Source organism: Trematomus bernacchii, unplaced genomic scaffold (genome assembly GCF_902827165.1).
Source record: "Trematomus bernacchii unplaced genomic scaffold, fTreBer1.1, whole genome shotgun sequence".
In the NCBI taxonomy this organism is placed as follows: domain Eukaryota; kingdom Metazoa; phylum Chordata; class Actinopteri; order Perciformes; family Nototheniidae; genus Trematomus; species Trematomus bernacchii.
In genome coordinates this window covers 17,325,139-17,469,317 of record NW_022988043.1, presented here as the reverse complement: position 1 = coordinate 17,469,317, position 144,179 = coordinate 17,325,139, and the positions used below count along the sequence as shown (strand labels likewise).

Genomic DNA, 144,179 nt, shown 5'->3' with positions numbered 1-144,179 from the left:
GAAAAATAACACCAATTTCTTGAAGGAAAGTCTGTTGTAAAATACAATTTTAATTTGGTGGGACACATCCAAATTAGAGTGCATTCTTTTTTGTAAGTATAGCTACAAAAAATTGCCTCATTTTCCAACGTATCTGGTAAGTATCTTCTCTCAGATGTCTCAGAAAAGGGCTTGTGGGAAAAAACCCTAAAGAGGTTTTCAGCAAAGCACTAAAAAAATGTGGAAGATTGGCCATAGGTTCACGGATGTAGTTAGTCATACCTCTATTCAGCTCTTCAAAGTGCCAGAAATAAAGAAAGATGGGTCTGACAAAAAAAAGGGCAAAGAGCGTATTAGCTACACAGAGCGGTTCCATCTCACAGAGGAGTACGGAGTCAACAGACTCTCACTTGATTGTGGCTTTCAACCTCAGACTTACATTGCTGCTGGCAGGGATGTCACATACTGCAGGGACACACTGCTGACACTTCAGAAGGAAACATACAGACAGCACACCGTATGAGCTGCTCATTTATACCAAATTGAACAGTAGACCTCTGTTCTAATTTAAATATAATTTTAGGTTAATCAGAGCTTAAATTCCTCAAAAATATATAGAAAGCAGTTAAAAGAAAGAAGGAAAAATGGTCCTTAAAAATCTCAAAGGTTCTCTGAGATATTCATCACCATTTAGTAAAAACAGCATGGTGTGCTTTTGTGCTCTTTCAAAAAGCACCACTTCACCCTTTTGCACAGTTTGCTGCAGATATTATTTACCTTTTAATAACATTCAACACAACCAATATAAAGTAGTCATGGATCACAATGGCGATAATAAGAGAGGCTTGGATAATTATGCCCAAATTGTTTTGAAATGAGTCTAAAGTAAATATTGCGCTTTGCAGCGATGAAAAGGGGAATCAAGCAGAAACAGTCACGTCAATGTTCTCTATTGAAACCTGACCCCAGAGTTATCGCAAATACAAATGAATTTTGTCTATGTATGTGCTTTCACCTTGTTGATCTTTTTATTTATTTAAATATTGTATGTCTCAGCTAATTATTCTAAATATACACGTGGTAAGCAACAGTCATAATTTTAGGAGGTGAAAGACAACTCAAAACAAAAATATGATATATATATATATATCCCATATCTGTGTACTCTATGTGTTTCTATGAACAAAGTGTATTTTTTAAGATTAGAAGGGCACAGTTGACGAAACATGCTGCTGTATTCCCAGGAAAATGAAAACACCGTATTTGTACAAATACAATTCCATTTAGTATCAAGGATTTTTGCAAAAAATATAAATATTACATCAAATTACACAAATCAGGAAACCGATCTCTGATGCAATATTGACAGGACTCATGAGGTTTGGCTCAAACGTTGACAGTTTAACAGTGTTTCTGCATTTTTATTGTTATATGCATTGAACTATGGAGATATAGTTAGTCAAGTGTTGTCTGTTTACTCAATAATATGGAAAGGGTTGCTTCATAAAAAAAGGTGAATAACCACTGCTTTATACATATGACCTAGAGGTTTTGGATAACATCCCTTTGAATACTTATCATTTTTGAAGTAAATGTTCTTTGCTGTCACTCAACATTTGTGGAAAACATATTTTTATAAACAGGTTAAATGTCTACTTGAATCTTCCTGATCCCGTCCTTTTTTCCCTTATTTTCTTTTTGCAGATTCAGATGCATTGTCTACCCATTCAAGCAAAAGCTGACTATATCCACAGCCTCCTTGATAATAGTCATTATCTGGGTTCTGGCCATATCCATCATGTGTCCATCTGGGGTGATGCTACAAGTTACCAAGGAGCACACCATTCGGATTTTACTGGGTTATGACAACAAAACAAGCCCGTTTTATTGGTGCAGAGAGAACTGGCCAAACCAGGAGATGAGGAAGGTTTACACCACGGTTCTGTTTGCAAACATCTATCTAGCTCCACTTTCCCTCATAGTGATCATGTACTCCCGGATTGGCATCACACTTTTCAAAACTTCAGTTCCGACAGCAGGAAAGCCGGGCCATGAAAACCGGCGCACTGTTTCAAAGAAAAAGCAAAGGGTGATTAAAATGCTTCTAATAGTTGCTTTGCTTTTCACCCTTTCCTGGTTACCTCTGTGGACCCTCATGATGTTGAGCGACTACGCCAGCCTGACTGAGCAGCAGTACAGAATCATCAACATTTACATTTACCCCTTTGCCCACTGGCTAGCCTTCTTCAACAGCAGCGTCAATCCCATCATTTATGGTTTCTTCAACGAGAATTTCCGCAGAGGATTTCAAGCTGTGTTCAAATTCAGCCTGTGCACGGCGGACGGACAGCGGAGGAACACCTACTCACACAGGCTGCAGGGAAACTCTGTGCTCCCAGCTAACAACGCACAGACGTCCCTGGAGCCTATTTCTCTCAACAGTCTAGATAAGAACACTTCCAGGCGACTCAATCATGTCACTGAACAGGACTTGGTAATGGAGGACCTGGAGAAGGCTTCTTGCAGCAGCGGGGGGGTGACTGCAGTTTCCATTTGATAAAACGTTATCAAAGGTGTTCACATTTCTGAAAATGACCTGTATCATTGAAACATTATTCATCCAGAACCGCTTAGTAGTAGTTTGTCCAAGGCAATGAAGATACTTATCCTTGAAATGACATATAAAGCATTCATTTATTATTTGGTTTGTCTTGAAGCGGGCTACCTCACAGTGTTTGCTTCTGGGATAAATATGTCTCCAAAACAGACACCTAAATAACCAATCAAAAAAAATAGAACACTAATTTTGTTGAACACAGTTCCTTATCACCTGGAAGCCACACGACGTATGTTGCACATATTGTGCCATGTAAAAAATGGACGCAGGTTGTGCTGTATGTTGGAATTGTTATTTTCAAAAAGGGGGACAAATCTTGTTGGATAGTGCATCCTTTTTCAATTTGGATTGGTAATAAGTGCATTGATAACAGGCTACAGTCCTGCTCCATGACATGCAAAACAAAAAACCTGTATACATGTATAAAAATGCATTAAACGTGTATGTACTATGATGTATGCAGAGCAGATTTCAAAAGTCAAGTCACTTCAACAAAAATAATTCAACGTTTTTATAAGATGCACACTGGATGAATTTGTTTACTATTCACTGTTATTGATCATGAAAACCTGAGTGGTACTGTGGTCTGTAAACCTGCTTTTCAAGCTTTTGAACAAGGCTTAGAAATCAAGGGCTAAAACATGAACTCAAGCACTTGAACACGGTGACAGAAGTTGAAGTAACAATCTTCAGACTATTCAGACTAAAACAGGGCATACACTAATACTTAATTAGTGTAAAGCTTTTCTCCTGGAATTGCTAAACTGCAAATATATTATCGACTTTTGCATTTTACATGGCTATTTTGTATACATTTGTAACAGTCTGCTTTGCCAGCTACTGCTCTCTTCTACAGCCTGTGGTTTTAATCATTTGTCTTTTCAGTCTTTCTGAAACATGTCCCTGTGTTTCCTATCCGTAATATGGGATAAAAATGGCATCTGGCTAGTAAATGTGAACATCTTGCCATTTTAACCAGGATTGCTCATTAGCATTTACCAACTACAGGCTGCAACTTTGACAGCATGCCGTTGGCTAACACTCATTATACTGAGAACAAGTAATCATACGTTCATATAATTACTGTAATGTTGGACACCTCTGTCAGCCTCTCATGTCAGTGGCAATGTTGTTTCTCAAAATTCCACCTACATATCTCAGAAACCAATGAGAAAGAAAATGTCTTTCAATTACGTTTTTCTTTCAATTAACTTCATTTCACTGAAGGGTTTTTTCCTTTGATAACAACATTTGTAATTCAAGTGATTTATTTGAGTTTACTCATCTCATCCACCATGTTTCTGTTGATTGTGTTTTTAGACAGGTAAAACAGCCATCAATATTTGGTACGATAGTCTTTTTTGAATCACTGAGAAAGGAAGGTTTACAGGGTTTGGAGATAATCCAGCAGATATCATTTCAAACCAATAGCACACAATGGAAATGTATATTCTGACAGAAACTGCGAATTGTCACACCATTTAACAATGGAGATTGTTGTTAATATACAAAACATATAATATAAATTCATAATTCTGACTATATGTGAGCCATCTGTTTCAATTTCAATTTGTATTCTGAAATCTGCTCTGTAAACATGTACATTGGGTTTTATAATGCTGAATATAGTATTGATTATTCATGAATATCTCATGAGCCTCTTATGAATGTGCCATGTAAATCTCAGATAAAGTGTTTGCTGTTATTTTATTTTGTATCTCTCTGTCTTGTACAGTAAATGGGAAAAACGGTGGGCCTGCATTGGCCCCCAAATATGTATCGTCTGCTGTAAGTATATGTTACTAAGTCTAAAGCTGAAATTACAAGTGATATCTGTCTGTGTGAACTGGCTATAGTATTCTTGCAGGGTAGTGTACAGAACAACCTTTGTCTCCAGGCTGTTTTACATTATTTACATTTCTACAGTTGTTGGCGTCAGTAAAATGTTCTCAAAAAGGGGTGCATTTTGAAAAAATTGTGTAGGAAAGACATAACAATTGTAAAGTAAAACCAACCTTAAGGGACATGGTAAACTCCGGTGGTCATTGGATGTCCTTAGCTCTTCAATCTGTACGATGGTAGTGTAGTAGTGATCCTACCCTGTTCATAAGAACCTTAACAGCTCGGTTCGATCAACCTCTCTCAGCTTGTTGTAGCAACACCTTGTATGAGAAAACGAAAAAAAGATCTGCACTAAAGGTTAATTCAAGGAAACATAATATTGATTGTTCCGAGTGAGGCCGTGTTTAGCCAAACAGCTAAGAAAAAGCTAAGGACAAAGGGGAGTTTTAGTGGAAACCTGCTTTCTGAGGAGGAAGTAGTCTGAGAGTAAAAACTCAGATAACAAAGACACACTGATTGTGGTGGAGACTGGGCACTTTAAAATACATTTTGTCTGATTCTCCTAATTTAGTCGCCTTCCTCTAATCAGTTTTCATCACTGCAAATTGTGCAACTCCCAACCGAGTCGCAAATCAGTGCTTAATCAGAGAGAAGTTCCCAAAAGCATTGACATTAGCAGTGTGTGACAATGATGCCACATTTGACTGGCAGCAAGTTGTTAAATTATTTTCTACTGTAAAATCTAATAGCTCTTTTGTGACAGTGTGCTATACAATATATATTTTTTACAAGTCGATAAAATAATTCAATTTGAAGGTTGTAATGCAGAGTTGAAACTAAGACCCTTCAAATCTATTTTCTCAGGCCAAATGTCTTCAGTATCTGGCTGCGCTCCATTTAAAATTTCGACTGGAAATGTGTCACATGTGGAGCATCTGTTGTTAAGCCACGTTTTCTAGACATCTTCATTTTGCACCACAGTTATATAGCGGCTCATTTAGGTGCGTAAATGCTGTACTTAGTCATGACAAGCTTTAGTAGTTTCCATATTTTTCCGTCATTACTTATTTTATATTTCAAAACAGCCAATTGCACAGCAAAGCTGCTGACATTAACTTGTAGTTGTTTAAATGTGGTGATTATAAAGTTATCATTTGTTTTCTAAGTGCAGCTCAGCAGCTTTGTATTGATTGCAGAACAATACGGTATTTATGAGACGCCATCAATGTTTAATCTCGCTGTACTATCTGACGACAGCGACAATAAAAGATGTACACTCTTACTAAATAAAAACCAGAGAACTAAATTGTATAGTACATGTGTGAAGATGTCATCTACTAGTGAAATGCATCATTAATAATTAATTTCTAGTAACCTGCCAGTAATACAGTCATCTCTATACGTTCACGAGGGAATTTCACGCTTCACAGATGGCAGCTGTGATGAAGCCGGATGTTGTGTACATTGGCTGGTACAGTAGTCTGCTTGTGTGAGGCGTGAAAGGCGGGTACAAGTGATGCCTTAGCCAGCATTTTAAAATATATTTGACACTTGTCATAAGCAGAAACCTTCAATCTTGAAGATAATCATCCCGTTCATTGAACAGCAATAGGAAACCTGGGGAAAGCTTTTTACCACCTTATGGCTGCAAGTTATGAATTGTTAGACTAAATTAGTCTCAATCAATGTTAATTTGTGAAGAATAAAAAAATAGGACTTGCCATGTTCATCTATGACGTCAATAAATTGTTTTAATTGGCAGAAAAAAGGAGACCGTATATTTTAGAATGTAATTCCCATATCAGGTATAATGCGGCAGATTACAACTAGGAGGATTAGATTAATTTACTCTAATTAAAGTTAACAATTAAAAAAACAGGGCTCGGGAGACAAAATGATTGAAATGTCCAATATAACCTGACGAAAAAATGTTTTATTGGCTAAACTAGTTCAAATGTAAGATAAAACAAAATGCCCAGACTTTAAGTCAACCAAAACAAGATGGACAGGGTAAAGTTGACGATACATTATAAAATAAAAAATGACATTTTACAAAGGCTGATTAAAATAATAGCTGACGAAATGAACACAAATCTCAATGCGTTCAAAAAAAATCCTACAGGGATCAGGAAACAAACTGCCATTTCTTCAAGGGACCTCTTATGGCACCAGACATGGCTGCTAAGAGTTTCCTAACACCAGTCAGCCTCCGTACTGAACTCGCACCCATGTTCTTCATGCTCATAACTCATTCTGCCGCGGTTTGTTACTGTCTTCAGCAGTCAGACCTCCAGTGAGAGCCCAGTTGAAAGGTTTCATGCCTCCCTTTTGGGTATGGCTTTGTGATGCGTTAACACATGCAATGGTGACCCTCATCTGACCCTCCTTTTGAACAGCCAGTTCACATACACCGCTGCTCACCTGGGGCAGAGTGCTATTATTTATTATACATTCTGACTTCCTCTGATATTCTGCCGTACCGACCATCTGGAAACCTGGTTCATAAATCCAGATTTGAATTAGATGCCATTTTTGGCTACTAAAGAGTGCATTTGTGTGTGTTAACTGTACGCTACAATGGATTGTGGGCGAAATGCCATGGTAAAGTGTAATTGCATTTCATTTAATTTTTCAGAATCTATTCAATGTAGTGTGATTTAGCTTCTTGAAATGTAATTAAGATTTAGAAATACCAGCTCAGAAGTTGTACCACTAACCTGAAATCCATCCTCATTCACAAGCCTCACAGTCACAGCTTAAAAACATCAGGAAGCCATGTTAGTTTGTTCCCATTTTAGCTCACAGTTCCCAAAATATACCTTTTATAATAATGTTGGTTATGATTGGGAATCATTGCCAACACTACTGTATCCCCGAGTTTTGGTACAGATGTTTTAACTAAATAAGCAGGAACTGCTCCATGCAGTTAACTTTGCCTATATATAAAGTCTTACGTTTCATATTTACAGTAAATCCGGAAAATATACAGAAAATAACTACTCATTGTATTGAAATGAGCTTTCCACTTTCTACACAAACGCCAACTTCTAACACCTGATTCAAAAAAAGAAAAAATGTCATAAAAATGAAAGGAAAAAAAAAAAATGTTGTATTTGTTTTCTAACAGCTGTGTTTCTGGCTTTTAAGCAGCAACCTTCAGAGGTAGGCTATTTACAATACTTTTGAATACCTCCAGACTCTTGATGGAGTTCAAAGCATTGCTTGTTGGGAATCATTCTGGCACAAACAAGATGTTGAGTATTGAATGTAATGAATTTGTACTTTTTGGTGCCTGTGGTGAAAAAAAAAAACTTCTCTCTGCTTCAAAGTATGGACTTATTATTGTGATCTTCTTTTTGGGGGATCTAGAGCCTCATGTAAATATCTTGTGCACTAGCACGTGTGTTTCTTTGTGTGTCTGCACCGACATGTTCTCAAAATAATGCTAGAAAAACAATGTTAAAGATGTATTTGTTAGGACACTATTGCTGATTGCTGTTTTTATAGGAAGTGATAAAGAAGATTTGTATAGAAAGTAAGAAAGTAAGTGGTGTCCTATGAATATAATTGTGAAGGGCTATTCATCACATTATAAATAACTTCTGTGATTGTCAGGAACAAATATAACTGCAATTGTCGAGGTTCTGAATATCAAATTACAATTTTTGTATATAAAGAGATTGAGGATTTAATGAATAGAAGATTTAACTGATGTGCCTCTGGTAAAAATAAACTCCTACAATGAAATCCAATTGCAAACAGAATTTGCTCCAAATCTCTTCCACACTGGGAAAAAATTGGCAATGTGACAACATTTACATACATGGATAATAAATATTATATTTGCCTGACAGTAATGAAGGCGGGTACGCCTGAGGCATTACAGTGAATGTGGAATGAGTAAAAAATGTTATTCCCTGATTACATTTCTGTAGGTTAATGTTATGCACATAGCAAGCAAACTGCTTGACAACATGCCTTAACGTTGTTAGATACTGGAGAGACTATTTATCATGAAGCAGGTGTTTAAAGGCTCATCATAGACCTGAACACTACACAACGATTTCTTATTGCATTACTGCGACGTTAACAATAAAGTGTTTGAGAAACAGGCTCCATTCAAAGGAATGAGGGCTGTTTTTTCCATACAGGTCTCACATAGGTGTGAACTTTGCCTTACAGTGGTTGCTAACTTAAACCTCATACGTCAAGGAAAACTAACTTCAGCGACAAAGAAAGAGCATTTGAGTTCAAGTACGAGAGGTTAATACATTTGGAATGATTTGTAGAGGGTGCATTAAGTAAGCAACGCATATTAAGTTGTTCTGATTCATATGAAAACAACATACAGGGTGGAGATGAAGAACATTCACTCCACCAGGCCTGGTATGTCCATGTGTCAGAATAGCTCAGTGTATTATCACTCTTACAACATAGCCAGAGACCAAAGAAAAAGGTAGGTAACCTGCTTTATTTCAAGTGCGTTAATAGTTGGTTTGATGTTCATTTCACCAGTGAGATTTACGATATATATTTGCAGTTTAATTTGTTTTGCACACTGATAACACCAGTGGCTTATCTGTGATCCAGTATCATGAAACGACTTAAAATGACACAACTATCGATAATGAGAATTTACTGTTATGGTAACAACTTTTGTGAATCAGGCAAAACCTAATTAACATTTCATTAATCTAGTATGTATAATTCAACAGGCAGCCGACAAAAACTGAAGCATCAAAAGAAAAATATATTCAGAATAAGGTCAATACTCATTTATTATCATGTAAATGTCAGTGTATAATTCACCCGAGTCATTTGCCTACCAGAATAGAATAAAACAAGAGTCATTCAAGCTAAATCCTCTTCAACACCCAGCAGGGACAAAACTATGGAAATCTGGGATTTATTAATACATAGCCACAACAAATATATAAAGCCATTTGTATGGTAACCAGCTTTACATTCAAATTCCTCTTCTTAAAATGATCTTTTGACCATTTACAAAACTCAATTTGAGGATTCATTTTAAAACTCTTTTATTTACTTTTAAAGCCCTCAATGGCCTGGCCTCGCCCTACCTCTCTGAGCTGTTACACAGCTACACGCCCACTCGCACTCTCAGGTCAGCTGATCAATTGCTCCTGAGGGTGCCAAAAACAAAGTCAAATCCCGTCTTAAAACCCACCTCTTCTCCTTAGCGTTCGTAAACAAGTAGATTGTTGCTTTTGTTTGCTTTCAGTGGTCTATTGTTTTTACTATATGGCTGTTTTTATTTTTATTTTGTAATTGTTACGTTTATTCTGGTTTGTTTTGTGTTCATACCTTTTATGTGATTTTATACTTATTTTTGTGTTTTGTGAGCTGAGCTGTGTGATTTGATATGTTATGTATCTCTCTGTACAGCACTTTGGTCTGGTGGTTTTAAAGTGCTTTATACATAAAGTTGGATTGGATTGGATTGGAAAAGCTAAAACCCACATATTTTTGACAGTGTTAGTAATAAATGTATAAATGACAATGATAGGGACAATTGACATAATCATTGTCAATGTGCTGAATTCCCCCTCAAACGGTAACTGATCCATCTTATAATTCATACTTGATGTTTTATTTATTTCCAACAAATACAGGGTTCCCCTTAACATTGAATTATTTTGTCTATGAGAAACGATTATCTCCAGTGGAACAAAGAGTAATTGTGTTGTAAAAGTTGTTCCTTATAATGTTTGCAATTTGTACTTTAGTTGTATCCTGTTGTGCAGTGAGAGTTCGTATATCTTTTGTGTGCTCGAACAATCACAGCAAGATATTTGGATGACGTTCTCCAGAGCCATGAACAAAATAATGTCTGATATTGTCCTATAAAGTTGCGTACCAAGAGTCTGTATTTTGAGCGATTTCTGACACAATCTTTTTACTCTTTTTAAGTTCTTTGCTGCCTTGTTGTCAATAGCTGAAATGCTTGCTTGTTTGCTTTTTGTTTTCTACATACGCTCAGTAACCAGAAAAACAAACCCCTGTTAAGTGCGACCTTGGTTTGAACCACTTTTCCACACGATATTATGTGGTAAGACATGATGGGATGAAAGAGGTATTGTCTCTTTCCTCACATGATGATGGCTGAATGTCAAACATGCTTTAACCCTCAGTGTCCCATTAATGCCACTCTGATCTCGTCTACTATGTTTTTTAATGTGTGTGTTCTAAAGGCCAATCATGCAATATTCCCATAAAGGCAATACAAGTTTGAGTCACTCCTTCCTTTGGGGAAACATAATATCCATGATCAGATGAAGCTGGGCTGTTTCTGAACAGAAAATTAATGAATGGTCCTCTTCAGGGACAGAGTGTCTATTTCTCTGGTCACTGAGTGTATGCCAACTTTTGTTGTTGTTTTGATAACATGTAGAGAATATTGAATCAATGGAAATAATAATTGTGGTTGTGTTTACGCTTGAAACTAAATTGTCAATCTAATTTCTGTCTTGCCTTTGTACCAAGAGATATTTCAATGTGCCCACACTGTGCGAGGGTGTATCGGTCTTTAATGTCCAAATGGTCATTAATAAAGATATTTGTCTTAACTCACAACAATAAAGTACTAAAATCTCTCTTCTGCACATTATTTGATTCAGTGAAAACAGAAGAATAATCCTAAAAAGCTGTGCAACACATTGCGGTTTATAGTATTAAGTCTGATTCATTGGGAAAGAAAAGCCTTCAGTGCATGCAGTGAGTGCATGCATATGCAATATGCACATTTGGAGCGTGCAGTCTTCCACAACTGCTGTGCCCTAATACGAAGGGACGATCGTTCCAGTTAGCTAGCGAACAGGGTACTCATAGTGCAGTATCTGGTTCTTATGGGACGTTTTGCCATACTTTGCATTGGGACATACTCAAAACAACATATATAAGTCAGAAGTATGAGAGTTGAGACACGATATTGGCCCAAATCTTCAGGTAGGACTGTCTGTTAAACCTGATGTAATTGTATTGAATTCTAATGAAATACGTTTATTTTCACATAATCTGATGAATCATTACTTAGCTTTAAGGTTAAAAAGGAAGACTGTTAATGTAAAAAACAAAAGGTGTATCCTAAACAGAATAAAAGTTTAAATTGGTCAGTAAATAATCATACCATGTTTATCACCATTGCTAAGGTTTTCAAATGAAATGTAACCTTATGTTTGTCATGAGATGAAGCTGGTACAGTACTGCTGTTAAACTGCTTCCTCTGTTAGTGGGACTTTACAAATAGAGAATAATATTATGTTGCAATTGACATGCTCACCTGCAGTTTATACAGGCAACATGTCAAGCGTTGACACGGAGATTATAGCTAATCACCACCTAACAAATAACAGAATAGGTTTGAAATATTGTGCGTAAAGTGTGCAAAAAGCAAGTCAAGATGAATCATATAAAAAGGAAGAGAGGAGGAAGGAGAGGTTGAGAACACTTCTCTAGAAAAGAGAACTGTAGAGGAATTCAAAAAGAGTACGGCAGCTGCTGCATAATGGTGAGCAAATGCAAAATACAGCCGGTGCACACAGAAATGTAAAGACTGTGAAAAAACACGTCACGTGAGCTAAATGATCATGTGAGTCATGTTCTGATTAATTTCCTACTCCTATAGTATAATTATTTTGTACATTTCCAAATCCTTATCCGAAATGGTTTCCAATCACAATGGAATGTTAGCACATGGATATAATCTGTGAATAAATGGAAGAAGCCATTTCTATTTCATAATTTCAAATGAAAACCAATGCCGTTTTCAAAGCATTTCTTCCATTTCTCTGCTGCCTAAAGGAGGATTTTGCAAAAGCATTAAGCTCAATTGGAACCAACGGTTTAGTTTTAGTATAATGCCATTAAAGTCATATTGTCATATGGATTCAATAAACCTAATAATGTGACAATGTTCAAGACTAGATTAAAAAAAGGAAAGGAGGAATAGTCCTAAATTGTGAAATAATCTAAATGTATATCCTGGCAGCCAAAGATAACACCAACATATCAATTTCTCTAACAGGATTACAGTAGGTACCTTACAAATTACTTCCTTTGATAAAAAATAAATAAATGTTCATATCACTTTATTATTTACACTTACTTTAACATCACCTCACCCAGATTGTTCAAAACATTAATTATAATGTGAATAAAGCTTTTCTCTATGGGAAGTCAAGATAATACGGTCACTTGTTTTGTCGACTGAGTCAACTACTGTAGGACCTTAAATTGTATAACTGATATCAGAATGAGAGAAGATGTTTGTAATTTTTTTCAGGTTCTCTTAAATAAATGTCATGACAGAGCAAAGACGTAAAATCATTCATACCAGCCACGCGAGCTGATGATCAGCTGGTCTCCCAAGTGACGTTATGTCACATCCACAGCCGTGAGGCTCCACTTTGAGACCAAAGCTACACTTACATCAGCATGCTAACATGTTCACAATGCATGCAATTGCTAATTAGAGCTAAACAAAAAATCTTATGCGCAAATGCGGCGCAATTATGCGCACCACAGTTTCCCCGCTGTAAGGCTCCGGCGCTAACAGTACACGACGACCCCCCCCCCCCCTGCTTGGGGCAACAAGTTGGCCAGGGGCAGCCCTGGGGACTAGTTCTGCAGGTATTTACCATGGATGTATTAGCAAAGCTTGTTATGGCGATGACAATCAGTCATTTGTGCTGACATGTGTGCACCAAATGATAAAAGTCATTCTTCCAACAGTTTCACCCAAAAAACTAAAAGCAGCCGACTTAATGGGGAGTCATTCGGGTAAATTATCTCAAAAATATGAATGCATACAAGGCAATTCATACTATTGCTGTTCAGATATTATGTTGACAATGAAGTGAAGGGCCAAGAACCAAGATTCAGAGAGACACGGCACTAGCATGGTAAGAAACAGCAAACATATTCGGGTATGAGCCGTTAAAATGCGAGAATGTGTAGCTTTTTTTCTGTTTGATAACAACAGTTATACTCAAAAGGCAGACAATACTGGGTCACACACAGTCCACACATCTCTTTACACGGACCATGTCATGTATATCCTGTCTAATACCCCAAGAGGAATTATAAAAAACATTGTGTGTATAAATAAGTGGGTAGCAAAGGATTATATAACATCCCTATGAATCAAGTATCTACATTGTTTTTTGTGTATACTGTATATACTTGTACAGTACAAGTGGGACTGTACAATAATAATGTAATGTTCTGTGATTTCTTTTTTTTTTACCCACCTCCGTCTGAACTCTTATTCACATAATCAGCTGATGAAATAAAAAGAAATTAGATCAAATGTGGCTTAAAATGCATATTTGTGAGCAATATAAAGATGTAACCTTGCGCTCTGATCATTTGTAAATAAGATATTTTTTAAGGTTAACAAATAAATTCCTAAAAAATTAATTGAAAAATGTATTGAAAATTAAGAACATATTTTACTGTTGCCCTTTTAGTCACATGCAAACACAACACAGATCAACAGCATTGAGCCATGATGGCCAACAGGGACTTTAGTCTGCCCTTCCCTCATGTGAAATCTCTTTCTGTCTCTGGGTTGAAGCTTTGTTGAATCATCACACTCAAATTACCATAAAAGTCTGACTGAAATAACATCATTCTGCATAGGTGGTTTTAAAATCCCATGATGCAGAGGATCCAGCGGTGTGGCCTTTGACCACATGGTGCCTCAGTGATAAAAACAGCTGTCATTTGTCAGGAGAACAAGGACAGAATCGGATGTTTTTTTATGTGAAGCATGTTTTCTGCCTGCATAGGTTTATTCTGGATGCTCAATTTCCTTCCATATTCCAAAGAGATAAAAGGTAAGGACTGAAATCTTTGAATCATCCAAACCTGCAAGGGTAAGTATGGCCAAGAGGTCAACTGTGACAGAATGGTTCATTTTCCAGAGCCTGCTTCTTGCTAAACGCCGGCTGGAATAGGTTTCAGCCTCCAGTGACCCTGAACATGAAAAGATGATAAATAGAGACTCAGGAGGTAGAGCTGGCGGCCCTTCATCACAGGGTTAGAAAGGTACAAAAAAAGACGCTATATAAAAAAGGCAATCCATTAACTATTTACTCAAGTGGCCTCAGGAATCTGTGTTTGCTCATAATGAAAATGAAAACATGCCAATGATTTGGTGGTATCAGGTGGTAAACTATCTTATTTTGCCATCCAACAGCTGAGGATTATGGGCATTTAATTTAAACTTGGGTAAATCAAAGGGGCTATGTGGAAAATTAATTGAACAGTTGTTAAAACATTTCACAGAAAACTATGGATGTTTATATTATGGCGGCACAAGAAGAACAAGTCAGGATTCATCCTCTGGAAACAATGAATGTGTAAAAAATGTGTGGCAATCCACTATCTGTGAAAAATATTTTTGTTCTAGTGGTGGACTATCACTGTTGTCTCTAGAGTACAGAGTACAGATGTATTTTTTTTGGATAAGATGAAACAGAAATGGTTGCTTTCCTATTTATTTATTTAGATGTTTATGAAAGACTACAGGGCTATTTTGTGTAACGACACTGGTGATTAATACAGCTGATGAGTGCTGCCCTATGCGGTTAATTAAGACTTGGATAAACAAAGCAATGCAGCAGAGAAGCATTCATCCAATTGGCAGTTTGTTAGGCTGACCTTGAGGAGGCTGTGCAACCAAATGGAAATGAAAAACTGTGGGGGAAATTCTCTTTGTTGGCTCATCATCAACATATCCCACTTTTTAAGGGATATGTTTGCATGAGACCACTCTGTCTAAGACACCGCTGTCAACAGCATTTAACCACATTCCATTAGAGTCAGCTATACCCTCGGTGCTACATAAACCAAACCACAGTGCAGTAGTGGAAAGAAAGCTGCTGCCATGAGTAAACCAGCCTCCCGGGGGAAAAGTGCCAGGACAGATGGAGGAGCAGCAAACCGAACTGGATGTAGAGATTAGCCCAGCCATCCTTGCATATAATTTACTGAGATGCCATAACAAATGGATAAAGCACAGCTTTAACATGCACTGAAAGAAAGAAATCATTGTTTGACTCAAAAAGAGCATTTTGGAAACATTAAAAAAACAACTTTTCATAAATCTAAATAAAGCCCCACTTTTTAACCCTAATTCTTAAAATTGGCTGCAAGAAAAGGTCCAATCTGTGTTCCAACATATGTAGTGTCTGTAATTTGGTGCATTTGCATAAATACAAGAGCTCAGTTAAAACTCATCTTTACCTTGCTGTCGGACAACCCTTTCCAAGGGGAAATTGAAACTAATCAAAACTAACTAACGTAACACAATTACACAAACAAACTAACCCATTTAGGCAGCAGTGTCACGAGTTTTGCAAGCCATAATTACTGTTTTTGTCAATGAAGTCTGGTGGATAAGTCGAAAGCAAAGTAAAGCATTTTGCTGCTGCCCCTCTCCACAGCAGTTCATTTATTGGCTTTCGTGCTAGTCCTCTCATCTGATTCTCCAAACAGGGGGCATGCTGCCGTCTACTCTAGGTAATACACCAATTATAGATAAGTACCTCATACAACCCCACTTAAAAACATACAAACTATCCATTTTAGCAGAATCATCTGGATGTCTAAATACAAGTTACAAATTACCCTTCATCATCATATCAAAGTATTTAAATAAGTCAAAAATGATTATGAAAATAATGGTTGGTTTTGATGATTTTTCTGTTATCAGTGTTCACATAAAATAAATAATGACTTAAGCCAGTGATAAAGAGAGTTAGTCTGAGTTACAGTACAACCGCCATGCTACTGTAAGTCTTTGTTCCTAAGGGGATGAATTCAGCAACACATTTAGCTTCAGTTGCTGTGTAATTATCTCCTCCAACATGTTCCTCAACAATTAACTGTTACAACATTTTCTTCAGGCTAAGATTAGAGGCTCACTTTCAGTCATGGGAGGACACACATTAGTTGGCTTAGATTACATACTGTAGATATCAAGTCACAGTGAACTGGCAGTAAGAGGTGACATCACCGTCCCAGCAGGCATACAGTACACATAAACATCATACAGTAATTATGACCAATATCCTCACTTACAAACCCCAGTGTGAATGAATAATGAACTTTCCATTCATATACTGTATAATGAATGTAGTTGTTCAAGAGGCTGGTTGCTTAAATATCACAGGAAGTTTGTTCCCTATTCCCCTATTTGGGCAAAAAACATTGGGGCCAAGGGAGAACTATGTGAGAAATAACATTTTAGCACTTGAGAAAGAACAAAGAAAGTCCAGTTCTCAAAAATGTCTTCTGCAAATATGCCAAATATTCCTGACCCTCACTGTTGTCCTTTTCAAAAGATGAGCCACCTACTTTTTGCCTGAAGTTGCCATAAGCACAATGGAGTTCTCTCCACTGTGAATTGTTAATAATCTACATTATGATCTATTAACCTTTACGAGGATTTAGAGCCACCTTGACCTGTTCTCAGATTGTGTTTTTTAGAGTCCATGACTGCCTCAAGTTCAACGGACTGTGAAGATGTTCAAATGTTCTGCAAAACTGTGTGCTATGACAGCTCTATTCTGTCCTGATGTTTAACAATTTTAGTTAAAACCAACGCAATATTGAAATTTCACACAGCTCTATACATTTTCCATTATCTTAAGACATCTCATCAGCTGTATAGAAGAAGATTTTTGTCATGCTCTGCAGGGCTCTATATGTGCAACTTTTCCCATACTGCATCTCATAAAAAAATAAAATACATTTTCTTGTTTGACAACCTGGGTAATATATGTCATGTTAGAGGAAACACTGCCTTAGATAACGTAATAAACAGTAAATGCTCATTAATTTTACAACAGCTAAGCAACGAGACAATGATTAAGTTGGATAATCGTGCAAAAAATGGCAGCGAAACATAATGGGCTGTAATGTGCCCAGATGTTTGCATCACCATAAACACAGCGAATGAGATTTGATTTTGATTTGAGATTAGATATTAGGAAACTGAGTCAGAAAAAAGGTCTATGTATGCAGTGATGGATGACATCCAGATGCCCCAATATATCATTTAACCTTTTTCCTTCAAGCTATTGCAATATTAAAAAGTATTTGTCATATTTCCGAGATCTGCAGGAGCAGGGCCCTTTGTTGCACAGTACATTAATAATGTGAACGTTAACACCTTTTCCACCAGAGCAAATATTAATAAAAACTCAGACACACAGGGAATTACATTGCTGGCTAATCTACATAGATATTGTGAAATCTTTGCTGGGGCTATTCTTGTTGGCTAATGTGACCTTTACTTTACATCTCCTGGTAGACTTTTAGAATAAATGAGAGGTTTTGTGGGAAGAGGGTGGGGAAATACCAACAGACAAACAATCAGCTTCATTGGACGACAGCTTAAAACTAGTCACTCGTCGCAAAGCGCGCTAATTCACGGCCCCATTATGTTTTTTCTTCCATTTATCTCACAACTTAGAACAGACAATACCACGCACAGCGTTTACTGTTTTGTATATTACTATTTTTGTATCCAGCAAGAAGGAGTTCTCCATGTGAAGACTTAACGCATCAAATAAAACACAAAATAATCAGAGTAAACCCAACACAACTCAATATACCCAAACTAAGTTAGGACAATAATAAACAACAGATCAGAGGTAATTCCAAAAGCATTCCTAAGGCACTCCAGAACCACTGCTAGGCAATTGTAATGAACATTATGCATTTTATAGCATGAACTGATGCTATCCTGTACTAATGATGCAAAGTAAAACAAAGAGAAGCCATATCTCACAGGTCAACACACTCCCTAAAACGTCCAGGAGCGACGCTTGGTCAGGGTTCTATGGCGTGCAGTTGTGACGCGCCGAGGCTCCTTCAGCTTCATAAACGGACGCAAAGAGCTTTCAACTGATTGCAATGTATTCCCATCGGCGGCGGTATTTGACGTTCAGGGAAGCACCGCATCCGTTTATGTCGGCGGCTGTTTAAAGGCAATGTGAGCATCCATTCCCATTGGATAACGGAGGATTTTACACCCGGAAGAAACTATTCTCCTTACTGTCGATTGATTTTACAGTGATATCTGCACTACTCATCAACTCAAAAACACCAGATTATCCTTGTTAATTACACAACATTGATTGGTTTAAATTGTGTGCAATGCTTTTGTATTTTCCCCCTTCGATTCGGAGAAACAAACATTTTTTCGGAGTTTAGGATGGCAGAAGACACTACACTACCCAGAATCCTCAGCTATCGTTTAGGACTACACCATGTGCTTTGTTTGACAAACCCAGTGATTAGTTCTCGAGCTCTGTGATTGGACGTTGGAGTGGCAGTGCGCGAAGTTTACACCGCATCAAACAGCACTTTGAAATGGAATGAAACCCATTGACGGCACACTATCCAAATCAAGACTCGAACGTGTCCTTTTTTTTCTAAACCTCTCGAAAAAGGTCAAAAACTTGTTTTGCATCAATCTTGATACAGGGTACTTATTATATGTTATAGTTTGGATTCCTAAAGCTTTTAGTCTACCATCCCATCATTCAAGGGTGGTTTTCACTACAGTATAAGTAATGTTTTTTTTTACACAAAAACTATAATTGAAATGTTTTTACTATGTTCAATCTGAATTTACTTTAAACTAAAAACATCTATATTAATTCTGATTTTTCTACATCCAACTCACAGGTTTATCATTGCTTTGAGAAAAAAGATTATTCATTTACCCCTTTTAGAAGGGAAGATATGGTCATTTGTTCTGGGAATGTCATTTTCGAGCCTGAGACCTGAAAAACAGGCTCAGGGCTTAACAGGTTAAGGGGCCCTATTATGCTCTTTTTCAGGCTCATATACTGACCATTTACATACACCATTTATAACACACTACAGAAACCTGTTTGCAACAGCAGATAAACAAAAAAAATAAGCTAGAAATTAAAAACACTTGGAATAAATAAAAATAGATATATAGACTTATGGATATATTTGTATCACACACGCTCACACACACACACACACACACACACCAACCCTGTCTCCTAGAAATTACGTTCCCACAAAACTAAACTGCATTCTCAAATACGTTTCGCAAGAAACGTATTTCCTTCCACGTTACGTTTGTTATGAACATATCTTAAATACGTTTATTTTCTACATATCTTCTAGAAACCTATTTTCTCTCACATGACGTTTGTTATGAACGTATCTTAAATACGTTTGCTTTCTACCTATATTTGCCATTTCTTTTCTAGCTTATAATATTGATAATAGTCATTTATTAATATCATTTTAGAGCAAACTTATTTTCGCGCTGGCTGGCGGCTGACTTTTCAGTTGACCAAATCCGTTATTATGCTGGTTAATGGTTAATAATCACAATATTGTTTGTAGTCGTTTCATACAGCATTCTCAATTACGTTTAACAAGAAACGTCTTTTGTCCCACGTTACGTTTGTTCTGAACATATCTTAAATACGTTTGCTTTCTACCTATCTTTGACATTTCTTTTCTAGCTTATAATAATGATAATAGTCATTTATTAATATCATTTTAGAGCACACATTTGAAATCGACGATCGGGCTTGATATCCTATGGTTAAATTAAAATCAGTATTTGAGAATGCAGTTTAGTTTTGTGGGAACGTAATTTCTAGGAGACAGGGTTGCACACACACACACACACACACACACACACACACACACACACACACACACACACACACACACACACACACACACACACACACACACACACACACACACACACACACACACACACACACTCTGCTGTCCTATCCTTTGTACTTTCTGCATTCTCTTGCAATGTTATTATTTTACTTTCCTCAGATGTCAAGAACTTTATAGATCAAACATTAGTAGTCCTTAAATCTTTCATTTGGACTCTGTAAAGGAAAAATTAAGAAGAAGGTGAAGACGCTTTATACTACTCTGAATATTCTGCTCTTAATGCTTTTAGTGACAAATGTACGTTCATACAATCAATTTAAATACAAAAAGCAAGCACTACTTAATTGAAGTGCTTACATTATTCCTTGAGGGATTTAATAGAAGGAAAGTGGTGCATCGTATGAAGTGCAAGTGTAATGTAACATCAGTACCCTGTATCACTGTAAGAATCTGGGTGTGACCTAAATAACAACCTGTCCTTCACTGCAAACATCGCTGCTACAACCCTCTGCTGCAGATACACTCTTTAAAACATCAGGAGGATACGTCCCCTCCTGACCCAGAAAGCGACGCAACTTCTGGTCCAGGCTCTCGTCATCTCACGCCTAGAATACTGCAACTCCCTCCTGGCTGGTCTACCTGCATTTGCCATCCGACCTCTGCAGCTCATCCAGAATGCAGCGGCTCGTCTGGTCTTCAACCTTCCAAAATGTTCCCACACCACACCGCTCCTCCGCTCCCTTCACTGGCTTCCAGTAACTGCTAGAATCCACTTCAAGACACTGGTACTTGCATACCATGCTGTGAATGGATCTGGCCCTTCCTACATCCAGGACATGGTTAAACCATACACCCCAGCACGTGCACTCCGCTTTGCATCGGCCAAACGGCTCGCTGCACCCGCACTGCGAGGGGGACCCAAGTTCCCATCAGCAAAAACACGTCGGTTTGCTATCCTGGCTCCAAAATGGTGGAATGAGCTCCCCATTGACATCAGGACAGCAGAAAGCTTGCACATCTTCCGGCGCAGACTGAAAACTCATCTCTTTCGACTTCACTTCGAGCGATACAATTACTAACAAAGGGGGTACAGTGGGCTGTCATTGAAAATGTGTTCTGATATGTGCTTCACAGAAAATGAGCCAAGGCCATTGAGTGTGGGTTTGAAAAAACAATTTATCATATAATTTTTCTTTAGCTAAATAATGAAAACGGGTCCCACAGACCCGAATACCATACAAGGGTTAATGAGTACAATTTCTGTGGATTTTGATATTGATCATTTTGTTATCACATCTTCGGTTTCATCATGTATGTTCACATTAGATCAATGGACCTCTAACTACAGACAAGATGCAGTTAAGGGTTTGGCAGGGTTGTGTATGATAACTGTGAGAGTGGTTCGTAACAAATTTCAGTTATATGTTTTTCTGCATGCCTCTGATTATTGTGTAGCATGTAATAGGCGAGGCTTTGGTTTTTTATCGCCATATCCTGGTTGACCACATCAAAGCCCAAAATACATTACAAATGCAACCTTAATCCGACTAATTTGACTCATTACATGTGAAACCTCGGGAATTCCTGCTATTTGATCAATTTGTCGGCAGTGCTAATGCATAATGGATTCATGGCCATTCAATTAAGAGCAATATTTGGAAATGTTATTGGATTATATTGTGTATTTTGATCATGCCAGAACTCATTTTTGAAGTCGGCAACTCTTGTCTTTATTTGTAACGTAAAAACATGCATGAAACATTTTCTCATAAAAGTGCTAGAAGGCCTTGCATCTGAAAAGATTCACTAGCCAACTCCATCAGGAAAATCTGCACGCCCCCCCCCCCCCCTTTCAAAAACAAACTCTGGCGCCTCTGATAGCACTGCTTCCCCGGAATAACTCCTACTAGAAGAGCATAATAACACACTTAGATACAGTGGCACGGCGCATCACAGCTCAGCTAATAAGGCAGATTAAAGAGAAGCGTTGCTGCGGGGAACAGTGAGGGGAGCAGTGAGGCTGAATTAATAAACTGCATGGAAAAGCACCAGCTCTAGTGGTGTGGAGTCATGCACACAGAGTTCACAACAATACTGATACTCCATTATAGATTGAGTCATTCATGTGAAGTTTACATCCACACGTCACTATTCAGCTGCGATGAAGCACGGATGGCAGTGAGAAAAGTGCAGAGTGAAAGATCACAGCACTGGTTGTTAACACATCAAGGGGAATATAAGGTTAAGTTAATAGTATAGTATAAAAATATAATAATTGAAATATATCCTAATTTGTTGTTGTTGTACCTTATCATGCCCCATTTTTAACCTGGATAGCAATACATTATTTGCCTATTTTTTCCATTTATTTGACATTTGACAATGCAGAGGCAGACTGGAAAAGAAGGGAAGAAAGAGATGTGTTGGCCTGCCCCAAAGATCCTCTTCTGAAACCAGAACAGTACTGTGGCATAAGCTGTAAACAAAACCTGAGGCCTGTACTACGAAGCTGGTTCAACCTAACCTGGATATGTTTGAGTTAGCCGGTTGGCCCAATCCAAAACATACGCGCTCTGGCTAAACTGTACTACGACGCTGGTTATCAAGTGGATCGCTCAAGCCAGCCGTGTCCTATCTAGTTAGGTGCACGTTCACATGAAAGGGGTGGTATTTGGAGCATTCGACTAATCTCAAACACGGACAAGCGTACTGACAGCGCAGCGTCATACTTCCTGAATGAAAAGTGAACTTTAATATTAGTCAAATATGAAGAAGTTAAACTTTAAACATCCATGACTTAAACACTTTATCCAGGATCAAAGCCACATAGCTGCACCTGCAAGGTGAATACAGCTGGTAAAAGAAAAAGTGTTTGAATGCGTACATTAACAGGTTTATGAAATCACTGCCCCGTCTAAGACACGAGTGGATCTGACTTTAATTAGGAGAATTTGACTCGAGTGTTTGATCAACTTAATGTGTTGCTTAAAATAATACTTCTGCATACAGTATGTGACACTGTGAGTGTTGCACGGCCAGATACGGCTCAAGAAGCTGACTCAAATAAGGAAATATATGATACATTATGATGTGATATGATATGAATGATAATGGGACACATCGACGTCTGCACTCACAGTGCCGCGGACTGTACTTAATGTTACTCTGATCCGGTTACTTATGTCGTGGCAGATATTTAAGTAAGCTTTCTTAACGCTAATATTATAATAGTCAGATTGCTCTGAAGATGGGAGGGGATATTCTATTAATTTTCACGTTCACACAGTCAGTTGATTTTGGCCGGCCGTCTTTCCTGCAACGGCAGTTTTTCTGTATTTCCTCTATCCTGTAATATGAATTGATAGCTTTAAACTCCGCACACGGAGCTCTGATTGGTCAGCAGGCGGTGCTTTCACTGAGTTGATCTCTTAGCCTGCCACTTAACCTGCTCCGGAGCAGGTTTGCCGCTCAGCATAAGTTACCATGGAAATCTAGCCTGCTAAAAAGAGAACCAGCGCCGTAGGACCGGAAAGCCCGAGATTTCCCTGAAGTTAGCCGGCCAAGCGAAAATCCAGCTTCGTAGTACAGGCCTCTGGTGAAGACAGGCTTAAATGACAATGAGTTGCAAGCAAAACAAGAAAGATAAAAAAATATGTGCTACATACTGTAACCAGAAAAACCCACACATATGATTATAAAATCCTGTTCCTGTGTAACATTTCCAAAGGCGGATTTCATTCTGAAAAAAAACCATTGGGAAGTGCAACATAAATCCTCCCAGTACCCAATGATACAACTGTGCTCCATCGTGAGTGAACACAGCTCTACAGTAAACCTTTAACATGAGGATGTATCAGTCTGAGTTACACAAGGCAAGAGCAAGTCATCCAAGGTTTATCGGTTTTCATACAGAATGCCCTTTTGTGTCACTTTTCCTCCACTTCCGCTCAGCATGGAAACACTGTCTGGGGGAAACTAAAAGAGGGAATTTCATACAAAAAAGTTATTTTACATTTGGAAGTTACCCTCTGACACAAGAAGATAATGCTTGGAAGGTTTTCTTCGCACAGAGAGAAGATTCTGTCCCCAATATCCTTGAATAAGCAACCCTTAAAGTTCACATGGACACATCTTTTTAAGACATCCTTTTTCATTTGAGTCACATTAAGTGAAACACCGCAACAACACGCCTGAGTGGAAACCAAAGTGCAGCCTACAAGCCGACGTGTAAAACTTTTAACCCTTCCTGCCCCCACCAGCAGACCCCAAGGAAGTCAACAATAGGAGACCACAGTTTACTCCTATTGATTTTGTTAAGTGAAACACTTTGTTTTGATGATGAAAATCCATATCCATGTGCTTGGAAGGTTAAGCTTGTAATGAGAAACTGTAATTCATCTTCATGGGCCCATAACCGCTTCTATATCAGTAACTGATTCCCCACATTGATCTCCCTAAATACACATTTGTTACCTGCCACAGAAGAAAATGAATGGTCGGTTATTTTACAATGTTGATGCACGAGGATATAAAAAAAATAAAAGGAACACATTTGCGTTTGCAGCTGCACCTTACAGTATTTACATTGCATAATGGTCCACCGAGGCTACTCTCTCTGTGGAGAAATGGATATCTGCCACTTGCATGAAGAATCTCTCCCTAATTCCCTTTGCTCATGTCAGAAATGGTTGCAAAATGGTGAACGGATGACATGTTAACCACTGGATCCACTCCAATGTGTTTTTTGTTATCATGTTATGTCGGGAGCCCAAGTGAAATAAAGTGTATGAGCTGAATTGGTCTGTGTGCTTTTTATATTTTTGTTCAAAGTTCATCTGAGTTTAGAGGGCATGTCATCCAGTGGAAAAGGCCATCCCATAAAGGAGAGCTTATGAGGGAAGATTTAAGTGCAAGACATTGGGATTGGGAACAAGAATTCATGCCCAGATTCTGAATCTCTAAATTGGTTTAAGAAGATTTGTAAAGGGGACGAGTTATGTTTATTCTTAACATTCATATTTCATACATATTTTTTATTCTGTTTTTTACTAGAACATGTTTACATGATTTAATAACCCTCTTCCCAAAAAGCCCAGTCTGCTCTGATTTAAGAAAAAAACTCTTCTCAAGCTATACGTGGAGAAGTTCAGATCTGGGGTGATGTATTGTATATAATATGATGTAACATTGAAAGGTCAATCAATCAATTAATCAACCAATCAAAATACTTTATTTATCCTAAAGTAAAATTAGGTTTGGTGAAAGTTGCATCATGTTCGAATATAAAATAAATACATGTTCATATACTGTAAACACAAGTTGAAGTAAAATATGCAACAAAAGTCATGGCCACAGGTACGCAGTGTCTGAGGCACAGGAACGAGGCTGGACGTCCCACACAGCCCAGGGACCATCATGATGAAGACTCAGGCTCATGATGAAGACATTGTGCAGCTCTCGATGCAATCCTTGTGGGCCCAAACTGTCCAGAAGCCATCGTAGGAAACGCTGGATATCCTGGTGCAGCTATGTTTCTGTAAAACATATTTAACTACACTCCAGATATTCGGTCTGACAGCTAGCTAACGGCGTTAGCCAGGAGTTAACATCAAATAAGAAAAGTTCAAAATTGAGCTTAAAGTTCAAAATAGTACATATGTAGCAACTCCAGAAATAACCAAGCACTGAAAAGGCGAGTTTTTCATGAAATGTCCTCTTTAAATGAAATGAAAAGAGTTTTATTACGCCGTCATTGGTCATACATAAAGAGACATTATTGTTTTAGGAGATTGGGTCTCTCTCCCTCTACTGATTGAGTACCACTTGCAAAGCAAACAGGAGCTGCCAGTTTGTTCAGCTAACAAAAGGACAAACAGTAATCAGTCAAATCACAGTTTCTAACCAAACCCTCATGTTCAGCCAGGAGTTCATCAAAAGATCTTGCATGAGTTATCTCTTGGAAACCTTTGGGCGAGCTCCCCCCACATTTGCAGGCACTGACAAAATCATAGACACAGACTGTCATGCAAATGTTCACAGAGGCTGAGCCCACTTGGCCTCCTGCCAATGGGGTGGATTACTGCTATGGCTGTTCACGCTGCAAAATCAGTCAATACGAAAACATTCATCCGTTCCCGGACTGGATGAATGCAGTTACCACAGCAACAATGAAGTCACTGTACATTTTTTTTTCTGTGAGGTGACGCAGCTCTTGCTGGTTTTTCAGGTGTATGATGTAAATCCCCAAACTCCTTTGACGAAATCCTTTCATTTTCAGAGCAGTGTGGAAATGCTGTTCATGCTTTTTAAATTGTTCAACACATTAGCAGACGAACATGTTCCCAACCCAACTTAATTTGTATTTGTTAGATGTGAGGCTGAAATGAAAACAATTATATAAATGTCATGCATTACTTATTGGTAGATCATCTTAATGTACCTTGCAGTGTAGAATTATACAGAAAATGTGTACTTCAGGGTACTTTGCATTAAAAATAACGGCATTTGAAGGCCCAGACAACTTTTGTTTTCTCAAGCAGCCTTATAATACTTCTATATATTCTGTAGCCTAGTGAGACTGTATATTGATATATGTCTTTTCTATTGTATACATAAGTGCTTATTTTGTATTCTTACTCCACTTACTTGCCACTATTTTCTCGTGTAATGCTTTGACACTACTGCTGGAACAAAAATGATTTCCCAATTTCTTGTTGGTTCTGGCTTTTTGGTTGAGATCAGTAAGAAGAAGGCGGGTCATTTTGTCGCTGTCAATCAAATCAGATCTAGTTTCTGAGGTTCTAAAGGGGACCTACGATGCTCATTTTCAGGCTTCATATCTGTATTTTGTGCCTCTACTATGACATGCTTAAATGTTCAAAAGATCTTTATTTTTCTCATACTGCCTGTGCTGCAGCACTTCTTTTCACCCTCTGTTTGAAAACAGAGCCCAGTCTGCTCTGATTGGCTGGCCGGCTCTGTTGTGTTTGGTCAACGGCTTAGAGATATCACCTTAGGCTATCAGTTACAATTATTCAGCGCGCTAGCCAATAGAAGCGCGAGTGTTACATAGTTATATTTCTCTGTTAGGCATTTCCAGCAGGGGGGTTGTTGGGGTGGGGGTGAGGATGAGGAAGTAGCTCCCTTTGGTGGGAACTTTGGTATTTTAGCCTTTGCAGGCCGTTTATATTACACCATTTGATGTAAAGATTTTTTTTATTCTTTATTTTTTTTATTCATGAGGACATATACTTTAGATTTTACACTTTTAATAAGAGTTTAAACGTCAAAGTAAAATATTAAATATGGAAAGATGGATTACATGGCTAAAGATTATGTGGATGAAATATTAATGTTGGTTTAATATGTGAAAAACACCTCTCTCATGATCTTGACTGTGGTAGTTTAAACCGATGGTGAATGCAGCTGACATGCGAATGTGACAGCCAATGAGAAGAGGCGATCTAAAAGCTCCTATGATGTCAAACATTGGGCACAGGCTTCTGACTTTCTTTTTTACAGTAGGCTTACGTGACTTTTTTGCCACATTGCCAAAAGCAGCCACCCAAGTGCAAAGTAGTTTATAGTGTGTCAGCTCGGAGGATAAGCCCTCATCAGTCATGCAGGATCCTGGCTCAGTGTCAGACGCCTGGGCTCTGAATGCCACGGGAAAAAAACCCCACAATGAAGCAAGTCGTACCTTGGTTTGCTGGTTACACATGCAATAACACAAGGACACAATAAGAAAAGGTTGAACAAGGCACTTCTTGAATTGGTTTCTTTAGCCCCCCTTGGACTAATTAGCTTCTTTGTGGCTATAATAAAAGTCGACATCGTGTTCTCACTTATAATCTGCCTCCCCCCGCCCCCTTGTATGCTGACCTGTCTTTCCTGAATTTGTCACACAGCATGGTGGCAAACAGTTGCATTCGCCACTGTGTCATCCTCCTTTCTTTTGCTCTATGTTTGTCTCATCCCATTTCTCAAGAGAGCGCAGAGGCTTACATGCTCTGATGCCTCCAGATGTGGCATTCTTCTGGGATTTCATTATTATTGAGGGGAGAAGTACCATTGATGTTTTCAGCCGTAGTACTTTAGTGATTTTGTTATTTTGTTTTTTACAGAAGGCCATTTTAATCTGAAAGGGTTTGTTAATACGTCCTATTTAACCCTAATCCTTTTTAACATGTAAACATTGAATTGCCGAGATCTAATGGTTATTACTCAATGTGAAAAAAGTTAATAATTTTATGCTATTTTGGGGGTTTCCCTTTCCTGTAGTGTGTTATATAGGTTTTTGAGAATGTAAATCAATCAATCAATGTTTATTTATATAGCCCAATATCACAAATGTTACATTTGTCTCAGTGGACTTCACAGTTTGTACAGAATATCAGTATGACAATGCGACACCCTCTGTCCTTAGACCCTCACATCGTACAAGGAAAAACTTCCAAAAAAAAAAAGAAAAAAGATGCCTGAATCACCTCGTTTGGAGTCCTTTGTTTACTTATGTAAGATAACGACGTCACTATGTAACACTTGCGATGCTATTGGATAGCGCTCAAACACATTGTATGTGATAGGCTAAGGGGCGGGACATCTCCAAGCGGTTGACAAATCACATCAGAGCAGACTGGGCTCTGGTTTCAGACAGAGGGTGAAAAGAGGTGCTGCAGCACAGGCAGTATGAGAAAAATAAAGAGCTTTTTGAACATTAAAGCATGGAGACATGTCCCAGTAGAGCCATAAAACACAGTTATGAAACCTGAACCCCCTGAAAACAATTTCACAATTGTCCTCCATTAACATTTTAACTATAGTAAAAGTGTAATTTCCACATGAATTGAAATGTCATATGAAAAACTAACAAACTAAATCTCGACTTTTCATCCACACTTAAAGGTAGGGTAGGTCATTTTGGAGAAACCAGCTCGAGATCACTAGAATTTGAAAATACACAACCGGAAAAAATCTGCCACTTCCTTACAGAGCCCCTCCTCCAACACACACGAATGCGCACAGACCAATGAGGGCACGAGATAGGTTTGTGCACAGATGGAAGGCTGACAGGCAGGTAGGCCATCCAGTTATTTTAGCCGGGCCGGCTAAAATGATTGGTCGTGCTTTTTACAGTACTACGGCTTCCACAGATGACATTTTTGTATGGATTTTTTGTCAAAGCACTTAAGATATTCATTGCTATCGGGATGTTAAGAGCATTCCATGGAATATAACAAAAAGTGCATCTCGAGCCGGTTTCTCAAACTTACCTACCCCACCTTTAATAAATGCTAATAATGGCTGGCCGTGGTTACACTGATGCCTCAAGCAGGGTACTTCTTTTAGTATATTATTATTGGCTATTGAATGAGCAGGGCATGGAGTGATACTTTTAGAATGGTTACCGTTACAATTACTAATTATCAGTAACTAATCTAAGTATCATAGTATAACAGTAATGTAACCTTATTATTTTCAGTTTCTTTTGGATAACCTCAATATCAAATGCAATGCAAATATATACAAAAGAAAACAAATATGAATAAGATCCAGTTGTATATTGTAGGACAACCAAACAATGAAGAAACCAATTTTGTTGGTGTCCTCCTTTTACAAGAAACAGAATGCGCTCCAATTTAGTTTCAAACTGTATTTGGATTAAGAACACCCACATCATTTTTAACAAATCAGGTGACCACCTACTGAAATGTCAAAAAAATAATAATAACCTGGAGCAACAAAGCTAACCGTTGATGTGTTGGGATTTATTGTTGTTGTGATTTGCCAAAATATGGAGAAGTTTGATCAACAGACAAATGACTATTTTATAAGAAAACAATATAATCAATGTCATAAATAACGAAAGGATATTACAGTCATTTTCAATTGCTAAAACACACGTTTTTTTAAAACACTAAACATAATTCACAAAACCACACACCCAAAGTCCAAACACCTCATATACTGCAGAATGAAGCACTGCACTCAAAACTACATAAACACTTACCAAAACTGTTGGTAAACTGTTGAAAGAAAGGCAGGTAATTATTGCAATTATGTGTAATAATCCATTGTTCAATATCATGCGTGTGATGAAAGGCACAGAATCTGTGATTTTATTCATTTGTTTGCACTCAAACTATCATTAAATAATATCCTGCACAGAAACAGAGAGCAGTGTAGTGTTATTTATACTTAATGACTAGATCTTTTAATTCATTTCCCCAGAAATCCGGGCCCAACTGTTTATAGTCCAACAGGAAATTAGGTTTAAGCTTGCAACCAAGTGCTATAATGCTGTCAGTGAGGATGTCATTCATTTAGCATTTTCAGACAAAACAGAGTGTTATAGAGTCTGTCACAATAAATTAATCGGATATCTCTAAGGACTACTGATAAACATATATATATATTTTTTTATGTTTGGTCCGCACAACATTTATTTAACGTTAAACTCATGTTTTAAGTCACATTTTTTTGACAATTGTACATCGTCAGGGAGTTTTTCCTATTTATTTGAACCTGATGAAGGATTGTAGTGATTGGACGTCTGTATCTTAAATTATGAAAGAAGCTTTAAAATGTAGCCCTTATCTCCTAGCCCCTCCATCCTGTCCTACTTAAACAAGACAGATTTTTGACGTGAAACTGCTTTATTCAGTGTTTTTAACAGTTTAACTCACAGTAACCCTAACCAGGAGAATCTGACAGAAATGGTGTTGAAGACATCCTCCCCCATGATCCCACACTACTTCACAACGCCACCAAATTATAAATTGTGATTGTTTGGATAAAAAGATCCCTAGTGGCAGAAGATTACATACATTCATTGATATACTTGTAATTTTAAATGATAATAAATTATTGTGATTTACAAGATTAATTTCTTAAAAACTTCAGTACTGGTCCTCACTGATGCAGAAATGGTGGTGATTTCACAGCAAGCAATCAGAGAAGTTAATCATGTCTTTTATTGCTATGTGCTCCCCAATACAACAAACAGCATCAGTAGTGTACACTTCAATCTACACAAATACAGAGAAAAGCAAATAGAGCAGAGAGTGACTGACAGTCATGACAATCGTAGGCTAATACTTCAATGCACAGGTAGCACAGGGGCTATCGTTACAGTACATGGAGAATCCTATGCAGTAACTGTCTGAGGCTCAGGGATTGTCAATGTAACATCTACAACTATTTATCATTACAAGCTCTGCATAACATTAGCAGCAATGTTGTATAGGCAGCAATCGAAAGAACAAGGGGGCAAAATGTCAAATGGTTAGACAATACTGACAACTACAAACAGCATACAAAAGACTTTACTGGTTACTGGTACTACACTATTAATGTTTTATTGGTTCAAATAAAGCATTTGTCTGGTCAGTACATGTTGCTGTGATGTAACAGCTCTGTTAACAACTTCAACAAAACAGCTGTGAAAAGACAGCTTTCTGACAACAAGTAAAACATCTCAAAATTGAGCATGTATATTTACATCTAATTGTTTGCAAAAAACAATGTAATTTCTATTCTATCATGTTTAAACAAAAAGTTGAAATCCATTGAAATCCATGAAAATGCGGATGAAAAATTGTCATTAGAAGTGATTCAATGGTTTATCTGCTGCAGCTTATTGACCAGCCGGCACTGCACATATTGTAAAAACAAAGCAGAGCCCTTTTACTTTCAATAAATACTTACGTACTGAATGCTATATACATGTACTATACATTGGCACACAGGAGTGAGTGTGAATAGTTGTTCATTTGCTGAAAACACAACTGTGTCTTTGCTATTGCAGTCAGATGCATTGTGGTTGTAAAGAAATCCTTTTTTTTTTTTTTTTAAATAAATAGCTTCTTCTCTCCTGAACCATTTTTCACCATAAAAAAGCCATTCTGTAAATAAGTTGGGGGAGGGGGGGGCATGTTCCACATACAGCAAACATTTTTTTAGCATATTGTGCTTACAATGAGGCTTTGTTCATGCAAACACAACATGTGAAATAAACCTTGTTTTGACTAATTGGTTGTGACGATCTTAAAGCTCCATTAAGCACGTTTTTTTATATTCAATTATATAAAAATTGATCAAATGATTGTGTCATGTGTGTAAAGAGATGAAACAGCTGAGAATGAAGACCTGCAGCCCCCACGGTTTATAGAATGATAGTTCTTTAACAACTCCCCCAGATAAAAAAAATATGTGTTTGTTAGCACCAAACGTGAACAATCGGTCAAGAAGCAGATGTCACTTGGGAGTTGGTCGAGACCAAAACAGAGCAAGTACTGAAGAGTGAGTTTTGGATTTGAATTCATCAGAGGCCTGTACTACGAAGCTGGTTCAACCTAACCTGGATATGTTTGAGTTAGCCGGTTGGCCCAATCCAAAACATACGCGCTCTGGCTAAACTGTACTACGACGCTGGTTATCAAGTGGATCGCTCAAGCCAGCCGTGTCCTATCTAGTTAGGTGCGCGTTCACATGAAAGGGGTGGTATTTGGAGCATTCGACCAATCTCAAACATGGACAAGCGTACTGACAGCGCAGCGTCATACTTCCTGAATGAAAAGTGAACTTTAATATTAGTCAAATATGAAGAAGTTAAACTTTAAACATCCATGACTTAAACACTTTATCCAGGATAAAAGCCACATAGCTGCACCTGCAAGGTGAATACAGCTGGTAAAAGAAAAAGTGTTTGAATGCGTACATTAACAGGTTTATGAAATCACTGCCCCGTCCAAGACACGAGTGGATCTGACTTTAATTAGAAGAATTTGACTCGAGTGTTTCATCAACTTAATGTGTTGCTTAAAATAATACTTCTGCATACAGTATGTGACACTGTGAGTGTTGCACGGCCAGATACGGCTCAAGAAGCTGACTCAAATAAGGAAATATATGATACATTATGATGTGATATGATATGAATGATAATGGGACACATCGACGTCTGCACTCACAGTGCCGCGGACTGTACTTAATGTTACTCTGATCCGGTTACTTATGTTGTGGCAGATATTTAAGTAAGCTTTCTTAACGCTAATATTATAATAGTCAGATTGCTCTGAAGATGGGAGGGGATATTCTATTAATTTTCACGTTCACACAGTCAGTTGATTTTGGCCGGCCGTCTTTCCTGCAACGGCAGTTTTTCTGTATTTCCTCTATCCTGTAATATGAATTGATCGCTTTAAACTCCGCACACGGAGCTCTGATTGGTCAGCAGGCGGTGCTTTCACTGAGTTGATCTCTTAGCCTGCCACCTAACCTGCTCCGGAGCAGGTTTGCCGCTCAGCATAAGTTACCATGGAAATCTAGCCTGCTAAAAAGAGAACCAGCGTCGTAGGACCGGAAAGCCCGAGATTTCCCTGAAGTTAGCCGGCTAAGCGAAAATCCAGCTTCGTAGTACAGGCCTCAGGTGAACAAAGATGTTTCAATGTGTTGCTAATCAAGCTAACTCTGCTGGATGTGTAAATATGCTAACTGGTAGTTTGTTTGGGGGGCTTTATGCCCCCTAGTGGTCAAAACACGCTTAATGTAGCTTTAAGGGAATACAAAATCAACAGTTTATGTCACTGGATAAAATAATCCAAAAAAAGCCAAAACCAATTATCAAGTCAAGTTGTGTGTTTGCTTTTCCATTGTCCCATCTTCTCAGTTGCATGGTGTTGTTTTTTTGCCTCCATTTTCAATCTGTTCTGGCTGAACAAGACACTGCTGTATTGAACATACATTATTGAGAACACGTGTTAAATATGTTCCCTTCTTTGATATGTCTGAGCACAAACTTTCACAAGGAGGGCAAAACAGAGAGTCGATAAGGGTCTATGGCTAGCAGTAAACAAACTTCTAATTTAGAGAAAAGGTAAAATCCGGGATGGATTGAAACATTTGATATTCTGAGAAATGTAGTTATTTGCTTTCTCACCAAAAAGAAGAGGAGAAGTTCATACCACACTTGTGTCTGCACAGTTAAGATGAACTGGCAGCCAGAAGATGATTAGCTTAGTCTAGCCTAGCAAAGACGAGAAACAAATAGAAAACAGCCTGGCTCAATGTTAACCAAAATCCTTTTCTTTTGTTTTCTACACTTTTTCTGATTAATTAAAGGGGACCTATCATGCAAAATGCACTTTTGTACATCTTTTATACATGAATATGTGTCCCCGGTGTTCCAGGAAACTCACCAAGTGTCAGAAAACACAACCCTCTCTATTTTCCTCCATACCCAAATCTCTAAAAAAGGGGCTGCAACGGATCTGATAAAAACTGATCCAGATTTGAACACTGTCCTGACGTCAGGACAGTGGCGCTACGGCTATTGGGCCAACTCCACCAATCAGGAGGAGACAGCCACGGCCATTGCCGTTCGAAAGCGCTGGAGACGTTGTAGTACATATGCCAGGCCTGTAGATGGTGCTGTTCTCACTGAATCTGCCCTTGCTAAAACAGGGATAAAAAATGTCAAATTGAGCGAAATGAGGCATGGCTAAAATGCATGATCTGTTTGGTATTTTGAAAAAAAAATATGCCTTATATAGGTATGGTCCTACACTATATTATTCAAATATAGCATGATAGGTCCACTTTAAGCAAAGATAGGACATGTCAGAATTGAGCTTTAGAAGTTTTGAAGCAGAACTAGCTGTTTCCCCATGCTTCCATTGGTTACGCTAAGCTAAGATAAGCTAAAATAAGCTAAGCTAAGCTAAGAGTTTTGTTGAACTATTGTCATAGAAACATTCCCCCCAGAGAACTTGGCATTCACATACAGGGTAAAATAGTTGTTTATGTCCTTGTAACACTGTTGCTGTAACATAAATGCTTTTATAATTGATTAAAATGTTTTTTGAAAGTGTTCTCAGCTTCTTAAAATAATACTGATATTTTCATACACAGTATTTACAGCATCCTTTATAAATACCCATTTCAATAGAAACTGTAGAGCCCCATTTAACTGACATTGCTGGATCTATATAAAAAAAAATCTATACAACTTCAACCATTTCCACTGGTTGTGCCACTTTGCATTTGTGGCCATATAAAGACTAGTGTTTAATTTTATAAAATGCAGTGACTTCTCACATACTAGGACATGTGGGTTCTCCGTAAGTCAAGCTTCACACTTACATTTTTTGGCAAGAAATTGGTAGTTTGTAACGTTCAAGTACATTTTCAGCTGCATCAGAATTACCGTTTTACATCTCTGTTTCCATCAACTACAACTTTCAATTACATTACATTACATGTCATTTGTTAGATTAATTAATAGCAAATAAAACCTCCCATCCAAGGTGAGAGATCAGAGATTTGAAATGGTGGCGTTTCATTAGTCGAAACTTGCTGTAATGCAATGTTAATCAAACGAAAAGCATCTGGGGTAAACTTTACGAATAACAAAATGGTGAATGTAACAATTTGCACTCGAGCCGTGTTGTTTTTTTTTGTAACAAGTGCAACATGTATTTCTGTTTTATTCCTGTACTGAGTTGTCTTTCTGCAGTGTGCATACATCTTCACAAATTGAATCAGCTGTAATTATTGCACCTGTTGACATTTTCTCTCTCGCTATCTGCTGAAGATTTTCTGGAGGCTGCGAGGCTCTGCAGACACAGCCTCCATTTCTCTTAAATGACCAGAGAAAAGAGCAACCAGAGGGGGAATATGGACACCTTTGTCCATACCTTTCACCTGACTTTAAATAAAAGCTTCAATACTCAGATGGGTAAAAGGGTTCAATTGGAATTAAACCACAATTTCTTTGTTATATATACTGTTAGTCTGGAGTAAATTAAATGAATAATAATATATCCTTTGGCTATTTTGTATCCCTGAAATTATTCACTATTAACTACCAACACTTTGTTTCCTTAATCTTTTCACATGGGATGAAATTTCCCTTGCGGCCCCTTTAATTTTAATTAATTGTATTATTTACTCCTCTCAATTAAATGAATGAAATCAAAGAAACTCAATTTAAGTAATAATATACTCTGGGAGCTACCTGGAAGATTATACATTAAAAGTCAATATGAGGGGCATAGAGGAATGGAAATTCTTAACAACAAAGTGAACCAGCACTTTTTCTTTCTTTCTCTGCGTTTCTCTCTGTGGTGTTTTTGGCGTGAGAAGACTCAGGTTGAAGCTGGATAATCTGCAGTACATTATTGAAAGTCCTGACGGGAAAGGGGCGTTTCTTTCATCTCTCCACTTCAGAATACGCTGTAGGCCACCCACTATCTGTCACGCTGCCCGACCTTTGACCCTGTGTGGAATCAGCCAGGGGAGATGGTGCCATAGCGGGCAGCTTCCTGCCAGTTAGAGCCATGTGTGGTGGTACCCGCCGTGCTGTGGTAGCGATCTTCGACAGGGTTTTCTTAAGTGGGGCAGGGGTGATGGCGTGTTTCACAGCATTGACTGAGGCGCTGGATCCCTTGCCTGGTCCTTGTTTTCCTCGCCGAGTGCCGTTGGCCGCTGCAGAGGCCGTTAATGTCTCCAGCAGCTGGGAGGCTGAGCCGAAGCGGACATGATCCTCCATCTCAGCCGCTTCCGGGAACAGAGCTCCACCGCGTCTGGTGCACGAGTCGCAGCACAGTTTGTTGTAGCCTGGAATAGAGCAGTAGCGTGCTAGGACCTCCATTTGGCAGAAGATGGATTTGTCTCCATTACATGGCTCATCTGAAGGAAGCAAAAAGCAAACAGTGTGGGCACAGAGCACTTCACACAGCCCCGAGAAGCTGTGAGAGATGGCCATGGAAAGAGATCAAACAGGCTGAGAGTAAGTGGGTGCATTACAGATCACTTATTCATTGTTTTCAACTATCAGAGTCTGACAGATAAGTGTTAATGCCATGACACAACCGTAGAACATTTCATCAACAGTATGATGCTCATTCTAATGAAGTCTGATTCACAGCAGCTGCCTCTCAGATACACACCACCAAGGGCGGACTGGGACTAAAAATCAGCCCGGGAAACTTGACCGACCGGTATTCCCAATGGCCAGTCCGCCCCTGCACACCACCATACATTAGTCATCAGAATGAGGGTGTGCTCCATTTCAGGTTCAATGTTGGGTGACAAACAGGTGTATTTTTAAGCTTGACATTTTTTTAGGGTTTCGATATGTTCACAGTATTCATACAGCACCAATACCTACTTTATTATATAAAAGGCATACAAATCTTGCTTTCACATATTATGTTACATTGTTTGTTCTTCTAACTGTTGTATCATCTTTTTTTATTTAATTTTGTATTTTAGTAAAGCTTTTTTGACCTTTGCACTGATTAAGGGGTTACACTTAATTAAGCATACAACAAATAAATACCTGATGCTGTTACTTATATGCTTATTGGTTTTGTAAGATATTTCCAGAATCCTCAAAGACTTTTCTAACGGTCTGAATAAAATGAAGACATTTTATCACCTGTAATGATGGCTTATTATCCGCAATCAACTGGTAGGGGATTACTAAAATCATTTATTCTTGTTTGATTTTAAGGGTAATTCAAATGTAAAGCTGACTGAGTTAGAGGCACAAATCGGACACTGCTGTATGAATGCAAAACACAAAAGAAGTAGAGGAGATATTTACCGCATCAAATATTCAATGAAATTAAAAACATTGCCGAAAGAGCTCAGAGAATATCTTGGAGAGCACTTTGAAAAATCAAAAGACTTCATTATTCCCTCAAGGGAGCGTCTGAGGTAAACTTTTTTGCAGACATAAAAACAAAGATACTCTTACTTTCATTTTGCTGCAAAGGTTTAATACGCAGTGGATGATATTTTGCTTTTTTGTTAGAAAACTGTAAACTATGAAAATGTTTTTAGTGAGCATATTGAAACATCTTCCTGACCTTTTCTCACTCAATCTTCTTTTTAGCTGTCCCCCATTTCATTATATACCTTTATATTTGTATGGGCATACAAATACTATAGGATACTAAGTAAGGGAGAGGGGGTTTTATCAAAAAATAATCTGAACACAGCACGTTTGAAGGAGCCTGTGTTATTTGTATCTTCATCCCGGTTTACCTTTATCTCTGCTGAAAATCCACTAGGCAATGGATGTTTACAGGAAAGAGTTTTAAAAAGTGATTTTCATAGGTTTGAAAATACGGACATACTCGACTATCGACGAAAGATGCTCTTTTTCAAAAATAAATGCCAGTAAAGGTTGTAGAATAATGATAAAGCAAGACTATGTTATTTTTACTAAACAGTAACCCAAGTTGCACTTAAAGCAAAATGCCATATTTAATTCCATTTTGGGATTCCTGTGTGTGTTTACTCCCTCTATTGTGCTGGACTCCAACATCAACAATTTACCAAGCCGACATAAATGTCCTCACCAGAAGTTGGAAGGAACTAAGTACATTTACTCAAGTACTGTACTTTTACTCCACTACATTTATTTAATACCTTTAGTTACTTAACAGATTTGGATTAATGATGTGAAATATAATGAACCCTTAATTAAGACTTTAGTCAAACCTGGAGTTAATTCACAAGCTACAGTATACAAAGTCATTAAAACTAGATGCACCTTTACCAGCTTTGAGAACACTTTAATGACCAATAATTATAATAAAAACATATCATTTATATTATTCTGAAATGGGCCAATCTGCATAATGAGTAGTTTACATTTTTTATTTTTTGTGTCTAAGTGTGTTGTGTTTGTGTGGCTAGATGGACATTTGTGTTTGACTGTGTAGGCCCCTAGGACGAATAGCCAATGTTCATGCTAGTGCTATCGGGGATCCTAATATAGAAAAAGACCATTTCAGTCCACTCACTACAAGTATGTACTGTAATAATGACTATTCTGCAAACCAGGCTGTTTTTAAGTTGAAGTGTTATGTTCCTTTCTTCCAGGCAGCAGTTTTTCTATTCATATCTAATAGAAATATTTGACTCTTTAAACCTGCTAGAGTTGAGAAATTCAGCAGTTTTGTTATGGCGCATTTCCACCATGGCGCGGAGCGCGGTTTAAGCGTGCCGTGTCGTGCCGTGCCCGTTTTTGGTTGCGCTTCCACTAGGCCTAGTTACGGCCCGGCCCGGCCCGGGGCCACTTTTTCACCTCTTTTCTGGCCCGACAAAATTGTGGTTCTATCGGGGCCAACAAACAGGGCTGAGTCGGGCTGAGTATGCTAAACTAGAGAGAGAATCGCTGGCAAGGAGGCTACAACTACAACAAGATGGACATATTTGACCGTGATTTAATTGTAATACACGTTTCAAAATGATGCCGAAGTAACAACATACTGATACCGGTTAGTAAAAACCATGAATTAATGCTTTGGCAAGTTTGCAGACAGACGGTAGGTGAAAAACCTTTTAAAATGCGTGTTTTCTAAATGGAGATTGGCTAAGCTAACTCAATATATGCTCCGACCGTCCACACTCACAACAACGGCCTATACAGACATAAATAAAGCAGCGACTGTACTCGCGATGACACAGGCAGTCTGTGGTGTGTACTTGTTTAACTTTTGTCGAGTTTCTGAACATATATAAGGAGCTGTGAGCTCTGAGTGCTAACAGCTAACGGCTGTGTTGTTTTTCTGGGGTTCTCATTGAAGATGACGTCACGGCTCCGCCTACACTGCGTTACTATAGTAACTACCCCAGTTCCTAAACTGTAATGGAAGCGCAGCATGAAGTGAGCCGGCCCTGTTAAGGCCCAACGCGGCCAAGCAGTACCGAGCGTGGCCGAGGCCGACCGTGTGGTGGAAATGCGCCATTAGTGTTGTGGGGTGAAGGGCAGACATTTTCAAAACTGTATTTACCACCCGACAATAATGGCACATTAAAATAAATAAATACACACTTAACGTTCATTGACATGAATTGCATTACTTGTTATCGGGTACCAACGGCTGCCTGGAAGGTTGTGACAAAAAATTGCTTTAGGAAGGAAATGACATGTAGATTATTTTTGAGGACTTTTGAGGACTTGCTGGAAGGATTTGTTATTTAAGAACGCAAAAGGTGCAGACATGTTGAACCATAACATTGAAATTGTGTTGTGGGGGTTTGTCTTGAGTAGGTATTTGTTTTCCTTTAGTTTTTTATGAAAAACATGCTTACCGTGGCAGGGTCCTGGTCTGCACGTTCTCACATTTTCAGGTCTTTCTCCGTTACATTGATCTCCGATCCGGCAAGAGACCAGACGCCTCTCCAACCCCTCCCCACAGGTCACAGAGCACTGTGGAAGATGGCAAACACACTCAGAGACATTGCAGCAAAAGGACTCCGCTTTTGTAGTTGAGGCAGACGTAAATGTTAGGATAACTGGCTGGGTAACAAGCCCACTCGAAGTTCAATATCCACCTAGAGTACAAACTATATGTGCCGCTGCCCAGCTGAGCCGGCAGAAAATATCAGCATGGACACATTTCCTCTATCCCCCTTTTCAATCTGGTTTTCACAGGTGAATCTGCAGGAAATACAATCTATCACGGTTTCTGTGTCTGGATGGTTTTTCCGAACATGGCTGAAGAGTTTGTGTAAGAAGCAAGGGGAAGCTCAACTTTACTTTGATTATTTTCCTCTACATTTGACGAAAGATCAAATTGGATTAGAGCCTCTAATTTGTATTGCATTTTTGAGGGATGCACTAATGTCATATTTCTCAGTTTATTCTAATATTTAGAGTTACAATTGCTGTTTTGTCGTTGTTTTTTCTCCTTTGTTGCCAGGAAAAAAAATAGTTTAAAAAATATATTAAACTTAGCCATCAATTACACTATCTTTGAATGTGCACCAGCTCTTCAAAAATACTTTTTACAACATTTCTTACAACTCTGCTGTACTATTATCCACTCTGAGGAGATTAGAAGTTCCAACAGACAGTGTTGCGTTGATTTCCTTTGTCCATCATAATCCATTATTACTCATTTTTGGATGATGATAAATACAAAAATGATTAGCATAAAGTTGGTGACTGCTAATGTTTAAATCAGCTGAAAGATGATCAGGATTCAGGATCATGAGGGATTTGTATCCAACATAAATTATTTTAACATACTTAGTCATGATTTTTGGAGAATAGCAAAAATCCTGTCTTGTAAAACTTGAGCTGCCATACATTTTAGGAGACAGCGTAATGACCAATGAGACATGCCCATTAGTTATCATTATGCCTTAGTGCCACTTCAAGTTGATCTCAAGCAGGCTACACTTACAAGGATTTGTCTTCCAACAATAGAAAAACACTCAAAAAATGTCTTAAAGGAGAGGTGTCATGCTTTTCTGGTTATTACCCGTCCCCTTGTGTGTTATGAAGGTTTTTATGCATGTAAACAGTGTGCAGAGTCAAAACCCTCAAAGTACACCCTGTAGCGAGTAAAACTCTAACACAGAAAATACCTCCCCAAAACGCCTCGTTGGAGATACGTCATTGTCCATACGTCATTGTCCATTTGATTCTTCCGGGTACGGCATGATGTCAACCTGTACCTGGAACGAAATGGACCAATCCGTAGAGCTGTTACGTTACGTCCGCGGAGCCGTTACGTTAAGCCCCCGCTGATTGGTCCAAATTGACCAATCCACGGACTTCCTCACACACACATCTGTGTGCAGGGAGCAGGCAGCTCAGCTGATTTCTCCTCCCTGGCTGCAGGCTGATAACAGACAGTTGGGATCGCGGCAAAATTCTCTCTGCAGACCCATTCTCACAGCGTTTATCAACCTTTTTCTTACTCAATATCAAGCCACACTTATTGTTTTTACTTCGGCTGTGAGTTTGTGTGTGCTCAGGATGAGTTTGGCTGTGTTTCGCTATGTATCCTAAACAAGGAAACAACACCTCCACAGAGCTCAGCGCGATTCACAACGTCCCGACCAATCAGAGCACACTGTGCTCACAGGGAGGGTGGGGGCTGGAGCTATTGGAGCTACAACGAGCCGTTAAAGGCAGAGAGTGAAATTCAGTGAATACACGTAGTTTACAGAGATGCTGTATGAGAAACCAATGTGAGTTTGGAAAAATGCACAGTATAAATCTATTCTAGTAGACCTCAACAATGGAATTATGATCAGTGGAAATGGCCATGACACGTCTCCTTTAACAAATATAAATTGTATTTGTAGGAAGTGATGTGTCAACACGCTGTACAAACTAGTTTATTACAAGCACTTTGTGAACTTAATAAGATAACAATATGTTTTTTACTTAATCAAAAAAAGTCACTATCAATCTCCAAAATGAGGAGACAGAATTGTTATATATGCTATTACAAGTATTGTAATATTCACTCATATATCATATATTCATAAGCAGTTTTATAATTTGGGTGACTTGGCAACATTGCCAGAAAATATGCAAACATTTCTTACTGCTGCAGCTTCGCATTAAATGCATTTAACCGGTTAAAGTTGATGTTTTAGGATCTAATCATAGAAATGTAAGGTTTGTCAGTAAGCTTGAAAATGTTTCCCCGCATATTTTAAAACAATAATAGTTTGTCTTGCTACTCGCAGTTTTTGCTGTTGCTATCAGTAATTAGTTGCCAATCAAACATTGAAACGTTAAGAATTACCACTTTAAATAAAGCAGGCATTTAGTACTGTGTAAACCATCAACTGAATCTTAGATCGTTGGAAAGATGAAAGCTTTAGTTTTTTATTAGTAATGTGGCTGTTTTTAGACTGATTTCCTGCTGTGGTCACCAACTGTGGGTGAATCTCAGGCCCAATCCCAAACCACCCCCTCGACCCTACCCCTCCGTGGCGGAGTGAACTCCGTCTGTAGCCACACTCGCAGCTCAACGAGGCTCCCTCCTGTCAGATGGAGGGAGTAAATACAGCGGCAAGCTTTGGGACAAACTCCCCTCTCTCCGGCAGAAACAGGAAATGCCGTAACTGTATGTAACAACGGTTTCAAATCAGCATCTCTTAGACAAAAAATGTAAATTAAGAACTCAAATAAAACTCCAAACATCTTTCATTGTGTTACTTTTTTGTAAAGCTCTTTTAGTTTTAAACCTGATGTTTATAAGCTTCTTAGTTTTTGCAACAGTCTGTAAATATACACAACTTTATAATAAAATGCACACATTTACCTTTTTCTAGACTAAACACAGGTATGATCCTAAGTTAAAAAAATATGAGGTTATCATGAGGTTGTTAACATCGCAATTTATCAGTGGATGTTTGCTGGAACTACTTGTAAACAGCGTGTTTCCTGACGGACACACACAGCGTGACTCCGGTCAGGTAGAGACCAGTCTCAAGTCAGCACCGATGCAGACTCGCTGTTTGAGGGCTTGATAGCCCACTCCCCCTCCACACCTCTCCACACTCGTTGGTTTGGAACAGCACTTAATGTGGCGGACCCTCCGCGCGAACGCGCAAACGGAGGGGTAGTGTGTAGGGGTAGGGTGTAGGGCGTGGTTTGGGATTGGGCCTAAATGTCAGGGACACAATTAGTCTGTTTATTCCTCACAGCTGTAGCCCAAATGAGTCTTTGTGATTATTGACTGATTTCACAAGCATCTAATTGTAACTCATAGATAAATAAAAATACAATTAAACATAATTATAATAATTATATTTACAATACTGCTAGCTCAGTGCATACAGTAATTACATGCATGCATATAAAGAGCTCTCTCCCAATATGGGGACAAACCATGATTTTAAAAAAGAAAAAAAGATCTGAACCCACACAAATCCGCTGCTAGCATGGCATGTTTCCAGATGAGATGTGACATTGCTTTAAATTAAATATCATACGCATCATGCTTCATTTTTTAACTTTAGAATGACCTGCCATTATCAGTCAAGCTGCTACTGCATCAACACAAATACACACACAAATGTATTAGTCATTAAAAACAAAATCAATCCGACAGATTGATGATAAATTAGGTAGTAGCTAAATTATACAAGCCCAGACGACAGAATAACAGCGCTCAGCTTCCAGAGATGTGAACGGCTGCACAAATCAAGCCCTATGCTATAAAGTCATAAGACATTTTCTCCTTTAAAGCTCACCACAATATATTATAGGGCCATATCGATCCAAAACATGTCTCTGAAGTGTTTTGCTCAAAATACCAAACAGATCACCCATTGTAGCCATGCCTCACACGCCTCTATTTCAGCCGTGTTACAAAAGTGCTGATTCTGGGTCAGTAGCTACGGGGCCACGCCCCCCTTTGGAGCGCACATGCAGCAGAGCTGCAGACAGAATCAGATTCCCAGCTAAATGCTGCTGTGATTAAACACCATATCATGTTCCAAACCACATCAAGGATTATTTCTGTAAAAGTATGGAGCTCAAACTCTTTTTCTCTCGCGGGTGAGTACCTTTTTATATCCTGCTTCTTTACACATACTCTCTCCAGTACAGGTTGGGTCTGAGTGTTAGCGATGCTTGCTAATGTAAACACAGACCATATTACTTCCAAAACGTTGCGCATTGTTTCTGCCAGCCCACATTTCCGATATTACGTCATATCGGCAGCAAATCTGGATCAACTCTGTTGTACCCCCGTTTTTAGAGATTTGGGTACGGAGGAAAAGAGAGAGGGTTTTCTTTTCTGACACTTTGTGAGTGTCCTTACACACCGGGGACACATTTATGTATTAAAGACATTAAAAAGTGCCTTTTGCATAATCGGGGACCTTTAAAATAATCATATGTGTGTGAGAAAATACAACCACATCACACCCGTTCTTCATTCCCTCCACTGGCTTCCTGTCTCATTCAGGATCGAATACAAGATCGCACTACTGACCCATCAATGCATCCACTGGAACGCTCCTCCATACCTGAAGGAACTTCTCACATCTCAAACCTCCACACGCAACCTCCGCTCCACAACTAACCATCGGCTTCGCCCCCCCGAGGACCAAACTCCGCACAATGGGGGATCGGGCTTTCTGTGCAGCTGCTCCTCGCCTGTGGAATTCCCTCCCAGACCACCTGAGGACTCCACAGACCACCTGAGGACTCCACAGACCACTGACGCCTTCAAGAAAGGCTTAAAAACCTTTCTTTTAAAAAAAGCTTTTGATTAAACTTTTGTTTATTTTGTTTGTTTTTATTATGCCTCCTGTAGCACCTTGGGATTGCTGTGAGCAATGAAAGGTGCTTTACAAATCGAATTTATTATTATTATTATTATTATTATTATTATTATTATTATTATATGGATACTGCACCTCTGACCAGGCTCCGGTCCTCCACTGGGCCGGACAGGAGACCCTGTTGCAGGGCCTCCGGCTCTCCGGCTTCACCCCGCTGCAGTACTTGCTGTGGACGGAGCGGTTGGTGCCCTCGTGGAGGAACTGCACACATCGGACCGTCCGGATCTGGAAGCCCAGGCTGCCGCAGGTTTTGGTGCAATGCTCCCATTCCTCTGAGATCCATCTGGATGAATCAAAAAGAGGAGTATACTGAAGTTATACAACAGGTTTCCCTGGTTATAACGTTACCAAAAGGTACGCATTTAGTTAGAAAACAGCAGCAAAATAAATACTCAAATGTAACCGATTAAAGACTGCAAAAAAAAGTCCGTCATTTATAATCCCACTTCAATACTCTGTTAAATGAAAATATCACAAGTTCTCAGTTCTGCGAATGGTGTATCTTTAAACATGACATTATATAACTGCTTTTTATAGAACGGACAAGTCAAATCAAGCAATCTGATTGGTTCTTAGCCGTGAAATAATGAGCGTATACCACGGGTAGAATTGTAGTTACTTTTCACAACAAGTCAGTATCCCTCCGCGTCTGAGAAAAGCTACAACCGTTACAACTGTTACATTACTTCCGTTACGAAACTAACTAACTAACAAAGCTTAAGATGGAAACATGTAAGGGATAATGTGCAGCAAGGACTTATTGACCGCTGTTAAAGGACGCTCACATCTGCAGAAAGAAGTCGATTTAACTGTAGCGGAGAAGTAACGGGGCAGAAACCCTCCTTTTTACGCAATGGTCCAGACATAGACATCAAACGGCAAAACATATTCAGTTGCCAGTTACTTTGGCATTAAGACAGGGATATCTAGATACTTTCCAAGGTTTGACAAAATGAATTGTGCTACTTTTAAAGCAAGCAACGATGTTTTCAAATCTGTAATCAAAAAGGTCCGCAAAAACGCTATCGACCAATCAGATTGCTTGATTTGACTTGTCCGTTTTATAAATATATTTACATTTCGTCCGTTACGAAACAAACTTACAAAGCTTAAGATGGAAACATTTAAGGTTAACTTCGACCTCCGGGGGGGTCTTACTATGGAGGAGTGGATTGAGGAGTGCCTATCTCCAGAAAGAAAAGCACCTAAACGACGACATGTAGAGCTACGTGCAGAGCAGGTAGACCAACTGGAAAAGTACCACCATTCAAAAGCTTTCTGATGCGGGTCTTGAAACAAAGCAGAGAAATGATGACCGTTAGTGGCCACAGGTGCGAAAGCTCTCTCCAGAGCTACTGGAAGCCGAATCTCGGGGACCGGAGAAAGTGGAGCAATATTCTCGCCACGCCAAGCAACAGCCTAGAACAACCTCAGCCTATAACCACGTAAGCCATTCTACTGATGCTGGACAGTTTTTCAGTGGGTGCACAATAAACGGCAACATACACATTAATGTAAATAAATAGCCAAATAATGGATCAACGCTCTCTGTCTAATATGTTCGATAGTTGTTAGTGTTGTTGCATAGCAACCACCTCACACTATGTTTCGTGCAGAAGGCAACGGAGGGACTGTTTATTTTGAACATCATTATTTACTAATAAAAACTATTTAAATTAGAGTGTGTATTTTTCTTTCATATTGCCACACTTGGTAACCGTTTTATAAAAGCAATAGCTCACTTCAGGCTGTGGTATATGCTCATTATATCACAGCTAAGGGGCGTGGTTCGGCCCGACGCGAAGCTATTGCTTGAATATACAGTGAGTCAATGGCTCTCGATCGAGGGGTCGGATATGTTAATTTAAGTGTGTTGGAAGGGGATGTACGGGTGAGGAAATAATAAGATTCTGCATCACAACTCTGCACACATATTTACATATGTTTATGTATGTCTATATTTGGAACTTTAATCTTTGCATTTCTGTCACTAATTGTAATTCATAGACATCTGAGAGGTGATAAGGACAGACTTTAGTGTCTTTCATTTCAAATGTTATAAGCCAAAAAAGAGTGATCATTGGTTATTGAAAACATCACGCTGTTGGTTTTACGGGTGACCTTTATACTGCTGATAAACTAGTAAACACAAGTTAAATTAAAAGTGTAAAACTACAAGACTTTTACAGTTTTTCTCGATTGCTAACACACATTTTTTTTTTAATTGCTCAGTTTCTCAGAACACTAAACACAATTCACAAAACCACACACCCAAAGTGCAAAACACCTAATTTCTCCTGCTAAATTAAGAACTGCACTCAAAACTACATAAACACTTTACTACATAAACCAAATGCGAACTTTTGCACACTTCATTCATAATACCACCCAATTTGACCACCCAACTACACACTGCTGAGCATAATCTAAAGCAGTGGTTCTCAACTGGTGGGTCGCGACCCAAAAGTGGGTCGCGGACCCGTTTCGAGTGGGTAGCAGACAGAGATGGGGTCGTTACTCAAAAAAAGTAATATATTACATATTACTTATTACTTTAAAAAAAAGTAATATATTACTTTACTTCGTTACTCTCTACATAAAGTAGAGACGCGTTACTTTACTCGTTACTTTACTCGTTACTTTACTCGCAGGGCCGCCCCTCCCTACAGGCAGATCACGCAGACTGCGGAGGGTGCTTCATTTTGCGGAGGGAGCCTCATCTGAAGCGCAAATGCGGCCACCTACAGTGTCGTTACTTTACTCGACATCCTCACTCTGGATTCGGAGGTCCTCCTTAGCTATTAGCTTCACGTTAACATGTTGTCTTTGCAGGTGCTTGTTGAGGTTTGACGTTGTGTTTGCAGCAGTGGATAAAAGCTTCTGGCCTGGACACATGCAGTTTGCACCTCACCGTCACATTCCTGTCTATTCTTCGGACGAACTCAAAATAATGGGCAGACCTCCACCCCTCGAAAGTTATCGCTGTTGACTCAGCCATGTTTATGCACTGCATGTGGACGCGCAAGTCGCGCAAATGTTACGTAAATATAAACCTGCGGCGGAAATCCCTCTTGTCTGTCAAAGGGAGAATCTAGTAATTCTGTATGTTAGTAGGCTAACTGTAGTGTGTGATTACTGATTTTATGAAAGTAACAAAGTAACGCGTGTCGGGCAATGTTAGTAACTGTAGTGTGATTACTGAATTATAAAAGTAACGCATTACATTACTCCGTTACCGACAAAAGTAATATTATTACAGTAACGTGTTACACCCAACTCTGGTCGCAGATGTGTGAGTGAAGAATTCTTTTTTGAAAAAAAAGAATTTCTTTTTTTTTTTTTTTGGGAAAAAAGTCAAACTTTTATTTTGAAAGCCCGATTTTCTAACGCTGTGCATGCAGGCGTTGGACTGGAAGTACCGGAGACCATAAACGGTTTTGAAAACTTCACGTAGTGATCATCTTCTCAATAAAACATCTTTGCTGATGTTTTTTCGAGTCATGATTTCTGGCCAATCAGAATCAAGATTGTTGCCGGAAGTCCCCACGGAGAATAACTTTGCGGTAGAACTATTCTTTATACAACCATGGGTACAACTTCAGATACAAATGAACACATAATGAAATATGACCCCCGGTTTGATGATTGACAGGTCACAGAACAATGGGAGCTCTCTACCCTTACCCACAATTTAAAGTAATTCACACAGACTATCTCCTCTTTACTCTTCTCTCTGTGAGGAGCAGCAAGTTCATCTGTCAGAACTAAGTGACAAACAAACAATGGCATAAAATATTATTAATATGTCGGGTAGTAATAGATTTATTTATTTTCTTCTCAGAGTGTACCAGAATGCGTAGTTTATATGTTGTTCTAAAAATCTCCTGGGAGAGAATCCCCCCAGACCCCCTTCTGGGGTTGGGTTTTCAGCATGTGGGCCTTTTTATGTTATACAGTTCAGCTTTGATTCCATCATCTCATTAAACCTTTTTTAAAAGCATACTTCAGTTCTGTGAAGGGATATAAGGGATATATGCACTGTACTTCACTTTAATCATGTATTTCGAAAAGCGTATATATTACAGCACGATTTTTTGTTGAATAGATTTGAGTGGTTCAAAATTTCGGGTTGCGATTTATTGACAAAGGACAAAGTGGGTCCTGAGGCCTGACCAGTTGAGAACCACTGATCTAAAGCACTTGGTTGATAATATTTCATTTCATTAGAGAGTATTCTTCTTTGTCCACGTCCTCTCCCTCCAACTCTACCTCTACCTCTCATTCTTCCTCCTCTCACTCTCACCACACCTCTTCCTCCTCCTCTCACTCTCACCCCACCTCTTCCTCCTCCTCTTGCTTCCATGTTGGCTTCCATTGTTGCTGTAAGAAAGTACTCACCTGTGGTCTTTTTATAGTGCTAACATCCTGATTGATGAGCCAACAATTATGCTATCAGGTGTTTGGTCAGCTGGAACGTGTTTCTTGATCATTGGTCCATGTGTGAGGCATTTTGAATATCAGTGTTTTAAACCAGCTAACACGTGACTTTATGTCAGATTCCTGTGTCTTACGTGGAGAAACGTGTGCAGTGGTTTGCAAAAAGTGCCATGTTGATTTGCAAATTGTGTGAAAAGCTGAAAACGTGTTTAGAGTTTTGGAGATTTGAGCCGATGTTTTGCTCTTTGAGTGGCAGTTAAAATAATTGTGCTTTATGTATAATTTTAGTGTGTTAGCAATCGAGAAAAACTGTAAGGTTGGAAACAGCAGTTTGTAGCTGTCAAATAAAGGCAGAGGAAAAACAATGACAAATTCCCTCTGAACTGTATTGGAATGGAAGTAAAAATAAAGTCATAAAATGTCTTCCCCATATCCAAACATTTTACTTTTTTACACAACTTTAACTTAGCAAATGTTACATATTTCTCTAGCTAACAAACAAATAATAGTTGATCGTTCGCAAATGTGGGAGCACTTGCTGCAAATGAGTTATAAATGTTACCCTGTAAACTGAATTTGTTGAAGACGGTTGCCATTTCCCACTCTTTAGAATCTTTCATAATGTACCGAAAATGTTAAAGACAAGACCAGAAACAAGAATCGTGGCTTCTAACTCTGTATTTTCTAAATACAATTTTGCGGCTTTTAATCTTTTACATTCAAAATCTACATATAAGCATCTTACATGAAAGAAGAATACTAACAGAGACATCCGGAAGCATCTCTGTGTGCTTATTTGCTGAGTGTACGTGTTATGAACTGCAGGCATCAATCAGGCATCTGAACGTTGAAATGCTTCATTAAGGCTAAATGAGCCCTGAACACAGTTACAATCAGCAATGGTAACAAGAGCTTAGTTAATCAATTTGAGTGAAATACATCTTCCATACAAAGGACTAAAAAGAGCCTCTGCTTTGGTCTCTGCAGTCCTCAAAATCAAGCGATTTCCACTCAGTGCTGCATAGCGTTTAAACATCTTAGATAAATACACTCTGTCCACCAGCCTGCAATACTTCATCATCAAATGACTTGTGATGCTGCCCATGACAGTTATATAATTATTGTTGTTAACTTGTACACTTTACTTCTGTCACAGTGTGATGTGGTCATATTGATCTACTTTCCAATATGTTTCACTGCGCTTTTCTCAGATTTCCCAGCAGCATGTTATTATATATATATAAGTTATATAAGAGTTCTGTGACAATAACAACTGTACCATCCAATCAATAATGAAAAACCCCAATGTCAGATGGAGACCTATTGTTGCATGGAGTGCAGCAGGACCCATGACTTTAGTGCAGACATTTATGGTTCCCAGTCGATGGATCCTACTCACTTTAGTGATCCCTTGGCTTTTCCCCCACCATGAGGTTGAAATTTGTGGTTATGAGTGACATTTTTCAGCATCCATTGATGGATTGCTATGATATTTGTTCCAGAAAATCATGTCCCCCTCAGGTTCAAGTTATTGTGAGCTGTAATGAATTTATGACAATTTTCTAAAATGTCAGACTTTATGGCAGTCAAAAGTCAGTTGTTGGTTCCTACTCCTTGAAGGCCAGCACACATGTTTATTTGTGCCAGTTGGGTCAAACTGGAACCATCTTGGTCAGTAGAGTTAGTTGTTTGGACAAAATAATGTTCTGTATTGGGCTCAGTCAATTTTGAAGAGGATCATGTTTATATTGTGTTCCTCTACTGTGACATGTTTACATGCTTTAGGGTCTTTATTTTACTATATTCTAAATAAAATTGCACGGCAAACAACATGCTTGTTTTCAATGGTTAAGCCAAACAATCTCTTAGCATTAAAGAGGACAGATGATGCTCCTTTAAGGTTCATATTTGTATTTTGTGCCTCTTCTGTTTACATGCTTTAATGTTCAAAAAGGTATTTATTTTTCTTATAATGTCTGTGTTGCAGAACCTCTTTTCACCCTGGACACAATGGAGACGTTATTGTTGTGATCATTTTCTTGACTATGAATCGTGTGGTCTCTTACAGTAAATGGCCATCACCACTTCCCAGAGTCCAAGTTGATGTCACAAATGTCTATTTTTATTCCAAACCACAAAGCTATTCAACATAATTTTTGAATAAAAACAGCACATTCTTACACTATTGAACTACCGTAGTTATTGCAGATGTAGCGATCATTAGAATTTGTTGTTGTGTTGTAACATAAACCTGCCTTTAAATCAATACACACTGATCTACCTTTTTGACAAGATTGAGTAGAAGCACCTTACAACTCCCCCTTTAGTGTGAGCAATCTCAGTGAAACAACCAGAGCCTTTAAGGTTGACCCCAGACTTATCTCACTTTCCCAGTATACTCGCGGTGTTGCTGTGTAATGACAGGCAGATTGATTAAAGTGTAAATCTGTAAAGCCCTCTCACTAACCGCAAGTTAATCTTTTCCACCACACTTCTGACCTCCTTCCTTCTATTTGAGCGCCTAATACTGATTTGGGTCCTGTAAACACCGGGGCATACCCCATGCAATCAGCTACCTGGATCAGCCTCATGCAGCTTTTATATATTATCTATAGGGCCCTTCTTCTTTCTTTTTTTTAAAGGAACAAAGAGCAGAATAGACAAATAAAACGTGTTTAGACTTATAAGTTAAAGCTCAAGGGCTTTTTGCTTTCAATTTCAAAGGTTCATTGAAGATATACAAGATACACCTATACACATACACTCAGAAGTACTCTTGGGCTTAATCCTTTCTTTCGGGTGAACCTTCAATTTAATGGTTTCAAAAAGCTTTTCAAAAGACTTGTGAGAAATAACTTGGGGTAAATAAGCGATACAATCCCTTATTTATAGGCATGCAATCACATACAGGCTGTTGAGATGGCGAATTACGCGGGTCTTCTGAAAGGAGGAAAAAACTGGCAAAATACTAAGTGATGCGATTCAGGCTCCTTTGCAAGGTAGCGCTGTATCCAGTAAATTCTGGAGCAGTTGCAAATAGCTTTGAAAACACCATGCATTGTGATTGGGAAATTAATTTCAGGGGTGAAATGTTGACTAAACATCAAGCTTGAATGCTCTGAATGCAGAGACTCTTTCCAAACTTCTCAGATAAGTTGGAAATCTGCTGACGCCTCTTCCATAAAATCCAGATGTAGTGCATCTAGCCGTACAAATATTGGTTTATTTGTGAAGGAATTTCAGAAGCAGCCACTTTATTTTTGTTTCTTCTAGAGAATTCTTCATAAGTTTTTTATTTGTAGTTTTTGTTTGCTTTGAGTGCCATGAATGGCAATGCATTGTCTCACGTTGGAGGCACAAATCCCTGCAATAGATACAACAAACTCGATAGATCGGGGGAACATATAGTTCATTTTGTGATATGGGGGAAATTACCCCTTTAAAGAAAATAACGTTTTCCGAGAGTGGAACAAACACAGTCAGATATACAGTTTTTTTTTTTAACAAGACAGCAATTTATTCAGATTGTCTGAATTTACATATTTAGAGGCCAAACTGAAAGTAAGTGCTTCTGAAATATCGATAACAATCCCCATTTTACAGAAACCTGTGTGCATGCACAACTAGGGTGATTGTTGTGGGTCAAAGTGGAACCAACTGAGTCTGCAAACTGTGTTGGAGGTTTACATTGGACCACTTGGATAATCATTTAACAGTTTATCAATGCGTTCTGTGAAGTTTGGCTTAGCTGAGGGGTTTGTTCATCTGATCTGATTGAGTTTCTTATTCTTCAGACTTATTTTTGGAAATATTGCCTTTGATTTGTTGAAAGGTTCTGTGAAATTGGATTTGCTGTTTTAAAAAAAAATGGTGATATGATTTGACATCTGCTGTGTGTGCACACTCATTTAACTATTAGAGGCTGCAGTAATTTATAAGTAGAAGAATAATATAAAGAGTTATTCTCCTATGGGATGCTGACATACATGTCAGCATTTTGCATTCAGCTCTGCTCACAAAGGATGTGAGCTAGGAGTGTGTTGTCAGGAAATCCTTTGAACTTTGAAGTACACAGAGGATTATACATGTTTGTACTCCAGTTAGTGATTCATCGAATTACACTGACAAGCAATTAATGTATTGCACAGTAATTAAATAATTTCTTCCCACAGGGATTGAACAGTTACGCTGTGTCCAAGTATATCAAGTTTACATTCTACCTCGCTGCCTTTGTGCAGAGTCTCAGAACAGGAGAGAGCAGTTTGTCAGATGAAATAAATGAAATAAATGCATTTATTTCCACAACTCTTCTTTACATTCAGCCGCAGCCCCAATTTTTTCTCCATTGTTACGACCGAGGGAAAGGTGAGTGAGGCGCAGCGGCTGCTAACCAGAAAGCCGGTCAGAGACAGTGAAATGGAACAGTGTTGTTGTGGGTAGATAAAATCATGAATGGACAACCACAGTTCTTACAATAAATCCTAAATGAACACGTCTTTCTGTAAAATATGCTATATAATCCACGGCTCATTCTCTGGAAACCAATGTGACACATTTGCCAATCCATCCACTCCATGTTGATATATTTCACAGAAGAACCAAAAAGGATTTATATGCCACTGAGGTCAGTAGAATTTAACCTCTAAGGGTCATGAAAATCAGCACAGCATTGGCAATCCAACATAATAGTTGTTGGGATATTTCAGTCTGGATCAAACAGACCAGTGTTGTCCTCAGAGCCCTGCAGCTAACACTGCTAACAGGCTAAAAGTCTCATGAACACTTTGAAGTGGACAAAGTTCAGATAAGATCCACAAGACATGGTTGTTTTGATATAAAGTGTGTCCTACAGCCTCAAAAGAGAGGTTCAAACACAAAGTGTTCAGTCTCTGAGATTGCTTTCTTTTGTGGTTCAAATGGAGTCCATCCAGAAGAGAAGTCAATCCATACTAAGAGCAATACATGACACAGAATGAGTGAATAATTTTCTTCAGTGTCAGAAAACAGCAGGATTTGAGCTCTCGGCTCTCTATTTCGTTTGGTTTAATATTTGACAGAACAGCGAGGTCTTCAGCCTCACGTTGCGTAATCTCACAGTTTGAGATTTGGATGGAGACTTCCGGCTTCAGCTTTTTAAAGTGTCTTGGGGTTTTACAGCCTTGACCACTAACCAGCTTATGCATCCGTTTCTTTTACCTGCTGGCCTTTTCTGTCAGGGCCCTGCATTTCGACTCCTCGGATTTTGTTATTTTACTTTCACACCCCTGCTAGAGTTCCGAGCGTATAGCTGCTACACACAGTGTGTTTTCACCCAGAGAAGCAGCTTTTCCCTCCCGTTATCTCATCTCTAAACCAACTGTCACTGCTTTTAAAACGAGACTGCTATGATGGATCTCTCTGGACACACCTCATTGCTCTCCTGACAAGTCCAACTGGAGGGATGTATTGATAAAAGAGTAGACCTGTCCTGGTTCTTGGTGCAGCAGATTTAGGGCAACAAATTGTAAAATCATCCCTGCGTTTAGGATTAATCGGCTTTGGCTCAGTCTCTGTGGGTTTGAACCTGGGGAATGTGAACTACTGAATAATTGACTTCATTAAGTGAAGACCTTTTCACACCGCATTACATTCCTGGAGTGTGAAGTTCAGCTATATATTTTCCTATCATATGTGTTGAAAATCCTCAAAGCACTTCACATGGATTTCTATTTTCATCTTTTTTTAAAACACTTAATTCAGTTTTAAATTATATTTTCGAAATGTAATCATAATTAAAGGTCCATTGTTCATTTCAAGATTAAAAGCTTCTCCACTTCTTGATACCAATGTCTACTTAATCATTCTAATTAAGAAGGTTAGACCTTTATAATATACATTAAACAAATTGAAATGTGGACACATCCTCTAATTTTGTTGAACTACAAGGAACTAACAATGAACCATGTTATTAAAACACAAAGAATCCCAAGATGTGTTTTCTTTCTATGGTTTCTCATGTAATTTGGGCTGGTTTTCTCTCAAAAACCCACGTTGCCATTGAACTTTGGGATTGTAGCCTTTGCAGACCAATTACATGCACATAGCCTACATAACACACTACAGGAAGGGGAAAACTCAAGAAAGGGTCCCCAGAGACCAAATTACAAAAGATGAGTCATGTTATGCCACCTTTAAATCTATCAATGCGCCAACCATCGTCGAGACCTAACAGATATATACAGACCAATCTGGATATCATCCATATTATATAATGAGAAAACAGCTTGAGAGATCGCATGATGTAGTGTTGTTAGATGTGCCAAGAGCAAGGACTGTCTTAGGTAAGACAGCTTTTATGTGCGCAGCTCCACTTGCTTGGAACAATCTTCAGCAAGAATTGAAACTGAGCAATCTCATTCCTCTGCATGTTTTTAAAGCTAGGCTAAATGAAATGCTCGTTGATACTTGTAAATGTCTATAACTATGTAAATGTATCCTGTAAATATAATGTATGATGTCCTTTATTGTTTTATGTTTCATGTGGAACCTATATGCTGCAGGTCTCCCTTGAAAAAGAGATCTATGATCTCAATGGGACCATCTGGTTAAATAAAGGTTTGAAATGAAATGAAATGAGAGGCTTGTGATTGGTTTATCAGTCAAAGATGAAAAATGCAATTTAATTGCATTATGGGTTCTCAACCCAGTCTACTTGGATAACGCCCCTCAAACATTAGTAAAGTGACACGCTGCCATTTATTGTCAACGTTACCTCCAGATAACACCATGGTGCCTGCCTCCTCATGAGTCCTGACTCTGGAGAGAGAGGTTCAACTTTATGCAAATGTCCTTTCATGTAACAGGAGCGACAAGTCTGAGACAGCAATCCCGCTCTCTCTTACCTCATTCACACCAACGCAACTCCGGTTCAAGCTCCGTGCTAGAGCTTTTCAGGTTCAGAACCGGTTCTTCGGTTTAGCTCCGGCTCTTTTCCCAGAGTCCGACTGGTGCTGCGTCATTGCGTCATTGTTTGCGTCATGACGTAACCGTTTGCGTGCCTGCTTCATAAAGCCAAACCGCGCGGAAACCCCTCACAGCTCACACCGACAACAACAACAATGGCCGATTGTGTTGAAGCGCTACTCGTTTTGGTTTTGCTCTGTCGAAACGAAATGGAAGAAATGGGACGACTTTACTACCAACTTTACAGTCGTTACATACTACATTCAAAACTGCTTTACAATCGTAATCATCAACTTCAACGACGATTCCGATCCCCCCTGCCCCCGTCTCGACGTAAGCGTGACGTATGCGGTGCTTTTGCTCTAGCGGGACAATTTTTTGGTGCTTGAAACAAACCGGATTCCGGAGCTAAGAGGCTGCTCCACTGCGGTGTGAACAGGAAAACCTGGTGCTTTTCAAGCTCCAGCTCCGAACCGGCCCTGAAACACCGTTGGTGTGAATGAGGTATTTGATTCCTCTGGAGAAGCCCAGCTCTTAGCAGCTAAGCTCTAACTTCACTATGTAGTAACACTTCAAATAAAAAGAGGGAAAACATCATCATGGCTGTAAGTTGGTTTCCTATTTGATATAATTGAATTACCTGCTTAGCAGAGTTCTACTTTGAGGATGTATGTGTGAACAGAGTGTACAAGTGTTATTCTACTCATTCTATCTAATCCTTCTAACTAGCCTCACACCTTTATGGAAGTGTAATACTGAAACGCTTTATAGGGGCCCTGTTATGCTTTTATGTTTTCCCTTTCCTGTAGTGTATTATATAGGGTTTTGTTAATGTTAATGGTCTGCAAAGGCTAAAACCCAAAGTCCCTCCAACACTGCCCCTGCCTCAAACACCCCCATTGGACTCCTTCGTTTTCTTCGGTAACTTATGGCGCGTTTCCACTACAGCGCGGAGCACGGTTTAAGAGGGCTGTGACGTTTTTGGTTGCGTTTCCACTAGGGGTGTTGAAAATAATCGTTTCTACGATGCATTGCGATGCGGACGTGGACGATTCGGTATCGATGCAGTGACGGAAGATAACCGATTATAGCGTATTAACGTTGCTTCCTGATTTTCCGGCCGCGGCTTTACTATGTTTTTTTTTCGGTCACTTTAATATCAAATCGGTCGGTGACGCAGAGATCAGGGAACAGACGTGACAGCGGCACAGCAACACCAAACACGGAGCAGTCTGCTTTATCCACCAACACAAGAACACCAGTCCAGAACCAACAGCAGAAGGACCCGCTCTGAATCACTCCGTGTCGCTGCGGCTCAGAGACACAAGGATTTATGTTTTTCAAAAATAATCGCGTTACAATCATATCAGGTTTTTGGTGGATTTAATTAAGTCTTGGATTGCAGAGTATGAATGTCCTCTAGCAATTTTCAGACGATATTATTATATACGTGTGTAAAGTTTGTGAAGGCAGCAGGAAAAAAGCTTCCGCGATCACAGTCTCCTCTCCGTTCCTCCAAACCCCGCCCCCTCCCTGAAAATAATGAGTGACAGGCTGATAGTGACCCGATAGAAACTTTATTATTCACTTAATCACTGATTGAGATATAATGAAGCTAACTTAATCTCATACATTCATGGGATTTATGTAACAGTAAGACAGAGAATGTAAGTGTGCACCCACATGCAGTATTTTTGTTTTTATATGCTATTGTAAATACTCCTGTTGTCTGCTGTGTTCAGACTCAAGTCCTGTGTGTGATGCCACATTCAGCACATTCAGTGTCCTTTTTTTAACAGAAGACCATTGCTAGAAGCTGCAGCTAGACTGCAGAAGCATTAGTTTTTTGTTTTTGAGGATGGAACAACTTCACACACAGATATAGGGAGGCTAGACCTATACAATTAATTTATTTTGGTTTATAAATTAATGTCAAGACATTTATGTTATTGATTTCTGAAGCACTTTCTAAATAATAAAAACAGAGTTCATATGTATTTACTGCATGTATGCATTGATGAAAAATAAGCCATGTGCAGTAATATAGAAAATTGAGGATGCAGCGCATTGGTATGAATCGTGATGCATCGGGATATCGAATTGAATCGAATCGTTGACAGGATAATCGTAATCGAATCGAATCGTGAGACCAGTGAAGATGCACAGCCCTAGTTTCCACTTGGCCTAGTACCGGCCGGCGGGTCCTAATTCACAGTTTTTCTGGCCTCATAAAATCGTGGGTCTAGGGCCAGAGACAACGAGGCTGAGTCGGGCTGAGTATGCTAAACTAGAGAGAGCATCGCTGGCAAGGAGGCTACAACTACAACAAGATGGACATATTTGACCGTGATTTAATTGTAATACACGTTTCAAAATGATGCCGAAGTAACAACATACTGATACCGGTTAGTAAAAACCATGAATTAATGCTTTGACAAGTCTGCAGACAGACGGCAGGCGAAAAACCTTTTAAAATGCTTGTTTTCTAAATGGAGATTGGCTAACGCAGTATATGCTCCGACCGTCCACACTCACAACAACGGCCTATACAGACATAAATAAAGCAGCGACTGTATTCGCCATGACACAGGCAGTCTGTGGTTTGTACTTGTTTAACTTTTGTCTAGTTTCTGAACAGATATGAGGAGCTGTGAGCTCTGAGTGCTAACAGCTAACGGCTGTGTTGTTTTTCTGGGGTTCTCATTGAAGATGACGTCACGGCTCCGCCTACACTGCGTTACTATAGATACTACCCCAGTTCCTAAACTGTAATGGAAATGCGGCCTAGCCATACCGAGCGAGGCCGAGCGAGGCCGTGTAGTGGAAACGCGCCAATAGTGACATCACTAAGTAAAACTCACCCTTCTCGCCTTGCGCTCCAAAACATTGTACGCGATATGCTTTGTATGCATTGTATGCGACATCTCTAAGCAGTTGACCATTCACAACCGAGCTGACCCGCTAACCAATCAGAGCAGACTGGGCTCTGGTTTCAGACAGAGGGTGAAAAGAGGTGCTGCAGCAGAGGCAGTATGAGAACAATAAAGAACTTTTTGAACATTAAAGCATGGAAACATGTAGCAATAGAAGCACAACATACAATATCATCTTTAAAAATATGAAAACTAATTGGAATCAAAATACTAATCTTTACGAGTGGTGAAGAGCTTTCATTTCAAGACTGTACGCAAGAGTGTATTGCAAAAAGACTAAGAGTCTAAAGCAGGTGTGTTTCAGGGGAAAATGTCTATGAATTGGGTAGTCAATGGTTTGATCCCCAGGCCCTGCATTCAACTTGTCAAAGTGTTTCTCCTTTGCTCCTCCTTTACAGTCATTTTCATATAAGTTCTCATCTATATAATGTAGTAATTTGTTTGAGCCAAAACACACATTCTTACCTTATTGAGGATAGATGATTTAACTGTATACTACTTAACTATTTAGGTGTCACCTACATTAATAGGTCTATAAAGAGCAAAGAAATCCAGGACAAAAAATTGAGCAAAGTGCTTTGACAAGCTGAAAATAAAACCCAAAACATGGAAGTTAAATCACAAATGAAACATCGTTCATCTTGAAAAAACCAAAGAGATATGTTCTCTCCATTCCCACACTACACATTATAGTTTTAGAGGCTTGTTCAAATTCAACTCATGCTGACAGAAGCTACTTGAACATTGTTATCTTAATAGACTACAGCTAAGTCCCACTTTGAATCTAATCAGCAATTTCCCAAATGCCTCAGTATCTTTTCCTATGAGGGAAGCAGAGGCAGCGGTACTCACTGAGGCTGGGTGCAGTCCTGAAGATTACACATTCTGCGGATCGGTTTCGGCTTCTTGCTGGCGTCGCAGTACCCCCGATGGACCATTTTGGTGTCTCCTTTCTTTCGACATCCATACTTGGTGTACTGAAACCCTGTGAAAGAAGTGAGGACCATTTTGTTTTTTAGTAGGAAAGCGTTCTGTTTGTCCATGGAAAAAGGTATTTCATTTAGTTATTAACCGGAACTTTAAACAACAAACCACCACCAAAGAAGCTCCTTTAATAAAAACAAAAAGTAATATGAAAAAAAAAACATGTTAAATAGCTTCAGCTTAAGAGAATAGGAACCAAAGTAGAGAACATAAATGACACAATCAAATGCTGCCTACTTACAGCAAGAGCAGTGAGCCCATTCATCAGATAATCACATTTATAAAAGAAGGAACCAATTTATTCCTCTCAGGTCCTTTTTAATTTGGTGGTAATTTTTCCTTTACCTCCGGCACAAGGCTTGGAACACGGAGACCAGCTCTTCAGAGCCCACTCAAACGTCTCCTCCTGGATCACGTTGTTGTTGTTGATGGGCACCGAATCTTCATGGATGATGTACTTGTACATTAAAGTAGACCGTGTTTCATTATCTTTGGGTATAATCTGCAAACAATGGAAAGAACGAAAATCAAACAAAACACATGACCAAGGGAGCATCGTGCTGCAGCGTATTTGCATGAAACTACTCTAAGTGTAAATGTGTGCAAATTATTTGATTGGATTTCAGGAAACGAGAGTAATTGAAGAAGCCGTTTCCATAATTTCGTAAACACAAGGTGTAATCGGTTGAAGACTGGAATTATCGGACAATAGGGGAGTCTGTGCTTGAGATAAGACTGAAGCCACTAGGGCATCCACTACGGAAACATATTCTCTCTGATCTGTTTTTCTCTGGATCCGATGTGTTTTACAGAGTTTCTGGAGACTGGAACACAAGGGAGCTCATTTCCAAATGGAAACTTTTGGCAGTATGATATACCCTGCACGAGTATAGAGGCAAAGAACCTCCTTTAAAACTTACTTCAATAACAAAACCTTCAATGTATGCTGGACAGACATACTTTTTATATCGAATAATCCAATAATTCATGGTGAACTTTGTGAGCTTTTGCCAGGATGTGAGATCAAAGTGAGCATGGAAAATAACCGAGCAGACTCACAGTTCAGATGATACCACATTTAGTCATTCCCTTTCTTTTTTTAAGACAAAATGAATGACAAAGGGATGATAATTGTTGTTATTAGAGTTGCGATATGGCCAATAAACTACATAATGAAGATCATAAGATAGCAGTGTTATTTGAACCCGCTCTCAGATTTTCAGTTCTTTGATCGTAACTTTGTGTATTCTTGCGTCACTGTTTGTTCGTATTTCTTTTTCTATACCACAAGATTGTAAATTAAGATTTTAAGGATTAGGTGGTAGAGTTCCAACCATGACCCCTTTGTTCTTGGCACATGTGGGCTCATGATACAAATTGCATATTCAATGTTTTTTCATTTTTACCAACCGAAACATCAATGTGTAACTCCTTCTCCTGTGTCTTTTCCTAAAAGAGGCCCTATTATGCTTTAGATAGATAGATAGATAGATAGATAGATAGATAGATAGATAGATAGATAGATAGATAGATAGATAGATAGATAGATAGATAGATAGTACTTTATTGATCCCACATTGGGAAATTGTTGTTGTTACAGCAGCATAAAAGGCATTTTACAATAAAACAAAACTACAAAATATACAAGAATAGAAAGAAAAATAAAATAAAATAAAATATAAAATATACATGTTGAAATAGAAAATATACATGCAGATATTATATATATATATTCAAAATATATGACATTATGGAATATGGAGTATAAATATTGAACAGATTATAGAGTAAAATGTACAAGGTGGTTTTATTTCTAGAGAAACTATGGAGCAGAGAGTTCTCTTCCAGCCAGAGGTGATTTGTTGTACAGAGTTATTGCAGTGGGCAGGAATGTTTTCCAGTATCTGTCCTTGTGGCAGGTGAGCTGCAGCAGTCTGTTGGAGAAGGAGCTCCGTTGACTGACCAGCTGCAGGTGGAGAGGATGGGTTAGGTTATCCATGATGGACAACAGCCTGTTCAGTGTCCTCCTCTCCACCACAGCTTCAAAGGGGTCCAGCTTGAGGCCGATGACTGACCCAGCTTTCCTGATCAGTTTATTGATCCTGCTGGTGTCACCGTCTCTGATGCTGCCCCCCCAGCAGACCGCAGCAAAGAAGAGTGCACTAGCCACCACAGACTGATAGAAGATCTCCAGCATCTTGCTGCATACGTTGAAGGATCTCAGCTTCCTCAGAAAATAGAGTCGGCTCATCCCCTTCTTGTACACAGCGTCAGTGTTGATCCTCCAGTTCAGCCCATTGTCTAAGTGCACTCCCAGGTACTTGTAGACCTCCACAACTGCCACATCCTCTCCTAGAATTCACAGGGGCAGAGGAGGAGATGTCCTCTTCCTCCTGAAATCAATGACCATCTCTCTGGTCTTGGCCACATTCAGAAGCAGATGATTTCCACCAGTCCACTCAACAAAATAAATATTTACCTTTATGGGGTTTTCCCTTTCCTGTAGTGTGTTATATAGATTTGTGTGCATGTAAATGGTCTGCAAAGGCTAAAATCCCAGGCAGTATGAGAAAAATAAACATTAAAGTTTGAACATTAAAGCATGTAAACATGTCACAGTAGGGGAACAAAATACAAATATGAACCTGAAAATGAGCATATGTCCTGTTTAAAGTGAATAACTCAAATATTTAATGTTGAACAAACTGTTTCTATAACAAAATAATCTATCTATCTATCTATCTATCTATTCCATCATTTTCACCCTACAAATTAAAAACACATCAGTTGCACGGTCTATAAAACAGCCGTCATCACAAGACTTTGAAACTAGACATACATTTAGTAAATATTGATAGGATAATAACAGATATATGAGATAAGGAGGGAGAATTTAGCAGGAAAGGGAATCTGGGCTGTTCAAAGGCTGTGCCTCTGTGTTGATATAATCATAAAGTAGATCTTTTTGATAGCGTTTATATGGAGTTTGCAGCAGATTAATTTCACATAAAACGATTTACTCTGAGTTACATCACTCACTAGAAAAAACACAAAAGCTACATTTTTCCTAAGCATTTAATGGCTTGTCATTATCTGTGAAAGCAGACATTGAATTGCTTGTGTGTAATGGGACATTACCAGTTGGGACGACTCACTAAATACCAATGCTGTGCTTCATCATTTATGAATGAGGAATCATGAATGCATTACACATGAATATAACATTGCATCCAATTTGTGAAACTGATCTGTTTTGACCTGCAACAATGTATTTATATACTCCACTTACTGCCAAATTAAATATGAATAATTATCTGAATGATTTACCCTCCTTTCTAAGATTGCTTCTAAGAAAAATATGCTGTTAGTGAGAAAACTGTAAATGAACTTCTGTAAGATGGCCTGTTCTCCTCAGTGTTCCAATACATATGTCTGCAATCATTGTTTGTAATCATGTGTCATAATATGGAGCGCACATAAAAGGTAAGTTATTTAATCCTGCTACATGTGAGTCGTAGGAAAGTAGAGTCGGTATCCCTGGGGGAAAAAACAATAATGTGTAATGAGAAGGAAACACAAGGTGAGATTACGAGGGTGAGTGTGTGTGAGCACTACACATCTCTAATCAAATGTAAACTATAATAAAGACGTTAATCAATAATGGCACCTAAAGCCCTGAGGAATAGAAATGAGAGATCACTAAACAGAAACAAGACAAAAACACATTTCTAATCCCATCAAAGCTCCTCTTGTCAGCTACATATCAATTCATTTCTTCTGGAGCGAAACCGACAGAACACTTGAAACCTTTGAAGTCTGTCAAGACACTCCTTGCATCATCATATTGCAATGCATCCAGAAATTCTTTTATAATTCTTTTACAAAGCTCTTAATGGTTTGGCACCCTCATATATCACTTATTCTTTCCTTATGTCCCTGGTCGAGCCCTAAGGTCTCCTCAGCTGCTTTTGAACATTTCCTAAAGTCACCCAAAATAAAATGGGTGAAGCAGCTTTAATTCAGTACGCACTTACACGGTCAAATTCAGTGGACAGCTGAAACATATATTTTTATTTTAGCTTTTTATTAGCAATACCCCCCTTTTGATTGGTCCTTTAATTATTCTTATAATTGTTTTTTTTATAATGTTTTATTTAGTTATTTATTTTATAGTTTTTATATTTCTTTGTATTTATTCATTTTGTCTAATGTCCTCCTTTGTTTTACTGAGAAGGTTATGCTTTGTTTTTGGGTTGTGTTTTTACGCTGCCTACAGTGAGTTTCTTTCTGTTTTAATTTGTGATGTGTGCCATGTTGTTAAAGCACTTTGAGCTGCACTAAGTGTACAAGAAATGGTACACAAATAAAGCATGATTATTATTATTATTAGTTTTATCTATTTGTTAAAGTGCTCATTATCCTTTAGATGTGTATTGTGTAATATCCTTATTTAGACCTGACATGTTCCTTAAACAAAGAGTACCTTCGATAACAACGATAGGGTAAGAATTAAAGGCATAAAGAACGTTTGTTTTCTGTTTCTTCAAATGCTGCAACACTTTTCATGTACTGAGCCAAAAGTGACTTACTGCTCCAATTATGCAAATGCTATTACATTTTAATCCTGCTTAACCTTGGCTGTTGAAAGAGTGGAGCAACTCTTAATATAGAAAAACAATGTTGCTTAACCAACTCATTTAGTCAACCAACAGTACTTTTACAGCAAGTATTTTAAAAGACCATTAATTCAACATTTTATTCAAAATGGGCATTCAGGGTTTCAGCTGCTGAGAATTAAGAGAAAAGTAGCAGATACAACCCGTTTCGTTCTCGTGTAAACACCGCCTAAGCCAGGCATCCTCAAAGTCCGGACTCCGGTCCGGATCCGGACCGAACCACAACTGTCTCTGGACTCGAAGCAAATTATACTTTTCATATGTATTATCTGTATTATCTGTGTTATCTGTGAGACATCGCCACAACGCAACGAGTCAAAATTCTCCGCTATGTCCACTGCAAACAGCGCTCTGCATGTACGACTGTTCCACTGTCTGTGTGTGTCTGTCAACGCATTGGTCCAATCACATTTAGCATCCCGTCAGCGTTTTTTCCCCCCACCAACAGTCTGCGAATCAGAGGCACAGTAGGGCGGGTCTTCGCGGAATGCGGGTGGGAAAAATGCGTGTGTGTTTAAAAAAAAAAAGTCAGAGCGAGAGTTAACAGCTCATCTAGTTGCATCTGTACTGTAGCTAGTAGCCTAGTTTCACCTACCGGGGTGGCATGGGGTGGCAACTACCACCCTAAAAATAGGCCTTGCCACCCCAGCTGCCACCCCAGTTGGCAGCTTTGTTTTGAAAGAAAAGTTGTGGCTCATCGGACATTTATGAGAGAAAGTCTCTAATGTCCGAGTGCAAGTGAATGCAGCACAAGACGCACGTCTTGTAACCCCTCCCCCGGCCCTGATTTCATTTGAACGGGGGGACGGCGCAAAACGAGAAGCATTCGGACCCAAGTACTGAAGGAATGAGGTATTTGCGGTCTACAATGACAGAGAAGAGACTGTCAAGTTTGGCCCGTACTCAGCATTGAATCAAAACGCACTAAAGCTTTGGATCTTACTAATTTTGTGAGGCGTTTTGCTGAACAAAATGGTAATCGCCGCATTCAGCTGTAATAGACATGTGAACTTCATGCTCTGCTCACGGATGAGCATACACAACTGTTAAGATGATGACCTTACGTGTGTAAATATATATTTTTTCTTTGTGGGGGTCTGCCCCCATAAAACAGTTTTATGTCCTGAGAAAGTCAAATAAGACGGTGTGTAAAACTACACTGCCCAGCCAAAAAAAAGTAACCACTTTGATTTAACTAGGCCAGTAGGTAAGGGCATTCCACTGGATAATAACTGAAGTATAAAAGAATGCATGACTGAAGTGATGGAGACCATGTTTGAACGCAAACAAAAAGAGGAAATAATAGGTCAAATCAAGCAAATCCCCCACTCAGATTCCATAGCAACCAGAAGAACATAAATACTGGCTGGTGATTTGATTAATCAGCTTTGTGATGGAATACAAAATGCACAGTGCATTTCCTTAGCTGTGGATGAGTCCACTGACACCACTGACAATGCTCAGTTGCTGGTGTTTGTGAGTTTTTATGGTGAGGCAATGGGGGAGTTTATTGAAGATGTGTTGGGCCTGACGAACCTCAGTGGACACACAAGGGGGCAAGACATTTATAAAGCAATAATGGGAATGCTGAATAAAAGAGGGTGCAGCTGCCTTTATTCATAACTGTGCAGCTCTTACACTGCGACTCTGAGGGATCAAGCACAGACACAATAACAATGAAAACTGCTGCATACAGATTATTTTTGTTTTTGCAACCTCGTGTTAAGAATCTTGTTGCAATTGTTTAAAAGTTTGAATGACCGTAATAAACGGACCTTTGTCTTATTGAAACCATTTTTTTGGACCTTTAAGATTTGTATTTGAGTACCCCTGGCCTAAGCCAACAAAAAGTATTGTGTAAATATGTTGGTTGGCACGTAAATCTTTTCATTACATTTAACCATTTAAATGTTTCCAGTTGCAAAATATATTAGGTTTTTGATCACTTCCCTTTAATGCGTTCTCTAATGGGATCGATCACAAACATTCAAACGTTAGACTCCTTACGTACAATTGCATCTGCAGCTTCTCATTAGCTCACAGTCATAGAGTGTTTGGACAATATTTCTCTTGCCTCCTTGTCTTTGGCCATAATCTCCTCTGCTGAAGAAACACTTAAGCCTCTTAGAATCTCTCCTCCCTACCCCTGAGAGTTTTTCACCATGGGATGTCTCTTAAGAGTCTCTTTGTGAATCTTTTATCCATAGCAGGATCATTCTTATAAAATATCCTTTTTCTAAGATTTTTCTCCCAAATGCGTCACTAGGGCACTTAAAATTTGTATGTGATATGATCAATAGAACTCGCTCAGGCCTCATCAGAGGAAGCATCTTCTGAGTTGAGAGAGCTGCTTAACAAGAGAAGTGAACATATGACATCAACAGCCGTGTATTAAAACATTGGACAATCAGACTACTTACTAATATCAGATTTTCCAGAATCACAGCAGCAGTTTAATACAGAAGTGTTTTTGCTGTCTTATATCCTCCTGAAGGGAAGCACTGTGTTGTGCAGTTCAATTTGTTTCAACTTTGACCTCCTTACCACTAACATTTTGATGCGCAACCAAACAGCTAACAGCTGTATGTAGCTAGCTGGCAGGGGAGGTAACAATAGAAACAAAACATAAGGCTGTTTTTGCTCTTCGCCCTCGCAGTGAGCAAAGAGCAAATTCGGTTTCATTTGAATGTTGCCATGTCATTTTACTGGCCTGAAAATCTGATTCCAATCATATCAATTCAACACTTAAAAAAAGGCTTAAAAAAGCTAAGTAAAAGTGATGGGAAAATAATGAGAAAAATAGGCTTACCTGCTTCTTTCACAGGGCTCATTTTCAAGCAAAGAGGATATTAGAAAATGGAAGTACAAGCAGTAATAGAGAAGGAGTTGTAATTACCAGAACCACCACAGGGTCGTGAAGAGGTCCGTCAGTGTGCAGAGTCTCCACCTCGTCCTCAATGATGTAGTGCCACTCCACGCCCAAGTCAATGAAGCTTCTGGACTTGACTTCCTCTCCTTTCCCGTTGAGGATGTAATGCCCCGTTGCCTGGTTCTTGATTGCTGCAATCATTCGTTTGGTTATGACCCAGTGACAAAGAAACCTGGCACTTGCTTGGAATGATTATGGTTGAAAGTTATAATGGGTTATTCATGCAGTACATTTATGGAGAACAAGCGCCTGAACTTCTTATATAATACAACTTCTACGACCTGAGGCTGAAATGAGGATTGGCATGTTACCTAACTGCTTTAAATATATCTGATGTAAATCAGTTGCAATTAAAAGATGTCAAAACAACCCGAATTGTGTCTGCTAAAGATCCTTCCCTCCTGCTCCAGTGCAGATTATAACAGATTAGTCCACCGAGTGAATAAAACAACAACAATGCTTCAACTTCTCTTCAACTTTCACATAAATGCAGAGTTGACAGCAGGAAATAAGAAGCCACTAGTTCTTGAAATAAAGCAAGTAAGAAATATCTTCAAATTGATCCATCAGCACATGTCATTTCAAAGTGAATGACAGTGACAGGAAAGATGGATGCGATAGAGAAACTACAGAAAAGGAATAATTGTAATGCTGCAGCTAAATATTTCATTAAGAGTTAGATGTTCACCCTAGATGAAATCTTAATAAACACATTTCATTTTGTCACTTTTTTCTTCTATTCTGCTCCAGCAACCACATCTCACGGAGTTCAGAGTCGATGTATGGGGACAAAACATTGGATTTCCTAATTATATATAGAAAGTCAACTTTAGGGTGACTGTATCTGCGAGGGAGTGCGGTCGTCTTTCAACAAGAGGGTTGCGGGTTCGATCCCAGCCGTTGCAGTCAATAATGTCTATGTAACCTTGCGCAATATACTTCACCCTGAGTTGCTACCGCCTACAGCTGTGTAACAAAATGAGTTAAGTGCTCTTTACAAGAACGTTAATGGTGAGTGATGAGGAAGAATCAAATATGAAGCAGTGCCCTGGACAGCTCCCTCAATCAGCCTTGATTGACACATTTGAATTGGTACATTTAAAAAATGTACATAACACAATTTACTCAATAATCTGTGTCGAGTTTTCTTTTGTAAGTTTGACATGTTGAGTATCCTCCATATGAAATAATGAAAAGTATGCCTTCACTGTGCTGAAAGAAAGGGGCCTATTCAGGGTGTACTGCAGGGGGACTTACGTGTTTGTTACTGTACTGATGTAGTTACTGCTTTACGCATGTCACATACGTGGTAGTTAACCCCCGCCCTGACCTCCTACATACTGTATGCAGTCATTGTCACTCTTTTTATTACTGTACCTTAATTCCTCCTTTGATCCCTTTCATTATCTTTGTATTTGCTGTGAATGACCTGTGGGTGTGTTTCCAAGGATCCTCACTCGCCTGCCTTTGTTCCTGCTTGTCTCCTTCCTACCTGCCATCCTCCAACCTCACACCACGCCCCTTTCTTCCCTTTCCCCCTCATCCCCTGATCCAGATCCCCCTCTAGAATGATAGTAATACTTTCTTACCACCACGACCCATTTAACAGACGACTCTGCTTTGTGATGACAGAGGCCATTTCCTCTGGCACAGTCCAGCTCTCTCCTGAAGCACACAGCCAATATTGCTTCTACAGGAGCAGCTGACCGCTCTCTGGGCCTTTCAGCTTCATGATAACAAAGGAGAATGCTCCATCAAAGGCCATTAAAGCTAGCGCCAGAAAGTGTGTGAACTGTTATTGTTATACTTTTTAAGGATTATAGATAAAGGGAGTTTTTGTTGGGTAGTTAAGTGGAGGGGTTCCAAATCTGTGGGCCTTACAGCAGCTGATGTAGTGATGGTAACAATGTAGGAAGTGAATCATGTTGTTATTGGGCAACAAAATTGCATATAAACGTACTGCTTACTTAATAGATACTCTAGACTCTATGAAAACCTAAAAAAGGTAGGATATTAAAAGTGTTTAGAATGGCCCAAAATCTCATACGACTGATGGCATCCTTTGGGTCCACAACATCTGTGTGGGAGACAAACTCCCTCTGGAGGGAACTTTGGTATTATAGCTTTTTTAGACCACTTACATGCACACAATCCTATATAACACACTACAGGAAAAGGGAAAACCCAAAAAGCATAATAGGGACTCTTTAACATACAAGTGTTTTGGTTACAGTCAGGAGATGGAAATCCGATTGTAATTAGAAATTGACTAATTAATGGTTGGAAGAATACCACCAGTCAAAAAGTTAAAATCTACCTCAGAGACCTGTATTCTCTCTCAGACATGCTGTAGCTGAGGCTCATGAATTCACTAATGAGATAACTATTGCTATTATACTGCAATCCAATACACATCAACCTCTTGACACCACTATTGGAACAAGTGAATGAGGCTGGAGGTTTTTTTAATATAACTAAATAAGGTGGGGTTTAAAAGCTTCTATTAACACTAGATTGCAATTTAAAGCGGAAATAGACCCAATTTAGTTTTTAAGTTATTACTTTGAAGTAAATGTTTCTGGCACAATGTAATTACCTATTTGCCACACTTTCACTATGCAATTTGTATGCCTAGCAGTGGTTGTGTTGGTAGCAGCAAAATATGGATTTGGGATTTAAGGATTTGCACACTATTTACAAATAAAACTAAAATGTTGTGACTGTCTTAAACCCATCCTTCTCATTATATAGAAACAACAATCAGTGTCTTTCCAGTACAGTACATACATTATACCAGGCCACCCTAACAATACTTGCTTGATTGTCAGTGATTGGATCTGATTGGTCATTAAGCTGGCAAAGATAGCTCTGCCTGTCAAAGCTTTTCAAGGAACCCACTGACACACGCGAGGAACATTACGGGCATGACCAATTACTCTAAGCTACTGACTCATTCATTTTCATCCTTATCAGGGGGGGCCAAGACCTTGACTACGGCTTTGAGACGCCTCATACTGAACTCAGAGTTTTAAGAAATAGAAGGTGACTGTCAATATATCTTGGTGTTGGTTCAGCAGACATAGTGAACACTGGCTCCTCTAATGGCTTTATATCAGATAGTAATACCAAAGCAGGAAATAAAAAAAGATGAACTTGATGGCTGGAGACGGACAAACTCAACTCAATATCACTTCAATGCATGCAGAACAAAAAGTGACTGTTTGGCTATTTTCTACTGAGACAAGGCTCACTTTTCTTTAAGTCCGCTGAAGCAAATGTCTGATACGTTGGTTATATAAATAAGACTGGCTTGACTTGAATGACATTTAAACTCAGCGAGGGGAAAAATGTCTCCCTTCGAAGAATGAATAATGTGACAAGCTCCTTTTATAAAGGACACGATTCACAGCTTTTTGTCCTCTGCAGGGACACGATCTTCCAATCATAGCTTAGCAACTGTCACTAGGCAGCATGACAGTCGAGCTTTGAAAGTCACCGAATGTTGAACGGCCATTATTAGGTGTCACGATTCTTGGGAGATAAGACAGAATTCTCTGTGGAGGAATGTAACTAAAGTTTATTCTACTCAACGGTAACTACTGTATAGCGTATTTTTCAACCAGAGCTATCACAATATCTTACCAGCATCAACACTTGTACCTACCCTCAACGATTGATACTTTGATTCAGAAGACAGTGGTTTGGTCAGGTAAGGTTTACCTACAACAACTACTTAATTAGGGTTAGGACAATAATGTTGTTTAAGTTGAAATGGTGACTATGATAAGATATAAATAATAACTACTTAGTTTAGCTGCTCTTTTGATGATAGGTAAAGAGCAGCTAAATACATGTTTTACTTATTAGACCCTTATACCCAAAGCGACTTACATACGCTCAATTCTGTGGACAGTCCCCACAGGAACAATTTCGGATAAAGTGTCTTGCCCAGGGACAATGCAACATGCTGACTGCTGTGGGGGTCCAGGTGGGATTGAACCAGTGTCAGCGCTCTAACCCACTGAGCCTCCTGTGGCTCAGATAGCTAAACTATCACTACGGCTAGCAATCTAATTTGCTAGCGTGTTTGATGACCCTTACTGGTTGTACGAGCTATTACAATGTTATCTGTTCCATCACACTGGCTATTGACTTAACAACAGTATAAAACATTTCAATAGAAAAATGGTATGATAAATACATTCAGGCCGATTTTATTATTAGAAAAAAAATAATGTTCATTTGTTGCTGCATCAATTGTTGTAAAGGATTATTTTTTCAGGGTATCATTAAATGTGGTTTTCAAAATCTTCATTGGGAGATATGTTTTTATGACAATTCATCCTAGATATAATGTATTATTTTGGAGCAGTAGGTTTTTCTTGAGTCTCTAGTTTTAGTTGTGGTATCATTATCTCTGAGCTGCACTTGACAACTGTTCTTTTACAAGAACAGTTGTCTTTTTCACCTTTTTTAGTTTGACCTTTGTTTCCGCTTCAATTTGACAAGTTAACAAGGCTACAGAAAAGTAGCCCTTCAATGCTATCGTCTGTCTCTGTTGGTCACTTGAGCCGGTCCAAATCAAGAGTATGGATGAGAGCAGCGCTCCGTCACTGCCTGTCAGCAATATCATGCCTAAAAGCTGCTGTGAAAAATATATATCCGTGCCTGCAGTCCTCCACGGAGAGAAGGAAAAGCACAATCAATGGGACACGGTCAGTCAATATATGTACGCCTGTGGCATACACTTCATCACGGCTGAACTATGATGCCAATGAGTTTAAAGTCAATTGTCAGAGTCAGAACATTACATCAGTTGTAATGTTAAAAGTCAAAGTAGTAAATATACATAACACTGATTAGCTGTCCACTGGCACTGACCGGACATCAATCCCCTATTGATTTATATTAAAGGTAGGGTAGGTAAGTTTAAGAAACCGGCTCGAGATACACTTTTTGTTATATTCCATGGAATGCTCTTAACATCCCGATAGCAATGAATATCTGAAGTGCTTTGACAAAAGATCCATAAAAACATTTCATCTGTGGAAGCCGTAGTACTGTAAAAAGCACGACCAATCATTTTAGCCGGCCCGGCTAAAATAACTGGATGGCCTACCTGCCTGTCAGCCTTCCATCTGTGCACAAACTTATCTCGTGCCCTCATTGGTCATGTGCGCGTTCGTGTGTGTTGGAGGAGGGGCTCTGTAAGGAAGTGGCAGATTTTCTCCGGTTGTGTATTTTCAAATTCTAGCGATCTCGAGCCGGTTTCTCAAACTTACCTACCCCACCTTTAACTATAAACCTATGGTGATCATCTCCAAAGACATTATGTAAAGTTGTCTTTTTGACCATTGTAATTGGGCTCTTTGCAGATTAGACTTTGGACGGTATTCGTAATGTTTTAATGTAATTGGCGAACTCTTCAGAATTGGTATTTTCTGCCAGTCAAATGACAGCAAATGTTTTCACTGAAAAAGGGGCGATGACTTAGAGGGAAAGTAACCGGATTGGCTGCTCTCATCTATAGTTTTGTTGAAACGTGTATCCACCCTGGACTTTGTGGCCAGATAATAAAGCTGTGGCCTTATTCCTCCTCTGCTCTCAAAGTTCAGTTACAGTATAACTCCTTTAGACACTGCAGGGTTTATAACTTCAACATGAACAGAGGTCAAAATAATGCATTTAACATAGCCGTTTCTACAAAACACATAGATCACAGTTCCTCTCCTCTGAGTCTGTTCAAAAGATCCCAGGCACACTCCTGCAGCTTTAATATGAATATTAAGATATTCCACTCTGACTAATGCCACGTTTCTATTGGCGTGGTCATGAACAAAGCGAATGTACTAGATTATAAATGTGAATTCCCCTTAACATAGTAGAGAAAATAGTAATGCTTAAACAAAACTGCAGTGCCATTCTTCTGGCAGTGAGAGAACCCACTTATCTATTGATCTCTCTATAATATATAATAAATTATGAATGAGCAATACGAAGACTAATTCTCTCTGCCTGAGAGGTGACATGGAATAAATTATGCAAAGCCTCACATCTATTATTCTACATTATGTGTTCTCATTAGTCTTCCTGGAAAACAAGAAGAGGATGTTGACATGTCCTCTCTGATTTCATACAGTACATGTGTTGGTGTTAGGAAGGCACACTTACCAAGAATTTGAGGGGAGGCCTCATGTTCTTGGATCATCACATGTCTAGCTCCAGGAGGAATGAGAAACATCTTAAGGTAACCTTTGCCAAGTTTGTAGCGGCAGCAGAAGCAGATGAGGGAGGGTTAGGAAAGAAAAGACACACACAGGTAAGTTAAGCAGATACAGAGAAAATATTTGTTTGCAGTGGTGGACATCACGCATGTTTCAGAAGTGTTGCTCGACAGAGAAGAAAATGGTAAAATGTCTCCTTCAATAGAAGCCTACAGGTATTTTTTTTTATTGAAACAGGCTGTTCATTCACATCTATCTTTTGCGTCATCAAAGGACTCTTAGCAATGTCAACATATTATTTTGTTACTATTACATAACTCAAGATATCCCTTAAAAAAACTCTCCATTCCTTTATTTTGAATATACGCAGACAGGATGGGAATGCCTCAAGCCATGTTTCAATAAAGCGTGAAGAACAGGGTATTTTCGGACTACAGGGCAGCAAAGTGGCCTTCTGTCAGGGATGTCCACCGCCTGCAAACCTACCATGACTCACCGAGTACATTTCTAGAGTCTTCCGTCTCATTTAAATACACATTTCGGGCTCCTTTGGGCAAAGAGAAGGCTCCTCTGGTCTTCCCTTCAAAATGAAATGAATCAGTTAGTGAGTCTCGCAGTGTTTCCTCCCGTATCCAATTTGATCATTTCTCTGCAACATCACCTACAGTGGAGGCACATTTAATTAGCATAGCAGGGAGCAGAGCATTTCACATCGGATGAGGCGGCAACCTATTTTTTTCCCTGGCAGGCTAACACTTGACAATCACCAGGACTGAATTGCCGTGCTGTAATTACTCGCCCTTGGATTTGACAATGGACGCCTCCTGATGCAGACGATGATGATTATGAATGCGCTGGCACACTGTCGCAGTGTTCACACGGGGTCACAACAGGTGGCAGACCAGGGGAAGCTGCTCACTCTGCTGTGTGTTTGAGAAGATAAATTGCAATGTACCTTTCGGAAAATGGCAAAAGATGCCCTCTTCGCTGAGAGAACATTTTGTAATAGCAGCCAATTTCAGAAACCTCAAGCCACTCAATAGAAATAACAATTTGATCACATGGCTTTTTGTGGACTGATTGGAAAAACTGCACACAAGCGAGCTTTCTAAAAAAGACCACTTTGGATGTGAGCGGTTGAATGGAGCATTAGCATGCCAGTTGAGGCTCAATCAATCAACGTTTAAATAGCCAACAACATCCCAGATTACCTCCAAAAGTCTGTCAGTTTGTTTGATGACTTTTTTTGTCTGCACAAAGACCTCTAAAGTTAGTTTGTTAGGCTGTTGAAGCAATTTACATTAAATGATAATACATACAAAAACAACATCTCTGGATAATGAACCTGTCACAGTTCCCACAGTCAGACCTAAACAGACGCTTGATTAGTAACAAGGAACAGAAGAAACAGCAGATTACATCACTCTTGTCTCTAAGTCACTACAGTGTTAGGCATCCATCTGCTCTACAAGCTGCACAGTAAATGCTATAGGACAGCAGTAATGGAGTATTCAGTAACACTGGATACTTGCATATTGTGTTTTCCAACAAAGGGCTTTCTTTTTGGGCTCTCTTGCTTAAGTGTTTCCCTGTTAAAAAAGGTGAGGGGTTAAAAGAGAGAGTGATGTGAAGAAACAAATTATGAAATGGATTGATAACAGTTTCAACAATTCTGAAACGGTTTAATGAAGCCGTCACGTCAAATCCCTCACAACGTCAATTTTCATTTGATTGACTTTATGACATCACGTCACATGGATAATGGTGTAATGGTAATATAGTGATGACAGATGAGGCTGGCATCAGAGGTGGTTACTAGAAGGCATCATGAAAACGTTAAATTAAATGCACGTGTCGTTTGTTATTTTCTCATGCTGGAGATTAATGTGAAAACACATTTTTCACAAAGAAAATGAATCACTTACTCACACTCATTCAGCTTAACAACGCAAAGTAAGTTTTGTTACAGACAAAACACCCATGTGTGAGTGTGTGTGTGTGTGTGTGTGTGTGTGTGTGTGTGTGTGTGTGTGTGTGTGTGTGTGTGTGTGCGCGCCCTGTATGGCTGCAGAGGGGAGATAACCTAAAGGAAGCAGCCTCAATTGAAGAAGTTTGTACGAAGAGAAGGCACACTGTCTGAACTAACAAACTCAATAATAAGAAGAGAAACTAATATGTGAAATGAATAAAAAGGGGCATAATTATTTTTCTGCTAATTAATAAGGTTCTTAATCCAAAACAAAAACAAATGTGACAGCTGACAGATACTGTGGCTTTTCCCGCTCCCTGTAGATTTATTTATTAGCTTTGAATGCAATATTCTGCACATTAACAAAGATAAATGACATAGCGATCTGTAGAGTGTGGACGCCATAGTGTCGTGCAGTGATTACATATTTGTGTAGGCCGACCCGGAAGTTAGCGCCACAAGGGCTCATTTGACAAAAAGGAATGGTCTTTTTCCTTTTGTTTTTAGTATTGCAGGAAGCAAGATCTATGGCAAACACACGTTTATAATACTTACACATTTTGTTCAGCAGGATAGTCCGCGCATTTCAACACCTTTATGGTGTATAGCGTAAATGCAATCGGCAGTAGTAAAAAGCTAATGTTTGGCTTGAAACAAACAACATCACGATTCCATGGCTGTGCATCACTACCGCTAAGCTAAAGCCGGCTAATGTTCGGTGTGATGACGTTTAGTATTTAGTACTTTACTTTAGTACTCAATCAGCCACTTTTTTGCAAACGCCATTTTTAAAAGACATGGAAGATTTGAACACTCACCAGTGTGGTATTTACTCAAGGATTTGATGTCTTAGAACAAAAAGTGGAAATCTCCTAAGCTTGTGTTAACCACAGATCTTATTTCACATGTTGAAAAAAACATTGATTTTGAGACTTTTTCAGAAATCATACTGGGATTAGGTTTCACATGTTAAAAGGAGTAAAACAAGAGTGCCACTGAAAAAAGATTACTAAAGTGCAGCATGGACAAAGCTGCACTCCACTCACAGACATGTGTACTGGTTTCATGTTTTCTTACCAGGTTTCTTTGGTGTTCGGGTGAAGGATCCTTTCACAGTGCGGCAGTGGGAGTTGTCCCCACCACAAACACCACATTTGTCTTCAACTTTGGTGGAGCCAATCTCTCTGTCGCAGCCGACATTCTGCAGACCACGAACATAACCAGACAGATGAGTTGAGATTCTTTTTGGACTTGTTAAATATACAAAGTGGTTTTACAACAAGGCTTCGTAATGAGATTATCAGTGCTAAATGGAGACGGAGTTGTGTAAATCTGATTGTGTTTTGAATACACATGTTATACAGATCCAGCAGAGCATTCCAAAGCATACTCTTTTTGGTGGAAAGTACTTTGAACATTTACTCAAGTACTATACTTAATAACCATTTTAAAGAACTACTTATGTATTTCTATATTATGCTACTTCATACTGTACTTATAATTAAATACATTACTGCGGAAGATTTGCTTTTACCTCGACACATGTATCTGATAGCTTTATAAACTTTGCATGGTCTGATTATTAATAAAATAAAATAATAAAATAAATGTTGATTTAATTAATAAAGATTAAGCTAACCAGCAATATATAAAGTAATTGAGGCAACAGCAGATGGACATTTACCATCAGCAATTTTAAAGTGATAGAAACACAAATTGCATCAATTATTTTACAATTATAAAATAACAAAAATAATTTAAAAAGTGTCATTATGCATAATGAGGACTTTTCCTTTTTACACTCTTGGTATATCATTTCGTACTTTTCTTATATACAATTGTATTGCATCACCTGTACGTCTACACGGTTGTATTGTTACTTTAACTAAATGTAATATATTTGTATACTTACTCACAACTCTTTCTCCATGAGATGCAAGGCAGACACAGGGGCAAGGCAGGGCCCTATTATGCTTGTTTTTCAGGTTCATATTGGATTTTTTGTGCCTCTACTGTGACTTGTTTACAAGCTTCAGTGTTCCTCTGGGGGGAAGTTGGTATTAAAGCCTTTGCAGACCATTTACATCCATCACATATATGAGACAACAGGAAAGAGAAAATCCCCAAAAGCACAATAGGGCCCCTCTAAATGTTTCACTGCTCCTACAAAGTGCATCTAATTTTCTCCAAATGTGTTATTAAACACAGTTTTACCAAGCAAATAATTTGTAAGCATTTGTGGTTTTATGACTATTAGTTGCCAAATTCTTGTTGCTGTGACATACGTATTTCCGTGACCAAGACTTGTATCTTCGTATGTACTTATGTGTACATTGACATTCTGCTTTGATTAATTTCAGTAAGGAGGGAAATGTCAGATTTTAGACTCCTGGTTCTACGCAGCATGTGCAAAGTTAAACCTGTTACTGATCGGTTTTCCAACATCACACTTTGTCTACATTTTTATAGATTTAAAATACAACTTTTACAACGTCAACATCATGTAGTTTAACCACATGCTTACCACACATTCTCCCCGTACGCAGATGCTGTAGGCGTCTTTGTAAGAGCATCGTGTCCCATCATGCACCAGCAGCTTCATGTAGGCCACGTCTGATGTCTCCTTTGACTGGCAGTACAGGTGGCATCTCTTGTTAGCTACAGGAAAACACATTATAAAAATGTTGTGGAAAGCAAAATCCAACTTAGAGAAAGATTGATATTTTGAAAGACTTTCAAAGATGAATGTGTTGTATTTACATAATGTCTAAACACTTAAAAACATAAAATATGCACAATTAGATCCAGACTTTCAAAGGGTAAAAGGGAAAAATGAATCTCATTAAATATACATCTCTTTATGTTGGATAGTTTAATAGCTTGTTTTTCAATTGGCTGGATTGACCTACATTCTTTATTATTTTGCCGAAGAACTGACACAATGTCCCACTGCTTTTGCTGCGGAGATTACAACTATCTTGCAATTTACACCCACCAACATGTCAATTCTGACAGGCATCGACAGGCATCCTCTCAGAGCAATAATGGCCAATTCGAAGTGGCATATTATATGCAAAACTTCCTCTACAGTATGTAACCTTTACACAGCGAGATATGCGCTCCAACTTGGCTAGAGTAAAAAAACATCTTCAAAGGTTGTGATGATTAATCACAGGCATTGCTCTCTCAGTTGCTGAACTTCTAAAACACAATGGGAGTTTCACAAAAAGAAAAACAAACCGCTATAAATAAATCAACTCCTGAGCTCCGTGCCTTCACAACTTCATACCATTCATCCGTTTGCATCTCATATATTTATCCATTATTACAATAAGCAATATTTAATTTCACTGTACAGCATTTAATCTTCTTTTTCTATCTTAATCTATTTTACTTGCATATAGTTTACTTCTCCTGCATTAATTGAACATAAGTCTTGAAACATTCTCTTGCAATATTTTATTTCTACTCTGATTTTGTTTTATGTCGTATATATGTTTATGTTGCATTGAAGGAGGAGCCTCTGACTTAAGTGTTTTCATTGCATATCTACACTGTAGCTGTGGATATGACAATAAAGCCCTTTCAACCTTTGAACACAATAGGAGTTTTGTAAATCCATCACCACTGAAACTCTCTCTACCCTGACCAACTGCCTGATTGAAACAAAATCCTGGATGCAATGCTACTACCTCAAACTCAACTGTAAGACATTTGGCATGCTCATCATTGGTCCCAAATCCCTCAACAGAACCAATAATAACTTCTGCTTCACCATTGAGGACTCCATTCTTTCTCCCTCCATACACATCCGCAACCCTGGAGTCATTTTCGACAGCAACCCGACTTTTGAAAACCATATCAACCACATCACCAAAACCGCCTTAAAAATATAGACCAACAAAACGAACCTAATTAAACTAAAGTATATTCAGAACTCAACTGACCATCCCCTCAAACCTGCTCCCATGACCACATCACCACTCATCTGCAGAAACTCCACCATTTGTCCTCATTTTAAAACATTAATCAAAACTCACCTCTTCAGAGCTGCTTTTAATGTGCAATTCATTTTGTGTATCTTATGACTTAGGTCTTATATTTATAATTTATTTATGAATTTGAATATGTATCTGTAAGGATATCCTGTCTTTGAGTCTTTTTAAAAGCACTGGGGTGGTGCTTTTAAAAGAAACTCTTTATATAGGTTTGCACACAAACCTATATAAGACACTACAGGAAAAAAAAAGCCCAAAGCATTATAGGGCCCCTTTTCCAAATTGTATCAGGTGTTTATGTACTTTTATTGAATTTAGATTCTGAGTTGTAGTGAAGAGCAGGAGCAGAAGACACCAAGTGTTATCCTTATCCATTGGATTTTTGCTATAATGGTGATATTGAACAATGTTAGACATACAAGAAAATAAAAGCCCTTTTTCCTTCATTACGTCTCCATTTTCTCTGGATTGGTAATATAAATAGATTCCTATTCCTAACCTTTTTACCTTTCAAAGTAGACAAAAGAAATGCATATACTGTTAGCTATATGGTTAAAAAACTATCCCCGATTCATTTATGCTTTATTATTAAAGTAAATTACCCTTAGGGCAAAGGCCAGAATAACCTCACTCTACACTAATTAATATAATCTTGTACAAAAGGCCTTTGATTTTCTATTGAACGTAATAACTGGGTCTAAATGTAAAAATACTCTCAACTATGCAGGATAGCTCGTTAGCTTCCATAGAACAACGTGCTCCCACTTTACATTCTGGCAGCCTTCATAGGGTTTTCTTACTTCTTTTCCACATGACTGACTGGGGGAACACAAAACAATTGAAGTGCAGGAGGTTGGAAACTGCTCCATGGAGCGAAGCCAGAAAAAGCTAATTCTGATAAAGAAATTAAAAAAAGATGAACGTTTTATATCTGCACTATAAACACCCATCATCTTTACAAAAAGGGGCGATTTTGAGCGTGGATGGCTTTAAACGCTGCATGCTGGCATAGTTATAGGAAGATGAACAAATGTAAAACAATAGAAGAAAGAAAATACAAAAAAACTGTTAAAAAAGTTCAGAAAAGGGTCTGTTTGATAATGTCCCTTAAACGGCTGGGAAATGTTTCGAATGTACAATATGTTTCTTTCAGTTCTTGCTGTCAGAATGCAGATGCCCTTCCCTTGTAGACTTTCTTTGTTCTTTCTTGGCCTAGAAAAACCTTGACAAGTCTCGCGTTAAAACAAAATTATCTTTTGAAATGTTTCTGGCTTACTGTCAGGATGTTCGTAGGGCAGCCAATGGTGTTTGGCATTTTGGAATTCAAAGTGGGAGTTGCGGAGCTGGCACTGCTGAGCTCTGAAATCCTCGAAGTGCTTTGGGCAGTCGTCAGAGTTGCAGAGCTGATACTCGAAGTTCACTCCTGGGCAGTCCTGGCCGCCGTTGGAGGGCCTGCAGGGGGGGAATAGTAAGCAGTACTTTGAGACCACAATGTGACAACAAATCCTGCTTAACCCTAAAATGGACAATCACATATAGATATTATGAAAAATGTATTGATTGCTTTGTTCTACATTACACTCATATTACGATGTTACGTCACCCATATATTGTATTGATATATTAATACATAGACACAACCTGTCAAATGACTGTTTCCCACACAATATAGAAATCATTTTATGGTTAATGTGTGATGAGAAAACATGCATAAAAGATTGGCGTTACGTTTAACATTGCACCTGTAATGCTCTGTCAGAGTTTCCTATTTTATTTTGAATGGGGTTTTGCACCCCGTGTGTGTTTTTACTTCATGCCTGTTTTCCCGCCTGTTTGATTACAAGCTCAATTTCACCTGCTGCCTTTTTCTAGAAGTTGCTTACATTGTTTATTTGAACCCCAGTGTTATTTGTATATGTCATTAATAATGATTGACTGCCAAGCCTACAAAGAACAATTAAATCTGACAATAAAAGTTTGTCTTTCTAAAGCTGTTAAGCAATTACAACAGAATAGTGTGCACATTATACTTTAAAGACTTAAGGGTTGATCAGTGAACAGGAGCAATTTCTCGTTGAGTTAATGAGTAGTGTCTAGCTTTAGGTCTCCTTCATGAAGGTGTGATTTATTATATGCCCATACTGTACGTAGTTGTAACAGTAGTGTTAATCACTCTGCAAGAAAGTCAATAATTCTATTTTAAAAAATGTCAAACAATTCCTTTAATATAAGGAGACTAATGGGGCATTTCCACCATGGCGCGGAGCGCGGTTTAAGCGTGCCGTGTCGTGCCGGGCCCGTTTTTGGTTGCGCTTCCACTAGGCCTAGTTCCGGCCCGGGGGTACTTTTTCACCTCTTTTCTGGCCCGACAAAATCGTGGTTCTATCGGGGCCAACAAACAGGGCTGAGTCGGGCTGAGTATGCTAAACTAGAGAGAGAATCGCTGGCAAGGAGGCTACAACTACAACAAGATGAACATATTTGACCGTGATTTAATTGTAATACACGTTTCAAAATGATGCCGAAGTAACAACATACTGATACCGGTTAGTAAAAACCATGAATTAATGCTTTGGCAAGTCTGCAGACAGACGGCAGGTGAAAAACCTTTTAAAATGCGTGTTTTCTAGATGGAGATTGGCTAAGCTAACTCAATATATGCTCCGACCGTCCACACTCACAACAACGGCCTATACAGACATAAATAAAGCAGCGAGTGTATTCACCATGACACAGACAGTCTGTGGTTTGTACTTAACTTTTGTCTAGTTTCTGAACATATATGAGGAGCTGTGAGCTCTGAGTGCTAACAGCTAACGGCTGTGTTGTTTTTCTGGGGTTCTCATTGAAGATGACGTCACGGCTCCGCCTACACTCCGTTACTATAGTAACTACCCCAGTTCCTAAACTGTAATGGAAGCGCAGCATGAAGTGAGCTGGCCCTAACAAGGCCCAACGCGGCCTAGCAGTACCGAGCGAGGCCGAGGCCGACCGTGTGGTGGAAATGCGCCATAAAACTCCTTGGTTATCGTAGCCACGAGTCAAGTTAAAGAAACTGTCATGGTGAGAATAAAACACAGGGGACTAGTATTACTAGATGTGATGTGGACTTTAAAACCAACATTGGGCCCGATTTCTCTTCCTTTGACATTTTGCATTTTACATAAAAATCAACTAGAGAGAATATGCGTAGTTTGAGGTGTTTGACGAATCAATGCTGTCTTTTTTCTGGTTAGGATAGCCTGAATAATACCTATACTCCCTGTAGCTCAGTAGGCAGGGTACATTTAAGGTTACAAAAAAGGACATCTACCCACTTCAATTATCCAACAATACCTGCCAGCTAGGATCAACCTCCTCCTTTAGGTCAACATTTTGTAATAATGCCTGTCACTCACGCTGGGCTGGTGCACTGACGCGTCCGGAAGCGAACTCCAGTACCACAAGAGCGGGAGCAGGAGCCATACTTGCTCCAGGAGCCCCAGGCGCCATCTTGCTTGATCTGATTAGGATTCTTCCACATGCAGTGACCTTTGTAGCACCACTACAGAGGATGACAGGAGACAGGGAAACATAAAAGACTCAAATAACATCTATTTAGAGCAGAATTGATGCAAAATAATGTATTTTGTGACATCTTTGTAATTGCTAGAGGATTGATGTGTCATGGGAATATATAATAGGTAATGAGGTGGGTGCTGATAGGTTAAGGTATGAGTGTTTATCAAATAAATCAATACAAATAATAAAGGCAACACTCATTACAGAGCATGAGCAACATATATAACCATTTAATGAATGATGGTTAGTTCAATAGATAAATATAACATTTTGTGAAAAAAAGACATGACCAATAACACAAATAGTAGTGTTACAAATAATAACAAATACTAGGTACTTGCTACATCAACAAGTATAATGCTAAAGCAAACCACAATATGCAACATTTGTGTAATTGATAGGGGATTGGTGTGTTATGGGATATGGTGTCACGTTGTGAGTGCTGTTACCTTTAGGCATGACTGTATATCCATTTAATCATTCATGAGAATGTCACAACAATTACATAATACTAAAATAAATAACCCTAAAAGTAAAAATGGTGAAATGTATTGAAAGGGGAAAATTAAAACTAAATTAAAAAAGGACCAATCACGAAAAAGTCCCCAATCATTATTAAGATAATAATAATAATGAGAATAAATAGTAGATACTTGCTACATTAACAAGTATAAAGTGCTGAATCACAGGAAAGTAATTGCATTATGTTAAAAGGATAGGGATTGTGTATTATGGAATAAGTGTTACATGATGATAGCTGCTAGTGTAGGGTTAGAGTGTTTTTGGCACAAAGACATACGTCTGTTTTAAGCTGGGATTCGTTCACAGGCTGATTTAATGGGGTAATGAAAGCTGCCAGTGTGTTGCTTAGTGCTGATGTGAAATTATTTGTATTACAAAAAGGTCTACCATTATGCGATGGCTATTGTGTTTCTTGTTTTTTAGTGTTGTCTGTGGATTTGGATGGGTGTCTAGATGACGGGAAGGTCCCCGAGCAGTCACTGACACAGAGGGTCAGAAAGGGGGACGCTGCGGCTCGTTATCAGGGATATCCTGTCAGGGGCTTGTTTCCAAAAGTAATGTGTTAGTTTGCAGAGCCAGCTGAAGTGGAAGTCATGTCTGATGTGTTCATTGAGCATCGTGAGCATGTATCCCAATTAAAAAAAAATAAACATTTTGTCTTGGGTAATGTGAGTTTTGTGAATCCATTTGTAGCTGCATGTTAGCATCCTCTTGCTAATTGTGAGTTTGAGAGAACTGAAAGAGAAACCCTGCAGCAATGTTACATCATCTGGTGAAAAAGGTTCCCAAAAGAGTGGTAGCCCATTGTTTTCAACAATCATATGTCATTGTTAGGCTGATGCTGTGGTTTTGCAACTGACATGCATTGTTTATTAATTACTTTTGGAAAAACTGCTGTATGATCGCGGTAATTGTGTAATCATGATCTAATCCATCAAAGATTCTTCCTCCCTCACCGCATTCAAAACATCACTCAAAACCCACCTGTTCAACACTGCATTCAACCACTGACCCCCCCCCCCCCCCCCTATTTTCTGTTTTGTTTATCTCTTTTTGTATTTTTCTTTGTTTTTTCTTTTTTATTATTTGTATTCTCTGTCAAAGCGTCTTTGAGTTTCTAGAAAAGAGCTATACAAGTATAATGTATTATTATTATTATTATTATTATTATTATTATTATTATTAATAAAATAGTCCTGCAGATAGCTATAACAATCTTGTGGAAAAGCGGAAACAAGCACCAAAATTCATCCCTTTGGGGTCATTTATTTTAAAAAGACATTAGCCACTTTAATTTCCAAAATGGCCGCCATTTCCAGCCGAGGAAACAGTATTTTACCACAGAATTTATAACCACTGGATCTATTTTGGTGATTTTGGTATTGAGTTATTTGTTTAAGACTATGGGGAATATATAATACAATTAAAAAAGTTCTTCAGAGTTTTTTTGTATCATTTTAAACACAAAATGTAAAAATGTATATCTAAAACACTGCATTATTTCAAAAAACATATATTTTAACGATTTTCAAACTCCAACAGGAACTAAATTCTGCAAAATATCAGTAAATTGGTTAAAAGTCAAATTCAGTGCTCAATCTGTGCTTTATTTAAATGCTCTGAGCAATCAAATCTAACACATCTTATCAGTAGTGTCCTTGTTTCCACATTATGACATAAAGCTCATGAATACAAAGGAGATAGGAAAACAACATTTCACCTTGGGATGGGACTGTTCAAAAAGTATTTGAATTCACCATTGACATTAGGCGTGCGTTCTCTGATTGCCATTCTAGTCTTTTCTCTACGTCCAGACACCTTTTTCTCGGTTTTCCAAACCAGTGGCCATGTAGTACTGCATATAATAGACATACTTACTTTTCCAGGAGCACACTCCGTCCCATCGAGAGGCGGACCCTTCTTGGTTTTGCAGAAGTACGGGTTGTCTGGATGACTGCACCACAGCTGTTTACATGGGTCAAATGTACGGAACTGAAACGCAGAGAAGAGAAAAATGATGTGTGAGGTCAAGTGAGCTGAACATTTACGTGTAACCGGCATGAATCTGACGCACATAGAATGGAAAAAGAACTGCAATCCTAAACTGGTTGTATATTACATTTGTGATCTGTTTTTGGTGCAGATTATGATAGGAAATTGCAACATCATGACTTATTATGTTTTTTTACAATCAGGTTGGAGGACCTCATGATCCATCTGTCAAAGAAGAAAACGTTTTGTTCTTGGCTCAAGACAAATTGTACTCTTTTGGTGCATTTTGAGCTAGGTTTTTTTTTGTTTTTGTTTTCTAGCTCCTAGCTCAAAATTATTTCTTGATACCATACTGCAGGGGTCGGCAACCCCTGGCACACTAGGAATAACTGGAATAAGTGTGCAAAACATTTAAATTGTATTTTCGGATCCTGAACGAGACCGCCGCCAGAGCGCGTCTCCCCGTTACCTGCAGAAGGAAGCCATGCACGCAACGCAGCCCCGGTCTCTTTAACTCCAGGCGACTTTCTGCCGCTTTCCTCCGTGGTGCAGGGCTGATCGTTTCACCACAGAGGAAAGCACTTCACAAATTGCAGTACCCATAAGGAGCTGTACAAATGCCGCAGTTTTTAGTTGAAAGCCCAGTGGCGATCTGCTCATCTCTCATAGAAATAATATGCTACAAAGGGGCGGACTGGCCATCTGTGTGTTCTGGAGAATCACAGAACAGACGATCGTCCTTATTATTATGCCGTTTAAACCAATTATTTAAATTTGTTTGTTAAATTCGGCATCATGTAAGTTGCGCTGACAGGTACACACACTGCTTCCCCGCAGCGAGGCTCCCGTCGCCCTCCTGTTGACAGTTCACGAGCATCGAGCTCCCCCCGTTGATAATTCACGATCGTCGGCACACTGATAATTCTTATTTTTTTTAATGGCACTTCTTATCAAAAAGGTTGCCGACCCCTGCCATACTGTATCTGCTCATAGCAACTTCTATATGGTATAGTTTCAAGTAGGAATGGTAAATATGTTATGGAGTCTGGTGGAAATGTGGCACCTCAGCTGTTTACATGGGTCAAATGTACGAAACTGAAACACAGTGAAGTGAACGAGCCTTAACTGGTACTGTTGATGTAAAACAAAGCGTGTAACACATGGCAACCCAAAGGCGGAAATGTTTTGTGTTAATATGGCGGATGATGATTTGTATACATACAGTATAAAACATAAACCAGGATGGCATAAAGTATAAAAGATATGAGGTGTTAAGTATCGCAGTCACACTCCTCTATATCGGACGGACAGCTGCCACCCAAGAGTTACAAGCTCCACTATCAGGCACTCAGCTGAGAGGAGTTGGGATGTTTTTCGTCCCTTCAAGGTCGTATTTTTTTAAAGGAAGAATAGAACGGACAGGACTCATTGAGAGAACTCGAAAATTAGCTTTTTAGCTGCCCTGAGCATCCTTCTGACAAAAGGCTTCGTGAACAACACAAGCCCTAAAATGATTTCATCGACCCGTTCCCATCAACAGGCCGAGAGGGATCCGTTGGATCGCTCAGTCTCTCTCCTCTTCTGACATCCTTCTCTCTCATGAAGCTCCTCTTATCTGCATGGGATTCAAGCCAGAGATCAGATTACTACTGGCATTTTTATGAGATTACTTTTATTCATATATTCCATAGGTTTAAGATACTCATATATATTTTTTTTTAAATGTGCGCTACGAGTGAGAATTGCTGAAAAATGGTAAAGCAATTAGAGGTTCTCCTCTCTTACGGTATTGATATGCATATTTTCCTTTATGTGTGTCATTATATTTCCCCAATTGTCACTTTCCTGTTCAACCTTCAATCGCTGCGGCAAATCTCATATTAACACTGCAAAAATGTTTCATTTGAAAGCTAATAATAAGATATTAGATAACTATCTCAGTCCAATACATTGTGTATAATGAACACCATTTGTTTGCGCTCATTGGGTGAATTGTACTTTGTTCTTAAAGGCAAGTCACGTCCATAGAAACACCCACACTAATTTCTAAGCCTCTTCACCAGTAGTGGCGTGCTGGCACTTTTTGCGTTCAATCTATCATAACCTTGTGCCTCCATTCTCCATTTTCTTTGCTTTCTGCTTTGCGGAACTGCAGATCCAGCTACCTAGTCCTCTTCTGTCGCACAAATGGGGCGGCAGCAGCTGTGTCTGTAGGGACTTGGCTTGGGAACTTAATGGTGGCTGGTTCAAGTCCCAATCGGACCAAAAAAACACGGAGTCTGGACTGGTATCTGGAGAGATGCTGCCTCAAACCCCAAACTGCTTCCTGGTGCTGGAAAGCCTGGCAACCTCTTTGCTCTGGCACCTCTCTATAAAATGCATGTGTTTGTGGATATCTGTATTTCTATGTGTGTATGTGTACCGTGAATTCAACAGAGTGAAAAACTTAAATTCCCTCACGGATTGATAAAGGTTAATTTAATATATACTATCAAATGGCGAAAAGGCTGCCCTCCTAAGCTAGTGCTTATAATACAGTGCTTATAATACATTTTAGGCAAAAGTTATTTGTTTTGATTCCAGATTTGGATACAAAATGTCGACCTCATGTCTTTTTTTCAATAAGGTAAGAGGACCTTATGATGCATGCGGCAAATAAGAAAAAAGTGTTGTGTCTCGTCAAATGTGTTAGTTATGTTTATGCATTTTGTCTGTCATTTCCTGTTTTATTTTGTACTTACCTCTTGTCTTCAATTTCAGGCCCTGTTTCTTCCTCCCCTTGTGTGTTTTTCCCGCCATCATCAGTGTCTGCCCCGCCCCTGATTGTTTCCACCTGTTCCCACTCACCTCATGGTTAAATAGTCCTGTCTTCCCCTGTCCTGTGTCAGTTCGTCTTGTTTGTTTCCCCGAATGGTCGTGCCAAGCCTCAGCTCAGAAATAATCACTTTTCTCTCATGTCAAGTTTTGTTATTTTGTTTATTTTGTAGGCTTAAGTTTTTATTAAGTCGCTTAGTTTGTTCCTCCTTGTGAGCGCTTTTTGTTATTTCCACTACCTACTCTGTTAAGAGGGATTACCTGACCTGTGACAATAAATATACTTTTTGTTACATTCAAGACTTTGTCTCTGGGCCGTGCATTTGGGTTCATCAGTTTGTGTCGAGGTCCTGACAGAAAGTTTGTTATTGGCCCGAGATAAATTGCATGTTTGATATTTTTTTGCCACATAGAACGCTCATTTTAGAAAACCCGGGATGATTGTAATAAAAATGATTTCTTGGTACCATATCTGCTCATGGAAAATGCTATATGGTATACTTTCCAGTATTAGTTTTTATAGGTTCAGATGCATTCAGATAACATATAAAGGGCCAATAGGTGTTAATTTCACGATGATTGGGGTCACAGATTTACATCCACTTCATTTGCCCGTCTCATTTACAGTAATATGACTTAATAGAAATAAATCTAACACTCGCACATTATAATCCCGTAACAATTACTACGATTCTGTCTGCAGATACCATGTCTTCTTTTCCAATCTTGTTACATTTCTCAGGTTAATGTATCTTTGTTTGCAGAGGCACACAAGACAATTAGCAGTAATTAATGTATTTTGTTCTAAACAAAGAAAAACGATTTAGATTGTGATACAAAAAGTATCGCCTTGGCTCTGATGAACAAGTGATATACAGAGGCTACTATTACTCCGATTGCAGCTCTGTCCCTCTTGTTCTGTTTACACAAAGTGCAATTGTGGGAAGCTGCCCGCTCCAACAGCTTGTGTGTGTCGTTCACTTCAGGCTAACTAGGGAGGCCAACAGCAGTTGTTCAAAAATTGCAGATGTCATATTTGGACACAGCAAAAAATACATTTGATAACAGCTTTTGTTTGTAGAAAAACACCCGAACAAATGTTGTGATGCTGTTTAATTTGTGGTAGATTGGTGATCAGATTTGGTGCTTGACATCTCTGTAAAATGTCAGAACATTCTTTAATTATAGCTTCCATACTGAAAATGTGCTCCCTTAGTATTTTATTCAGACCTGTTTTGGGTTTTGATATATTTTTCTTCGTTTTTAAATGAGTCTTTCAGCAACACTTGTTCCAGAAGTGGATGCAAACAAGATAACTACACTTCTTTGGCAAATCCTTCACATATTTACAATACGAGAAGATGGATATGGCGTTGTTGACTCAGATTATTTTAGTTGAAACATTTGAAATGTCCTGGTTGCCAGCTTTAAACAAATGCATGCATCTTTTGGTATAGACTGCTCCGTTTTTCATTTTTCTTTAAATGTATTTTGAGCCTCAACATTTTGCTAGAACCCAGTCCCCAGAATTTCCCAAAACCCAACACCCCAAAGAGTGTAGATTTAGTGCTTGAAGGCCCACACCGTAGCTAAGAGCTGTATCTCCTACTTTAAAAACGTCTTATCTCCAGCGGATGAGTCTATCACGAACAAGGTCAGAGCTGATTAGGTTAATAACTGCAGATTACCTTCTCGGATGAGTTCTGGGAAGAAGCCCTCAGCTTGCTGTCAACTTTGATTCAGTGTCTGCGACTTCTTAAAGTAAATCAATGTTTAACTTGCCAAATCTTCTATATGTACCATACTATTTTAATGTAATTGAACAGGAATGTGGGGTGGGATTTATCTATTGGGCTTGTTGGAGATCTAAGTATACTGTTATAGTAATCTCTTGCGGCACTAAAACATTTGATTAGAAGATCTCCAGCGAATGACTGACTGATTTAATGGAGTATTACAGTAAGCAGGAATCTTTATTTCAAGGTAATATTCTGCATAAACCTTTTTTCCAGCATACTCTAGATGGATGGACGTATATTACTGACTAAAATTAGTCAGAACCCCCAAGTTCTCCGCCCATTCCTCACAATACACACAACCTCCAAAAACAGACAACCTGATAAAATCTACTCCATCATAGAATCCATTACAATCCGATGCTGCGATTTTAGATGTTTTTTTAGATTCTATCTGTAGTGTACTCTCTCGTAATAAAATAAATCCTTGTACCATTAATTTGCATTTTTAACAAATATTTTGATAAAAGAAAAGCTTTAGAACTTCCTCCAAAATTAAAAAGGTTAATGATTAAATATTAATTCTCCAGTTTTTTGCAGGTTTACATACATTTGTTGTTTTTCAATCTATGTCAGATCAAGGTTCTAATTAGCTTTTTTACCCGTGACTTTGATAGAAACGTGATATTAATATCAAGCTTGTGTAGATCAAGGTGATTTGATGAATAAAAGATGCATTGACTGCAGAATAAAGTAACAGAATATAAATTACCTCACCATCTGCAGATATTAAGCAGGTGCGACTGTAAGCAGATGTCTGTTTGAAGTGCTCCCTAATCTAGCATCTGATTTTGCTTGGAGGAATCTGCTGATATTTGAAAATCAGTTTATCTGAAGACTGCAATCATCATCGGCATCAGTCTGACCTGCTTTTCTCATCTAACATTTTTATCATTTTGGAGAGTAAATTAGGCCCTCTTACAGACAAGGTTTTGGGGTCTGAGTACACACTGTTCAGTCCTCCAAATGGTAACCTGAGTGCAGTACTCACCGAGGTGCAGATCTTATAGCCCACTCCAAAGTCAAATCGACACTGCTCATCCATCGAGTAGTTGATGCCGGGAAGTTCAGGGAGTTGCGGCCAGTCGTGTTTGAATGGGTCATCTAGGAGACAGTCGTACGTGCTGTCGGGAAAGAAGAGGTGACACCGAAGTCAAGCACTGAAGAGAACATTTTTTAAGACATTAAATCATTTTTCTAGATGGATTAGTCTACTGGGGCCTTGAAATACTTTAATCACAGGACCAAATAGACATATATAAGAGTCAAACCTTTCTCACTAACTGATTACTCCAGTTTAAAATGTGCTGCTGTGAATTCAAACTGTCCCTTTGATACATTTGGCATAACATTCTACAGCATTAAATCCATCAGTGTAATATCACACTCCAAGTAGAGCTGCAGCTAGTTGTGGGTAATGTGGCAAAAATCAAATACAGTGTTATGATCTATTTCATGTAAGTAACAGTTTCTCATTTAACAGTCATTGACTTGTTAATTGTATTCTTCTATTGCAAGATTGGTGACATACAATTTGTGTTAAACTTGAAAGAGTCAAAAATTCTTTAAAAATAGACTTGTTAAGGGTTTTTAAGGCTAACAGGTACAAAACAATTCTAGCCTGACTACATACAAATCATAGTCATGTGTTTTTAAAAGACTTGAAAGTATTCTAACAAATAAAAAGACTTGGCTAGCTGCAATTAAACGCCTGCAGCTAGTCCAGAATGCAGCTGCACGTCTTCTGACTGGCCATAAAAAGCGTGACCACATCACCCCAATTCTGGCCTCACTACACTGGCTTCCAATTCGGTTCCAAATTTATTTTAAACTCCTTTTATTTGTTTTCAAAGCCCTTAATGGGCTGGCTCCGGCCTATATAGCTGACCTCCTCCATCGCTACACCCCAGCCAGAGCTTTAAGGTCTGCTGACCAGCTGCTGCTGGTAGTGCCCAAGACCAGGCTAAAAACCCGAGGGCACCGAGCCTTCACAGCAGCTGGCCCTAGGCTCTGGAACACTCTGCCCCTCCATGTGAGGTCGGCCCAGACCCTAGGGGTTTTTAAATCCTCACTAAAGATTCACTTCTTCTCCCTGGCCTTCTAGTCAGAGCGGAGCATGACACTTGACTATTCCCTGTGTTTTTGTTTTTTATATTTCTGTTGTAAATTATTGTCTTTTATTGTGATTGTAGTAATGTGTTTTTATTACATGTACAGCACTTTGGCTCGACCAAAAATCGCTTTTAAATGTGCTATATAAATAAAACTTGATTTGATTTATTTGATTTGATTTACTGCAAGTTTTGCTAATTTTACATTTTAAAAAGCTGACAAAATACTTTGCAAGTTTCTGTTAAAAAAATATATTATTTAAATAATTTAGCTGATTATCAACATGTTTGTGTAGACAGACTGAATGAAATGTAACTCTTTGTTTCCACATAATTACATTCATGGAAACAACACAGTCCATTCATACTCACAACTTTATAGCATATATCCTACATTTTAAACAAGATTATTGTTTTATATTCAACTCCAAACTTACTGCACAGATGTTTTCACATTAAAATCCTCCCAGAGACTCAAACTTCTGCAGATTTGTTTTGAAATCAAAGCCTACATGATGGCTTTGATTGTAAAACACTGGCAGGAGGTGTTTCTTTGACAGTAATGCAAAGTTGGCAGACTAAAACTCAGATCAGCTCAGTGTTTAATACGACAGGACTGCTGATATACCAATAAAGTAAGTGCTGCAGAAATGGATGTTATCTGAAATGTACAATGTGGGCCATTGTTGTAAAGGTAGTTGCATCCCCATTAAGGCTTTTTACCAATTGATTGAAAGTCAGCCATTATCGAATACTTTATTTGAAAATTCACTGTATGGTCCTTGCTCTAAGTGAAAAGCAAAGCATCCTACAATTTAGCATTTTGTTGTTCTGCGGCTTCTAATTACTGTTTGTTCGAACATACAATGCTTTAAAGCCTGTGTGCAAATATTCTAACTGAATGCTACACACAGTTTTCACAGAGCATTTATCATTTCTTCTTTCAATGACAGTTTTGCACCTGTATTTCAGTTTGAGGACACATTGTGTTGCACATGGCCAGGTGGTGAACAGTACCTCAGCTGCAGTAAATGCCATCATGGCCGCCTTTTGTTAAACTGACAAATCGTATGTTCCTTTTTATAAGTGATAAATGAGCACCTCGCACATGTTTGCACAGCTGTCTACCCAAGCTTTCTCTTTCCATCTCAGAACCAAAGCTGTATCATCCAATATTATCACACAGCATTAACACTTTTAATACCGTTTATGGATTTATTGCTGCAATGGATCCAATTAAAATAGCCGGAAGCTGCTCTAAAAAAACTGTGTGCTGATTGATTTCACAATGTCATTTTCGTCTCTCACTTCGCTGTCAATAGTTGAGCATTTCACTGTTAGGAATTGATTTTTGTGCAGCTGAGTGAAAAACTCAAGGTCCCTGTCACTGTTTGGCGATTGCATGATACTTTTGGATAATGGAAAATATTGCACATAATGGTTTCAAACAGTGTATCAAACAGTTTAAGTGCTTTTGGAAGACAGCTGCAGGTTAATGGTGTTAATGTAGGTACACTTAAGTGTGTTCCCAAGACATTATAAATATAGGTTGCTTAAGGTTATTATTAAAGAGAATTTCCCAAAAATTGCTCCACAAATTGTAGTACTTCTATTTGATAGGCATATGTTATGGTGCAGATAGTGGCACCATGTTACCAATTACAGTATGGGGCACTTTAGAATTTGGCTTCTGAGCTGTAAAATGTTGGTTCCAAACGTTTTCTTAACAAATGATCTAATCACTTTTTCTTTTTAAGAAATGTGTTTTGTTTTTTCTTATGCCAGAATGTTTCAATACTGTTGTTTTCAAAGAAATTCAGATGTGGCTTATTAAAAATCAGCTAAATATATCAGCATTTTTTCTTAACAAATGGCTGAAGCAACACAATACATTAATGATCATGATTGGACATTCACTTTGCTTATATTCATTCCAATACAAATTATGGCAACCATTTAGCATGACATATTTTCATGCTTTTTTTTAAAGCAGATGCAGATGAAAAAGATTTTCTGGCGGTCAAACATGTTTCTTTTTTAGCCCTGATAGAGGTTTGAGTTCTCGGAGTGCTTTCCAGATAATAGATACATTAGTGATCAATCTGTGGATGTAAACTGCCAACATGGACTCACTGGATGTATCTTTTCAGCTCCTGTCCGCTGCACATGGACCAGTGGTATCGATGGAAGGCTGCCTGCACCAGAGGAGCCATCACGCTTCCCATCGACGTTTCGTCTCCGCAGCGGTTGCCTTGGCCATCGTGCTCCATGCCCAGCCTATTCCCAAAGAGAGAGACGAGGAAATACTTACAAAACTGCAGATTATCAAGATTGACAAATGCCCAAGGAGTTTTAAGTAAATACGCTGATTTAACACCTTTGACATATTGGGGGACCGAAGTGGAAAACAACCTAAATTACTCAAATAATTTATCGTTATAAACAGATAACTTCTACATTTTTTAGACACTTTTTTTTTCTGCAGCAGGTGGATGTTTGAAAGCTTGTCACGATGTAGCCTGAGGGCTTTTGACATCTTGGTAGAAATGTGCTCCCTTTAGGAATGATACAAATGTGTAGAAGTGCACATTTGTATCATTCAAATATTACGTACCTAAATCCCTTCATAATAATCTGAAGGCCACATGTTACATACAAGACACAAATAATGCATGTTATCATGTCACTTCACTTAAACCAGTGGAATTTGTTTTCAGTATTGGATTAAAAACACTTAGTACATAGCATTAGTAATACGTCACCCATAAAGTATCACGTAAATATTTCCAAATTATCTCTGACTTTGTTTTACCAGGCAATAGAAAATTGGCATTCAGACATCTATCCGCAAAATAACTTTTTCTGCAAAACTACATTTTAAAATGTAAATAATGCATTGCAACACTTGACCTCGGTACTGTTTATACAATGCAGGCCAAGGGGTTCTCTTCTTCACTCTAAATCTTTTACAAACACAGACTCACCGTAAGTCCTATTGAATTAACCTTGGGGGTTTAGTTGAACCCATCGAGTATTCCTTTGGAAATTCTGTGCATATATTAGTGATGTGTCGGTCAAGAACGAGCCGATTCTTTTGAACGGCTCTTTGGTACGAACGAGGGGAACCGAGTCCTACTTGGTGAGAGCCGTTCTTTTTATCGTTCAATCGTTGGTCCGCACTCACTGCCTGCCAAAATCCACTCCCCTTAAAAAGCTTGATTTTGTTCCCCAAACGTATTCTGTGAAGTCCCGCCCCTACTCTGTTTGGTAGGTTTCAGCACGAGGAGTGAGGTGGGGTGGGTCTTAAGGGAATACGCGAGAGAGAGAAGTTAGTGATGGGAATTATGGCTCTTTGAAGGGAGCCGGATCTTATGGCTCCGTTCCTTTCAAAGAGCCGTTCAAAAGAGCCGTTCAAAAGAGCCGTTTTTTTAAAAAGGGGGCGGGGTTACTAGGTTTATCTGCGAAATAATCACCAGGATAATGATTGACTGCATTGCCAGACCTAATGTCAATAATCTGCATTGTAAACATGACACAAGGTGGCGCCATATCCATGTCATTCATGTCAGTGAATGTACTTTCAATGTACCCTCTGCATGTGTTAAGTAAATAAAGTTGCCTTGCCTTGAATGAAATTCACGCAACTCTTAATATTAGTAGTGTGTTTTTAAGTGGCGATGGAGATTATTTGTTGACCCTGCTTTAAAGGATATTTTGCCTTTACAAATGGTGCTCTTTATCACTGCCTGGGTTTTGGTTGAAGTGCATCCAAATGCTGCTGCGTTTTCGCATTTGGCTCATTTTCCATCCGAAAAACACGTCGTCTATCTGTCCAGTACCACTTGTTATGACTTCTCTCTCACGTATTCCGTTAAGACCCACCCCACCTAACTCCTCGTGCTGAAACCTACCAATCAGAGTAGGGGCGGGTCTTCACAGAATAGTTTGGGGAACAAAATCAAGCTTTTTAAAAGGCGAGTGAATTTTGGCAGGCAGTGAGTGCGGACCAACTTTGATTGAACGATAAGAAGAACGGCTCTCACCAAGTACGACTCGGTTCCCCTCGTTCGTACCAAAGAGCCGTTCAAAAGAATCGGCTCGTTCGCGACCGACACATCACTAGAAGTCATAACAAGTGGTACAGGACAGGTAGACAACGTGTTTTTCGGATGGAAAATGAGCCAAACTTGAAAGCGCAGCAGCATTTGGATGCACTTCAACCAAAACCCAGGCAGTGATAAAGCGCACCATTTGTAAAGGCAAAATATCCTTTAAAGCAGGGTCAACAAATAATCTCCATCGCCACTTAAAAACACGGTATCTAATATTAAGAGTTGCGTGAATTTCATTCAAGGCAAGGCAACTTTATTTACTTAACACAGACAGAGGGTCAATTCAAAGTAGTACATTCACTGACATGAATGACATGGATATGGCGCCACCTTGTGTCATGTTTACAATGCAGATTTTTAACATTAGGTCTGGCAATGCAGTCAATCATTATCCTGGTGATTATTTCGCAGATAAACCTAGTAACCCCGCCCCCTTTGAAAAAACGGCTCTTTTGAACGGCTCTTTTGAACGGCTCTTTGAAAGGAACGGAGCCATAAGATCCGGCTCCCTTCAAAGAGCCATAATTCCCATCACTAGCATATATACAGTGGCGGCGCCAGAGCATTTTTGTTGGGTAATCTATGGTAGGGCTAACCCATACAGTGGTGGTGCTCAAGTCAGTATTTGCAATGTAATTACATACACGCTATATCGCCCCCCTTGACAGTGAAACGCCACGCGTGAGGTTTAGATTATTTCCCTGTCTCAATCAAAATGGAACTGTATGAAATAAAACGGCACATTTGTCTTGTAGTAAATAAAAAGGGATCACTGTGAACGTGACGTATGATAGTACACGTTGAAGATCCAATGGGGATACTGAATGGCGGTTTCGATTGATCTCAATCAATAAGGCATGACGCAGATCCAACGTTGCGTTGCTCTGATTGGCTGTAGGTCTATTCAAATTGCATTCGGAGGCATTTTGATCTGACCGCGGCCGCGCTGATATTTTAACGCCAGAGAATTTACACACCTTTAGTGTATAAAACTCCCCCACTACTTAGACTATTCCTTGCACCCCTCTTATAGCATAAGCCCGAATGGTCTCAACCATATTGCATCAGTAACGTGCACTTGTTGTTACAGCAGGATCAGTTTGTGTGCTGTGGACACGACCCGTATATTTTCGCAATCCGTGTTCTCAACATTTAGCATTTCGCTTATTATTTAATTGAATTTGCATCACTTTTCATGGTGGGGCTGAGGTGGGGCTAAGCCATTTCTTGGTATGGCTGTAGCCTACCCCAGCCATACCCTGGCGCCGCCACTGCATATATATGAGAGTAAACTGAAGAGACTGGAAATGCAATGAGAAACAGTGACAAATGTCTGCAGCCACAGTTGTACCGGTTTCACGATCACAAGTTGTCGTTTGTGATTGGCAGCCAATCTCAAGAAGATGGTTGAATTAATATATTCAAAATGTTTGACGAGCTATCAAACTTAACTGCCGACATTGCAGGAGTGGCTTCCAGTAACTGCTAGAATCCACTTCAAGACACTGGTACTTGCGTACCATGCTGCGAATGGATCTGGCCCTTCCTACATCCAGGACATGGTTAAACTGTACACCCCAGCATGTGCACTCCGCTCTGCATCAGCCAAACGGCTCGATGCACCCGCACTGCGAGAGGGACCCAAGTTCCCATCAGCAAAAACACGTCGGTTTGCTATCCTTGCTCCAAAATGAGGCATTCACAGGGCATTCAAAGGCCAGATGAGATATAAGCCCTCCAGTCTGGGTCTATCTCTGGTAGTTGGACAAGCCCAGAGAGGAACAAAGTCAAAGATAATTTTTTAATGCACTCTCACTCATACTGAATGTGTCAATCAGGCCGATCTCCAATTATAAAATAGCATTTATTTTTTCATAACAGAAGTCCTGAACGTTTTATGGTTAACATCGAACTATCTACCAGCATGTTACCAGCCACATCTCCATGAGAACTGAGCAAACATCATCCGTTGACTAGGACCATGATGTCTGAGAAATGTTATAGAATTATTTTGTTTGTGGACACTCATTTGGGATTGATTGAGGAAGTTGCATTGCATTCAAGTATCATCTGCCTTGCAGTGGAAGTGAAGGCCAGGGCAGCACATGATTTGATGGGGAAGAAGCTAGAAGATCAAGAGGAGAGGACCAAGCACTGAACCCTGGGGGACACCTTGGGACAGTGTGTCAGTGTGTGAGGAAAGCTAGGAGAAAGCAGTGCCGGTCAGAAGGATGGTGGTGGTTGATGGTGTCAAAAGCTGCAGTGAGGTCAAGGAGGATGAGGATGCTGAGGTGTCCAGAGTAGAGGAAGAGGTCATTGGTAACTTTGAGGAGGGCTGATTCAGTGCTGTGTTGTGAGCGAATACTGGTTTGTAATAGGTTGTTGGAGTTGAGGAGGGTTTTCAGATGGGTGGAGACTACACATTCCAGTATTTGAGACAGAAAGTGCAAATTGGAAATGTGGCAGGATTACTCATGATGTCCGGGTTGAGTCCAAGTTTTTTGAAGATGGGGGGGACAGCAGCCAGTTTGAGTGAGTGGGGGTAATGACCTAGAGTTGAAGGAGGAGTTGATGATGTGAGTGATGATTAGCTGAGAGATTGCTGGGAGACAGTTCTCGACAAGCTGTACGAGGATAATATCCTGGTTTTCATTATTTTTATAATTTTTGAGGGCTCCATGGGGGACACAGGGGAGAACTGAGATATAGTGTCTGAGTAGTAGATAGAAGGAGAGCGTGGGCGGAGTAGGAAAGGTCAATAATGAACTTTCATCTTCAAAATGTTGTTATAAAACAGTACAAGACTGAGGTAAATAACTTAATAATAAATACATTCCTACAAATGTCTCAATGTTCTGCTTTGCTTTGATGAAAAAAGAGCTTCATATAAACTTTATAATTCAAAACTCACTGAAGAAATTATGATGCAAACCGTTTTTTTATGTATAAGTTATGATGCACAGAGTATTGATATCTGCAGCAGAAGGGTTTAAGAGAAACAACATTTTGCTGTTTTTCAAAAATAATTGGATCCAGTGGACTTGTTGTTACGTGGATTTACAAGGTCATAAATGTAACTGTTATTAGTATTAATAAACTGACATTAAACAGCCATAAAGGAAAAAGGTTCATAAAGAAGACAGATGGTAGGTAGTCCATTTAGTTTGGTGAGTCATACTGCAGGCAGCCCCAGTGGGTTTTGTCAATCATTATGTATCATTTTCTATGGTTGTGTTCTTTCATACAAATTGTTTACATTTTTTACAAATAGTCTCTGTTGTCACCCAACCTACACATCATCATGTAGCATGGATGACCAACAAGAGAAAGCTGGAGAAAAAAAGTTTGGATAGAAACGGGTGGGTCCATTGTGCACTGCTGTACATCCTGTGCTGTCCTTGCTGTGAATGAGAGGTCATGTTCTGCCAACAGATAGTGAGCATCAATAAACACTTTGGTAGATGTCAGTAGATGAGGCGTCAATACTGTATGTTCCAGTGTCACCAACACAAACTCCTATTCAGTTATTTTTACACACATGCATAAAAGGATGCAGAGCTTCAGCAGATTTGATATCAGCTCTCGAAAATGTTCTTTTTGCTTGTGATGCAAATGTTTTGCCAGTAATAATAAGAACTATGAATACAAAAAGAGCTTTCACAGAGCTTTCACTATTGACAACAAATCCACACATCTGCTGATCAAGGCCAAAGATGTTTTTGAGGCAAAAAAAACGGCCAGAGTTCAAATGTTTCAATAATTGAATTACCCCTGACAACAGCTGTGTGTCTGTACTGTCGAGCTCCTGGTTTCTAATTGTTTTCATATATTTGTCCCCTCAGGAGAGGTGTATTGATCCCTGTAGATGAAACCCTCGGTTCACTTGGCCCCAGGGTCAGATGCAGAGCAACAACCGCAACGAGGGATTCAGTGTTTCAGTAGGGGACATTTCAGCAGGACGGGTCTTTGCCGTCATAGCTTGTTGAGTCTGTCCCACAGCTGCTTATCGTTTCTCACTCTGACGTCTTGCTTCCCATTTTTTAAAGTCATTTACATTTCAACAAGATCAGACAATAAAGTAACAATTCCAAAACCTGCTGTTCATCGGATTAATCTGAACATATAGAGGAATGTACAGAGCTGTCCAGCCGTTCTATAAATTGTGAGCTATAACCCCTTAAAGTCCAACTGTTTTAATGTTCATTTATACCTTTTTGAAGTTAATAATAATGTCAACATGATTTTTTAAATATATTCTAAATGTTTTTTTATTAAAAGAAAGTAAAAAGGTCTTTATATAGAATGGAAAAATCTGAAATTATGTTTTGAGTCATAGCCAACTGGAGGGAAATGTAATTGAACAAATGAATGAACGTTGAATGTAGCATTTGTATGTTGTAAACATAATACTCAACTAAAAGATTGATAACACAAAGAGAGACTATGAATTAAATGCAGAGCACTACAGTAGCAAACACTAAGTGATTACAGCCTGTATTAAGCTCTCTTAATACATCCACATTCATCAGTTATTTCCAGTATTCTTTCTGTCTCTCTGCCTTTTTGTGCCACATAAATAGGCAAGGGAAATGAGATCTTCACATCCTGAAAGACTTTCCTTTCAGCAGGAATCCTAGTTGTTGCCTAGTGACATGTCTGCAAATACAGTCATCATTTTGATCAGTGTGTTGTGGTGAGTATTTCTGGAGTACTATCATTTGCAGTCTTCAAATATGTTTCCAGTTGTGTTTGACAAATGTGTGTGTGTGAGTCAGATATAGTAGTGTTGCTTTGATGTAGACTTCAACAGTGACGTTATTTTGAGGTAGTGTGGGTTACATTGTTTCCCCTAGGATGGAGTCATAGCAGTTTTTTTGTGTGTGCAAAGTGCGCCCCACCAATATGTTTCTATGTGTCTGCCAGCACAAGAAAGGCTCTTGAGGCCTAGTACAGACAGTGGCAATGTCTCATTTTACACAGGGGTTATGTACAAGATGTATTCTAGGGTGGGTAAAGGAAAAAGGGGACAAACTGTTTCAGAGTGCATGTGTTTTTTGGACATGTGCTCAATAAACAAACATTTAAATTCGATAAAGGCATGTTCACTGTCAGGGTGCTGAGGTCCAGTCTGCTTACTATAAAGGCCAACACAGAGATCACACACAATCAGAGATCCCATGGAAACGGAGCCCCGCGGAGACATTCACACTTGTCTTATGAGGCTGTGTTATTCAGCAGAGGGAGAATAACTTCCCTTCCCTTCCGTCACAACACAGCGTACCCTTGGGAAGAGTAATGGAGTATAGAGGTGCTCAGAAAACACCTACATGGACAGAGAATAAATAACATAACCAGAACTAGTCTGCTGATGCGCCGGTGAAGATGGCCGCATCGTCTTTGTGCTCCTCTCCAACTTTGCCCATTTTCGTATTTTGTACATATTTCTTTTACTTTTGCCGTTTTACTTTTAACATGGTTCGCAACATGCTAGCCGACCGCACCTACTCTGCCATACAATATAGCAGAGAGGAACTTTTCCAATTGCGAAACTTCGTGGACAATATTAACCCTCCGACAATCAATGGAGATTCACCATGGCTACCTGTTGCTGTTCTACCTGAGAGACGCAAGAAGAAGACAAAGCGGGGATGCCGGGCCGGGTTGCTGGTCAGACTGAGAAAACGTGAGAATCGGCCCCCTCTTCCGAGTATTCTTCTGGCTAATGTTCAATCCATTGAAAATAAGCTAGATGAACTCAGAAGCCGGATTGCTTTTCAACGGGACATTAAGAACTGTAACGTGTTAATTCTCACTGAGACTTGGCTCAACCCCGCTATCCCGGACTCCGCTATTGTCCCTGACGGATTCTCTATTTTTCGTCAGGACCGGACTGCAAACTCGGGGAAAAGTAAGGGAGGCGGTGTGTGTGTAATGACTAACAACAACTGGTGCTCAGATGTGAAGATTATTTCATCGGACTGTTCCGCACAGCTAGAGCACCTCATGATCTCATGTCGGGCCTTCCATCTGCCGAGGGAATTCACATCTGTTGTGATAACAGCAGTGTATATCCCGCCGCAGCCACTCGCCGACAACAACACGGCACTCGATCAGCTGTTTGGGTTTATTGATAAAACCGAGACTTCACGGCCAGATGCGGCGTTCGTTGTGGCCGGAGATTTCAACACCGCCAACATGAAGAAGGTTTTGCCAAAATATTACCAACACATCAACTTCCCGACGCGCGGGGGAAACATACTGGACCATGTTTATTCCCCTTTCCGGAATGGATATAAGGCTCTCCCTCGCCCTCCCTTCGGCAAATCAGACCATATCTCACTACTGTTGTTGCCTGCTTACAAGCAGAAACTTAAAAGGGACAGACCGATAACAAGGACAGTACAACGATGGAGCGAGGAGTCAGATTCAGCACTGCAGGATTGCTTTGCATCTACGGATTGGAGTGTGTTTGAGGACAATAACATCAACACACACACGGACACTGTCATCTGCTACATTGGGAAATGCATCGATGACGTGGTACCGAAGGTTTCTGTACGGACATTCCCAAATCAAAAGCCCTGGGTAAACGGTGAGGTGCGCGGCAAACTGAAAGCGCGCACTCTCGCGCACACAGCGGGAGATTTGGAGGAGTACAGGAAGTCTAGGTATGATCTCCGGAGAGCAATAAAAAATGCAAAGAGACAGTACAAAGACAAGGTGGAATCTGACTTCAAAGGCTGTAACACTAGGAATATGTGGGCGGGACTAAGGACAATGACTGACTACAAAGGAGCAGCGGGGGGTGCTGCGGGAGTGTCTGCGTGCGCATCTCTCCCAGATGAGCTAAACAGTTTTTTTGCACGCTTTGAGAGCAGCCAGGCTGTGGAGGTACAGAGGGACCAGGAGCTACACTGCCCTTTTGTTTTAAATAGGGCAGATGTGTGTAAATCCTTTAAAAGGGTTAACCCACACAAGGCTCCTGGACCTGATGGCATCCCTGGCCGTGTTCTCAGGGTGTGTGCAGTTCAGCTGGCAGAGGTGTTCACAGACATCTTCAACAGGTCCCTGCTGCAGTCTGTAGTCCCCACATGTCTTAAACACTCCACCATCATTCCTGTCCCCAAAAAGACAATCATCACCTGCCCCAACGACTACCGCCCAGTAGCACTCACCTCCATCATAATGAAGTGCTTTGAGCGGTTAGTCAAATTATTCATCACCTCCTCCCTCCCTGAATCTCTGGACCCCCTGCAGTTTGCCTACAGAGCAAACAGGTCCACAGACGACGCCATAGCCCTCACCCTCCACACTGCCCTCTCACACCTGGACCCGAAGAACAGGAACACATATGTGAGAATGCTGTTCATTGACTACAGTTCAGCATTCAACACCATTGTGCCCTCCAAGCTGGCCATCAAGCTCAGAGACCTCGGGCTCAACAGCGCCCTCTGTGACTGGATCCTGAACTTCCTGACGGGCAGACCCCAGGCAGTGCGGGTGGGAAATATCACATCCTCCACCCTGATTCTCAACACCGGTGCCCCTCAAGGCTGCGTGCTCAGCCCTCTCCTCTACTCCCTGTTCACCCACGACTGCGTGGCCACACACAGCTCCAACACCATCGTGAAGTTTGCTGATGACACGACCGTCATCGGCCAGATCACAGACGATGACGAGACGGCGTACAGAGAGGAGGTCGAAAACCTGACATCTTGGTGCCAGGAGAACAACCTCCATCTCAACATCAGCAAAACAAAGGAGCTGATTGTGCAACACACTCTCACTCCCTAAGCGTCCAGGAGCGACGCTTGGTCAGGGTCCCGTGGCGTCCAGTTGTGACGCGCCGAGGCTCCTTCAGCTTCATAAACGGACGCAAAGAGCTTTCAACTGATTGCAATGTATTCCCATCGGCGGCGGTATTTGACGCTTAGGGAAGCACCGCATTCGTTTGTGTCGGAGGCTGTTAAAGGCAATGTGAGCGTCCATTCCCATTGGATAACGGAGAATTGTACACCCGGAAGTAAGTATTCCCCTTACTGTCGATTGATTTGACAGTGATATCTCCACTACTCATCAACTCAAAAACACCAGATTATCCTTGTTAATTAAACGACTTTGATAGGTTTTAGTGTGTGTACAATGCTTTTGTCACGTTTTCCCCTTCAATTCTGAGAAACAAGTCGTTTTCTATGAGTTTTGGATGGCCGAAGACATTACATTACCCACAATCCTCTGTAGCAACCATAGACTGTATAAAACAATTAAATAATACATTATTCCGAGTGTGCTTGCTTTTCTCTTTGAAAGTCATCACATAACGGCATTGTAATACATGTTTCGGCTGAATTAAATATGACATATCTGCCGTAGTTAACTCTATTTATAGAGCCCTGATGACAAGACTTCTAGACAAACAGGAACTGCCGCCAAAACTGAAAACTTGACGTGGATCTTAAATATATAAGCAATTAAACAACATCTTACATTTCTTTTCACACAATACGTCTCCTTGCAGTATCAACACTAATTCGGCTGTCTTTTATATTTGATCCAATTGGTAGATAGGCTGTATTTACGCCATAACGGTGCACAGCTGATAGAAAGGGACACCTACTGGTTAAAGCACGTTATTGCATTTTATAATTTTATTATTAGATATGAATAGGATCCCTATAAAGTATATTGTTTACTCGTCGTTATTCTCTACTAATAGTTAATTAAAGACTGTATATAATGACTATTTTGCACATCCCATTCAAGATTTCACGATTTTCTAAGGTTTATTGACATCATATACACAACTACGGTGTTGTTATGCAATGAATGAAAAACTTGGGTCGCAGGTTCCTCAACAGTGCATTACAAGACATCTATCAATATGTGTGTATACCTCCACCATTAAACTGTCATATTCTGCACATTTCTTATACTATCTACATACATCTTATAAGAGTATAATACATATGTATAATATCAGTTAAAATAAGTGCTTAAACATAGTTAACATTGCAGGAAAGTAATATATTAGACGTTAAGTACTTTGTCAGGCTTAATATTTATCTGTAGATACAAATTTCACTGTGTGTGCTGTGTGCTCTGCATGTGTGACCATCAAAGAGGGTTTCATCCCTCCATATTCATCTTCTATACCCCCAAAGCTTTTTTCTTATTCAAAAGAAGACCTTAACCTAAAGTATTCTTTAATGTTTAAATAAAGCCTTATTAGTTTGTCTGTTTTGCACATCCTCCTATTAATATCTAATAATAAAATTATAAAATGCAATAACGTGCTTTAACCAGTAGGTGTCCCTTTCTATCAGCTGTGCACCGTTATGGTGTAAATACAGCCTATCTACCAATTGGATCAAATATAAAAGTCAGCCGAATTAGTGTTGATACTGCAAGGAGACGTATTGTGTGAAAAGAAATGTAAGATGTTGTTTAATTGCTTATATATTTAAGATCCACGTCAAGTTTTCAGTTTTGGCGGCAGTTCCTGTTTGTCTAGAAGTCTTGTCATCAGGGCTCTATAAATAGAGTTAACTACGGCAGATATGTCATATTTAATGCAGCCGAAACGTGTATTACAATGCCGTTATGTGATGACTTTCAAAGAGAAAAGCAAGCACACTCGGAATAATGTATTATTTAATTGTTTTATACAGTCTATGGTTGCTACAGAGGATTGTCTTCGGCCATCCAAAACTCATAGATAACGACATGTTTCTCAGAATTGAAGGGGAAAACGTGACAAAAGCATTGTACACACACTAAAACCTATCAAAGTCGTTTAAATAACAAGGATAATCTGGTGTTTTTGAGTTGATGAGTAGTGGAGATATCACTGTCAAATCAATCGACAGTAAGGGGAATACTTACTTCCGGGTGTACAATTCTCCGTTATCCAATGGGAATGGACGCTCACATTGCCTTTAACAGCCTCCGACACAAACGAATGCGGTGCTTCCCTAAGCGTCAAATACCGCCGCCGATGGGAATACATTGCAATCAGTTGAAAGCTCTTTGCGTCCGTTTATGAAGCTGAAGGAGCCTCGGCGCGTCACAACTGGACGCCACGGGACCCTGACCAAGCGTCGCTCCTGGACGCTTAGGGAGTGAGAGTGTGTTGGATTGTGGACTACAGGAAGCAGCAGGGAGAGGGACACGCCCCCATCGCCATCAATGGGACTACGGTGGAGAGAGTCAAAAGCTTCAGGTTCCTTGGGGTCCACATCACTGAGGACCTGACATGGTCTCTTCACACCACCACCATCACCAAGAAAGCTCGACAGCGGCTCTTCTTCCTCCGCAGGTTGAGGAGGTTCAAAATGGATTCCAGGATACTCTGCAACTTCTACAGGTGCACGATAGAGAGTATCCTCACTGGCAGCATGACGGCCTGGTACGGCAGCTGCACCGACCTCGATCGTAAGGCTTTACAGAGGGTGGTGAAAACTGCACAGCACATCACCAGGACGGAGCTGCCATCCATGGAGGACCTTTACTCCCAGCGGCTCAGGAAGAAATCACTACGGATTATCAAAGACCCCCATCACCCCAGCCACAAACTGTTCTTTCTGTTGCCGTCTGGCAGACGTTACCGCAGCATCCTGGCAAGGACAAGAAGATTCGGAGACAGTTTCTTCCCGCGGGCAGTGAGACTGTTAAAAAATTGAACTGTTGAAACAACTTCAAACATTCAACTGCTACTCAGTAGTATGTATCTAATACCTAATATATATATATCATTCCAATAACTTGTATATAGACTCATACTGCACTATTCCACATCATAACTTTATTTCATTTTTATAACTATTATTATTTTTGTATTGCTCTTGCTCTTATTGTTATTATGTTATGTTATTATGTTGCATTGTTGGAGAAGCCTGTGACATAAGATTTTCAACTGCATAATTACTCTGTAGCTATGTCAGATTGACAATAAAGAACCTTGAACCTTGAACCTTGAACTTACACATGTCCGGTCTCGTGAGCCACAACAAAGGCAGAGGAGAAGCCGTCTTCATGGTTGAGGGTGCAGCTCCGGACTGGGTGGCACATGCCTGTGACTGGAGCATAACCTGAAAGACATCGGGAGGAAGGATGGAGGTTATTATAAGAATGTATTGAATGAGAAAAATCTGATTGTGGTTATTTCAATGAGAATACTTTCCAAAATGTATAAAAATAGTCCTTAGGTTTGTAGTATGGGGTTCTGGAAAGTGAAGCCAATGCGGATGTGTTTTAAACTTGCATTCTATCTTTTAGCCGGGGATCAAATTGTATAGAAGTATATGAAACAAATATTTTACTTGAGTTATTACTTAATTAAAACATTTATATTAAGTATACAGTCTCAAATGTTAGGTTCAAGTTTTCTTCAGAACAGCATGATTCATTTTGTAAGTCATGTTCCCACAAATAAATGATAGAGCAGCGTATTCTTAAGAGCGTCAACATTTTGTGATTGACAGGCTGCTACCAGTATGCTTTCCTGGATGGTTGGGATTTGTGTTTTGTTTTTTACTTCAAACTAAATATTAGAACTTAAACCTTACCAAACTATTCAGTACATCAAAGATATTTGATTTGGGTTGGTAACATTTGTATTTTCTGGTTTAAACTTCCCGAGTCTGTGAAAAAACGCCAAACTTGCGGCTTTGTGCTGTTGGCCATAAACAATGACTGTGTTTACCTCTTTTAGGCAGCTCACACTGTATTTCTCAGATTTGATTTAAAAACTTGGATAAGAGAAGAATTTTACTATTTTACAATGTTCAGGAAAAGTTATTTACAACTTTAAAGGTCCCATGTCATGCTTTTCCGGTTATTACTCGTCCCCTTGTGTCATGTAGCTTTTTATGCATGTAAACGGTCTGCAGAGTCAAAAACCCTCAAAGTACACCCTGTAGCGAGTAAAACTCTAACACAGAAAAGACCTGTCTATGCTGCCCCAAAACGCCTCGTTGGAGATTTTTCTTTTTCCATTTTTTTCTTCCTGGGTATGGTCACGTGACCATACCCAAATGGACCCATTGGTCCAAATGGACCAATCCGTGGAGCTCCTCACACACACACTCTCTCAGCTGCGAAACTATGACGCGCTGGGGGGGGGGTGCTAGTGGAGCCTCGCAGCGGCAAAACTGTGGCGCGCTTACACTATAGGTTTGGGGGTGCGGGTGCGAGTGGAGTCTCGCAGATGGGGGTGCTGCAGCCCCCTTCCCGCGTCCATTTGCGATGCCTCGCTGTCTCGCAGACCCCACGCAGCAACCAGGAAATGAACCCAGCTCACACTGTCCGCTCCTCACAGCAGCGAGCCGCGCAACGTCCCGCCAACACGGCACCCAGACCCCACGCAGCATTCTCTTCTGTTTGTCATTACTCGTGTCATTTTCTGGTTGCTAACACACGCCATTGTAACACATAATCACTGATGTTCCACTGAAACGCTGGTGGACTCATCAGAACAGAGTGGGCGAGCTGACCAATCAGAGCACACTGGGCTCACAGGGAGGGGGGGGGGGCAGGAGCTCCCACAAGCCGTTTAGGACAGAGAGTGACTACACATACTATACAGAGATGCTGTATGAGAAACCAATGTGAGTTTGGAAAATTGCACAATGTAAATCTATTCTAGTAGACCTCAACAATGGAATTATGATCAGTAGAAATGGCCATGACATGGGACCTTTAATACAATTTAGCAACCCAGATATTTAACAAACCCATGTCCTTTATTCGGGGTGAAGGAAAATAAACTAGGTAGTTGAAATGGATTGTTGGATGTACAGTACAACACACAGGTTGTTATGTCCTAGGTAATTGTATTGGTCACTTATCAAAAATGTCAACACTTGAATTTAACTTGACTTCTTAAAATTCAACGAAGAAAGTTCTCTTTCCTTGACCTCAACAAAGTTGCCCTAAATAAATAAATAAATCTTTCAGCATGCAAGAGCAGATACTGGGAAAAATAATTATCCGTTTCAGGTAGTCTCCTTGTTTTGTTGACTGAAAAAGGAGCTGTTTTACGTTTCATACAATATGCATTATGTAGTGCAAATAAGATGTAAATTAAAATAACTCTTAGAAGACAAACAGAACCTTTCCTGATATCCAGTAATGCAGATAGCTTCTGTTTTATCTCTGGAGGTTCTGAGACTTCTGCTGTTGTCCAAATATTTTTCAGGCAAACATAGTTTTGTTGGGGTGACCTAAACTTTATAAAACAACTTGACAGCCGCTTCTATCTCCATAGGATAGGAAAATGACTTCCAAATAAATATTCTCTTACGACTGTTGATTCCGCCGTATAACTAAGACGATGATTTTAAAATATAAATGTCGTTGCTGGGTTTTTTAAACGTTATGTTTCGAAATACATTGAGCCCTACAGAACAACTTTCATTCACCTCTACTGGAGCAAATAAAAACTGACACCACTTGCAAGTCCAAATAGTACTCTGCCATCTAAAGTAAGACAGATGTGAGTGTATTTCTGTCCATGCATGTTACTGTGTGTGCAGACGTGTGTCTCATGATAGATGTCTTGATGAACTCTGCAGCAAAACAGGAAACAGATATCACAAACAAAGCAGGGGGGGGGGGGGGGGGGGCAGAGATTCAGCATGGAAGGAAGGAAGGAAACGTTTTACATTTGCCAGCTTCGTGATTATTAATTAAAACTGAAATTCACAATTTACTGTAGGTCTCAGACTATTTCCTGCTAGCTTTATGCATGCTGTGGCGTCAGTCGCCAAATTGCTATTGTGAGACAATATGGAGGCTTACAGGCAGTTACAAACGTACTGGAGCAGCAACATAATGAATACAGACACTATCCAAATACAAACCAGGAAAAGATAGTCAGTTGGGAGTATGGCTTTTTGCACAGCACTGGTGCAATACATTTGGCACAGTGCCACTAATAATGGCCTGTTTGAATTGATCTAAATCATCGATTTTTCTGGTTTGTTTGTAGAAATTTGGATTATTCAAGAGTGATTTTCTGCAAAAAATCAATAACATGGCCATTTTATTAATGTATTACACCTAAAATGATTTCCTATTGAAGAAAATGCCTATTAAGAGTCAATGACCTTAAATCAGTTCACCACCAGGCTAATCCATAATAACAGATTACATGTCACGGGATTACATAATCAGGATACAAAAAAGAGTAGCTGTATTCCCTTACAGTAACTGAAAAAAAAAATGTAATCAGATTACTGTTACATTTCTAAACAGCATTACAATGTTACAATACATGAAAATGAAGAACCTATATGTTCTTAAAGTAGTTTCACTGTTGGTGAATATACTACCCAAATATGCCTATTGAAAGGCATGTTTTTCATATTTTTTAAATTGCTGAGCTGAGGACATATTTTTGATTCTAAATATCTGAGGGACTCTTAGTTTCTTCTTTTTTTAAGTTTACATTGTTGTGTTGTCTTACCTAATACACCAAAGCATTGCTATTTATTTTCTCTCTGCATCTTTTGCTTTGCATTTGATATTAAGGTAATCCAAAGTAAATGAAAGTAATCAAGTTACATTATTTGTATATTATAATACTCAGATTTGGTTATAAATTACTCTTTTTTATAAAGGTAACCAGTAATTGTAACAAAAGTTTAAAAACTTGGGATGAAACTAAATAAATTGCAAACTATATTATATACTGTAGGAAAAGCAATCATCTATAAAATCAGTCAATTTTGTAAAAACTATGAAAGAGAAAGAACTTAAGCCCCGGCCACACGAGGACGATATCGGTCGTATCTGCTACAGTTCACTCGGTTCGGCCACACAAGGCCGACATGGAAACACAGAAAACAATAACGGGTCCCAAGGTGGGTAGATCTGCAAACTAAACGCTCTGGGGGGGCGAACGGCTCCGTGTTTACGCCTATATGATCATTTCCTGATAACGTTGAAGCAATAGCCCCGTCTCTCCCCACCTCTCCTGCTCAGAGATCAGCTGCTGGGCTGTCAGAAGAGGGGGGGAGGAAAAGAGAGGCTCCGTTTTTTATTATTATATTATTATATAGAGTCGTTATTCATTTGTTTTAAAGCTCAATACATAACAAAGAAGACCTTTGACCGGCACTTTTCTAATTTTGTCCGGAAGATTTAAACTTTAACGGACATGTTGACCGGCAAAAAAAAATCTAACTGAAACTCTGCCGCACGGTCCCCTCGTCCCTTGGAAGAGGCGGAGAGGTGGGTGTTTGTCATCTGCTGGTGGATTACCGGAGAGATCTACAGCAGGAGCAAACGCTTGCCTCGGGGAGGGAGAAAAAGAGCCAGAGCGTCCACAGCGGAGAATAAACAGAAGGGCAACCATGGCAACCATGCGCGGGAAGTCTTCTTCACTGCTTTTGTGGCAGGACTACAGCGCCACTTACAGGCCTGGCATATGTACTACAGCGTCTCCAGCGCTTTCGAGCGGTCTCGAGTGAACGGACACGTTTCTGGTGCCTGTTGCGTGTGGACGGAAGACTTTTTTGATAACGATTGCGGTCCGTTTGCGTTATCGTCCTCGTGTGGCCGGGGCTTTAGTGCCAGCACTTAGTGCTAGCACCCCATGGAACTAAGTACAGATCGCGTTCACACCAGAATAAGTTCCCTGAGGGAAGATTACGCAAATGAAGCCGCTGATGTCACTTCTTCTTCTTCTGCTTTGGGTTTACTGGCAGGCCGCAAACCACTTCACGGCGTATACTGCCACCCGAAGTTCCCGGCTGGAAGTCCCCGGAGTTGGGGACTGGCTTCAGTAGAAGCTGCTGGGACTCCCAGCAGCTTCTACTGAAGCCTTCCGAGTAAATCGCCAGAACGCCGACACCTCCTCATCACTCCACCGCTCCCATGTTTTTTGTTGTGTTGCCATAAGTAATTCTCTCTCCGTTGGTGCGTGGGGCTAATGCTAATGCCAATAATGCAAATGCCAGCAAATACAATGGCGGCTTCACAAAACTTTTCAGAGTTTTACGGGGCGTGGCTTGCAATTCGCCCAGCCAATCAAAATGTGTACTTTTTTCTCCCCAGGATAGTACCACCTCTCTAGCAGGCACTAAAAATGGGGGTAAAAGTTCTCGGAACTAAGTACTCTTTTTGGTGAGAACGCAACATTCCAGGCACTATCGGAACTAAACGGGAAAAGTACTCTGGTGTGAACGCGCCTATTGATCACTGTTCTGGGAGTCTGTAGTCTAAATTAAACTTCATAAAACCATTTACCCTCTAATCAACCCTCTGTGGGTTTACCAAAAACGAAATTAAAAACAGGATACAAAATGTTGGAAATTCAGATTTGTAAGAATAGAAGGAAGTAGTGGAAGACACCGAGAGAATGAGAATGAGGTTTATTAATAGTGTTGATGGTGATTTAAAAAAAGAAGTATGGGTGAGAGAATGATGGTATTCAGAGAAACAGAGTGGAGACACAGACTGAAGGAGGACAGATGTAAAAAAAAAAAGTCAAGCCACGACAAAACACAAGCCAACAAAATGTGTCAAATATAGGAGATGACATGTTTAAATGCATATTTTAGGGAAAATAATGAAGTAAAAATGGGTTTTTATTATCGGGCCATGTTTCCTTATCCGGTCCTCAGTGTTACCGCAAAGGGTCACAAAATAAATGTTGTTGTTGTTTACAAAAATGTGAATGTCCCAAAAAATGTACAACTACTGTAGTCTGAATCCAACATATTATTACAGAGATTAATTGGTTTGTTTAAAAAAAGGGTCCCTGCTCTGTCTGAAACAAATATAGTTGAGACAATGATGATAGCCAGATAAAAGAGTGACGCCAGATTAAAGGCTGACAGAAGTCCATCCTTTTGAAAAGCCATAAGGGTTGTAGAAAGACAGATGATATTGGAAGTTAAGAAAACTGTGCAATTTTGAGGCGTAAATACACTTTTTGCCACCTTTTCGCCTTAAAGCAGAGAAAATACAGAGGCTTTAAATTGGAAAACAAACACCTTGCATACCTGCAGCATGAAGAGAAAGCTTATCCCACACAAACCATTTATTGTCTATGCCCTTTTTTTTTAATCTATCCCTGGTTGTAATTAAATATAAATATACGTTTCTCCCTGTTCTTTTTTAATGTTTTGTCAGAAGTATAAGAGAACTATATGATCTCAGTTAGGAGAAAAGCACATTTAAAAATAGCCACAGGCTAGCCATAGGATACAGAGATTTGATGAGTTAGACACTATGATATACTGATAGTGAGCATGTAGCCAACATTATCAGATTTTGTAGCTACATGTTTAGCTAAGCGCTGATTTTCCCAAGGCTGAATATTAACAATGAACATTACAACTATCCCAGTACATATATAAAAATACATGTATTGTAAAATGTGTGGATGATAACTTTGTTATGTCGCCGTTATGTCATTTACATTTATAGAAATATAATAAGAGTATATCAGACATTGTTTTAACTCGGGGGGAGGGGGGGGAAAGCAACCCAGATGCAAATCAGAACATTTCAAAATAAAGCACTGCTCTATGGCTGCTGAAGTTGACCCCAAATTGACACATCATCTGAAAGGGAATGTATTTTGTGATAAATTAATACATTTCTCAAAATGAAGCTTCTCCAGTGGTTTACATATCAGCATATTATGGTAGTTGTTGGACATTTCCTACTTACATTATCTTAAGCCACAGTTGAATTATTTCGTTGTGATTATCTATTCAAAGTCTTTTCACTGACCTCAATCTTTTTAGGATAAGACATTTGATCATCTCATGCTAGGGGAGTTTTATATTCATCCAAGCAAGTGTAGAAAATAATAATGAGTAGACCCTCGAAGCCTTAACATTTGAAATGACTTGGGACTTTGAAACTCTACACAAAGGGCTGGGCAATATGTCTGTAGAACATAATTGCAAATTGAACTGTTTCTAGTGAAATTAAAGAAATTAAATCTAACTATACATTGACCATGTTTACTGTACATGCAAATACAGAGTAGTTAGGTTAGCCATATAATTAGATTTACGTGGGTTTAATTGGATTTTCTGAGAATTTTGATTTAATGTGTGCTTATTATCATCAATTTAGATGACGCAATTGTGTATCCGGATGTCTTGATGTATGATTTTATCACAATATGATTCCGTTGAAACATAAATTATCACAACAAATTGTTGCCGAGCCCAATCCATACTAGGTTGTTCATCATGCAGTTGTGCTTTCTAAAGGAATATCATTTTGTGAAGTTTTTGAAAGTATTTCTGACATAATAATAAGATTTGAGCCGGACAAAGACTAAAACATTTTTGTTTTTTTCAATAGGACGTCTCCATTGTGTGATAAGAAAGAAGCGAAAGTGGTAATTACCTGCATAATGTGTGTAAGTAGAGCTACTGCAGGTTTAGGAAATGTAGGTGCACTACCATGACAACGGATCTGCAGTAAAGCAAGGGGAAAAGCTGTTGTTTGTTATTCTGTTTGATGGATTAGATTTGCTATTTATGAACGGCAGAACTGGTATTTCCATCCCACCTTTACCATCAACCTTTCCATCAAACTCTTATTATCTGCTCACTGTCCATGGGGTGATGTTTGGTCAATTGTTTGTTTATTCCAGCCTGGGGAAATTGTTCAATTTCAAAACATGTCACACTCAAACAGAGAGGCTTAATGACAGCTTGCTTACAGGATGGCTCTGCACTTATAAACAGAGAAGATGTTTTTCCCCCAGACAGCATGGAATTAATTTAGCCCTTGTCGAGTGGAGTCCTACGAAAAGCCATGAAGACAATCATGTCTTTATGTCCTGAATAACCGAGGCTGCTCGGTGTGGGAATTGTCATATTTGATTGATTTTCAACAGAGGCAGCCGCTCTTGGCTTACGCCTCCCAATAAAGCCCAGCTTGTAGGTGACGAAACACGGTAGCTAAAGTATATATCATTAAATCCCCCTTCATCAAACTGCAAAACAAATGGTTGGAAAATAGGCATTAAAACAAATCAATTCAGCAATCTATTCTTTTATCCACTATATTTATATATTTGTAGTATTTTTTTACGTGAATACAAAAATATGTATTGTTAATACAGGTCGAGCCCTCATAAATGGGGCGAAGCCTGCAAACTAGTTCAGGCAGTGATCTCGAGCACCAATGATACATTAACACGTGACGCCCTTGTCTCTCTTACAACCAACCAAACACATTCTGCTAAACTTGCTGCTCTATTTAAGCTGCCAGATCTGCCTGCCTTTACCTCGCTAATGCTACTGCTGCCCCCCCCGCCCCAGCACCACCCCAGCATCCACCTGTAAGCTCGGGGGGATATATATCTAATCATCACTCAATATTCTATGTAAATCTATGGAGTCATGAGGCACGAGCCGAGATGCCAAACTCAAACTATATGCTGCTTCTAATAAACATATCAAAGAAACCGGTGAGCTGGATGACTGAATTATTATTAACATTAGTTTGGGCAATTTAACCCGTCTCCATTGCAGGTTCTCATTATCAAATGATACATCTGGATCATGCTTCTGGCTTTTTTTGGCAGGACCTGGATCCTCCTTTTTTATTGATATTCACATTATCACATTATATGTAAGTGTATTTCAAGTGTACTATGTATTAATTTATTGAGCTGTACTTAAATCAGGTTTTAAAATGGTTTGACTGATAGAGATCATGCAATGTTATTATTTGTTTATTGATTGTTATGAACCTGCCTGAGGACCACAGATGGAAATTAGCTATTAGCTATAATCTGGCATATTGCATCTCTTCTCTTTGCGGAGATGAATGTTTTTGTATGCATGGTCCTTCTATAAATAAATACAAAAAATACAAACATCATTTTGTCTGTGTTCCAATTTTATTAAGATGTTTGTTCAGTAACAAACTGTAACATATAAAGTCTGTTTGTCCTTGGAGAAGCATCGTTCCTCTGATTGAATTCATTCCGCGTTAACTGTGGGGTTTTCTTTGGGGATAACTCTGCAATGGTCTAACAACAGCTGGTTTTGTGTTCTTCAAAGACTGTAACGCCCCCAATATCACACATGTATAATTTGTGATATTGGGCTATATAAATGAAATCTGAAGGCTCTTTGAATATTCTACATAGGTTAGCATCTTTGCCGATTGGATGTGCATTGCACATTTCATCTGAATGCAAGGAGAAGCCCCATAAGGCACGACAGGTGAAAACAGGTGATGTTCTCTATATACAATTCAGAATTGTGAGGCACTAGACACACAGATTGCAGGCATCAACAAACAACACACTGTGATGTGAGTGCCGGCAACAATCAATCGTTGAGAGGCTTTAATCCCGTAGGTAAAATGTTTTAATGCAGCTTTGAACTCAGTTCAATTACAGAGCTATCCTGCAGGGAACAGCACAATATATCATATTGTCTGCTGGCTTCCTTAGCGTGCAGGAGTCACCTGCTGATCTTTCCATCTATTACTATTGCTCCAGTTGTCAATGTGAAATTGATGGATTGGTTGCTGCACGTAAAAAAATGAGCACACACTGACCTTTTTCTATCTGTGCCACTCCTAGTGGGGAGAGAAAATAATGATTATGATGATATTTTTCTTAACAAAGGCGTTGGTGAAGTGAGAATGAACAAAGATAAAAGGTTTGGTCCATGGTATATGGAAAGTACTATACACTATGCAGGCATACATTGATTATGTATTACGCAGGCAGCTTCACCGTGTGTCTCTGAAGCGGTGACAGCTACTATGCACTTTTTATGCTCTGATATCACGTCCACTCTGGGTCCAAGAAAGGGTTTTTTGAGAGTGCTTTACAAAGGACACTGTAATCTTTATATCACATTAGGTCATCATCATAAAGGGTAGGTCTGGGTGGTATTGATAAACACTTTTATGACACACTCCAGTTTAAAAAGAAAAAGGAAATGTATCCTTAGCATAATTTATACTGTTTATTCTGGCAACAGTCCATAAACCCAATTTCCCAGAGGATAAATGAAGTATTCTGATGCTGGTTTTTACAGTCTGTGTTTTGTTCATCCAGTGGAGCTTGAAATGATCAATGGTGCTTTCATATCATCCCGGCTGGATTAGTGTAACTCCATTTTCACGTGTCTCAGCAAGTCATCTCTGAAACGTCTACAAATGGTCCAGATTGCTGCTGCAAGGCTGTTAACCATGCAGGTCCATCAGGATGACTCACATTACACCCATTCTAAGATCATTACATGGCTCCCCACCCGTTTTAGAACTCACTTTGACATTCTTGTTATTACCTATAAAGCCCTGCATGGAAACGCACCATAGTACATACAGTGTGTGACCTTCGCCAGTAGGTCACTTAGGTCTTCAGACCAGGGCCTACTGGCTGTCCCATATTATCGTTTGAAAACTAAAGGTGACGTGCCTTTCAAGTAGTGGCTCCAATACTTTGGGACTCTCTTCCTGTAGACATTCGGTCTGCTGTCGCTGTAGAAGCATTAAAAAAAACTACTGAAGACCAATCTTTTTAATTGTTCCTTTGTATCTCCTTGAGAAGTGTGTGATGTGTTATGTTCTTCTGTTTGTTCCTTTTGGGACTCTTCGTTGTCTGTGTTTTATTTTCATGTTGACCTTAAATTCTGGCACATGTTTTTATTGTATTAATGTTTCTGTGGTCTTATTTTGAACTTTGTTTTCCTTGTGAAGCACTTTGTGAATTTTATTTCTGTGAAAGGTGCTATACTAAATCAAAACATATTTTTTATGTAATTGTGCTGCTTACTAATTCCCAACATTGCCCCACAATCAGTGCTATCAAAGGTCAAATGAGAAGGACCATGCCCATGAAAATGCTTGCCTCCAGGCCCCTAGGTGGCATACGGTATCCATGTGTGCAAAGGCAAAACGTTTTTAAACACAAAAACTGCAGCTTTAGACCCCATTTACACGGGAACGTTTGCGTTTACGCACCGTATGCGTTTTCAAAAAAGTATTCCGTTCACATGCATTCGATTGATTTAACGTGTCCATTCACACGAGACCGCTGGAAAAGCTGTAGTACATATGCCGGGCCTGGAACTGGCGCTGTACTTCCACGCAAGACTGCTCGAAAGCGCTGGACACGCTGTAGTACATATGCCGGGCCTGTAACTGGCGCTGTACTTCCGCCACAAAATACACCAAAAGCAGCGAGTATAAGATCCCCCGCATGTGTAAGGCACAAACAAACAAACAAACAAGGTAGAAGATGGCTGATATTCACGCAAGAAAGGAGGTATTTTCGTGGACTGACGATGAGGTAGGACTTCTGCTACATGTCACACTAGACTACAAAACTACCAAAATACAGGAGAATGTTGACTGGGAGTCCTGCAAGCCAAAATATAGCGAGATAGGGGACTTATTTCAGGCGCAGTATCCGAGGACCCCGACAGAGAAGGATTTCCCTCACGACAAGAACTCCATTACACAGGGCCAGCTTACCGCGAAGCTAAAGCAAATTCGTAGTACAGGCAAGCGGTGGACCTTGGGCGTCGGAGTGGCCAAGGACGTGTTATGTACATGTTCTTCGAGCTGTGTGAAGAGATCTGGGGTGGCTCGCCTGCTACGCGCCCCCATAGCTCCGGCATCGAGACGAGGGACTTGCTCGACTTGGAAGAGTCGTCGCCCGGACCAAGTTCTTCCCTGAGTTTGGAGCGTTCCAACGATTCGCCAGAGTCGAGTGAATCCAACGGAAGTCTGCCAACTGCTGCGGTTGTAATGGTACACAGCAGCGTTAAAAAAATCTTGGAGGTGGGCGTATCTGAAGCTTGGGGATTTTTTGCGAGCAACGCGACCAACAACCAATCACATGAATCTCCCGCCCCCGACATACAAAGCAAAAAAGCCCGAAGTAAACTGGATATAAACTCCCCAAACAGGCGAAAACCTACCACTGTCTCTGCCACCTCCCTCCATGCCTGGCTGCTCCGGTTTGTATCCCGGTAGGTAAATAGGGACTGGTCATAAAGCACCGGGTGATTCCCTACCGCTATAATTAATTTCTCCTCCATTTCTTGGAATATGAGGAAATGACCTGCGGTATGTCTCTCCCGCGGTTTGATTGGCTAGCGCTTGTACTGTCAGATTTGCATAAACGGGATTTGATTGGCTGATGCTTCCACCTCAGCTTCAAAAGTTGAACATTGCTCAACTTTTGAAGCCTGAGATGCCTGGAAATCTCCGCTTTGCTTCCCACAATGCAGTTCGGCGAAAAGTGAGGCAGAGTGACGTCACCCCATTCAAAGTGAATGGGCAGAAGCGTTGAAAGATTTTTTTAACGCTGCTGTGTGGACGGGCCGTAAGGTATCGCAGGGATCTGCTCCAGGTATGTTCATGATTTCAAGCTTAACGGACTTGCTATATACTATGATGCAGTACCTTCCACAGAAAAACTGAACCTGTTTAAGCTTTGTAAAATTAGAAAGTATTGAGAGCTGTTGTATTTGTAAAATGTATTGAGAGCTATTTCACAACATGCCTTTGGTCTTATGTTATCTGGTGGCTATGGTCCTATTGTGTAATAATAAAAACATTCTCTGGTTTATTCTAGGCGCAGCTGAACGGCCACAGAAGTGACCGCATGAAGAGACACCTTCCAGCTGACCATGCAGTGCAGGAAGACCTCAAAATAAAAAAGAGGATGTTGGACCTAATGGAGCAAACATCCAGCCACAACGCAGCCAGCATGGATCGGATGAATACCACCATGGACAACATTAACAGCACTATTCAGGGTGGCCTTTCCCTGATCAGGGAATTAATGCATGCACCCCCCCACAGTAGCAGCGGTGGATATATACACTTCCAGGACCCCCCATTCATGCCTAGAAGGCCACACCCGGCTACACTGGCCTACACAGAGCAAACCCCTCTACACAGAGCAAACCCCTCTACACAGAGCAAACCCCTCTACACAGAGCAAACCCCTCTACACAGAGCAAACCCCTCTACACCCGTCTACACAGAGCAAACCCCTCTACACAGAGCAAACCCCTCTACACAGAGCAAACCCCTCTACACAGAGCAAACCCCTCTTGACCACACACGCAAACGATGACCCCTGACACCCCACAGCAAACTTCTTCTTTTTCATTCAGGCAGTCACTGTTTCAGGAGGACTGATAAAGCAGTGGGCTTCAGTTTTTTGTTTTTTTGCACTTTATGTTCAAAGGAAGTCTGGAAACATTTTTATTTTTAACTCCACACTTTGAACATTGGAGAATCACATTTTGTATGATTATTTTGTAGCTAGCAAAGGTGTTTTATTTCTTTTTACTGTGTACACCTTGTAGCTCTTACAACAAATAATGTTCTTAATAAAAACCTTGCAAAAAAATAACAGTCTTGTCTTTCATGTAAGGGTCAATGTACTCCGCAAGCACTCTCCTCACTCTCTTTCCTTCTCCCTCATTACAGTCAGTGAGATATCTATTGCACTGTGTGGGAGGCTGTAAGTCCTTTTCACCTTGTAAACATAATTTAGACTAAATAGACCACACCAAGTAACCCCCCTAGTGTCAAATATGTGAACTGTGACATATATGTCACATTGGGCTTTAATGGTAAAACAACTTATATATAACTTTATTAATGAGGATGATTTTTTGGTTTAAATTAGTTTGAACATTCTTTGAATTGAAGAATAAAGAATATATTAAATAAATATTATTGAATCAGCTAAATTAACTGAGCAGATCATAATCATATTTCTGATTGTGCATATATGTCACTCCGGGTTTACTGTGAAAGTTTAGGGTTAAAGTCCCGATGTGACACCAGTGTCACAGCAATGTTTGTCTCATTTGTTTCATATCAATTTGATCAAGAAATGTTACCACAACAGGTTAAATGTAATAAAGGACATGTTATGTAAGCATTGGCTTGAATTTTACCTTTAGCAACAAAAAAACAAGCTTCAAATGTAGCTAGTTCGGTCACATGTGTTAGCCTGGCACATGGACATGTTGTTATGGGAACACAAAATCACATGACCTGGACCATGACCCACCAGACTGTTCAGGGTGTGTCACTTAGGGACTTCTTGAGATACAATAAAGGCTAAAGCTGTAAAAGGAACTTTCCAGAACATTTAAAATTCATGTGACACCCGTGTCACGTTGGGTCCTTATGGGAAAGTATAAATATATATATATATATGATACTGCGTTTGCACATTTGTTGCACTTTATGTTCAAAGAAAGTCTGGAAGTGGTTGCAGCCAATTTTATTTTTAATTTCACACTTTGAACATTGGAGAATCACATATTTATTTGCTTAGTGTTACATATGTTACATGCATTAAAAAGTACTACAAAAAAGGTATGATATAATACAAAATATCCTGTAACAGTCCTTAGGATTTAGCAGCCAGGTATATGTATATTGTACAGCGGGGCTGCAGCAGCCTGTCGCTGAAGGAGCTGCACAGTGAGGACAGGGAATGTAACAAATAATGTTTATCAGATCTTAATAAAAACCTTCTAAAAAAATAACAGTCTGTCTTTCATGTAGTCCTAAGGGTCAATGTACGCCATAAGCACTCTCCTCTCTCTCTTGAATTGTTCCCAACACAGAGTTATCATCCACAGCCTCCTTACTGGCCTCACAACAATTGTGGAGGACAAAGCAGGAGTAAATTACATGGGGCAGGTCATCCATGTTTATGTCCATAGGCCTTCTAAGTGCAGCAAATCTGGCCTTGACGCGACCACAAGCACACTCAATGACAATCACATCTACACAAAGATAGCCCAAAGTACTGTTCCTGAACTGTGGAGCCACCGGATGCATATTCCTTCATCAGGTACAGCAGCAGCGGGTAGGCAGGATCACCAAGAAGATAAATTGGTATGGCCTCCTCTTCGTCCACAATCTGTTTTCTCAGAGCAGGGATCTTTCCAGTTTTCAAGTACATGTTTAGCTTTGAATTAGCAAAGACCTGTGCATCATGCACACTCCCAGGCCACTTTACCACGACATCCATGAATCGGTACTTGTAATCACAGACAGCCTGTACATTAAGGGAATATTTGCCTTTCCTGTTGATGTAGTTAGTGGAGTCGGTAGATGGCTGCTTGATTTCGATGTGGGTTCCGTCCACTGCTCCTAAACATTGTGGCATGCGATGTGCACGATGGAACCCCTCAACCAGATCCGCGGTCTCGGGCTCAGTAAAAGGCAGCTTGATGTATTTTGGACCCAGGTGGATGGAGATCGCTCTGCATGTCTCGCTAATAATGAGGGACAAAGCCGGGCGGGAAACTCTGAAGGCGTTAGCAGTCTTCCGTAGCCTTCCCTCGTCGCTCAGGTAATAAAGTACTAACGCAACCCTTCTCAGTGGATCAATTGGTGCCCTCATGTTCGTTGTTTTCTTTTCTTTTCGACAGAGGCTTTGGATATGCGGAAGTTCTCCCTCCATTCATCATCCACGACAACGCCATTGACAAAATTGTCCCATCAACTGCTAGTTCTGCCCGGTCTTACCCAAAACTTTCTCCTGGTCGCCCTTCTGGTTGTTCTCCGCGGTGGATTTAGCAACATGTAGTTTATGTTGTTCTCCATGTCCACTTGTTGCTTGTGGTTTTCGTAGAAGCACCGTAGTTGTTGCACTAACATCTGTATCATGGTCAGTAGCGTCTGGAGCACAGCAGCAACCCTGTGATCCGCCATTGTTGTTGTTGTTGGCGAAACGCGGGGGTGAGCAGGAGAGGTGGGGAGAGGCGGGGCTATCGTTATTTTTTCAGAAAATGATCGTATAGAGGCATACAGACGGAGCCGTTAGACCCCCCCAGAGCGTTCCGTATGCAGATCTATCCACCTTGGGACACGTTATCGTTTGCGGGGTCCGTTTCTATCGTTTTGTTATGGCCTCGTGTAAATGAAAGGGCTATACAAGAGAAACTATGCAGATACAACCTGTTTCGTCCTCGTGTAAATGGGGTCTTAATCACGACAACAGAAAGGCTTGAAGTGAGAGGAGGTTTGTCATGGAATAGTTTCTAAGGCGTCACAAAACAATGGCACTCTGGTAGCTTGTAAAGCCACTGTATTTTTTCATTGTCATGAGGTGGTAAACACAAATTAGGATTGCTAGCATCTATGATTCAGAATTGATAAAATAACTGTATTTATTTACCTCTTAAGCACGCCGGTCCCCCCATTGGACCCCTCCCACCGTTTTTTTTTTCGAGATAATGTCTCAGGGCTTCTTAACATTTAGGAAACTATTAATTTGTAGCACCAGATTAACGGGAAGAATCTCAGCTAACTGAAGATATGAACCATTTTTACCAAAACAAAACACAAGTCTCATAAGAAGCGTCTAAATGACCCCTGAGCGAAACAATTCTAACGCACTGCGGCACATAATTCAAGATAAAGATACCCTTATTACTTATCGTAGCTGCACATACAATATAGCCGATTAAAGCTGAGACTCCACTGATTATTTAGGTATAGTATCATCACTGAGCGATCCGAACTTGCGACAGGGGAAGCAAACACAGACATCACAACACGTACCTTTACGGAGCTTTTACGGCAGATCGTCTCACCGTAGCTGTCAATTAGGTCAAAAGACGTGTTCAATGGCATTAAAACGAAAAAAAACAAATGCTACAACTGTTGATCCATAGGTTGATAATGTACCTGTGCCTTTGAAAACATTATTTATAATCCATAATTCAATTTTTTATGTAAAAATTGGAGCGGAAAAGTTAGCTGCTAATGGTAGCCACCAGAGTGTATGCAGCTTCCGGTTTTGGTAACGGGTCACTCTCACTCCTTATTTGTTAACGTTTTGGTGTGTATATAACTTTCCCTCGATTCCATTGGCTCTAGCGGTTATAAAGAGATTTCATTCATCAAAATCGAGCAAGGGGGGCCAGAGATAGGTCAAATCCACCCAAATGACCCCAGAAGTGGGGTTTTTTGGCTAAATCTCTCTAAAAAGGTCAAATGTCACTTGTTTTGCATCAATCTTGATACAGGGTACTTATTATATGTTGTACTTTGGATTTCTAAAGCTTTTAGTCTACTAACCCATCATCCAAGGGTAGTTTTCACTATAAGTAAAAAATAAGTTTTGGACGGACACTATAATTTACAGTTTTTTACTATGTAAAATCTGAATTTTCTTTAAAATAAAAAACATCTATATTGATTCTGACTCTTCTACATCCAACTCACAGGTTTATCATTACTTTGAGAAAAAAGATTATAAATGTAATCCTTTTAGAAGGGAAGATATGGTCATTTGTTCTGGGAATGTCATTTTCGAGCCTGAGACCTGAAAAACAGGCTCAGGGCTTAAGAGGTTAAAGGTCCCATATTATAATGTTTTTCATCAATATATTATAGGTCTCAGACATATACAAAACATGTCTCTGAAGTGTTTGGCTCCAAATAGCAAACAGATAATTGTAGCATCCCATAATCCCCTCTGCTTCAGGCCTGTTTCGAAAGTGCTGATTCTCTGTCTGTTGTTTTAGATCTGGGGTCTCCAACACGTCGATCACAAGCTACCGGTAGCTCACGGGAAGCTTTTCAGTAGCTCGCAGCTCGCGGTTCACAGACTGTGTAGAAAAAATCAGACGACAATAAATGCACCTGAATCAGTCCGTGTCGCTGCGGCTCAGACACACATGGATTTATGTTTTAAAAAATACTCGCGTTAGCACCATGTCAGGTTTTTGGTAGATGTAATTAAGTCTTGGATTGCAGAGTATGAATGTCCTCTTGCTATTTTCAGTTGATAAATACTTGTGTAAAGTTTGTGAAGGCAGGAGGAAAGCTTCCACGATCACCGTCTCTCTGTTCCTCCAAACCCCGCCCCCTCCCTGAAAATAATGAGTGACAGGCTGAGAGTAACCTGATAGAAACGTTATTATTCACTTAAATCACTGATTGAGATATGATGAAGCTAACTTAATCTCATACATTCATGGGATTTATGTAACAGTAAGACAGAGAATGTAAGTGTGCACCCACAAGCAGTATTTTTGTTTTTATATGCTGTTGTAAATACTCCTGTTGTCTGCTGTGTTCAGACTCAAGTCATGTTTGTGATGTCACATTCAGGACATTCAGTGTCCTTTTTTTAACAGAAGACCTAAGCTGCAGCGAGACTGCAGACGCATTAGTTTTTTGTTTTTGAGGATGGAACAATTTCACACACAGATATAGGGAGGCTAGACCTATACAATTGATTTATTATGGTTTATAATTTAATGTCAAGAGGAAGAAGAAGAAAAAGATGGCTGAACTGTTCAGTGTCAATCCTGTGCAGATGGAGATGGAGGTTATAAATCTCCAAAATCATGTTCAGCTTTAAGTCTCAGCAAAACTCACAACATTTCTGGAGCCTCGTAGACCCTGAAAACTATAAGAACATTCACCAAGCAGCACTGAAAATGTTTGCTTTATTTGGCTCTACATACTTTTGTGAAGCAGATTTTTCTGACATGAATGTCATGAAATCTAAATACAGAACAAGACTCTGCTTACTTTTTTATGCTGATTTTCCTATTTTTCTTTTCGGAAAACTTCGAGCGGCGGCTCCTGGACATTAACTTATCACTGGGACAGTTATTCTTCATAAATAGATGGAGGGTTTCAGCCATATTTCAATATTTTTACGACGACCTCAGTCTTATAGTAGCGTGGCCTAGCAACAGCTAAAGCCTGGTACTGCATGCTATTTAGCTTAAGCTAGTTAGCAGCAAAATGCCTCCGTTCTCTACAGATGACTTCCACAAACCTCTACAGAAGATGGCCGTGTTGGAAATGAAAATGCAACGGTTGGAAGTTAACGTGGAAGTGAATGGACTAGGTTGGAATGACACCACTTTACCAGTGTTGCAAAAGAATGAACAAAGGCATGATAACTCACAGCTAGTTAGCAGCTACAAGGATTCCAAGGAACAGGAGGGCTGTGTACCGGGTAATAAATCTACAAGTGGTAGTCCTCCCTGGAACTCTCTGGGTGCAAAGCCTAAGAGTAAATCATTTCCATGGGATTTGGGAGGATGAATAACAGGCAGAGCCCAGCGCTCTGAAATCTGTGATGCGACCGGCTGGCCTGCATTGTTATCACCCAGGAAGAGCACCTCTTCAACCCCTATTCATACTAGGAAACAGCCGTGGACAGCTGCTAAAGGGAGAACTACAAACAATCCTCCTAAACCACCAACTGTGCCAATCCAGAACAGATACGCTCCGCTGACCCAGAACCGGAGATCTCTTTCTGATGACCTGGATAACCTGTCCTCTTCACACAGCAGGGTAAGGACCAATAGCTACTCCAAAAGTAAAAGGCTAGAGGGAAAGCTAACGACTGGGCCTGAAACTCTGATTGTGGGTGATTCTGCTGTAAGAGATGTAAAAAGTCTGTGTAGTAAGAACAACACCAAAGTACTCTGTTTTCCTAAGGATATGGTCTCTGACTTGGCTGAGAAGATCTTATATATTGGGGCTGAACATCCGACTGTGAAAAATGTGGTACTGCACATTGGAACAAATGATGTTGTGAAACAACAGTCAGAAGTGCTGAAAGAAGACTTTAAATGTCTTGTTGGAAACTGTCAGCTCTCTAAATGCGGAGGTGTTCATCAGTGGCCCTCTACCGCCAGTCAGAAGAGGAGTGGAGAGATTCAGCAGATTGTTTGCACTGAACACGTGGCTTTCAACTGCCTGTACTGACCATTCTGTCAATTTTATTGACAATTTTAACTTTTTCTGGGACCGCAGACATCTTCTTTTTAAGGCAGATGGAGTTTGCCTGAACAAGTCAGGAGTGAAATTGTTTATCTCTAACATATTCAACTGCCTGCGTCATCAATCTGTTCCCTCTGCCAAGGACAAGCAACAAGAGGAATCAAAACAAGAGAAAGACACAACACATCGTGCAGAAAACCTTGAAGAAGTATCACTGCACCCGTCTGAGGAATGTTTTGATTATGGGAGACCTATGACACAAATGGAGGAGTCTCCACCGCCCTTCACCCCCCCTATCACCTTTGAGGATACTCTTCCTTCGTCCCCCAGCTCTCTCTACTCTCCGTTGACCCTTTCACCCTCGCCCACCCTCCTGGAGTTCGACCACATGAAGGAGATACAGAGGGTTGGCACCAAGTCCTTCCTGGAGATCAATGACCGCATGAAGGCGATACGCGGGATTGGCAGCATGTCCTTTACCCCCGCCCCTCAACGACGCCCACCACAATCACCGAAGCAGAGACGCGCACCATCTCCCCCGTCTTCATCACCGTGCCTACGTCAACCACTTCCCCCCTCTTCAAGACAGCATCTGCGATCTCCGAAGCCTGATAAGAATGTGTGTGTACAAAACGCAGCAAACTCTAACTGATATATGCTGGGTCCAGGCTCAAGGGCGTATGGCACTCTCAACTCTTTCCAGGACAAGCCGGGGTCCTGCCTGCCGGTAGCTTTGCCGATATCTGTGTTGATAGGTAATAGATTGAGCGGTGAATCAGCTTAGAAACAGGAAGCGCTCAAACGTTTGTGTGAGTTTATCAAATTCAGCCACAGCTTGTCACAAAAAATCTGACTGATAGTGTATTTAACAAACTTAAACTAGCTTTATTAAATGTCAGGTCTTTGGCAGGAAAAACGTTTTTAATCAATGATTTTATCACCGAGCACAATCTGGATGTTATGTTTTTAACGGAAACTTGGATTGAACAAAATAACAGTGCAGCAGTTCTTATCGAATCAACACCTCCCAACTTCAGTTTTATAAGTCAGGAAAGAATGCATAAGAAAGGAGGTGGAGTTGCTATTTTCTTCAATGATTCCATTCAATGCAGGAAGACATCTTATGGGAACTTTGCTTCTTTTAAATATATGGCCCTTCAGCTGAAATGCTCCTCTCGAGCTCTGTTCCTAAATATCTATAGACCACCCAAATACTGTGCAAGCTTTTTTGATGACTTTACTGAACTGCTGTCTATAGCAGGCATGGGCAAACTAAGGCACACGGGCCATATATACGGCCCTTTGGTCTTTTTAATCCGGCCCGCAGAATATTGATACAAAATTGTCCAAATGATAGTAAAGACCGCATTCATTTTGCCTTTTTCCTGCAATACCCAGTATTTCAGTTGATCCCACTAGATGGCGCACTCTAGACACAATTTACCTTTTCTGGAGTCGGCAAGATCTAAGAACCAAATACGTCATGCTTACATTGGAGGAGGTCGAGATTAACCTGAGCAATAACAGTTCATGGCGAGTACAGCGAAATACAAGTTATTGTGATTCTTTTTATTTTACCTTACTTTAATGACCATCCGTTCACTGTTATTGACCATTGTGAAGAGCAGGCAGACGTTTTCCTTTTTTTTTGTATTATTGCAGCTATCAGATGGAATCAATACATGGGCTACATGTGGCCATCACAAGTAAAATCATAATGAAAACTACGCCGGTAAAATATGCGTGTAGAAAACGGCTTATGCCACAATATGATAGCAACAAGTAGTCAAGATAGTCTGATTAGCTTCGGTTGCTGTGCTAACATCACCTGTAGACAGTGTCAATTCAGACTGAAACACATTCACTGATGGGGATGGGGGATATTTATCAGCTGCTTGTGTGACAGTCAGACAGTGAATACTTTACAGCGGTGAATAAACTCCGGTGGACGAGCAGCGCTCGGTAAATGCTGCTGAAACACATTAATAAACAATGCACCACGGCACTCTGGAGAAAAGTATAAGGTTGGAGAAGTCGTTCTTTAATTTAATCTGGCTTCGTATGGTTAAAAACTATCCGACGCAGTCCTCTATTGATGTTGTTGTGAGCGGTGTTGCAGAGAAAATCAGCGAAGTAAAACGCCGTGTGGGTCATAAGAAGGCTCGTAAATGGTTACGTCATGACGCAAACGATGACGCAATGACGCAATAATTCACCTTTGAATCTAATTCACCTTTGAACCTGCATTTGTAACAATGAGTGGACCAAAGAAAAGAAAAGTCGACATTGAGTGCAGAGTGTTTAATGAGGAGTGGACAGCTAAATATTTGTTCACCGATCTGCTACTGGCTCGGCCCGTCTGACACATTTTAAAACTCATAGTGGCCCCCGAGCAAAAAAGTTTGCCCACCCCTGGTCTATAGTGTGTATTGACTTTGACCGTCTAGTCATTGTTGGTGATTTTAACATCCATGTTGACAACCCCCAGGACAGAGGGGCTAAAGAACTGTTTTGTGTTCTTGATAACTATGGACTGACTCAGCATGTGACGGAGCCCACGCACAATAAGGGGCACACTCTGGGCTTAATTATCTCAAAGGGTCTGAATATCTCTAAGGTTGTGGTGACTGATGTTGCACTCTCTGATCATTCCTGTGTTTTCTTTGAGAGCTCTATTTCTGTTCTAAAATGTTCAAAAAGAGGTAACCACAAAGCGATATTTAACTGAAAATACTAGGGAAATGTTTACTCAGAATTTTTCTTCCACACTTGCCCCTGCTAACATCTCAGTAAATGAGCTAGTAGATTATTTTAATTCAAAAATTCAAAATGTTATAGATGCCATTGCTCCAACTAAGATAAAGGAAGTGACTGGCAAGAACATATCTCCATGGAGAAAGGCCATGACCGTGAAAAAAGAGAGTGTCGAAAAGCTGAACGCAGGTGGCGAAAAACAAATCTCCAGGTTCATTTTGAAATCTATAAAGAGAGACTTGGCTTTTATAATTTGGAATTGAAAATTGCACGACAGTCTTTCTTCTCTGACATAATTGCCAAAAACAACGCACATGCCTTGTTTGCTACCGTTGACAGGCTAACACTGACAAGTGTCAGCAGCCTCTGAATTTCTATCCACCAGGGCCTGCAATGAATTTGCCTCCTTCTTCACTGACAACATTCTGAAAATTAGACAAGCAGTCAGTGCCTCTGTATCAGGTACAGCAAATGTTTTGTCCCTGTGTCCACCGAATATCAATTCAAACACCATGACACAATTCCATCAGATTAATGATAAAAACCTAGAGGACATTATTCAACTTCTGAAATCCTCCTCCTGCTGCCTTGATATTATTCCAACAGGATTTTTCAAAGATGTTTTTCCTTGCATGGCCTCAGATCTACTTCATATAGTAAACACATCTCTTCACTCAGGTGTTTTTCCACAGGCCCTAAAAACGGCAGTCATTAAACCACTCTTAAAAAAGAATAATCTAGATGCTTCAGTAATGAACAATTACAGGCCCATATCAAACCTGCCATTTCTAGGTAAAATCATTGAAAAAGTAGTTTTTTTATTACTTGCATTTAAATAACTGTTTGGATGTGTTCCAGTCAGGCTTTCGTCCAAACCACAGCACTGAGACTGCTCTTGCAAAGGTCTTCAATGACATCCACTTAAACACAGACAGTGGCAGAACCTCAGTGTTAGTATTATTAGATCTCAGTGCTGCGTTTGACACTGTTGACCACAACATATTACTAGACCGACTGGAAAACTGGGTGGGACTTTCGGCAACAGTTCTAAATTGGTTTGAATCCTACTTAAAGGACAGAAAAAACTTTGTTTCTATAGGTAAATACACATCTGAGTTGACAAATATGACATGTGGGGTACCTCAAGGCTCCATCTTGGGGCCTCTTCTCTTTAACATCTACATGCTACCACTGGCTCAGATAATGAAAAACTACAAAATAAGTTACCATAGCAATGCGGATGACACCCAAATTAACATAACCATTTCACCAGGAGACTATGCTCCAATTCAAACACTGAGTAATGCCGCATTTCCACTACACGGTCGGCCTCGGCCACGCTCGGTACGGCTCGGTACGGCTTGGCCGCGTTGGGCCTTAACAGGGCCGACTCACTTCATGCTGCGCTTCCATTACAGTTTAGGAACTGGGGTAGTTACTATAGTAACGCAGTGTAGGCGGAGCCGTGACGTCATCTTCAATGAGAACTCCAGAAAACACAACACAGCCGTTAGCTGTTAGCACTCAGAGCTCACAGCTCCTTATATATGTTCAGAAACTCGACAAAAGTTAAACAAGTACACACCACAGACTGCCTGTGTCATGGTGAATACAGTCGCTGCTTTATTTATGTCTGTATAGGCCGTTGTTGTGAGTGTGGACGGTCGGGGCATATACTGCGTTAGCTTAGCCAATCTCCATCTAGAAAAACACGAATTTTAAAAGGTTTTTCGCCTGCCGTCTGTCTGCAGACTTGACAAAGCATTAATTCATGGTTTTTACTAACCGGTATCAGTATGTTGTTACTTCGGCATCATTTTGAAACGTGTATTACAATTAAATCACGGTCAAATATGTCCATCTTGTTGTAGTTGGAGCCCTCTTGCCAGCGCTCCTCTCTCTAGTTTAGCATACTCAGCCCGACTCAGCCCTGTTTGTTGGCCCCGATAGAACCACAATTTTGTCGGGCCAGAAAAGAGGTGAAAAAGTGGCCCCGGGCCGGGCCGGGCCGTAACTAGGCCTAGTGGAAGCGCAACCAAAAACGGGTACGGCACGACACGGCACGCTTAAAGCGAGCTCCGCGCTGTAGTGGAACTGCGCCATAAGTGTATTGAACGAATAAATGACTGGATGTGTCAGAACTTTCTCCAATTAAACAAAGATAAAACTGAGGTAATAGTTGTTGGAGCCAAGGCAGAACGTATAAAAGTTAACGCTGAGCTTCAGTCTGCAATGTTCAAAACAACAGATAAAGCCAGAAATCTAGGTGTAGTCATGGACTCTGACCTGAGTTTCAACAGTCACATTAAAACAGTTACTAAATCAGCCTACTATCACCTAAAGAACATATCTAGGATTAAAAGACTAATGTCACAGCAGGATTTGGAAAAACTTGTCCATGCTGTTATCTTCAGTAGACTCGACTACAGTAATGGTGTCTTCACAGGTCTCACTAACATATCCATTAGAAAGCTGCAGCTGATTCAGAACGCCGCTGCTCGAGTCCTTACCAACACTAAGAAAGTGGATCACATCACTCCTGTTCTGAAGTCTTTACACTGGCTTCCTGTGTGTCAAAGAATTGATTTCAAAATACTGCTGCTGGTTTATAAAGCATTGAATGGTTTAGGCCCAAAATACATTTCTGACCTCCTGCTAAATTATGAACCATCCAGAACTCTCAGATCTTCTGGGACTGGTCAGCTTTCTGTCCCCAGAGTCAGAACTAAACATGGTAAAGCAGCGTTCAGTTATTATGCTCCAAATATCTGGAACAAACTCCCAGAAACCTGCAGGTCCGCTGCAACTCTTACTACTTTTAAATCCAGGCTGAAGACTTTTCTTTTTGCCGCTGCTTTTAATTGAGATATGCATATCTTAAACTGCACTGTAACTTTTATTATCTTTGCTTTTTATCTTTGCTTTTAAATTAGTGTTTTTAAATGTCATTTTATATCATTGCTTTTAAAGGTAGGGTAGGTAAGTTTGAGAAACCGGCTCGAGATCGCTAGAATTTGAAAATACACAACCGGAGAAAATCTGCCACTTCCTTATAGAGCCCCTCCTCCAACACACACGAACGCGCACATGACCAATGAGGGCACGAGATAAGTTTGTGCACAGATGGAAGGCTGACAGGCAGGTAGGCCATCCAGTTATTTTAGCCGGGCCGGCTAAAATGATTGGTCGTGCTTTTTACAGTACTACGGCTTCCACAGATGACATTTCTTTATGGATTTTTTGTCAAAGCACTTAATACATTCATTGCTATCGGGACGTTAAGAGCATTCCATGGAATATAACAAAAAGTGTATCTCGAGCCGGTTTCTCAAACTTACCTACCCCACCTTTAAATGAGTGTTTCTAGATATCATTTTATAATATGTTTCTTAATGCTCTTAATGTCTTTCATTTTTGTAAAGCACTTTGAATTGCCTTGTGTTGAAAGGTGCTATATAAATAAACTTGCCTTGCCAATTAGAGTGAACCTGAGTGGGTACACTCCAGCATACACCTCTATGGTGGACTCCATGCAGTGCCAGTCATCTCACTGACTGTAAAAAAGAGTCTATGCACTTATTTTACACATGTGCCATAAGATGCTTGTAAGGTGGTGATTAAGGTGATGTATTTACTATGTGGGCCATAATAAGAAGTGAAAAAATTGTCTTTTTCTCTTGGACATTTATGTGAATTTTCAGTGATGTATTTACTATGTTGGCCATAATAATATGTGAGAAATTGTTGTTTTCTTGGACCTTGATGTGAAGTTAAGATTATTGATAAGCTTTGGGTATTGCAATTTCACACGTGTACAAAAGTAGCTTAATTCAACTGATGAGTGCTATGTGAATAAATGTAAGCGATGTGATGCAAGTAGCTCTTGGCCAAAAAATGTCAAAGTAGCTCTCAGATGAAGAAAGGTTGGAGACCCCTGCTTTAGATGAAAATAAGGTGCCACTCCCCATGCCCATCTGAGAGATATTTGGTTAAAAATACCACAATGGTGCTCTAGGAGGAGATTCAGGTGATAAGGTGGGGGGGTTACCTTGGTTGGTTATTGGATAATGGTTACACAAGTGGCCAAAGTCTGATCAGCTCATATTCAGACAGGTTTTTATATAAATGGATCATGACAAAAAGTGAGCAAATCCTTTTTTCTTACATTTCCAGAATCTCTTTACACAGAGGGGACACATGTTTATGTATAAAATACATGAAAAAGTGTATTTTGCATAATAGGTGACCTTTAAATATTTGTATTAGTGTAGCATGAATGAATATCACAGTTTTTCTTGGATTTGCTTTTACGTGTTTACATCAGTCGATATAACTTTTAACGTTATATAAGAAAACAACTACATAATCTCAAACACACACACACTTTTGCTTCCATAATGTAATTTTCCAGACCGCTTTGGATAGCAGATAGTGGTCTGTGCCTTACTTTAGTGGCACTGTAGGTCTATCTGCTTCAAAAGGAAAAAAAACATGGTACTAATCTACCAGGTCATCCCTAAATAAAGAGGCTGCAGGTAGAGCATGACACTGTATAACATATCCCTGTGCACTTTAGCCTCAGCTGCATCACAGCGACTGTTGATATCTATTTTATGCCTTGTCAAGCTGGAGGCATGTAACCACATGTGTTTTTTTGGGCCAAAACCCAATTAAAGATTATTTCGGTCGCATGTTCCTTTATTATTTTGTGTACACCACTTCAAATGTACGTCTACTTTGTAAAGTGAGGGTCATGAACTCACAGGTAACTTTTATATATATTAAAACGCTTTAATGACCTGTCATCTCAAAGGTTTAGAGACTCTGGCAGCTGCTAGTGACGTCAACATTTAAAAGCATTTGCAAACCAACACCTGATATGATAGTTACTAAGAAGGTGGGACTGATACAAGTAATGAATGGATCGGTTATTTGTGTACCAGCTATAAGAGATACGGATCACATAAAACAGATTTATTTGAGTTTAATGAGTGAGATCAAAATACAAAATATATTAAAATACTTATTTTAATCGTTTTTTTCTGCAATGTGTACTTTTACTCCTAATTATTTTAGTACATTTTCCGAATCAGACTCAAACAGTTTTACTTAAGTACAATACTCAATGCAGTACTTTTACTTGCAGTTGAATGGAATCAGTACTTTGACTCAAGTAAATGATCTGAATACCTTTTCCACCACTGCCTAAAACAAAGCATACATAGTTTGCTTCCAATTGGAGAAAAAAATGCAACCAGTGTTCATAGGGGCAGTGCAAGTGACTTAATTCTAGTTTAATGGGCCTTTAATGGTATTGATTGGGACAGTTAGTTGCCCTCACTGTTTCTGTTTGGCTGCTTTTAGGTGGTGGTGGGGGGGATGTCAATATCTGGCAGACAGTTGAAATTGCCACCAGCCTTACCATTGTGATTCGCAAGTATTTAAAATATGTTTAAGCACCAAATCAACGATGCTGCGGCTGGTTGGTCATACCGTACCATTTGCACTTGATACTGAGAAATTGGCTTTCTGATTGTGCAATGCTTTTTCAAACGAGAGCCCGGACCTTTTTATTTGAGTCAGTGGGGCATGTCAACTGCATTTAAAATGTAATCAGACTGAATCTGATCTTGAACTTTCATCAAAATGGTTTGTTAAAATTGCAAAAATACTTTAGCAAAAATAATGTATACCTTTTAAAATCAGTCTGTATCCCTTAAAATTAAATCGAAGGGCAGTATAAGTGTGACTCATGTCAGAATAAACCACAGAACACATTTTACAGGTTGATGTTGTGTGTGTGTGTATTTCATGGGTAACCTTCTGTAGCTGTGTTTAAATTGGTAACAGTGTACAGGGCAAAATGGCTTATTTGAATGTTACTGTGTCATCCAGGCTCCTTACCCTGCATCCCCGTGGGGCCGAAGCCTTGGCGAGTGAGGAAAATTGCGTGGTCGTGGTGCTCGGCATGATCAAGGTCACTTTTCTGCTGCACAAAGGCCCAGCGGCACACATTCTCCAGGCTCCGCGATGGGTTTCCTCTTTCAATGAGGCTGATGGACTGACAGGAAAGAGCGAGAAAGAGATTGAAATGCTTACCGATGAACCTTGTAACCGTGTAAATGAACATGTTAGTATTCTGGCAGCAGCACAAAACTGTATAGATTGGTAATCCGATCGGGAAAGCATAGCATTCAGTGTAAACATATTTTAGATGTGGGCTCTGGGGTGATAATGAAAGTGGAAAGCAAAAGGTAATTTGCTCTCATCCGCCATATGGTAAAAAGGCCAGTTGATCATAAATAATGTATTTTTAGAGTATGTGTAAAAGAAAGCCGGCAGTATTATTCACTATTTATAATCTATGCTACAATAATAATGGCTTTGGATGTGTCACTAGAAATAACCACCTCTCTGAGGCAATTATACAAAATAGATAACAGAGCGAGAACAAAAAGCATCCATGCTCACAAAACTATGAAACATTTGTTTGTAATTGGTATCACTGTGATGTTGCACAGGACAGCAGATTATTAATAGCAGACCAGAGACTTTAGAGCACTAAATAATTGAAAATAGATAACAAAAAATAGACAATTCATGGCTTTTGCCAAAGTTTTGTTTTTGTTTTTGTTCTCCTGGGATGAAACGTTAGCCTTTAATCCCACTGAGGCACTGTGTGCTTTTCTTTTGCTTACTGTTTGCTCTAACAGCCAGAGATGATGGGTTGATGCTTCACCTCTGGCTCAAAGCTTTTGTTTCCTCGCAGAAAACACAACACATTGTTGTGGACAGAGAGTGGGGAGGTAGGATGGGGCATTTTGCTGACCTGTAGCAACAACTTCTACAAATGAATCATAAATAATGTATATGTTAAGGGCTTCTGGAACTTGTTGGCCAACGTTTAGGGTGATTTGTGCAAACAAAGAATCCATATCTATATGTTTATTCTCATAACTGGTCTTAAAAAGATCAATCAAGTTAATCGACATCAAAGGGATCATTTTTGCTAATTGACTATGCCTCTGTATTTATTAGTTCTGTAGCAGACAAGAGACATGTGTGTATCTGTCCTTTACCATGCTGTAAACCAAGAGTCCAATGGAGGCGTTTGCATGGGGGAGAGCGTGTGGGAGAGAAACTCCCTCTTGAGGGAACTTTGGGATTTTAGCATTTACACACCCTTTATATGCACAAAAACATATATATCACACTGCAGGGAAGGTAAAAACCAAACAAGCATAATTTCTCTTTAAGAAAACACCTGGGTGTATTGAAGTCATTGTGTTTTATGCAGTACTGCACTTAAACTACAATACTTTTGAGGCCTATTAATCTCAGAAAGGATAGATGGAACTACTACACTCAAACTAATTTGAAGTGTGGTGGCTCTGTGCTGCATAGTGAGAGCAGAATACCTTTGGCTATACAAATACAAAATATTGTGATGACAGTTTCTTTTTTAAAACAATCACTGGGTGGAATGAAAAAAGAAACTCAGTAGTTGCAGCCCTGTTATGAAGACTGAGACTACAGCTTCTGTGTGATGTGATCAAACTCAATGCAGTGAGGAGGAACATGTTTTGTCTCTGAGCTACAGTAAAACTTCTCTCGCATACAAATCATATTGCCCTCACCATGCTTTACATTCTTGGTGCAAATCAACATAAACGGAGTGTGAGCCTCACCTTGGCGTACCCCAGCATGATCATCCTCACCAGCACCACGTTGATGTGGACTCCCAGCGACTCGTCGTGGTAAATCTCATTCACCTGAGAAGTAGGGGGGGAAAACATAATCATCGAGAAGCTAATATCTCACACAAATAGCATCACCTTAACGGCATTTGCGTCATTGGCCCTGAACACCTCATATAAGCCCAATATGGGCTTCTACTTTCCACTCAGCGGGGGAGAGAAACACACCATTCTTCATGAATCACACCATGAATGAATGTATCACAAACTTAAAGTGGACCTATCATGCTATATTTGAATAATATATTGTAGGGCCATACCTATATAAGGTATATTTATACGTTTTCTTTTTCAAAATACCAAACAGATCATGCATTTTAGCCATGCCTCATTTCGCTCTATTTTGCATGCGCTGCAGCTGACCACGCCCCCCTGCAAAGGAGGGGGCCGAGTTACGAGCGTTGTGTTACCATGCTGTTACCATGCCACGGCAACCTCTCATTCCCCTGATAGGTCAGCTCCTCCGTCCTGACGTCAGAGAAATGTTCAAATCTGGATCAGTCTGTATCAGATCCATTGCAGCCCCGTTTTTAGTGATTTGGGTATGGAGGAAAATAGAGAGGGTTGTGTTTTCTGACACTTGGTGAGTTCCCTGGAACACCGGGGACACATATTCATGTATAAAAGACGTACAAAAGTGCATTTTGCATGATAGGTCCCCTTTAAGCAATCACTATTGTACAGCCTTTTTTAAAGAGCTGGCGAATGCAGCGAGGAGGAAGGTCCTGTCCTTTTGTGCTTGCTCCTCACAACATATGATTGCCATACCAGTAAAAGGAGAAAAGACTCAAATTAATACCAAAAAAAATTGCCATTTATACAGTTTATAATTTACTCGCAGAGTTTTACCTTGAATACTTCGTTTTTGTATTGCATTCCTCCAGGGTGAAGGGAGAAAAACGTAACAATAGCGATCAAAACATTAACAAACTCTGACACAGCTCATGCAGTTTAATCATTTAGGTATTACGTTTTGATAGTTTTTGATTAAACCCTACTATTTACAACTCCACTAAGGTCTCATGCTTCCTTCGACCTCCATTTGCTTTTACCCATTTCATGGTTCTCCTTTCGACATAGAGAAATGCTGGAAAAATTACATTTTCTTTAAGAATTCAATGTAACACGAGGTATAGTATTCATTCACATAGCATCTACACAAAAAGAAAGATTGGAGTTGGACTGCATAAATCATCGTCTCCACAGCCCCTGTGCATTCTGGGAGAGGATGTGGCGGTTGTGGGGGACTACAAGGACCTGGGAGTATACTTAGACAACGGACTGAACCGGAGGATCAACACTAACGCTGTGAACAAGAAGGGGATGAGCAGACACTATTTTCTGAGGAAGCTGAGATCCTTCAACATGTGCAGCAAGATGTTGGAAATCTCTGCACTCTTCTTTGTTGTGGTCTGCTTGGGGGGGGGGCAGCATCAGAGCCATTGACACCAGAACACTAAAAAAACTCATTAGGAACGATATCTAATTTAATATGCCCTTCAATAGTGTTTTATTTGTCAGATAGTCTACATATTTGTTCTCACTCTTCTGTTTTATCTTCTATTTGAGATATAATGTTTATATTAATATATATTTATATTGTATAATTGTTTTTTTTCTACTCTTTCTTATTTCTTATTATATGCAATACTTTGTTTTACATGCTGCTGCAACCAAAACATGTCCCAATTTGGGATCAATAAAGTATATATGTATCTTAAATGTTAACAACAAAGGATGATGTTTTATGGGGATGTCTTTTTCCATATGTGAGAGTAGGACTGAATCATATATAATGTGCCTTGTAAACGACATAAAACAATAGGATTAAAGGAACAGAAAGAAGCAGGTTTAGTATTCAGACTGCTATAGCTCCCTGTAGACTCAGAAGTAAAGACAACATGGTGAGTGAGAGCAAAGGCTTCTCCACTGACTGAAGTTTATCTTGATCTTAAATCTGAGGGACAAGGCAACGTGCGCTTTTTAGACATTCGTTATGCTGTATATATTACTCGTACTTTATTATCTTCCACTGTCATGTGTTCTGTTAATCAGCCAGTGGGATCAAATGTCCCCCTCAGTGACAGGCGTCACTCACTGTATCCTTTGGTCTCTCAATGATATTAAATACACTGATGGATTTTCTGTTTAAATTACTTCCCCTCCATGTCTCCTAATTTATTTTTGCTTTTCAATTACACATGTATGAGCTTCACGCCTGACAATATCCACACGTCTTATGATTAAACATCAATGATGGGAATACTATTTGATTGATTGCACAACATTACATTTTTTTTTTCTTCATTGGCATCAGGAGATACATTGCAATTAGTGTAATGTTATCAAGTGTACACCAGAATGATTTTTCAACATTTCAGTTTTTTCCGTGTGCAGCTGAAAGAATATTATCAGTTTCTTCAAAGTTTTTAGGGATTAAACATATCATAAATATGTTCATTATAAGTGATTATAGATTGGACAACAGTTTTATATGTTGTATCAGGAAATGTAACTTTTGATAAATTGTGATTAATTAGTTAATAAGAAGAGTGTCAAGTTTAGTTACAAAGACTTAAACAGAGTGTGTATTTGCTTTCTTTCCAAGTTAAAAAAGCTTGATATGGCATGTAACTCCTTAGTTGGGGAGCTGTAATGATCTTTTTTACAGCAATAATACGAGATATTGTGACAATTGTGAAATGCAAATTATTCCTTTAATAAAGCAGCACATTGACACCATTCTTAGTGTATTTACAGAAACACAATCATTACAAGCCAAAACATTTTATAGCCTGGATTGCAGTGGATTTTATTAGAAGATCTTTGCTGAAACCTTATATGACATTTGATTGTTATGCCTTTGTCAAATGGCAACTGGAAACAAGACCATTATGAATTGTATTGATGATTAGATGTATAGATTGATGACGCATCTTCTCCTTCTTCTACTGCACAAAGGTGACTTTACAAAGGTAAATATCCTACATAAAGAAGCTACCAGATTGACATCATGTACAGAGGGTTGTTGCCAATGTGGCCAAGCTGCTACGTTAGCCTCACAGCAGCTGTTTGGCCAGAAAGACACAACAACTGACCATAATATTTAAATAAATACATAATTGATTAAATTGTCACATGCTCTATTTTGTTTTGTTTTATATTGTTTTGCTCAAAATACCAACAGAGCACCCATTGTAGCCATGCCTCATACCCCTCTATTTCAGCCGTGTAACAAAAGTGACATGTTCTTTCTTCAGTGTTTAACGCTAGAACAGTGCCATTATATGTATTATATATATAACAACTTTACTCTAAACTGACTTTGAACATGTATCAGTGGGATAACAACTGTCTAGAATGATAGAAACCATATTTTGCTTGATCGCACAGTTTTTGGAAGAGGGCGGGGTCTATGATCGACACTGCAGCCAGCCAACAGGAGCAATGGAGATGTTTTGGCGTCACTTTTGACAATACCGACAAATAGTCAAATTACTGTGCAGACAATCCAAATGACAATAATGATAAAAATAATGAAAGCTTTAATGAAGACAATGAATCGGGCAGGATGTCAAGCAGCTTCTAGATGTCGCTAAATAGAACCTGAGCCACACAACCTCCTCTCAACATGCAGTCTGAGTGAGGACAGGCGGCACAAACACTCCGTAAGAATAAAGCGACAGGCGGCCTCACATGGCTTTCATTTTCTTTGGGCCAGTGATTTGTCACTGAGTTTATCTGCCTCATTACACATTTATTCCAGCAACGTATAATCACGTTCTCAATTGTCCTCAGAGTCCTGTTCTCGCCTTATCGACTTCTTTGGATGCAACGCAGCTGGAGGAGCAGGGTGACATACTCCAGGTCTAGAAGATTCTGCTCACTGTTTTAGTTTGTATAAAGCAACCAGCAGGCTCAGTGTGACCCCAACTACAGAGGGGTTATTTGTTTCGGGAAAAAACACAATAAATGCTGCTGATCCTGAACTCACAAACCACAAGCTAAAATTACACTGTGTGTTCTCCCACACGCTGATCTGCCCGCTTCCAAAAGGTCGGTCAAAAGGGCGCTCTCGACATCACACCAACCTCCCAACAGCTACAACCAAACATTAACACGATACGACTCACTTCCTCTCCCTCCTCCCTCTCCGTTCACCCGGCTCACAGACACTGTTATGAGTGTTACATTTCTCAGTGCATCTCTTTAGAGGAAAGCTGCAGACTGGTAGGTTAACTCATCAATACCACTGACTTGATTTATTTTTCAGATGAAATGTCGATTGCAAATCTTTCTATGTTGTGTATAGTGTTTCATAACGACAGTTATTTTATGTTGTCCTCTTAGGTGCTGTCTTCAGGATGGAAGCTTTTTCCCCCTAGGGCTGTCAAAATAATGCATGAATGTGAGCGGATTCACTTGTTATTAAGACATTGATGCAATACTGCATGCAAGCAGAATTTGCCCTTACATAGTGCCTTCTATGGTGTATCATATGGCACATAATGAAGAATAAATTAATTGAAATGGTTCGATTAGAATCCATAGCTACATTGACAGCATGGAGGTTTGTCTCCTGCTGTCTTTTTTGTGACGCACAGCAGTAAAATATAAAATATTAGTGGCAGTGAATGTGTGTCTGTCGTACTGTATGAAGGCCGTCAGTGTCGATCCCAAACAGGCATCAGTTAGACCACCAATCCCAACGTTACAAGAGAGAACTGAGATTATTTATGAGAAAAAGGGTGAACCCTGAAATAGCTAAACTGATCAAAGCTAACAGCTAAATAATAATACATGTTCCTTCCTTGTTTAAATCTGGTGCCTGTATTATTCCCACTAAATCTCTTACTGTATCTCCAGTTTGGTAGACTTAATTTTCCTAATAAATTACATTCAGTTTAAGAAAATTGATCATAGCCTTCCTCTCCAACGTGTTTCCCTAAATCTAAATACGTAGGAACCACCATTTACATGCTTTTCGTATATTGGGGTTTAAAGCTGTTATTCATGGTGAGGTGGTTCTTCCAACTTTTATGGCAACAGTTTGGGACCCAACATGAAATTGTCCGTGTGCACAAATCCACGCCCAAGAAGAAAATCGTTTTTCCACTTGGTGTGGAAGAACTTGGCTAGGCAAGCACAGAGCTCTGACCTTAACCCAATCCAACACCTCTGGGATGGACTTTGACGTCAGGTGTGAGCCAGATCTTATCAACCAACATTGTCTGGGTTTGACATCACTGGTGCAGTTGCAGCTGAATGGGATATAAATACCTGCAGCCATGCCATGCCAACATCTGATGGAAAGTATAACCCCAGGAGGGGAGTCTGATGTAGCAGCAGATTAATGCCTGTGGTTTCTGAATGGCATTATCAAGAATGTCATGTGGGTGTGAAGTTCAGGAGTCCATAAACTCGTGCCAAAATGTACCTCAGTGCTATGTTTACCTGCTGTGATAAGTATTATGTTTAGGTGGATCTGCTAGAATCAACATAACACTGGGGAACTCCGAACTGCAGAACATTTGAGTAAATGGATTGATTTTGGAGCACATCATTTACTGTGAGAATTTCCTAACAGATTTTATTTTTTTAAGAATCGTACAACCCTTATAGGCTTTTTTTTGATGAATTCAAT

General features: G+C 39.6%; 2 protein-coding genes across 2 annotated transcripts in view; one reads left to right on the top strand and one right to left on the bottom strand.

Moving 5' to 3' along the window:
* Window positions 1-2,536, top strand: part of LOC117472973 (neuropeptide FF receptor 2-like) — a 19,433-nt gene extending 16,897 nt beyond the window's left edge. Inside the window, exon 3 of the mRNA XM_034118440.1 lies at window positions 1,684-2,536. Within this exon, the coding sequence (XP_033974331.1) occupies window positions 1,684-2,536 (853 nt within the window). The remainder of the gene's footprint in view (window positions 1-1,683) is intronic.
* Window positions 2,537-36,115: 33,579 nt separating this feature from the next.
* On the bottom strand, window positions 36,116-138,580 carry LOC117472599 (A disintegrin and metalloproteinase with thrombospondin motifs 3-like). Its single transcript, XM_034117896.1, has 17 exons — window positions 138,467-138,580; window positions 136,683-136,839; window positions 108,259-108,364; window positions 95,299-95,442; window positions 92,046-92,178; window positions 86,331-86,444; window positions 83,768-83,913; window positions 81,646-81,821; window positions 78,896-79,029; window positions 77,449-77,572; window positions 74,350-74,430; window positions 68,146-68,309; window positions 60,919-61,075; window positions 60,442-60,574; window positions 45,353-45,560; window positions 40,268-40,385; window positions 36,116-36,847 (listed from the first exon to the last, which is right to left on the bottom strand). Exons 1-17 carry the CDS (start codon window positions 138,578-138,580, stop codon window positions 36,369-36,371), a joined length of 2,688 nt encoding a protein of 895 aa, XP_033973787.1. The 3' UTR covers window positions 36,116-36,368.
* Between the last annotated feature and the right edge of the window lie 5,599 nt (window positions 138,581-144,179).

Bases quoted from the DNA above. Each gene is read 5' to 3' on its own strand.
- LOC117472599 (XM_034117896.1), bottom strand. From the start codon at position 138,580: ATGATTATGTTTTCCCCCCCTACTTCTCAGGTGAATGAGATTTACCAC. The intron at 108,365-136,682 runs GTAAGGAGCCTG...GATGTCTTTCAG, and splicing joins CGGCCCCACGGGGATGCAGG to GTTATGCTCCAGTCACAGGC. The intron at 83,914-86,330 runs GTAAGTATGTCT...CATCCTCTGTAG, and splicing joins CGGAGTGTGCTCCTGGAAAA to TGGTGCTACAAAGGTCACTG.